Source organism: Lethenteron reissneri, chromosome 36 (assembly GCF_015708825.2).
Source record: "Lethenteron reissneri isolate LAM-NWPU_2019-01 chromosome 36, ASM1570882v1, whole genome shotgun sequence".
NCBI lineage: Eukaryota > Metazoa > Chordata > Hyperoartia > Petromyzontiformes > Petromyzontidae > Lethenteron > Lethenteron reissneri.
Window position 1 is genome coordinate 9155779 of NC_083814.1, and position 144179 is coordinate 9299957.

General features: G+C 47.7%; 1 protein-coding gene and 1 long non-coding RNA gene across 5 annotated transcripts; one reads left to right on the forward strand and one right to left on the reverse strand.

The window, feature by feature from the left end:
* Positions 1–19536: 19536 nt before the first annotated feature.
* On the reverse strand, positions 19537–79469 carry HES1 (hes family bHLH transcription factor 1). 2 transcript variants are annotated; one of them, XM_061566131.1, is made up of 4 exons: positions 79466–79469; positions 23295–23387; positions 22642–22729; positions 19537–21192 (listed from the first exon to the last, which is right to left on the reverse strand). In XM_061566131.1, exons 2-4 carry the CDS (start codon positions 23373–23375, stop codon positions 20483–20485), a joined length of 879 nt encoding a protein of 292 aa, XP_061422115.1. In that variant the 5' UTR covers positions 23376–23387; positions 79466–79469; the 3' UTR covers positions 19537–20482. The 2 variants fall into 2 exon arrangements, with proteins under 2 accessions (XP_061422115.1, XP_061422114.1); XM_061566130.1 differs by lacking the exon at positions 79466–79469 and adding an exon at positions 23785–24374 and having other exon boundaries at positions 19541–21192; positions 23295–23390.
* LOC133351106 (uncharacterized) lies at positions 41572–53965 on the forward strand. Of its 3 annotated transcripts, XR_009756149.1 has the most exons (4): positions 41614–41706; positions 42466–42570; positions 45030–45251; positions 53355–53965. It is a non-coding gene; the product is annotated as an uncharacterized LOC133351106 (long non-coding RNA). The 3 variants fall into 3 exon arrangements; XR_009756147.1 differs by lacking the exon at positions 42466–42570 and having other exon boundaries at positions 41572–41706; XR_009756148.1 differs by lacking the exon at positions 41614–41706 and having other exon boundaries at positions 42219–42570.
* Positions 79470–144179: the final 64710 nt, after the last annotated feature.

A 144179-nucleotide genomic window follows, 5' to 3' on the forward strand; every position in this document is an offset into this window, starting at 1 on the left:
AGGGAAATGCGTTATTTTCCATTGATTTTGATGTTTGTGCAATATATTCGTATTCTCGTACGACAGTTGTTTGTTTTGCGCCGATTTCTGTTTGCTTTCATTGATGTGCCTCCGTCGTATTTGTTTTTTGCCTTTACCGATGTACTGACCCAGGATGCTTTAGCAAAAAGAAGCGATTGCCTCTTCTTGATCGTATTCATTCATGACCCTCTTGATCTCATTTATTCAAAAAAAGTTCCAATAGGAAATGCAATGTGAACGTATCAATTCCGGTTCGAATGGCTTGTGCGGTTGTGGAACCGGTCACGTCTTTTTTTTTGTTCACGAACCTTCTGGCTACTGAAACCAGCTGTCTCGTTTCCAAAGCTTTTTGTTTCCTCTCTTCTCCAAAGTAAAAAAAAGAAACTCACTACAGCAGCTCCATTGTTCACGTGAAAAAAAAACATTCTTTAAAGATGCGGTCACCTTTTTATTTGTTGTTGCACTGAATATTTCATTGTATGAGCTCGGGCTGAGAGATTTTCTTTTTTTACACTCGGTAAGAAAAATAAAACAAACCTAAGGATGAGCAAGGATGAAAGTTACCCTGTCAGCGGTGATGGTGGGGGGGGGGGGGGGGGCGTTATTATTTTAAACTTTTTTTTTAGCACGGGAACGTGGCTGAGGTCGGAAAGACAACTCTGTGCACATGACGTCCTCACGGGGCTCATCCTTTTATTAGTTTCACCTGCATTACTCACGCACCTGGCACGTCGTCGCGACACCCAGGGGGCTTATCGACCGTCCGCTCCTAAGTCGTGCGCAACGTTGTTGCAACGTCTGCGCGTCCGCGGGACGATGCGTGCGGTCGTCTGTCCGATTTTCTTGTTGCTGCCGTGGTGAAAATGTGCCGAGGGATTTTCCGGACTAATTTATCGCCATGGCCGTTGGTGTAATTGACTGCTGATCAATGCTGGCGCGTGTGTCTGTGTGTGTGTGTGGTGCTGGACGTTAACGCTGTGGTGAGCAGTGCCACGGGGGGAAGGCCAATTTCGATTGGCCATTCCCCTCATAGCGTGTGTAGCCACCACAGCGGCCAAAGGAGGCTCTGGACGGGTACGAGGGGCTGGTAACCCCTCCACATTTAATTAATTACTACTAAACCACGAATAAAATATTCCACTAAGCTTGTGCCGGAGGTCTCGGGGGGACAGGCGTCTATGACGTCTCCTGGCCAAACCCCATTTGGCGGAGCCAGGAGATTGAATCCTTAGCCTCGGAGTTCCTCCAGAAACAGCAAAAGCCACTGCTCGTGGCCACGTCGAATGTTCAAACACTCACTGCGGAGGAGAGGCTGCCACTCCTCGGTCCGGAGCTGGACCGGTACTGCCTGGATCTCTGTGGTATTCAGGGGTCCGGTGGACCGGCTCAACCTCCTGCCACCATGAGGGGTGGACAGTCCTCTACTCGGGGCAGGAGACTGCCAAACAACAGGGAGTGGCTCTTCTTCTGAACAAAATAATGAAGCGGGCATGGGAGCGTGGCAGTGAGGTGTGGGAAGCTGCAAGCCCCAATCTACTTTGGGCTTGCCTTCCCATCAACCAGAGGCGTGGAGTGGTGGTCGTGGTTACTTATGCCCCACCGAAGATGAACATCAGTGGAGGGATGCAGGCAAGGCCGATGAGTCAGATGCCTTCTATGACCTCCTGTCACAGGTGCTAGCTAAAGTAGCCCCTCGGGACAGAGTCTAAACGCAGCCTTCACTCGGAGATTTGGAGAGCCGTGAGGCGCTGCAAGAATGGGTGGTGGCTGAAGAGATGGAATCTGCCTCAGTGGCCCGAGATCACGAATCACTCTTTAATTCCATCAAAAAATAAACTTGCAGCACAAAACCAATCACCACCACTAGAGGAAAAAACGGTTATCCAATCCCCGACCCCCAGGAACAGGTTTGCAGATTTGCTGAGCTTTTCTGTGAGGTATCCCTCAGCCTGGAAAACATGGGGCAAAGTGGGGATGACCCTGCTGAGGCTGCAGTGCCTCAAATATTGGAAGAAGTAGTCACTCCCTGTGAGTGGCTGGCTGAGGTGCCATCTGTTGAGGAAGTACTGAAAGTGATCCAGAGTCTGAGACCAGGACAGGTACCGGGCAGAGATGATCTCCCAAGCTAAATGCGGAGGGAGGGTAGCGTTTGTGCACAGACTGCCCTACATGACATCATAATAACAGTCTGGACCACTGGACAGGTTCTGCAGGATCGGAAGGATGCCCTGGTGATCTCCCTCTTTTTAAAAGGGGACTGCCCAAATTTGTAACAACTACAGGGGCATCTCACTCCTCAGAGTACCGGGAATGGTCCAGTATTGCATGAGGAGCTCACACATCCTTAAAAGATCTGAACAAAGTCCCATCCTTGAGCTCTTCCGGCAGGCAAGGCTACATTGGCTGGGTCAAGTAGCCCACATGCCAAGCCACCACATGCCTAAACGGCTTTGGTTTGGCCTGGATAGAGGGGGCTAAACTGACGCGGCACAAGGCTAAAAAAGAGATGGAGTGATGTGGTACAAGATGATGTGGAGCTGAGTAAACTTGCGAATGACTGGTACAGCGTTGTCAAGTTCGGCCTCTGTGGAGGACGATCATGAAGGACGCTACTGGGCAGTTTGAGGCAGTCGCCCTCCAGCAACAACGGAGGGCAGATGAGCGACGCTCACAACAACGAGCGGAGCGCCGGGTAGCTAAAGCACAGCAACTTGGCACCGTAGGGGGCACAGGTGGTGCATCGGCCAGTCATCTCAGTCAGTCGACCCATGGAACCTGGGTCTGCCCCGTGACCTCCTGCCAGCGGGCGTTCGACACTTCACGTGGCCTTAATATGCACATAACCTGGCACAAGCGCCGTGGTGACATCACCGCCACTTAGTGGCAAACGGCGGTCGTTGTTGCATGTGTGGGAAGCGGTGGTGTCACGGTTCACATGGCTGCTCGATTCCCACTCACGGCCAATATCGGTGACGATTATCTGAACAGGTCCTGGGCCTCCCCTAGGACGACTCGGCCTCAAATGACTACGTATTGCGGTGTATAAACTTCGCCACTAGACAGACAAAGGCGGCCGGGCGTGGTGCTGGCGACCCACCCCCTCGTGTGCCGTGCCGCCTTCATATGTGCTCGCCAAGAGCACTTGCCCCAGCGGTCTGTTGAAGGCTACACGGGGGATCTTTGGCTTTGTCTCCTCAGGTGAAGACAATTGGGCATTGAGACGGCCACATCACCCAAATACGTGGCGTGCTTAAAATAACAGGCGGGTCACTCAGAGCAAGTTGACTTGGTATTAAAAAGATGATGAGCTGCAGAAGTAAATGTGTCTTCAAAAAAAGATAAAAGATCCCCCGTGTAGCCTTAATAGTCTGCACGAGGAAAGTGCTGTTAGCGAGCACCTAATGAAGGGTGGAACCGCACACGAGGGGGTGGGGGAGGCCAGCACCACGCCCGGCCGCCTTTGTCTCCCTAGTTGCGATGTTTACAACACCGCATTTTCTAGGTTGACCTAGGGGAGGCCGAGGACTGGTTCAGATAATCACAACTGGTGTCGCTGGCGCGACAGAACACGTTTCAATTACATTATTTGCAAAAAGTAAATGTTGTTGTGGTTCCCCCACGATTTGACCAGTCTGAAATTGGGCGAGTCACACAATACGAACACGACATTATCCTGGGGTTGCGTTCCTTGGATCACCACGACTCGAGTTATCGTGCCCCTGTCACGGATGGACAGACAATACTGACGCTCAAACACCTTCAACCTCGGTTGCAAAGCGTTAAATATCACCTTTAATTACTCCAATATAGTGACGCATTGTAAGTTGTGTATGTGTGTGTTTATGCCGCGGTTAGCGCTGCGCTACGAAACCGGCGACCCGAGTTCGATTCCCGCTCACGACCAACGCCAGTGACGAGAATCTGAACCGGTCCTGGGCCTCCCCTACGTCGACTCAGCCTCAAATGAGTACCCAGTGCGATGTGTAAACATCGGCAATTGGGAGACAAAGGCGGCCGGGCGTAGTTGTTGGCCATCCAATCGCCTCGTGTGCCGTGCCGGCCTTCATGGGTGCTCGCTAACAGCACTTGCCCCAACAATCTGTTGAATGCTACACGGGGGATCTTTGTCTTTGTGTTGTTTTTGTCTATGCTCCCTTAGAAGCTGAGGTAGTGGTTGGTTTGGGCGTGAATGGGATTGGGAGGTGCGGGGAAGGTGATGGCTGATAGTCATGGAGGTGGTGGGGGGGGGGGGGCTTGATGGGTGATGTTGATGGGGGGCATTGATGGTGATGGGGGTAAATTTCGATTTAAAGCTTTCGTGACTGCAGGGATTCATCTTCTTGGTTCTTTCGGTAAAGTCACGTAGAAGGGAAGTAATAAAATAATAAAAATAAAACATAATAAAACAATTCTCACGACGTTTCGGCCACAACGCAAGCAGCCGTCCTCAGGTGAAAACCATACCTGATTTTCACCTGAGGACGGCTGCTTGCGTTGTGGCCGAAACGTCGTGAGCATTGTTTTATTATATTTTATTTTTATTATTTTATTACTTCCCTTTTACGTGACTTTACCGAACGAACCAAGAAGGTGATGGGGGTAGTTAATGGCAGGTGGGGCGAGGAGGGCTTGACTTGATGGGAGGGGGTGGGGTGTCATGTACACAGATATGAACGTTGACAAGGAGAGGTCATGGGCAAAGTTGACGTGCGGCGATTTTTGACCACGATGAAGACGATGATGGCGATGATGATGAGGTATTCATATTCTTAGGTTTTTTCGGTAAAAGTCACGTAGGTAAAAAATTAAAATTAATAAAATAAAAATAAAATAAAAATCACGACGTTTCGGAGGCAACACAAGCTTCCGTCTTCAGGTGGAACCCTCACAGCACGCTTGCCGTGTCGAGTAAATGTCGTGATTCTTATTTTATTTTTAGTTTACTTTTATTAATTTTAATTTTAACTTATTTTTTACCTACGTGACTTTACCGAAAAAACCTAAGAATATGAATAATTGCAGTCACGAAAGCTTCTTCAAATCTAGAATGACGGTGAGGGTTTCAGAGAGAATGCCGGCTGCGGCGGCGGCGGAGATTGAGTCCGGGCGGCTGAGACGCCTTGGACCGGGGGAGTGCGGCTCGGACCCCCCCCCTGCCCCCCCCGCCCGCAACCCCCGGGGGCTGGCGGCGCGCCGGGGATCAGTTCGTTCTCACGCCCTTGTGGGGCGTGCGCGATCCGTCACGGGGATTTGCTGACCGCAGGCACTGGCAGGAAGGACGGCCAAAACCCCAGGGGCAGTTGGTGGGGGGGGGGGTCGCCCTGTCCATACCCCCCCCCCACTACCCCCCCCCCACGACTCTCCCCTCCTCCCTCTGCTAGCCCCCCTCCCACCACTAAACTCCTCTTCCTACCCCCCCCCCACCACTGTCCAACTTTACTCTCCCAATGCAGACAACCTTCAACCTCCCCCTTCCTTTCCCTTTCCTCCCTCCCAGCGTCGGTGGGCGAGAGCTAAGTTGGGATTCGGGCGAGGCTTCCAAAGCCTACCCGGCCCTCGCTCCAAATAACAAAACAAACAACAATCACATTTGCCCTGCAACCTCCGTGACGAGTTCCTTTCGCTAAATCTCAAAGCGTGGCTTTGCGCGTGTGTCCCACCACCTCGTGCAGTGGGACCTGCGAGTCAGGTTTGGGTAAACTTGCAGATGATATTGGTCGCTAAAGTCTACCTACGTGTTTTAAACTGAACTTGCGTGTTCACCGAATTTTAGGAATGCCACAATCGAACAATTTTGTTGATGGATGTTTGCCATTCCGCGCATAACCTTGAGAACTAAACGTAGTACAAGGATGAGTAATGTGGCGTACAAAATAAATCTGAATATTTATTTATACTGGAGGAATCCGATGACCTGTAAAGTTATTATTCACAGATGTTCAGTAGGGGCGGATAAGAAAGTTACAACAACAAGCAGTATAAAATAATATTAGTAGTGCAAAATACAATAAAGTTAAACAAATCACCCAAACACGTACAAATACAATTCAACCATCTCCATCCTACCAGGCAAATGCCCACTGAGGTATTACCTTGATTTCAGAAGAGATCTGGCCACACATGACAGCTTGACAAAGTTTCGTGCGTTTTTAAAGCGTGGCCAAATTTGCAGAGTGGGCACAAATGTTACATCGGATAGCTGGTTGGCTTCAATTGCTCGCTGAAATCACCAATTGTCAGAAACCTGAGGTTAAAAAAACACGGTGATATTCATATAAGAACGTGTTACCCTTTCTGGCAAATAAAACAGTTGTGCTAAGATGTAAAAAAATAAAACTGAAACCTTTTGCAAGGAATCGTGTCTGCGTTAACCACATAGAGTTGTGGTGAACGTGCAAACGAAAAAAACATCCTCTGGTAGTATGTGATGCATTGTCTTTGAAACTGATTGGTCCACACCAGAGACAGCTTTCTTTAGAGCTTAGTCTCAAACAGTGTTAGACCAGAGGACGCCAAAAGGCGAACAGCACAAAGACAATACCACTATCAGGACATTGAGAGCTTAGGGTGAGCAGCTACATCATGGGACCTCCGTTGCCAGTATCAAAATATAAGAATAGGTTTTCCCCTTTCTGATATTCACCGCTCAGGAGAGTGGTGACCATTGGGTGGTGGGCCCACATGGCCCACAGGACAATTGGTGGTGGCATGGCCCTCACCCTACCCGAGCGTGGCACTGGCCTCAAAAGAGCAACTTTTTTTAAATGAATTATTTCATTTGCCTTAAAAAAAATATTTTAAAATCTAAGCCCTGATTTACACCCAATTCTCTAAATCAATGGAGCGAGACATCGGCATCACTTTTTTTTTTAAAGAACGGTGGTGGGAGTGTGGTAAGACAGGAAGGCAAAGGCCATAATAAGATGTTTAAGCACCCCCAGTGTAATTGAATGCTGTGGTTTTAAATGGCCAAAAACTCCTGAAGTAGAATCACCGCCCCCCCTGCCCCCCCCTGTCCCCCCCTGCCCCCCCAGCGTGCGCGAAGTGGCTCCCCCCACCTTGTCGAGACGCCGAAGTCGGCAGCCTGGCGGGGATTTTCCCACCCGTTGCCAACTCGCGCTCGGAAAAGTTGGCAAGCCCTACCTACCCCCCCCCCCCCGGCTTCCCTGTTGCTGACACCACCAAGTGGGGAAATTTTAATTGCTTGGTGATGATTTTCACCGCTGGGCCCTCACCACCCCCCCCCCCCCTCTCTCAGGGGGAGTTGTGGAGAGCGGGTATTATAGTTGCTCGTGACTTAGTTCACTGTGCTACGCGCTTATATTGTTATTATTATTGCCACTGTTATATATGTGTATTACGTGCAAGCGGATGATCTCTAAATGCATGTAATGTGTCATTTTTGTCGGAAGAACTCCTCCTACTCCGAGACCACTTCACCGATTCCAGTGAATGATGAGTCATTTTTAAGCAATGTGCTTTACGTGAAATGAGGTTTGCAATTGCGAAGCAAAATGTGACCTTGGACCCTCAAAAACGTGGCTAATTCGGCTTATTGGCCTTGGTCCTGCTAATCCAATGTACCACTTCCAATAGCCCAGCACGTGACCTGCAGTCCTGTTTCAAAACCATATAATCGATAAGTATGTGTGCTATGGGGGAGGGAGGTGGGGGCTGGTCTCGGGATAAGAAAGGGGGGGGGGGCGGTGGTCGGCGTAAATTGATGTAAAATTATAAAAAACCCATTATTATATTTTGGTACTGGCAAAGGAGGTCCCATGATGATGTTTCGTTGTAAACAGAAAATTGTTGGCGGAAAAGTCCCTCGAAGTGATTTTTATTACCGTTAAATCTCAACGGGCTTTCCACTTGTACATTTATTTATATTGTTCCATGATACCAAATAATTTTTTTACTATTTGCTGGCAACGGGGGACGGGGGGGGGCGCTTTGAATGTGCTGCTGGATATTCCCCGGCGTGCTCAATATTTGCGAAGTAGTTTGCACCGATGTTCGCCCGTAGTGTCGTTTGCAAACGGGATCCCAACAATAACAGAGTCGCCGCGAACAGCGTGGTGCAGTACAGCAAGTAGGCATGGCAGGCCTGTCTCTTTGGCAGCGGGATGAGAGCTGCGCACAGCGAATTCAAGGCTTTCATTTTTGTGCCCCCCCACCTGTTTGCTTGGGAAAAAAACCAAGACAAAGATCCGCCGCCCCCCCCCCTCTCCTCGTAGAATTAACAAACTGTTCGGGGGGGTCAAGTTCTGTTGCCGAGCGCCGAACGAAGGTCGGCACGGCACACGAGGCTGTGGGTGGCCAACACCCCAGTGACCATTGTAACAACGTCGCGACCAGGTACTCATTCGAGGCTGAGTCGATCTAAAGGGGAGGTTTAGACAATCGTCACTGGTGCTGATGCAGGCCGTGAGCGGGAATCGAACTCGGGTCGCCGGGTTCGTTAACCGTTGATATCGTTACTTGCAGGAATCGGCCGAATGTCCAAAGGTAGGCCTGGCCCAAAATCCTTCATGAAAACGGCGACGAAAATGCCTTTCGTAACACACTCGTGACCAAAAGTTGAGCCACGAAATGACAGCATTTTCGTTTTCTTGTTTAACAAGTCACATGTTTGGATAACGTCAAGGAGACTGCAGCCATCATCAGAGACGATGATCTCCTTCCTGTGGGGCTGGACAGTTGTGCACGCGCACGCGCGCGTGTGTGTTGCTCGATGCACAATGGGCTGCTACCCTGCATTCCGTAACACCTGGCTACAGAATTCCAAAGTGAAATTGGCAAGCTTTAAGCCTCAGGTGGTGGGAGTTGATATTGAACGTTGCTTGTTTTTAGGCCTAATTTTGTTGTTGTAAATGTTTGGAGCGGTGGTTCAGCGGTTAGCGCAAGGTTCTATTAACCTAGCTACCCAAGTTAAATTCGCAGCCACGGCTAGAATCGTGAGTGAATGATTTCAGAACCGGTCCTGGCCCGCCTCGGACTTATTTGCCGACCCAGCACCGACAAGAAATAGTGGAAGTATGGTAAAAAAAATTCACCATGACGGGGATGCCTTCATGCCAGCAGTGTGGAAAGTTATGACTTTACGTGATGCATTTTCTCATCAAAATCTATCGATCCCGATTGCAAAAGATGTGCAGTAATTTCGTGGCACTTTTATCGCATTTCATACATGTTTGTCACGATTAATGTCTACAAAAATTTAGACACGCATTTTATCACCACCCTCACAGTGCAAGTCACCAGCCTGTGTTGTAAAATCTCAGCATTAATGTGTTTGTTACAGTTTACCAGGAGCTGTCTGTGTGTGTGTGTGTTTCATAAACATATAGGGAGCGGTGGAGTGGCGGGTCCGCTTACTGCCCTACGAACCGGGCTGCGGGAGTTAAAGATTGGCCTCCCCTAGGTCGACTCGGCCTCAAATGAGAATATCGTGCAGTGTGTAAGCATCGCCACTGGGGAAAACGAACACGGCCGGGCGGGTGTGAAACTAGCCTCCGAAACCCCTCTCGTGTATCGTTCTGGCCTACATATGTGCTACTCGCAAACAGCACTTGTCCCAACAGTCTGTCAAAAGGCTATACGGGGTATCTTTGTCTTGCTTTGCTAAATATGTATTACTACTATTGCCGGAACGCCCATCAATTACTTGAAGCTAGAGTAATAATAGCTCCGCGTGCCTGCATTAACGCTCCGCTCATTTTTGGAAACATAACTCCATGCCCCCTTTGCCTGCCCTCCACCATCATCACTTCAACTTTCCCATCGCCATTCTCCCAGCCTCTCTCTCTAAGCTCTCAATTCCCTTCCCCCCACCCAGCCAGCTCTATCTCTCCTAGCGCTCCCCCCCCCGTTCCCAATCTCCTATGTCTCGTGGCATCTCCTCCAGCTAACGCAGGCTGGTGGCAGCCCATAATTATACGGGCAAGAAGCATGTGATCATAGCAGCAGCGACGCGCGGTCACACGCGCACGTGCGCGTCTGTCTCTTGACCGCTTTGGCTCGAAATATGTGAAGCCGCTGTTTGTGTGACTTACCCCGGGGAACAGACGAAATATCTCTCCCCCCACCACCACCCACCCCATTCACCCCACCCACCCCACCGCGTGTCTATCCACCAGCCCCCACCAGACCCGCTCGCCTCTTACTCGGTTATGGAAAATATTTGCGGGCGAAAGAGACGGTGCCACCCCGAGACGGGACGCGAGCGGGCGGTGCCGATCACGGATCGCGCGCGATATTAAACAAGCAGCGTTGCTAACCGGCTCAGCTCGTGCTGGTTGGGCAGTGCTCACGTTCGTGGCTCCACGGGGTGAAGGGCCTAAGTTCGATTCTCGACCTTGGGTGCCGTTTATTTGCGTGCAGTTTGTCGGATCTCCTGTTCGTGCACGGCTCTCCTACGGTTTTCTCCAATAGCTAAGACTTGTTTTTGTTATGCACGAATGTTGAACTTATTCTGCAGCGTACGTAGCCGACCGTGCTCATCGAATGACAACAAACTAAACGCAAAAAGCAGTTCTAAAGAAATGAGTTGTCAATCTAGAGTTAAAGGTGAATATCTCCAGCGGCTTCCTAATATCGGAGGGAAGAGCGTTCCATACTGCCGCACGAGTACATCTGAAAGCACGCGATGCAGTGGCCGTCTTTGTTTGATAGCTAGTTAGTCAAAAACGTCTGCGAGGGTGACCGGAGATCGCGTGATGATGGTTTATGCTTCTTGACGAGATCAGCGAGGTGTTGTCGTTCATATGTGGCAGGCACTGTGTGTGTAATGAGTGCGACCTTACAATGTGTGTTTGTTCGGCAACTGGATGTCGATGGACAAACGTGGTCGGAGTTTGCGGTACCCGTCACGATACTTGCCAGAGAACTAGAATTGACCAAACACCGCAATGTTGAACAATGACTTGTAAATTGCTCAATTGGAATTGTATTTAGGCCTTACTAAAAACCTTACAGAACCATTCTGGAAAATAGCATTGAGGATCAATGAGGCTTTCCTGGGTAAAGAAACGTTATTTAATTATATATAGATACATATATTTCAGGTCGGTATTATTGACGATTCAGTCTTGATTTGAAGCTTTCGTGACTGCAGGAATCCTTACTCTTTGGTTCTTTCGGTAAAGTCACGTAGGTAGAAAATAAATCACGACGTTTCGGGCGCAACACAAGCGTCCGTCATCAGGTGGGAAAGCATTGTCTGCTGCTGAGGCAGACTCAGCGCCCGAAACGTCGTGATTTATTGTATTTTATACCTACGTGACTTTACCGAAAGAACCAAAGAGTATTATTGACGATTGTGTTTTAATTAGTATGCCGTTACAAAAAAAACATTGATATTAAATACGTCCTAAGAATGTATTCGAATGCATGCATTTGGAACTCTGCTAAAATGAGAGAAATGTGATATAAAAAAGTTGCACGTGACAAATTCCACTAAAATAATGGACGGCACACACACTAATCCAATTCAGAAATACCACTGAAAATAACAAATAAATCACAGAGCGCACGCACACACACGCACGTGACCAGGGGCTGTTTGGCACGAACTCTCCCGGTTTGAAAACGGAGGATTGCCAGCTTCCCTTTAACTCGCTGCATACCACCTCAAACGGCACAACCAATCAAATGGCACAACCAACGGAGAGACATGCCCGAGTTGATGGGAAATTCGCAAAGTGACACAGATGAACGTGTTTTTTGTTGTTGTTGCTCCTATACATGTCCACACGATAAGCCACTTCTTTTAAGCTTTCATTTGTGGCCATGTCGCTTCTGAAAAGATCTAACGTAACTCGTTGGGCATTGGCTGGTTAAACACAATTTTAAAAAAGCTTAGTTTTAATTCATTGGTGACCAGGCTGAGATCATCGAAACTAGCCGCCCCTTGAAAACTTGCAAGACTCGCAGTTGTGCGGCTAAAGGCCGGTTTATAGAACCCAGCATCTCAGTGGCGCAAGTTCAGAGCTGTGATTTCGCTGCTGCTGACTCACTCACACATCATACACTGGGAGGGTCGTGCTGCCAGCTATGGCTGCAGGTTTTGTCTTGCGTGTTGTGTATATCGTTTATTGTTACATTTTAAATCACATTTCCTATGATTACTGTTGTTACATTGTTTTATAGCTTTAATTTGGTGATTCGAAAACATATGGTTAATCTAAATTGTCTTATTGTTGTTGTTGTTGGCTTGCACCACATTGTGATTTTTGCACACGACGTTTTAATACGTTTTTTTAAATTATTTGATGGTTTATTCCAGGATGTTTCTGTTGTGCGTCGTCGCTTTGGGATGTTCTGTGTTCATATTTTGTTTGTTGCGTTTGCACCCGACTTAAGAGCCACATGGCTCACAGGGCTATACCTAATAAATGAAACTTGAAACTTGAAATCCTCTTGAGCCACCCCAGCCACCTCGCGTCTCCATCTCATTGCGCTGTTCGACAACAAACAGAAAGAACAAAAAACCCGGTCGGGAGCGGCTCGTGCTGTTGCACAAACAGCAAAAAGGAACCCGGTCCCCTTTCAGCCGCACCGCGGTTTGCACGGCCAATTCTCCGACAAAACAAACCCGAGATTTTGCGAAGAGGCGCGCGAAGTGGCGGGTAAAAACATATCACGTGGAGTGGAGGGGGGGGGGGGGTAGATCGGTGGTGGTGGTGGTGATGATGTTGGGAGGGAGTGGATAAGCGGGGGTAGGAGCGGGGAGGGGTGTGTGTGCGACGTGCAAACATCAGCCGTGGTGAGACGAAGACGGCCGGGCGTGGTTCTTGTAACGTCACCACCACTTGCTCCCAACATACTGTGTGTGCTTGTGCGGGGGGTCTTTGTGTGAGATGGGCGAAGTGCGGTGGGGCCCCGTGTGCTGTGAACCCGGCGAATATCTCTCTTCTGGTCCTTACTGACGTAAGACTCGGCTTTTACACGCCGTAGCTGGTATGCAGCGTCTAAAGAAGAAGTAGAAAAAACCAAATCATCACCACCGCGGAGACAAAGGTGACCAACCGGACGTGGTGGTTGCGCACACTACTCCCATTCACTCGTCTCGCGCCGTTCCGGGTGCTCGCTAACAAACAGCACTTGCCCCCCACCCCCACCGCCCACCAACAGCCCCCCCTGTAGGCTATACAGGGGGTCTTTATCTTTGTATGGACCGTGTGGGTGGATGGGTGAAACGCACGCGCCCGGCGCGCGCGCGTCCACGCGCACCCACGCGCCCGCGCGCGTGCTTCCACGGGAGCGAGGAGAGGGCGAGAGAGAGGGAGGGAGGGAGGAGGGGGCTAGGTTAGGGTTGGATGGCTGCCTAAAGAGAGAGAGGGAGGGAGGGAGGACAGGGGTGCGGCTGGTTATAGCGCACCCCTGCCATCCCAACACGGTGGCGAGTTGTTAACTACCTCGCCCGGTGTGCAGGAGGTCGTGGGTTCAATCCCGACCCTCACGCCTGCTGTGTATTTGGAGTTTGCGTGTTCGCTCTCCCTCGTGATCGCGTGGATTTTTCTCCTCCACGTTTATAAACCTGCGTTTAGAGTATTTGGCTGCTTCAAATGTCCACATTGTAAGCCACTTTGGTGAGCTACCATTTTTTGGCCAGGTCATTTATGAAAAAAAATACGATACATAGCTCAGTCGGACCAACCTCGTTCAAGAAAAATTGTTTCATCTTCTAGGTTCTTTCGGTAAAGTCACGTAGAAGGGAAATAATAAAATAATAAAAATATAACATAATAAAATACAATTCTCACGACGTTTCGGCCACAACGCAAGCAGCCGTCCTCAGGTGAAGAACATGTCTGTTGGAAAGACAGCGTCTGAAAAAAAAATTGTTTCGTTTCATATCTACGTTTTATATAGGCACAAATGACCCCCCCCCTAACTGCACCGTATAGCCTACATGAGCCTTTGCGGCAAGTGCTGTCAGCGAGCACCTATTGAAGGCATGTACGGCACACGAGAGGGTGGGTGGCCAACACCAAGTCCGGTTTGCCCTATTTTTCCCGAGTGCTGATGATGATAATCGTCACTGTTGTTGTCTGTGATCGGGAATCGAATTGGTGTGGCCGGTTAAGTCGCTTAGTGCGCTAACAACTGCGCTATATTTACTACGTAATTGTACACATATAGTCATTGCGTCAATCCACTGCTGGATGAGCCCCCCACCCGGTCCCAGCCTAACGCTCTGCTGATTTTGGGGGTTGCTTCTGTTACTTCACCACGCTGATGAACACTTATCTGCATTCTAATAATTTATTGGTGGCAAAGAATTACATAACGTGCGGTTGTTATACAGTTATGTTTTATAATCAACACACACTGTGTGTATTGGATACACTTACAACTTACGTTAACAAAATTACGTAATATGTACACTTCATTACACCATCCCTATCATAATCGGTCACGATCAATTCACTGCTGAAATGGGGGCCTTTTCGAATTACCGATCCTCTGCGACGATCTTGCACACACACCGCCGATGGCATCGCTCCATCTGCCTGGCGATCGTCCTGTCCGACGCGTTCCATCCCCTGGCTGCCCAGGCACACTTTTCTTAACAGGGCCAATGCCCGAAACGTCGCCTATCATATATGCATGTGTGTTTTTTTCTTTCTTTCTTTCAGGCATCGTTGTCGACGAGTGCGATTTTTGCGATGTTAATTGTTGCTTGTGCCACCCACGTGCCAACTCAGCGTCGCCAAACGGTGAGAACGATGCCTTCGAAATACGTATGCTCTCTTGATCCGTGTGCAATTTCCCATCGTTATCTCACTCAGTGTAACGCCGAGCATGCTTGGCACGCTTTTGAGCACGCGTTCCCTTTTTAAATCCTTTATATTAAGTTCACTTGCTTGCTTGCTTGCGCGCTTACGACCGTGCAAATCTTTCGGTCGTTTTTTAACCCACTTCCCGTGATCCAATCGAGCTGGCATTTTGCACACAGACTCGTTGTGCGTGACAATTAAATTTCGTGAAATTTTTTTTCAACATTTTTACACTTTATATAAAAAAATTCTTATATATTTAATTACCAATTACTTAATGGTGGCAGGCAATCATCTGACCCATAGGTGGCAGCCATCTCAAGCCAGAGGACGAGAGGACTCTAGCCACCACGCATATAAAGGATTTATAGTGAAAAACTTTGTTTTTACGGGTTAATTTTTCTCCGTCGATGACCACGTTTCCCGCTACGTCTGTCACAGCAGGGAGTACGTGCGGAGCGATCCCAACGCTATCCTTGTTTGGCACCTCGGCATGTACAGGTTTTTTTCCCCTCTCTTTATGCGGTGGATGCGTTAAAAATAAATCAAATGAGCGCACAAAGGGAAAACCACATGAGTAGCGCATGCAGCACACACACACGTGCAATGTTGACGTCTGCCCGCATATCCGCATATGAAATAAGTTGACACACACCGAACCCGCATAAAGCGAGGGGAAACCTGTAATGGATATTTATCATCAAGTTCAGACTTCAACGGCCCTCGAACCTGCTCCCCATGCATCATCTAGTGTATTTCCTAAGCTATTTAAACTTTAAAACTATGTTACCAGGTAAGGTCCACTGAGCTTTTTGCCTCTTTTTTTTAACAGCGACCTGACTATCACAAATGATAGCTCAACGAAGTGGGCTTATCACGTGGACATTTGTAGCAGCCAAATACTCTAAACGCGTGATGTTGATTTTCAATGTGGAGGGAAAAACCCCGTAATGACCCGGAGAAAAATCCACGCGGCCACGGTGAGAGAGACACGCAGACTCCAATTAGACAGGCGTCAGGGTCAGGATTGAACCCACGACCTCACGCATACCAGGCGAGGTTATTAACATTACACCACCACGGCCTCCCCCCCATCATCGTGCTCCCGGTCCGCGTTCAATGGCTGTTCGCGATCAGGGTACACCTATGCAGTACATGGTTGTGCAATGTTATACGGGGCATGTATACACACACCCGCATTATATACATGTCGTGGGGTTTAAAAGTCTCTGGGCTGTAAAGGGGGTTGACATGGTTAGACGATAATGGTAACAGCCTTGTTGACGCTTCTGTGGTCTATTTTTTGAACCACTTTACCAACTCCTGCCAGACTTTCGGTCGCGCGCGTGTGAGCCGACGTTTGCGCTCAGCCGCCCACCAGAGTTCGATTCCAGCTCAGGGCCGACACGGGTGACCGATAATATCTGAACCAGTCCTGGGTCCACCCCTACCTAGGTCGACTCGGTTCTCCAAATGAGCGGCTGGTTGCTGCGTGTGCACATGGGCACTGGGGAGACAAAGGCGGCCGGGAGAGCGTGGTGTTGGCCACAACCTTAATCGGTGCTACTCGATCAACAGCACTTGCTGTTACAGGCTATGCGCGGAAACTGTTGTCTGTTTATCTTGTGTGCTCGCCGTAGCTGCAACGTTTATATATTTTTTTGCACGTGCGATTTCCACCGGTTATAATTATTAATGATAGCACGGGATAGACGACGACGCCAGATGTGTTTCATAGAAAGTATCGCGCGCACGCCACCCGCACGACGCAGCTGTCGACGTTTGCGCGTGATGCGTGCTATTCGACCTGCGGCTATTATAATATCCACGCGGGTTCGTATGCAAAGTGGCGGCGAGGCATTCGTGCTCTCCTCGGGCTACTACGCCGCGGCGTGACGAGCTCACCTGTATTTTGTGTGTGTGTGTGCTGTTTTATTGAGTAATTAGAATTTAGTTGAAAGACCAATGGTATTGTTCTGAAATGCACGAAGCTAATTATGCACCAGCTAACAAGACCGCTGTCTAGGTTCAAGGCCCATTGCCCGAAACGTTATTATATATTTTTAAGGGTCATAACGTCATTGACAGATACTGAGGTGGGTTTTTTTGTTGTTGTTGAAGTCGTCAAATGCGTTTGTGCACCACGGCCCACACGCAGAGCCACCTTTATCGTGCCGCTCATAGACCTCGCCGATGCTAACTCGGGCCCTGCACATCGCCTGTTGTCCCGCACGTTGTCCGACGTTTCGCTGCAAGTGCTGGCGAGCTTCTTTCCGAGGAAGCGGGGAGGAATAAAATACAACAAAAGAACACTTTGATCGCGCTCTGTCGATCCCACCGCTGCGTGAAAACCTCAAAGCCGCCTCCAATCAACCACGAGGGTGGGCGCGGGCTGGTTTTTTTTATCATACTTCACCACGATAATCACTGCGTTGAGTCACCCATCCAAGCCGCCTCTGTCTGCTGCTCTATCTCTTAGGCACGCACTTTAATCACCGTGTGATTCACCAATCCCGCTCCCCCCTCCCACAGCCAGCGGCGTGAAGCAATGACGTCGACGGTTATAGCCCGAGTCAAGTGCTTTTATGGGCCCGTGGGTTCTGTGTTTGAGGGCGCGTCCCACGTTGGCGCTCTCAGACAGCCAAAAGCCCGCCAGGCAGCTGGCTAGATTTACATACGCGCGTGTGCGTGCGCGTGCGTGCGCGTGCGTGTGAGTGGGTGTGGGGAGCGGTGGCGCAGTGGTTAGCGCGCTGCGCGACAGAACCCGTCCGGACCCCGAGTTCGAATCCTCTTCGCGGCCATCAACAACCCAGTGACGATTATCTGAACCGGTCCTGGGACACCCCCCCCCCCTCTCTCGCTCCCCTAGGTCGACTCGGCCTCAAATTCGTCACGGTACTTGGTGTGTTAGCCACGCAGCCGCTCGTGCGCCCGTGCCGGCCTTTATGGGTGCAACTCACTAACAAAAACCTCGTCCCGACAATATGTCAAAGGATATATGGGGTATCTTTGTTTTCTTCTGTTTGTGTGTGTGTGTTGGGTCCGCGTGCTAGGCACCGCGCTCGAACACACGCGTTGCGACCTTAATAGGTGCTCGCTAACACCAGTTGCCCCAAGCAGCGAGGCGCGCGCGGTAGGGGGCTGACGGTGGTATCTTTGTTTTCTCGGTGTGGGGGGCGGGGGGAGAAGTGGCGGGGGGAGTTAGAGACAATAAAAGAAAAATAATCCTACCGTTCGCTAAAGAAAGCGTTTAGTCCTAAACAAAAGAGAGGTGGGGTTTTTTTATACGTATTTATTTGAGCGAACTATTCGCGTGTGCCTGAGTGTGTGGCTTGCCGTACGATTCGCGCACAGGTGTGCCCGTGTTCTTCCTGGACTGATTTTCACGCATCGAGCAAAACCTCTTGCGGCAGACACAGCAGCAGCAGCAGGAGGGGGATACAGGCGCAGCCCTGCAATTTCTCGCTCACCCCACTGCTGGCGGAAAGGCCTCCCCTCGCGGGGGCTCTAGACTGTAGAGAAACACCTCCCTAGGGGTGGAGGGTACTTGGCCTACTCTTCCACGCTGGCCAGGCGTCCTTGGATAGAGGGTCGGGGTTGGTAACCCACACTATACCTCAACGCACGCGACACCCCGAACATGTGGTGTTGGTTATGCTCGGTTATACCCGCTGGGTAAAAATAAAAAGGAAGAGGTGGTGGTGGTGGCGGTGGGATTTCTCAATAAACTTTGACAAGTAGTTTTCACTGCCACGTACCGGGGAATCGAACCGGCGACTTCTGGATTACCTTGGTCCCACTTGTTCTAACCATCACGAAACGCAGCATCTCTCCCAAGCAAGTGCACCGCGGCATTCATAGTGAAGCCCGCCCCGATGGTCGAGGTCGACAAGAACGAGAGACTCGTCCAGGGCTTGCTTTGCTTCCTTTTGTTTGAGCAAATGTTGCTGGGTTAACGCAAGTCGGCAGGGGAGAGAAGCCTTGGATGGACTATGGACTAAAAGCATAATGTGGAGATTTGAAGTTAGAGATCATCGGCCATGATCAATCCACTACTGGATGAATTCCTCTCAAAGAAATGGGAGGGTGATAGTTGATTTTATTACCAGGAATGTCTCGGCAGCGCTGATTGAAGAACTGTATTACGCAAACGTTCACAGGTGATGCACCGATGATGCATACCGTGTAACTTATCCTGCTGTGAGTGACATTAGAAGAAGATGCGAGGCGCAACAAGTCTAGTCGTGTTAGATTGGTGGCGCAGTGGTTAGCATGGTGCACTGAGCCCTAAAGTGGGAGGAAGTAAGATTTCCCAACATCTGAATCGATCCCGGGGAGCCCTCTGTCAATTCCACTGCTTGTTAACGAGCTCTCCAATCCGCGCCGGCCGTGGTGGTGTTGGTTCGATTCACCATACTTCACTAAATTGACGAAGCGAATGACTATTTTCGTGATTTTAGAATGTGTGGTCTTGCCGCGTGTCTCGATGTTACGTTCAAAAGTCGCCTGCAGGTGGCGCATTTGAATACTAAGACGAGCGAAAAAGGTGTACCGCAGTTTTTTTTTGAGAAGAATTGAAACTGTCATCAACGGCACCATGCATAATCAGCCATGATCAGTCAACTGCTGGATTAAGCGTCCGTCCAATCCACCCACCACCGGCACTTCTTGCGATCCAGCGATGAAAGAATAATAGTGCACACTGCTATCGTGGTGGTTACTGATATATATTTTTCTTCTTTTGGTGTGACTCAACACATTATGATGGTAAACTCAACACATTATAATGGTAAATTGCACCACATCCCGGGATTATCCCGGTACGGGTGTTCAGTAGGAAAAACTCGACCCGAGCACGCGTTTTTGTTGTTGTATAAACGGTAAAGTGCATGACATGTTTATTATTTTGTACATTTAAAAAAACGTCTCTTTTTTTTGGAAGATCCATTTTTTGTCTTTGGTATGCACTGCACAACATACTCTTTTTTTCTCTCAATACAATCATGTACGTTTTTTCGCACTAGTTTAAGGCGTACAGCATTGTGCGTTTTATGTATATATACATATATACAGGGCACACGTTTTTTTAATCTCTCTCTACATTACAGTACAAAATATCTCTCGCAGCTTCGCGTTGCATTCGTTTGTACACACGTGTATAGGCAATGTGGTTTTTTTGCTCTTCAGACGGCACACAAAACGTACGACCTCTAAAAGCGGCGGAGGCACTTATTTGACCACTAACGTTTGGACGACGAACAGTGAGGGCACAAGTGCTCCAGGGTGAGCTCTGTGCGTCTCATTTTTAAATCGCCTCTCGTGAAGATGACCCAATATCGACTCCAAATTCAACATGAAGTCTCATTGCTACTCGGGATTTTTTTTTAGCCTAAAGAAAGCAAAAAATAACCGGTCAAAATTTATCCAAAGGTTTCAAGCTGAATCTTGCTAATTTAAAAACCAGCGCTAAAAGTTTTTGGAGCGTAACGTCAACGCCGCTAATTAAATGCGTCGGGCACCCGCGACCGTTGGAGAGCGTTCGGCAATTCATGCGTACGCACGAATTTTCTTTCCGTGTTTCATATTTTTCCTTTTAAAATGTATCTTTATATATATATAAAAACAAAGCTTTACAAAAGTCCACGGTAGAATGCTGACATCGCGTCGCGGGGGGCTAATTGTCACCAAGGCCTCCATACAGAGTCTGCGCCCATCAGAGCATTGATGGGGATGGCCGACGCCGTCATGGGGCAGCCGGAGGGGTAGGGGTGGTGCCGGAGCCCCTTTCCGGGGCTGCCCGGGTGGCCAGGAGACCCCGCGCTGGAGCCGGGCGCGTACATGGGGATGAGGTGAGGGTTCGGGATGAGGAAGGCGATCTGTCCGTCGGGTCCCGGCACCAAGTGGAACCCTCCGTACACCTTGCCCGCCCCCACGTTCGAGGCCGGTCCCGCGGCGGTCTGAGACAGCAACACGTCGGCTAACGCCGGCGGGCTGCCCTTGCAAGCGGGACCTCCTCCTCCGGGTAGAGCCACACCACCAGTGCCGCCGCCGCCGCCACCAGCAGCAGCAGCAGCACCGGCACCACCACTGCTCGCGTTGGAAGCCACAGGGACCTGTCCACCCGGTGCGCCGGTTGGAATCGCCTGGGCGTAGTGCGACGGTGGCGGCGGTGGCGGCATCATGCCGGCGGGTCCGTGGTGGTGTCCTTGCGGGTAGCCGCCACTCATGGTGGAGATCTGGGCCATGCAGTTGGCCAGGTGGCTTAGCAGACGGGTGCGCACCTCCGCGTTGACGCCCTCGCACGTGGACAGGAACCGCGTCACCTCGGTCATGCATTCGTTGAAGCCGGCCCTGTACTTGCCCAGGACGCTGGGGTCCGTGTTGAGGGCGGCTGTATAGAGACGGACAAGACAAAAGCACAAATCGATTAGACATCGACGTCAACTCCGTGTACAGGCACGGGGCGCATTGATTGGTTGCAATCGGGGGATCGTGAAAGAGCAGCGGCTAGAGGAGGCATTCATCCAGCGGTGGATTGACCAGGGCTGGAGATGATTACAATGATGGGACATTTTTTTTTTATGAGCAGGAATCCGCGTTGTGGCACACTGTAAAACGAACCACGGGTGATCTGTGTTATATAATCCCAACAACGGCTAACATCAGTGGTGAGCGATGTCTCAACCGCTCCCAGAACTCCACTCCAAGAACCAGCATGTCAAGTATGGTCAATCAACCCCCACTTCCAGAGTAGGGCGTGGGGCGTGGGGCGTCATCCAGCAGGGGATTGACACAAGGGGCTATAATTTATACACAGGATTCGCTAGGGAAATTTTTGCTCACGGCCTGATTCATTTATCAAGCTCGTCTGGCAAGCCTCCTTCAGGGAGGGGTTTCCCTTTTTTTTGTGCAAAGAAAAAAAGAAAGAAAAAAAGCGCTAAACCCAAAATAACGCATCCTGTCACATTTAATAGACTTCGGGACATGTTGCCCCATAAACAAAGTCCCTCTGGACAAAACTTGGCATCTATACAACTGCAATAGGGAACTTTGCCGCCTGCGTCCCTAACCACCCACCCACCCACTCAGACCAAGGTGCACGTATTACTTGGCAAATGAATTAATACTCTTGCTGCAATATAACAACTGGTTGCTCATGGTCGATGCACCTGCTGTCGGTAATGGGTGATGTGGCGGGGGGGGGGGGTTTGACCATACTTCACCACGGGTTTGTCAATGGGCGTTGGTGCTGATGTTTCAACACCGCTACAGGGACTCGTATTTTAAGGCTGAATCAACCTAGGGGAGGCCCAGGGATCGGCTCAGATATTGGCCACTGATTTTGGTCGTCGGGTTCCTAACCCAGTGTGCTAACCACTGCGCCACCACTCCAATCAACACACACACACTGAACGTTCTACCAAACAATACAACGTTATAGATAACTTCGCTTTAAAATCGTAGGATTTTCCCAAAAATGTATCATATTTTCCAATGTTAAGTTATTGACTCGGATCAAAACTGGACATTAGTCACACAGCAACGACCGCGTTTTTTTCAGTTTGGCCACTGGTCCGTATCTTCCTATATAACAAATACATGGCGCGTTTTGTCAAGAAAATCGCCCACTGGGGAGACAAAGGCGGCCAGGCGTGGTGCTGGGCCATCTCCAATCCTTGCCCCCCCCCCTCCCGTCCTGTGCTGTGTTGGCCTTCACAGGTGCTCGCTATAACAGCACCTCGGCCCAGCAGCAGCAGCATCAGTCTGTTAAGGCTGTGAGCGTTGCGCTTCTCTGCCCAGGCCCGTGTGATGTGGTCGTGGCGAGGTGGTCGCAGCTCACCTGTCATTTGAACGCGCTGCAGATTTCTTAGGTGTTTGACCGTCATCTCCAGGATGTCCGCCTTCTCCAACTTGGAGTGGCGAGAACTCTGTAACAATCCAAACCACGGACGAAATAAAAGTTAGCAAAAAAACAACAACCTATAGCGCTTGGGCATGTGCATACTTAACACAATAATGAATAATAACCAATGGATCATAATAATGATTTACGGCTCGGCTGTATGAAGAAAGCCTCTAATGCCACTTTTTTGGAGGGGCGTCGTGGGAGTTTGTTTTGACCAGGACGTGTCCAGACATCATTCGCCACTGATGTTAGCCGGAGGCCGGGAATCGAACTCGTGTCGTTTTCGCCAGATTTGTAACCACTGCTATGCCCAGGCCGCACGTAATCGCCGTACAGTGGCAGACCCACGGTCGCAAGTTTAATATTCAACAGCGGTTGTCGCTGGAGTCGAACCCTAAATTGAACGACTCCGTCTCTGCTTCATAATATCACGTTGAGTGCGGTTTAAAAAAAAAAACAGTTTTTACTTAAATCTAACCATACCGAGCCGTTACTTGTGCGCAATGTAAAGCAACGTAACGCTTGCGTGACCACGATTTATAAATATAATGTCGTATGAGCAGGGGAATACGATAGGTATCACTTACGTCTTTTTTTAAGGCGTCCAGTATGAGCGTCTTCAGGTGACCCAGGCTCTCGTTGATTCGAGCTCTCCTCCTCTTCTCCATGATCGGCTTGGACGACTGGAAAACGGGAGGAGCAAACAGACCGCAGTTTGGTTAACTCCATGAAGTGTACCGCATGTTGAACTTCTTCTGTTCGCACCGTACATCGGAGGTTGCGGAGGTAGGAGAACAAACTGAAGGGAAAAAGCAGTTCTAAAGAATTGCATTTTTCATTCGAGATTTTGAAAGTACATAGCTACGGAGGGGCGTCCTAATATCGGAAGGAAGAGTGTTCCAGACGGCATGATGACGATAATAGTTATTTGTTTACACAAAAGTTTCAATGGGTGCATTGTTTTCCCACTCGTTTTAAAACGAACTTTTTAATAATACACCGCGTGCCCCATTTGCACGGTTTTGTGGTTGTGGACAATCGACAGCGGTGGACATTCCAAGGTGGTGGACCACTCACTTTTCGGTGCTCACTCGCCGTCTTCGACTTCTCTGGGATGGAGTTGCAGGCGGTCACGGCGGCCACAGGCGACACGGACACCTTCTCCATCATCGTGTCAGCCGGCATCTCTGCTTGCTGCTGCTGCTGCTCTTGTATGTTTTAATAAACAAAATGTATGAACCTTCCTGGACGTTTGCGTTGAGTGCAGTTTGGCTGTATGTGTCGCTGAATGAATTTTATCCACGACTACAAGTATGGTAAAGATGATGATGGTGGTGGAGGCGATGATGATGATGACGATCAAATGCACCAAAAACACAATTTGACGCCAAAATCTCGACGACCAAGAAGAGAGAGTGCGCCGTTGACGTCTGACGGTGCCTCTTCCCCGTGGCCGGACCGTCCGTCACCCCGAGTCGGGTCTCTGTAGACTCTCGTGCCCAGGTCGTGCGCCGCGGACGCACGCACGCGCGCGCGTGTGGCGGTGGAGGAGGCGGTGCGGGCGGGCAGGCAGACGCGCACGCGCGCGCGTGTTCGTGTGTTTGGAGAAGCAAAAAAATGGGTGGAAAGAGGGGTGGGCGGTGGAGGGGGGGGGGTTGTGTCTCTGGCTCGTGTCGGCGCAAAGGGGTGCACGGGGAACTCCGCGCTTTTATAGGGAGGTCGGGGGTGGGGGGGGCGGGGCGGGCTTGGGTGTGTGGGGGGGGTGGCGGCGTAGCGTGCCCCTGCTCGGCGCGTGTGAAACCCTTCACGGATTCTTTCCCACACTCGCGGGCCAATCACGGGCCAGTGTGCACAACACAGGCGCGTGGGGGGGGGGGAGTGTGGGTGTGGGGGAGGGTAATGTGCGGCTTGCCCCGAGTGTTGGGGAGACGCGCGCGCGTGCGCGTGTGTCGAGAGACCGAGGGAGAGAGTGCGGCAAGCGGGGGGGGGGGGGTAGAAGCTAGGCTGGTTGGCGTGTGGGGGGGGGCGGCTCGGGTGACTGGCTGGTCGAAGCATGTATGCGTGGGGCTGTGCGGTCAGAGGAAGGTGGTGGTGGTGGAGGATGGAGAGGTGGGGCGGAGGGGTTAGAGGAATACGGTGGTGGGGGATTTTGGAGAGTGGCGGCGAGAGGAGGAGGGAGAGGGGGGTGTCTCGACGGAGCGTTTTTTTCCTCTCTCTCTTTCTCTCGCTCCCCATTGGCTGAGCGCCTGCTCTCCGCCTCGCTGCTATTGGCCACTGCTCACTGAGCTGTCAATCACGGCGCACGAGGGGGATGCCGGCTCCGGGAAATAAATCGCGCGCGTCTCCACCCCCCCCCCCTCGCGCGCGCGCACATCCCCCCCTCCCCCCACCCCCCACCTCCACCACCCCCCCGTGACTCTTGACATCTGTCGGCGCGGCTAGATGGGTCGTGTCGGGCAGAATTTTTTTTTATCGAAGTGGAGGATGGTGGTGGTGGGTGGGGTGGGGTGGGGGTGAGGTGGGGCGAGGTAGCCGGGGGACTGGGTGGGAAGGAGCCGGAGCGTGGGGGGGTGAATGAGGGTTCGGGGGAAGGTGACTGCTGATGCTTGTAGAGGAGGAGGAGGTGGTGGAGGTGGTGGTAGTGGTGGTGGGGGTAGGGAGGTGTTTGCGGGTTGGAAGGGAGGGTGTTGACTGCCTGCCCATTGGGACTTACTGTGGTGGTGGTGGTGGAGGGGGGTTGTGTGGGGTTCGTAGAGGCGGGCGGGGGGGGGGGCTGCACAAGCACGTGCCAATTCTTTCTGTAGCCCGCGGGGGGTGTTTGGCTTAAACGGGCGTGGGTGGGAGCAGTGGGTGTGTGTGGGGGTCGATGTTTAGGCATGGGAACTAAAACCTTCCTAAATGCGCGCCCGACACAGCCCCGGACGGAGTAGGAGCCGAGTCCCCTCGAGTCAGCCGACCGACTCGAATGGCAATCACGAGACGCGCATTGCTCTAACCTTGTAACGCCATCGAGGACCCATTATTAACAATGGGAGAGGAGAGAGAGAGAAGCCCTTGGCTTTTGATAAACATCGGGTGAATTCGGCAGCATTGTGTTTTTGTGTGTGTGTGTTTTAAGTGAGACTCACTCTTCTGGTGAGATGGTGAATGTGTGAGCGGGGGTGTTTTGCTTGGATATTTGACGGCCCAACGCTGCGGACTGGGAAAATAAATCTCTCCCGGCACGCGGTGTTGCGGATGGGATGTGTAAAACGTGTGATCGTGGCGATAGAGATTATGGATGGAGGCGGTTATGTCTGCTTCGTGTGGTACACAGCGGAGTACGGTTTGGGGCATTCAGTTGTTTTTTACTTTAAACAAGTGAAGCGACTTTTTTTGACTGTGCGCATCGAATATCAACATCGTTATCGGTTTCCACGAAGGTTTAACGAGGTTTGGTCAAAGCACCCCCCCCCCCCCACCACGGTTTAATGGTGCGATCTTTTTCTTCCTATATTAGGAAGCCACTGGAGCTGATGCACTTTTAAATCTCGAGATTGTAAACTAATTTTTTTCAAACTTATTTTCGTGTTTCGTTTCGTTTATTCCTTCCCACGCACCTCCGATTGGCACCGTTGGCTACATACGGTGCGAAATTCACGTGATTTTGTTTGATTATCTATCTCTCTGTATCTGAAGAAATTCAATTTCCAGAAACTTTCGCCTCTGATTGGATGTATATGTGGTGATAGAATACAATTTCGTCATTGCCCAGTCATTACATTTTAGGCTGCAAGCAAAGTCCAATCGCTTGCTTATGACATCGTCAGTGGGCTCATGATGAATGTATATTTGTTCTTTGAGTTTTACTCCATCGGGGATCGAACTCGGGGCATTTGGTTCGTAGCACTGCGCACTATCGCCACACGTGTGTTCATGTGTGTTCACGTGTGTTCACGCGTGTTCACGCGTGTCCACGCGTGTTCACAATGCACGTCCACAGGTAACGGCGGGGGTGTGACTTGGGGGGAAACAGAACCAAATGATATCAATAAAATGAGACTTGCTTTTTGTTGTTGTTGTTGATGCTACATATGTATATAATCTCATTCTCACAGTGCCCGCTGTTGTTTAATTTTTGTAAGGATGATCGATTCACGGTTTACTGACCTACGGCCGGCCATCGCGTGTTCTATTTATAAGAAAATCAACACATACGTTAATAAACACTGTGTGACCTTTAAACGAAACTATATATGTAACAGGCGACGGTTCGGGGCAAACGGCCCGTCTTCGCAGCACGTAAAGTAGCACGCACATGTAGAATTTGCTAACAGCTTCCATCCGTGCGTGTAAATGTTGAACGTTTAACGCCGTTGATGGGCTATTGGGGCCGCCTACGAACAAATCCCTGTAAATTTGCGCCCGAAGTCACATCTCATGAGCTGAGCCGGTTTCAAAAGCCTGCTCATGCACTCGGAGGGGTGACGACATCTCACCACGGCAGTGAGATGTTCACTACCTCGCCTGGTCTACAGCAGGTCGTGGGTTCGATCCCGACCCTGACGATGCCTGTATTTTTGGAGTTTGCGTGTCTCTCTCCCACACAGCTGAGTGCAGTTTGGGCATTCACGTTTTTTACACCCCCACCCCTCCCCCACCCCCAACTTTTCGACGCACCACAGCACACCCGAATATCGGCACGCACCACGAACCCGGCCGTCATCGCACAAACCGAGCCACGCGATTCCGTGCCCGACCCAACACGAACTCGCTTGGCCTCTCCTCCCCTCCCTCCTTCATCCTCTCTCTCTCCCGCCCTAACACCAGTCCACCTCCCCTTGTCACCCCCCCCCCCCCATCACACACACACACAGACATTACGCTCTCCCTTCCCTCTCTCCCGTTTATACAAGTCCAACTCTCCTCCTCTCTGCCATCATCCCCAACACACCTCCCGATCAGCCTACGTATTGCGCGTAAGAAGTTGAACCGACATACGCACACACGCGCGCACAGATCCGACTCCCCCCCCCACCCATCCACTCCCTTCTCACGAACAACACCAGTCCACCTCTCCCCTCCCCTCCATCCCTTCCTCCCCACGATACACACACACACAGACCTCGCTCCCTCCCCACACCCCTCCCCGCTCTGCGCTGGCGTGGGTCGCGTGGCGCGCGCGCTCGGAGCGCGCTCGGGGCACGCCCTCGTTGCTCACAGCTGTGGAGACGCAAAGGCAGCCAAGTCTAGGCGTGCGCCTGTGTTCGCGCTGTGTGTGTGCGTGTGTGTGAGTGTGTGTGAGTGTGTGTGCATGTGTGGGAGTTAGGGGAGCGGTAGTGTAGTGGTTAGCGCGCTGCACTACGAACCTGGCGACCTGGGTTCGATTCCCGCTCACGGCAAACACAAGTGACGATTATCTGAACAGGTCCTGGGCCTCCCCTAGGTCGACTCGGCCTCAAATGAGTACCTGGTGCGGTATGTAAACATCGCCGATAGGGAGACAAAGGTGGTCGGGCGTGGCGCTGGCCCACCCACCCCCTCGTGTACCGTTCCGGCCTTCATAGGTGCTCGCTAACAGCACTTGCCCCTACAGTCTGTTAATGCTATACGGGGGATCTTTATCTTTGTGTGTGGGAGTGATTATGTTTGTGTGTAAGGCGATGTGGCTGTGGGGAGCTTTTGGAGCAGTTGTGTGAGCGTTCCGCTGCGCTCCGAGCCCTGCGGAGCCGAGTTCGATTCCCGCTCACGGCCAACACCAGCGACGATTATTTGAACCGGTCGTGGGCCTCCTCTAAGTCGACTCGGACTCAAATGTGTACCTGGTGCGGTGTTTAAACATCGCCACTTGGGAGACAAAGGCGATCGGGCGTGGTGCTGGCCACCCACCCCCTCGTGCGCCGTGCCGGCTTTCGTAGGTGCTTGCGAACAGCACTTGCCCCAACAGTCTGTTCAGGCTATAAGGGGGATCTTTGTCTGTGTGTAAGGATGTGGTTGTGAAGAGGTTTTGAGCAATAGATTAGCGCGCTACGCTACGAGCCCGACTCCCGCTCACGGCTAACACCAGTGACGATTATTTTAACGGGTCCTGGGCTTCTCCTAGGTCGACTCGGCCTCAAGTGAGTACCTAGTGCGGTGTGTAAACATCCCCATTGGAGAGACAAAGGCGGTCGAGTGTGCTTTGGCTACATCGCCTCCCTCGTGTTCCGTTCCGGCCGTCTTATTTGCTCGTGAAACACGAGGCGCGTGTATCGTTTAGGGTTGCTTTAATAATAACTTTAACAATAACTTTCACGACATTTGCAGGATCCACGAAAGGGGGCGGGCCTATTGGAGAGGCCTTAATCCAGCAGCGGATTGACCATGGTCGATAATGAAATTGGTCAACTGGAATAGAGAACGACTGAGATGCGTCGAATACCACACCCACCCATAAGCTCTGCGGTCCTCTATATATAGCAAGGTGTTGTCTGTCAATTGATAAGTGTTTACACGTGGGAAGGAACCGTGGCACGCGGAGAAAACACCACGCGCGCATTGAGGGCGACACTCTATCACAGACAGATGGAAAGGGTGGATCTAAACAAAACAAAACAACAACCCGTATTATGGATGCTATTGGTCGCGAAAGCCTACGCGTTAGACGGAAAGGGTGGAGTCTACATTAATTCTAGATTTGAAGCTTTTGTGACTGCAAGAATTCATATTCTTAGGTTTTTTTCGGTAAAGTCACGTAGGTAAAACATAAAAATTAATAAAAGTAAAATAAAATAAAAATCACGACGTTTCGGAGGCAACACAAGCTTGATACAGCTGTCGGGCTGTGACGGTTCCACCTGAAGACGGAAGCTTGTGTTGCCTCCGAAACGTCGTGATTTTTAATTTATTTAACTTTTATTAATTTTTATGTTTTACCTACGTGACTTTACCGAAAAAACCTAAGAATATGGAGTCTACATTTTGCTGTACCGCCTTCTCCTGGCGAGCCAGGCTAATGGCAACCACATCGAGGCCCACGGGGAAGAGAATTTTACAGCAATTGTGCGGTGATCCACTAACCCCTCGCTGCTGCCCCCCCCCCCCCATGCTGGATGACAGGTCACGTGCGTAGTACGTGACTTGTGTTCACGTTTACGGTGACTTTCAGACCGCGTTCCACTCACTGGCATGGTGCAGTGTGCAGAGTAATGTATGGTGTCGTAATTGTATAGTAAACATATAGCAGTGTGATACACATTAGGGTAGGTAGAATAATACATAGTGTTATATTAAAATGGATAAGGCAGCAACTGCAGCAGCAGCAGCAAGTGCAGCAGCAGCAGTAACAGCAGCAGTAGCAACTGCAGCAGCAGCAGAAACTGCAGCAGCAGCAACTGCAGCAGCAGCAGTAACTGCAGCTCCCTTTGATGCTGTTAATCCTGCATAATGTACATGCATATGCAGTACTAATCACATTCCTGCATTTCCCATAAATATGCTAAATTCCTTTTGATATGCAAATTCCTTTGTCAATGCGCCCAGCTTATATATATGCTCCAAGCTCGTGTGCTGTTTCATTCAGACTCTGTCGCCTCGACGGACCTGGTTTTCACCTGAGGACGGCTGCTTGCGTTGTGGCCGAAACGTCGTGAGAATTGTTTTATTATGTTTTATTTTTATTATTTTATTACTTCCCGTCTACGTGACTTTACCGAAAGAACCAAGAAGAAGAAAGCAGTCGTGTGAGAGGTGAAATAACGACGCAAGTTTGAAAACAACAACAACTAAATACGAGTCTTACGCATTTGCGTCATCGGCAAAGAATGTGGCGAGATCTTAACTCGGTCCGTTCATAGCTCGCACGTAAATCACCCGCGTGTCTTGGCGTGCGTGTGTTTGATGTGACGTGCGCACGGCAACCTTGTAGACGTGTGTCTCGAATTAAGAATCACCTTCCGTCCTGTGCCACCCGTCTTGTGCAACCTGTCCTGTACCACCCGTCCTGTACCACCCGTCTTGTGCAACCTGTATTGTGCCACCCGTCTTGTGCCACCCGTCCTGTACCACCCGTCCTGTACCACCCGTCTTGTGCAACCTGTATTGTGCCACCCGTCTTGTGCCACCCGTCCTGTACCACCCGTCTTGTGCAACCTGTATTGTGCCACCCGTCTTGTGCCACCCGTCCTGTACCACCCGTACTGTACCACCCGTCTTGTGCAACCTGTATTGTGCCACCCGTCTTGTGCCACCCGTCCTGTGCCACCCGTCCTGTGCCACCCGTCTTGTGCCACCCGTCTTGTGCCACCCGTCCTGTGCCACCCGTCCTGTACCACCCGTCCTGTACCACCCGTCTTGTGCCACCCGTCATGTGCCACCCGTCTTGTGCCACCCGTCCTGTGCCACCCGTCTTGTGCCACCCGTCTTGTGCCACCCGTCCTGTGCCACCCGTCCTGTACCACCCGTCCTGTACCACCCGTCTTGTGCCACCCGTCATGTGCCACCCGTCTTGTGCCACCCGTCCTGTACCACCCGTCCTGTACCACCCGTCCTGTACCACCCGTCCTGTACCACCCGTCCTGTACCACCCGTCTTGTGCCACTCGTCCTGTACCACCCGTCTTATGCCACCAGTCCTGTACCACCCGTCTTGTGCCACCCGTCCTGTACCACCCGTCTTGTGCCACCCGTCTTGTGCCACCCATCTTATGCCACCAGTCCTGTGCCATGACGTTCAGTGACTGCGTAACCTGGTTCCGTGCTGGTGCGTTCGACTCTTCCACCACTTTTGCAAACTATGTCATGGTTGGCTCTTCCCCATCAGTCCCGCAGTGTGGGCTGATGGCCTGTCTGCTATTGAGCCCGAGGTCCAGCCGACAGTCGGGTGGTACTCACCTCCTCACATTGTCGTGTATCCTGCCACGTGTTCATTTGTAACGGGGGTAGAGGTGGGGGGCACATTAGCTCGCGTATAAGATAATCCGATACGAAGTAAGCTTTTGGTCTGAAATTGTGTTGTTGTTTTTTTGCGATTGAGTAAAGTACACAGTTGAAAACCGGCCGCGTTGATCAAGGAGTTATCCAAAATCTTGGGAGAGACGAATACGAACCCACGAGCGCTCAATGGTGGTGCAAATACGTGAATGCTCTTTGCTGTGCCAGCCGTCCGCTTTCACGCTGCCTTCGAACGCGTGTCCATGGACAGGGTCACAAACTCCATACGTACGCATCGTTTATTCCTACCGCACCCACCACGTGCACGTTGTTTTGTCGGTGTGTGCCGAGTTTTTGTTGTATGTCAGTAGTCCCCTGACTGTAATTAAATTGATTAAAGTCATAAAAGCGGTGTTTTTTTTAACAGGTAGTGGCAGTAGTGCCGCCTCGTTTCTTAACCCTGGCCACTCGCCACCACCAAACTCCCCGCAGCCACAAATCGCATGCGGGTAACGAGGCGACGACAGAGCCCGTGGTGGTGATGGTGGTGATGGTGGTATAAGTATGGCAGTAAGCGATGATGAAGCGGGGATGATGTAAAGGCAGCGTGCTATTGATGGCGATATTGCTGTTGCTGCCGATGATATTGGTGGAGACACGAATCATAGCGATGACGTTGACACGACGAATAAATATCTTGCTGCTGTTGATCATTTCAGTTTTCATTTCAGTTTCATCCATTAGGTATAGCCCTGTGAGACATGAGGCTCTTAACTCGGGTGCAACCGCAACAAACAAATCATGAACAAAGAACATCTTAAAGTGACGTTCAGGAAAAACCAGTAAAATCTTGCAGAAAAAAAAGCACCGTACATCAACGCTGTGTGCAAAAATCCCAATGGGATGCAGTCGAACAATAACAACCATAAGACAATTTAGATAAAACTCCGTACTTCAACAACAAAACAAACGTGGCATAACCATACGTTTTCGAATATCACCAAAATAAAGCTAGACAAAACAATGTAACAGTGATCTTAAGAACTGTGATTCAAATTTAACAATAAACGATATACATAACAAGTATGATGATAAACACGCGCGCGTGTGTGTGTGCGCTGTGAGTTGGGAGGACGTATGAGAAGTAATGGGGGAGAGGATAAGAGTGGGCTAGCGAGTGGGGTGAGCAGGCAGGGAGAGGGAGTAAGGGAGGGGGCAGAATGAGCAAGAAGGGGTGGTGAGCAAAAGGGGGATTACGGGAGAGGCAAAGATGGAAGGAGTGCGAAAAGGAGAGCGTAAGGGGTAGGAGGGAGCGAGTGTCGGAGGCATAGATAGATGGATGGAGTGAGTGAGGGAGGGAGGCAGAGAGAGAGGGCGAGTGAGTGAGCGAGGAGAGATGGAGCGAGTAAGGGAGGGGAAGGGGAGAGAGGGAGGGAGGGAAGTGGAGGGAGTGAGTGAGGTGGTGCTGGTGGTGGGGTGGGCTGCGTGGCTGATTTCACATTGGTTTGGCGGCGCGTTCGCTTCCCCCGGGGCTTCGAGCGCTTTCCCACGCGCGCGCGCGCGCACACAGACAGACGGACACGCGCGCAGTCACGCGCGCACACGCCTGACCGCCCGCAGACGTTGGGTGGAAGATTGCGGCTGCCAATTGCATACGGCCCCGAAATGAGAAAAAAACTCGTCTCGCGCGCGTGTGTGTGTATATATAGAGAGAGAGCTCAGTGGATACACTGTCTGTGTGTGTGTGTGGTGGTGGTAGTAGGCGTAGTGGGGAGCGGTAGTTGTAGCTGTTAGCGCGCTGCGCTACGGACCTGGCGACCCGAGTTCGATTCACGCTCACGGTCAACACCAGTGGCGATTATCTGAACCGGTCCTGGGCCTCCCCTAGGTCGACTCGGCCTCAAATGAGTATCTGGTGCGATGTGTAAACATCGCCGCTAGGTAGACAAAGGCGGCCGGGCGTGGTGTTGGCCACCCACTCTCTTGTGTGCCGTGCCGGCCTTCATAGGTGCTCGCTAACAGCACTTGCCCCTACAGTCTCTTACAGGCTATATGGGGGTTCTTTATCTTTGTAGTAGTCGTATAGCAGTCGGCATATATGTATAATGAACAAAAAATAAGATTTTTATATTGGACGTGCCGAAGATGATCAAGTCGTGGTTATATCCACTGCTGGATGAGTGGCATCCATCTACCCTTCCATCTGCACGACGTTTGAAATAGATTGACATCGTGCTCATTTTGACCACGTCATCGTCGGTCACTGTATATATATATATCCACTGCTGGATTAAAGTCTTCCCGAATTCGTTTTGCATGTCCTGTATTCTACATATATATACACACACACATACTCCCGTCGTAAAGCACGTGTGCATTAGTATGCCAATCGTGGTCTGTCCGCTGCTGGATGAAAAGTATCCATCAGCATGTAGTTTTTGTTTAAATGCATTACGTGTTTTGTACGACGTTTACATGTCCATTGTCAGTCACGATCGATCAACTTTTGGATGAAAGCCTTTCAAAGTCGTTTTGCACAAACAGCGCAGTTATACTCTTTGGTTATTTGTATACCTGCAGTAACATAAGTGCAGCTTTACCATACCGTATATGGAAAAGCAACACATTAGTCAATAAACATTGCCTTCAAAGGAAACTAAATATTACGGGCGACGCGTTTTTGGCAATGGCCTTTGTCTATAACACATGTGCTGTGGTGGAGGGTCGTTTCCCGAAACGTCGTCTATTATACATTTCCTTTGTAATGCGGTGCTATTGACGTGTGTCAGTTTTTTTGACGATTATGTTTGCTTGTGCATCACTACCGACGCAGCATCACCGATATAATATGTGTCTAGATGAATATCATTTATGTCTATATAGATATAATTTGTGTCTATATAGAGAAGAGTTCAAGAACACAACTTTTAACGTGTAATTCGTCCCTTTTTTTAATACGAACATAAATGTACCGTAGTTAACGTACAATGTGAATTAACTAACAATGCTTTCCTAAGTATTATTACGATTATTTTTAGATTTGCTGTCGTTATTTTAAACTCATTGCCTCCTAAACATTTTGTGTACGTATCTACGGTATGTTGAACTTCCTTTGCACCGTACGTAGCTACTGTAACTGTGGGTAATCGTAGGTGCGGGGAAGGACAAGAAACTCAACACAAATGACAACTTTGTAATAACATTGGGAGTGACGATGTGATTGGTGGTAATGTCAGTGGTTGACTTAATGACGATGATGATGATTGGTAGTGAAAATGGTGTTAATAATAACAATGGTACTGTTATGGTAATGGTGAGGATGATGGCAGTGATGGTAGTAACGCTGATTGTACTACAGAGATAATGATCATAATAGTACTACATAGTGGTGATGGTGATAGTACTGTAGTGGTGGTGATAGTACCGTAATGTTGATGATAATTCCGGTGGCGATGATGATGGTAGTGATGCTGATAATACTATAGAGGTGTTTATATTGATGATGCTACAATAGTAGTAATGATGGTAGTACGATAGTGGTAATATTTCCGCTAGTAATGATGATGGTAGCTGTACTATAATGGTGATGGTGATAATAAAATAACTAAAGCGATATTGAGATTTAGCTTGGTAAATAATCAGACGGGATCAACATATTTATTTAAAACTGGAGGAATCCGATGCGCTATAAAGCTCTTTGTTCACAGCTGTCCATTCGGGGCGGGTAAGAACGTCCCAGCAACAAACAATACAAACAGACCGTATAGTCGTAGTAGCCAATGCTTGGTTATGGTACTCCACGTGGTAAATGACGATCGCGACGATGACGATGATGATGATCGTCGTGTTGCTGGTGGTGGTGGTGGTAACGCGAGGCGGGTGAGGCATAGTTCACGAGTGCGCGTGCCCGCGGTCGGAATGCGTCACGTGCCCGGGGCCCACTTCTCCGAGGAGTCGTGGGAACCGCGCGGGTTGTTATCCCGAAAAATCAATCGACCACTGTCGGCCAGTCCCCCCCCCCGTTCACAACGGACGCGTGTTTTTTAACAGCCGCCACCCACGTGTGCAATTGACGCGTGTGTGTGTGCGCGTGTAAGTTGTTCGGGTAGTATTGGGTGCTCGCTAACGGCACTTGCCCCAACAGTCTGTCAAGGCTATTTGGGGGACCTTTGTCTTTTGTTCGGTGGTGTGGCGGTTAGCGCGCTTCGCTCGGAATCCCGGAGGACCCGAGTTCGATTACCCGCTCGTTGGCAACACCAGTGACGATTATCTGGACCGGTGCTGGGCCACCCCTAGGTCAACTCGGCCTCAAATTACTAAAAAGGTGGCCGGACGTGGTTGTTGGCTACCCAACCCTTCGTGTGCCGTGCCGGCCTTCATAGGTGCTCGCAAACAGCACTTGCCCAAAAAGTATGTTGAGGCTTTATGGGGTGATCTTTGTCAGTGTGTGTGTGTAATGTATGTGCTATGTGTAGTGCACGTTAGGTCGGCTCAGCCTCAAATGAGTACCTTGTGCGGTGTGGTAAAACATCGCCACTAGGGAGACAAAGGCGGCCGGGCGTGGTGCTGGCCACCCGACCCCCTCGTGTGCCGTGCCGGCCTTCATAGGTGCTCGCAAACAGCACTTGCCCTGATAGTCTGTTAGAGGCTATACAGGGGGATCGTTTCGATTTAAAGCTTTCGTGACTGCAGGGATTCATCTTCTTGGTTCTTTCGGTAAAGTCACGTAGAAGGGAAGTAATAAAATAATAAAAATAAAACATAATAAAATAATTCTCACGACGTTTCGGCCACAACGCAAGCAGCCGTCCTCAGGTGAAGAATGAAACACCACCAAGCTAGGTCGTGAGAATTATTTTATTATGTTTTATTTTTATTATTTTATTACTTCCCTTCTACGTGACTTTACCGAAAGAACCAAGAAGAGGGGGATCGTTGTTTGTCGCACATTCATCCATACGTGCGTGGGGCAGTGTGCGTGCGCGTGTTACTGGGGCGCAGGGCGTCTTGGAGGTTAACTGCACACAGCGCTACGAACTCGCCTGTCCGAGTTCGATTCTGGCTCTCCGCCAGTAACATGCGTAAAGAGAAAAACAAATGTATATATATAAACCGTTCATGGACCTCTCCTTTCCTCGGTCAACTCGGCGTTTAAAATGTAAGTACAGTATGTATGTATGTATGCTGAAATTATTTCGTGTGCTGGAGGGAAAATAAACTTAACGCAATTAAAAGCGGTCGGAAAGAAAAATGAGTGCATCCGAAAGCGCGCGATGCGTTGGCCGTGCTTGACGGTGAGCCGCTTGCAAGGATGACCGGGACGTTCGCGTGGGAGTGCGGTGTGTAAAGATGAGAACTGGGAGGGAGACAAAGGCGGCCGGAGCGTGGTTTCTGGCCACCCACCAACCCATCCTAAGCACGTGGTGGCCTTCATATTCAGCTTGTGTCGATGTGCATGGAGTCTTTCGTTACCCAACGTAGCCGAGCGTGCTAATAGGAGGAGGTAATTTTGTCGTGTGTTGTGGTAAGCAATGCGAGATGCGCTACGAATCCGGCTATAACATCGGATACTATTCTTCACGATACGATGTTGAATATATCGAACGCGACGATATCGGTTATCGATATATTTGAATGTATTTTAATTGGCATCGCCTTGGTATATGATCGACTTCCCTAGGCCGGATACAAATTACACAAGTCCCCTACATTGCAGTCTGCTTGACTACGAAGCCTTCTTACCATAAGCAATCTTGCAATCTATAACGCATAAAACCCACACGCTGCCACTGTATACACTGAGAGTGATCACAGTCAAACTATACGTCATATAATCGCTATGACGTCTAATGAATACTAATTGCAGTACTGTATCCCATTAAAACTAAATTGTATTTTTAAAAATATAAAATAGATTAGAGTAATATCTCGATATACTAAGTAGATGCGTTTCTGGAGCTTCGTATATTGAATAACTTATAACATTAGTACTGTGCAGATACGTTCCCAAACTTCGTAAATTACCATTTCATACTATAAAAAACACTTAATAAGTTACCATTTAATATTCTAAATATATACAATTAATATTGAAAGTAATATTAGATTTAGGCTGTACGGTGTTAAACTGTAAAACTGATTTCCATAGTTATATGCTAATTTCCCACATTAACATCACTAGCCCCGGCTATTTCTTTATGACCCTTGAGCTACACCCATTTCAAACCTTTTAAAACAGTCTGCCTCAGCAGCAGACCATGCTTTCCCACCTGATGATGGTGTTGCGCCCGAAACGTCGTGATTCATTTAATTTTATGCCTACGTGAATTTACCGAAAGAACCAAAGAGTATGGATTCCTGCAGTCACGAAAGCTTCAAATCAAGATTGATAGACATAAGAGAAACGGCGTATTGTAAACTATCTTCACATGCAATCAGTGTCGTCGTGGGTGCAGTCGTGAGGGTTGCAATGCACTCCAAACGCGACATACATAGCTCCTACATAGTGCGCTGATTGGCCGAGACGAATGCAAAACACACGTTCTGACCATCGCGATGCGCAACGCTTAAGAATCCCTGTCTTAGGGGCCGTACATAAATGACGTCACGCACCTAGGGGGGTGGGGGGGGGGTCAGACATTTGTGACGATGTGTGACGAGGGACGGGGGGGGGGGGTGAGAAATGTGACGTCACATCAAAATGCGCAACTTTAAATAAATATAGACAACACGTTCTACTTAATTAAATAGACTTTTTAATAAATGTTTTCTCCGACAACATCAGAGTGCAGCGCCACATAAAATACGCACTACAATGACAATAGTTCAAAGCGATTTGAAGCATGTTTTATTTTTTTTTGGACGGGGGGGGGGCAGAGCTTTGTGACGTCATACTTGAGGGGGGGTCTGACTTTTTGCGACGCCGTGTGACGAGGGGGGGGGGGGTCAAAAATCGTCCAAAATCGCGTGACGTCATTTATGGACGGCCCTTTATTATAATGTTATTATTATTTATATAGCACTGTTGATGGATGAATAACCTTATTAAATATTAAAGTGTAAATATAAGTGCATTTAACAAATACAAAGTTGGTAATACTCAAACCCCGTATATCGAATGTTCGTATTTCGAGGTATTAACTATTTTGTAACGCTCTGGAGGGTCCCATTTGATATGGACCGATTCAGGTACTACTAGCCACTGAAGTTAGCCATGGCCTGGAATCGAACTCGGCTTTGCTGGGTTCGCAGCACAGTCTGCTGCGCTAACCACTGTACCACCAACTCCACCAAACGTCTTGACTCTTCATCACCATCACCACAAGTGCGTAGGACCACGAAGGCCCATTACACCAACCAGTGATCCCACGTTCCATCGCGTCGTAGAAGGCGAGGTTAGGCCAGTGTCACGACAGATCTGAACCTGTGAAATCCCCGGACGGTGCCTTGGTGGAGAGGGTCAAGATGCACCTCCCCGATTTCACAATTCGACGATTTTGTTGCTGTTTGCTTTAATTTTGTCTTGCCGATTGCAGAGTAGGAGTGAGGCTGCCCGAATAAAACACGTCCCTCGCCACAGCGCTGATATGAAATGCCCAACCGCTGGTCTAAAATGCCTGTCTTGTGGTCGAGAGTGTCACAAGCCAATTGCGTTTTTGGGGTCAAACAGGGCCGATCTATTGCCGAGCAGAATTGGCTCCATGCCACCCTCAGAAGGACTCTTCTGTACGAACAGGAAGTGCTTTCATTCGCTGAGCGATTTCTGTAGATTTGAACACGTGAGTGAGCGAGCGAGCGAGAGGGAGACTCTGGGTGGCTTGGTTGTGAAGGAGGAAATTCGAGTTTCGCGCCTGGGGAATGCTCCTCGGTTGATGTTAATTCTTCCAGACAAATTGCAAATGATTATTAAACACAAAAACGGAAAGCTGCTGTGGCTGAACGACTTTTGAACACTTGCAGGAGCTTTAGCCATCACTTACTTTGCACGTGCAAAGCGTTCATGAAGATTTACACTTTAGTTCGAGTCGTCTGGCATGCCCTCTTGCGGTGTCCACTGTGATCCATTGTTGCAGCTTGTCGTTTTTCACCTGTTTGGGGGAGTTTCAAGTTAAAATCAAACTGCCGCCCGTTCACAATCGTTTGCAACGCGTTTAAGTGTTTTGTTGTTGTTGTTGTCCACGTGTCTCCAATCCCCCATCCCAACCAACCCACCGTCCTCTCACTTCCTCCCATGTATAGATGCATTAAAAATTAAATAATTGCCATCATTTCAACACCTGCGCAGTAAGGGCGGCACTGGCGTTTAGGTGTCAGGTAAGCAGTGCTATCGAAAGGTTGATAGGTGTAAAGATAGCAGTAATGTATATTTGTTCATACATTTCAGCAATATAAGTCGTGTGCATGTCACCCCTTCCCCCCCTCTCTCCCACTTCGTGACAAAGGCCTCTTCCACAGTTATTCTTGTTCATTAATGGCTTCCAAACTCTACGACTCTGTGTCCCCGTCTCGTGTCTCCCAATCGCTTCTCTTCCCCTTCTCTGAGTCTCCACCCCCTCACTTGATTTGGTCTGTTCACACGACGCGCCCTGCCCAGTTCTATTTGATTTGTCCTGCTCCACTAACAACAATAACAACTTCGATTTAAAGCTTTCGTGACTGCAGGGATCCATCTTATTGGTTCTTTCGGTAAAGTCACGTAGAAGGGAAATAATAAAATAATAAAAATAAAACATTATAAAATAATTCTCACGACGTTTCGGCCACAACGCAAGCAGCCGTCCTCAGGTGAAGAACAGGTCTGTCGGGAAGACAGCGTCTGAGGACGGCTGCTTGCGTTGTGGCCGAAACGTCGTGAGAATAATTTTATTATGTTTTATTTTTATTATTTTATTATTTCCCTTCTACGTGACTTTACCGAAAGAACCAAGAAGAACAACAATAACAACAACGACAACAACATCATAAAAGTCGATTGCCGATCTTATCCTTAGTTGACCTTCTCTCTTGTGACTCGCCGCTAAAGTGACTTCAGCGCAAGTTATACATTGTACATGTTTAACATTAAACAAATACAGCCCTCCTGCACGCGTTACCTGCAAGGGCTCAGTGATTTCGTGTGCATTATTGTGCCCGTGGGGGGGGGGGGGGGGGGGGGTCACATTCTTCGGTCACTTCTGACCGTGTTTGAATGCCCCAACTGCTCATGCAATGCAACCAGCACGTGCAGCGTGTCCTGAGATAATATTGCATCAATACCGCTGTTTATCCAGGTGGGTTTGAAGTCCAGATATTGTGATACACAAACAGGTCAGGTGTGTTTCCCCCCCCCCCCCCCGTCCCGTCCCCCTTTATTTAACCAGGTGAGAGCTCAATGAGATTCGCACCCACCCCAAAAGGCAGAGCCAGGTAATTGTAGTGAAGTCTGTTACATTTTATTTGTTATGTACAAGGTGGTCCAGATGTCTTGTTACCCCCCCCCCCCTATTTTAATTATCTAAAACTTAATATATTTTTTTAAAGTAAGGTTTATTGAAAAACAGAAATTAATATGCAAAGGGTAAAAAATGTCAGGTGTAAATTAATGGGGGGGGGGGGGGGGTGGTCACAAGACATCTGGACCACGATCTACGACTTCGAATATCCGACCGTCACGTGCCCATCCACCCTGCTCAATGAGCCGCTCGCACACCCGGTGCAGTCTCGTCGTTCGCTTACATCATGTACCTCTGCTCTGCGTTGAACTTCTTTCGCGCCGTACATTGTCCCTCGCCCGCCACCCGTTCGCGTCTATCGAGCGCAGTTTGACGTCTATCGCCAACCGCCGGCGTCCAAAGGAGTTTGCGCGCTCTCCACGTGACCCGGTAACCCGTTCGTGCACGGTTTGGTTGCGTGCGTCAACCGTCGGTTTTTTTTCTTCCTTACAGGTGTTCGCATGTCCCTCCCGTTCACGTGCCGGTCACGTTCACACACACGCACACACACATCCGCCTATACCTCCAATCCGACACCCCCCACCCACCCACCCAACCTCTGCAAGCAGGCGCTGCTGTGTGCCGTCTTGTCTCGTCTCCCGACATTGCGATCCGCGTTCCAAGTTGCGACTTAGATGCCGGTACGCAGTGGCGTCACACCACCACCACCCTCCCCCCACCTCTTGCAGATAGCGTCACGGCCCCACGTTCATGCACGCGCCTCCGATTAGCGCGCTTGGCTACGTAGGTTTGCAATAGAAGTTCAAGGCGCACACAACGCGCACACAACGCGCACACAACGCGCACACAACGCGCACACAACGCGACAATATACCGCCGCCGTTGCGGTCGCAATGGAGGAACGTGCGCGCCTTGAACGACGAGTTGATGCATTTGTCGTGGATTGTTTGCGGTGGTGGTGGAGGCGGTGGAGGTGGTGATGGAGATGGTGGTGGTGGAGGTGGTGGTGGAGGAGAAGGAGGTGATGGTGGAAGTGGTGGAGGAGGCGGTGGAGGTGTGGATTAGGAGCAGTAGGTGTGGAGGTGGTGATGGAGATCGTGGTGGTGGAGGTGGTGGAGGCGGTGCAGTTGGTGATGGAGATGGTGGTGGTGGAGGTGGTGGTGGAGGAGAAGGTGATGGTGGAAGTGGTGGTGGAGGTGGTGGAGGTGTGGATGAGGAGGAGTAGGTGTGGAGGTGATGATGGAGATGGTGGTGGAGGTTGTGGAGGAAGAGGAGGAGGAGGTTATGATGTAGGAGGTGATGGAGGAGGGAGTAAGACACACACCTGAGAACCAGGTGGTCTGGTCGGCTGCAAACAACGAGAGGAATGCAACATCTGCCGCGCGATCAGTCACTGAGTTCGGTGCGCTTCGTGCACACCTCCCTTCATTCCTCCGCAGCTGTGGCCGAGGCCATGGGTTGTGCTAAAGGGATTCCTGCGGAGCGCCGGGCTTGACTGCAGGTGGCTGGGAGATTTTGCAAGGAGCAGCGCACGCTCGGTTGACGTGCGTACGGCGATGGATAAAAAAAAAATTTTATTTATCTCCCTTTTGGGTACATTTTTGCACCTGATTAGGTTGTCACAACACGACCACGCTGATTATGACGGATAGTTGTATGGCTCCTGTGCTTTAGATGTTACGTTTTTTTTTTATTTCGTGTCATTTAGAATGTGTTTCTGGAGTATCATCATGTATACACGATACTCGTAACCGGTAGTCACTGCTTTCTATTGCTTACAATCGGATCTACTGGTGCACTCACAAGATAAAAGGTTCATTGTTTGGTTTGTTGAAGATGGGTATCGACCAATCCTTTATTCTTGCGACAAGTAAAACCTGCTTGTATCGATATTTATCTGACTATGATTGTAACTAAGATCTCCGCGGTATGAACATCTGTACCGTCACAGGATGCCCGTGAAATTTTACCTAACAGCTTATTTGTTCCTTCCTATTGAAATAACTACATTATAATCTAAATCGTACACATTTATTAAGTGTTTAGCGCAACACTTAAAGCTATTTAGAACGTTTGGCTGGTCTTACACGATGACTTAAACTAATGAGCCTCCACCCAGACCTTAATTTTGGTGCCCCAAACATAGAAACAACGATTTCCTGAATGTTATCGTCACAAGCGAACAATCGACAACAGTATTTGTGTCAAATTTAATCCTTCGAGCCCCCGTGGAACATCCATCGGTGACAATGATCTGCACTTACTAGATGTGCTAACAATACAGATATACATCATATTTGGCAGCAGGTTTCAAAGGAACTAGTTGGCTTTTAGATTGGCAATTTTTTTCTCGTTACGATTTTAATAACACTTACTGATTATTGTCAGCATGTAGAAAACACTTTTTTTTTTAAATAATGTCTGTGACCTTCCTTTGTATATATATATATAAAATAAGGCAGAGTGAGCATCTGGTACGAAAAGACACGCCTAATATTTGCGGGGCACGCGCGGTTGCCACTTTATCAGCACTCCTTTTTTCACTCTCACGAGCTGGTGATTGTTTTACTGTTAGGTTTTTTCGGTAAAGTCACGTAGGTAAAAAAAATAAAATAAAAGTTAATAAAAGTAATAATGGAAATAAAATAAAATAATAAATCACGACGTTTCGGAGGCAACACAAGTCTCCGTCATCAGGTGATGCAGTAATTTTAGCATCAAGTGATGCAGTAATTTTAGCTGTGACGGTCCCACCTGATGACGGAGACTTGTGTTGCCTCCGAAACGTCGTGATTTATTATTTTATTTTATTTCCATTATTTCTTTTATTAACTTTTAATTTTATTTTTTTACCTACGTGACTTTACCGAAAAAACCTAACAGTATGAATCCTTGCAGTCACGAAAGCTTCAAATCTAGAATTAATGGTGATTGTCTTGTTTTTTATATAACTAATACACAATTAGCTTTGCTTTGTCATTAGCAATCAACCGTTTTAGCAAATCATCCCGATAAATGAGAAAAGGACACGGGCTACCCTTCAGTCGAATTCTGTCTTCAACAAAATTGTTTTTTTTATTATTAATGTCCTTCCTTAAGCGCCTGCCCGAACGGGCGGGAGGCAGTGGGCGGGGGGGGGGTCGTGTGTGGTGGTGCGTGAGTAAAACGTTCTCTCCGTTACCTCCCTGGTCTCGTTCAGAGAGCTAGAGGTCAGCAACGTGTCTTCTCTCCAGCTGCACCACCACCACCACCACCACCCCCATTCTCTCACTGCGCCCCCTTTCTCCCCCACCCACTGCCCACTCCAGCCCCCACTGTGCTAACATTCCACGGAGGCTTGACCCACGCTGCCACCACTGCTGCCCTCACCGGGACCAGCAGGCCAGTCGCTTTAACAAATGGGTGGCGTTTTAGCGATGGCTTAAACAGCCAGCCTGGTCCACGAGGGCTGTCCCTTATTAGCGGAGCGCAGGCGAGTGTCGGGGATGTGCGGAGTGGAGGGGGGTGGCCTAAGATGTTGGAGGACTCGTCGAAGGAGGAAGCAGTGCAGTGGGGATGGGGCAGGGGGGGGGGAGTCTCTTCTAAAACATATACAAGCTGGCAAGCAAGTGCAATAAGGGAGCCTCTGGATTTTTACTGCATCGTTTTTGTTCGTTTCTTTTCGCTACCCCCCCCCCGACCGCCCTCCACCGGAATCAAATGTGTAATAAAAAAAACCGTAAGATAAAATAACAGTAAGGGCTGGGAAAAACCGTGAGTTGTTTCAAACGACACGCGGACATGGGTGGAAAGCACCCAGCTTCTGTGCATGTGTAGCTAAAAACACATCAGAATTGTGGCCCTGTAATTTGACGGTGACCTAAGCAATCAGAACTACAAAGCAATTTGAGATCCCCGTGCTCTTGACACACATTTTTCTTCGTGTCCGCACGAAACTTTCCGTTGTTTTTCGCAGTCACGGTGTACTGCTCTCTCCGATGTGTGTGTTCGAGCGCTTCTTCAGGGTGGCTGGCGAAACGTCGGACAGCACGCGATGGAGGAGAGCCGCCATCCGGCACAACCGTAGAAATCAAACCCACGAATTCCGTGCGTGCGTGCGGTGTCGCTGTGTCATCAACCGGCGTGTGTGCGCTGCCGCACTTGAAGATATCCAAGCCGCGTGTCTGTTTCCAGCCGGCCATCTCGCACAGGACGCCTTCTCGGGTTTCCCTCCTTCGCCGTGCTGGTGGGAACGGCGGAGATTGCTTTAATAAATGTTTCCAGAAAATATCGCTTTGCGCACGTGGGCGCCGCATCGATGGTTCAGCTGCGAGCAGAGTAGTAAATCTCTCTTTCTCTCTCTCAGTTGGGTTTTCAGGAAAACTATGAATTTTGAATTTGAAGAAAGAGGCGGGTGGGCGGGTGAATATATATAGTGTTACATTTTAAAGACAGACCATTGGAAATTGTTTCCCCCCCCCTCCCCCCACACACACAATGGTTATTCATCTTCAGACACATTGCTGATGTTGTTTTTTTCCATTATCAAGTTCAGTTTTCCAAAAGCACTTCCAAAACCCACTGTAGTTTGCCTCTGTTTAGTTAGCCACCAGCAGCTGGGTACCCCGCGGGTACGCACCACGGGATGGGGGGGTGTAGAGCCAGGGATGGGGAATATAAAAAGTTATTCGAAAGGAAAAATAGAGGAGAGGAAGACAGAGAAATGAGAAATCGGAGAAGAAGAATGGGAAAAAATAAACCCGTAAAAACAACGTTTTTCACTATAAATCCTTTATATGCGTGTTCAATGGGACACAACCCAGCCCACATTGGTCTTTGAAACGGGCGGCTAGAGTCCTCTTGTCCTCTGGCTTGAGATGGCTGCCACCTATGGGTCAGATGATTGCCTGCCACCTTTAAGGAATTGGTAATTAAATATAATTTATTTTTCCTATAAAGTGCAAAATTTTGGACATTTTTTTTCACGAAAATACATTGTCACGCACAACGAGTCTGTGTGCAAAATGTCAGCTCGATTGGATCACGGGAAGTGGGTTAAAAAACGACCGAAAAATTTTCACGGTCGTAAGCAAGCAAGCAAGCACGCAAGTGAACTTAATATAAAGGATTTAAAAAGAACAGCAAAATGGGAGGAAAGGGTCAGGCGAGATGATGATGCGAAGATAGATGCTGAGTAAGGGCCTTGATGCTGCTGCATGGAGCAGCGTCTGTTTTCACAGGGGGCGGGGCGGGGAGAGGGGAAGGGTTCGGAGTGGGCGTGGTCATTCATGTCACGTGGTTTACGGGAGGATTGATCTGATTTAAGATGTATAGATTCTGATCCCGGTCTGCCTTCACGTATAACCTGAGATCCTTTTATTTTGAAAATCACGCTTGCTAAGCACCCGAAGGCCCAGAAATGAAATGCAGCTAACGACGAACAGCACGATTGAAAGTTATAAAAGAAAATGAGTTTGTACGTTACCTGGGCGGGCTTGAGCTACGTTGTGTTAAACACTCGGGGAATAGAGACGACGATGGCGAGGGGGGGGGGGTGTGAACGAGACCAGTAGTTTCAGTGGTTCATATTTGTGATCCGTGAAAAATTGATTAACAAAAAAATACTTTTATTCTCATCGCTCATAAAACCACGTGTTCTGTATTTAAACAGACATGACGAATGAAGCGTACTTCCTTCTCGTGGATTGTTTTTATTACTTTACAAAATGTTTCTAACCGTATGGATTTTTTGGAATAAGAGAAAAACATTAACTTGTTGCGTTTGGCAATATTTTCTGGAGCTAAATGCAAATGTCGCGGTCCGATAGCCACCAGATGGATTCGGGAGAGAGTTTTTTTTGTTGCGTAGTTTTGCTCCTCGTCTATAGAATGAGCACAAGAACATCGGTTTCAAGTTTCATTCATTAGGTGTAGCCCTGTGAGCCGTGCGGCTCTTAAGTCGGGTGCAACCGCAACAAACAAAATATGAACGGAGAACATCTCAAAGCGACGACGCGCAACAGAAACATCCTGGATAAACCAGCAAATCTTCCACACACAAAAAAACCGCTGTGTGCAAAAATCCCAGTGTTATGCAAGTCAAACAATAACAACCATAATACAATTTAGATTACCCATATGTTTTCGAAATCACCAAAATAACGCTATAAAAACAAGGTAACAACAGTAATCATAGGAACTGTGATTAAAATGTAACAATAAACGATATATATAACATGTGCGACCAAACTTTGCAGCCATCGGTGATTTGTTCTGGTCGATAGTTTGGGTTGCATGGCCAAAGTCGCACTGCTCGTGGACTTTCTTCATGCAGGAGATGTGCTCAATCGGCCTGTTGATGTTCTGTCGGCGGTTGATGGGTCCACTGGTGTCTTAGAGGGGAAGAATTGTCAAAGCCAGGGTCTCGAGTGAGGCGCTAGAAATGGGCATCGTAGATTTGAATAACAAAAGTATTTAATTAAAACCCGTCACCACTTTTTTGTTCAAGTGACTCCATCCGAAACGCATAACTATCTCTCTCTCTATCTCTCTCTCCACGACGTCCATTGCAAACTAACTACTTTGTAAATTTCCAGTTTTAATAAACGAAACAAATTTTTAGGACCGCCACGCATCCGGCGAGCGAAATAAATACGAACGTGCGATGACGATCGTTTTTTTTAAATATATAGTTTTAAAAAATGCATTATATATTTTTTTTCTTCTTCCAATTTTTCCAGGGAATACAGTTTTCTTTGTAAAACGTCTGCAATTCCTCTCCCGTCCGTTTTGGCAACTGAAAGGGCAGGAGGGAGAGCCTCGCGGAAGGAAGTCGATGCAGATGCCACTCCCCTGAGCGTCCTTCGCTGTTCCACATGAATTGTCGTCCTCTTCATAATAATAATGCTGATGAATATGAATGCAGCGCTTTGGCGGGGAGGGGTTGGGGGGGGCGGTCTGGGAGGAATGAAGCATTAACACATTGCACATGGGACGATAAGGGAAGGGGCGTGTTGTCTATGCATTGTAAATGGCCTTGTGTAAGTGCATTGGAAAAGCCTCGTCTTTTCTGACTCCCCGATTCAGATGTGCTATTCACACACTCCCTGATGAAGTCTTTTGTACGAAAGTAAATCTTTTTTTTCTAAATCCATTTGTCGAAGATCAGAAATACGAATCGCTCAAACTGCCCGTCTCGTTTACACCCCCCACCATGGCCTCTATTCCCCGAGTGTTTTAACACAACGTAGCTCTAAATACCAGGTAACTTACGAACTCCTTTTCTTTTATAGCTTGCAATAGTGCCGTTCGTTACTGGCTGCGTGTCATCTTTGGGCCTTTGGATGGTCTTGTGCTTAGCAATGCTATGCATGTGCATGTACAATAGGAGATGTACGACCATTTAGTTTGTCTGCTTATACACCGTACGCGTGCTATCATGTCCCTGTGATTGCATATGTATGTGATTTATGATGTGTGTGTGTGGGGGGGAGCGGTGGCGTAGCGGTTAGCGCTATATACTGAACTGATCATGGGCCTCCCCTAGGTCGACTCAGCCTCAAATTAGTATCTGGTGTTATGTGTAAACATCACCGCTGCGGAGACAAAGGCAGCCTGGCGTGGTGTTGGCAACCCACCCCCTCGTGTGCCGTGCCGGTCTTCATATGTGCTCGCGAAATAGCACTTGCCCCAACAGTCTGCTACAGACTATACGGGGTATCTTTATCTTCGTTATGCGTGTGTGGAGTAAGTGTAAGCGATGAGCGCTACGAACTCTGTGGCCCGAGTTTGCCAAGATCAGTGCCGAGTGACATCTGATTCGGTCCTGTATGGACCTCTACCCCTAGGTCGAATCAACCTTAAATGTGTACTTGGTACCAGCAGTGCGGGACAAGGCGACCTGATGCGGTGCACGGCCACCCACCCCCTCGTGTGCCGTGGCGGCCCTTAATAGCTGCTCGCAAACAGCACTTGCCCCAATCAGTCTTGTTAAAGGCGATACGGGGGAGGGGAGGGTTGAAGGATGGGGAACTTTCAAATCAGAATATGTATTTGCACCGGAGGAATCCGATGAGCAATGAAGCTCTTCGCCTCTGCTATTACGTAAATATTCGCTCGTGCGTCACGTGGAGAATGCCGTCAGACGCCGCAGTACCTCGTGAGATGTCGTCGGACGCCACCTGCCCCTCACTCGGCGCTTCCCCCTGTGGCTCTGCTGACTTTCTGGGGATGTGGTGGGGGGTGGGGGGCTGCATCGTTTGGGATGCGGGGCGAGGCATGGGAATGCACGAGAGAGATGGGAGAGGGGGACACGTGTCATTGCATCGCGTCGTCTGCACACCAGCGCGGTGCTAACGCTCCCTCACTCGCTCGCTCTCACCCCGTCGCTCACTCCCGCCCGTGAACTTTCCCAGCGTTTCCCTGCCTCGCGATTCCGATGTCTGTGACTCCTCCGGCACCACCCAATCGTCTCCCCCCTCCCCCCTCCCCCAGCAGCTCTTCTGCAGTCGTATCGTGGGAGGCAGGTGTCCGTGTCCTCCCTCGCTCCATCCAGTCACTTCCTCACTGCATCCCTCATCCGCGCGTCACTCTCTCCTCTCGGTCGGTGTCGTGAGAATCATTGTCATGGGGTGGGTGGGAGGGTCCTCTGAGAATGGGGAGCCGCGGTGGCAAGATGTTAACTCCCTCGCCTGGTATACAGGAGGTCATGGGTTCGATTCCAACACTGATGCCTGCTGTGTATTTGGAGTTTACGGTCTCTCTCTCTCATGATCATCGCGGTTGCGAGATGTTAACTCCCTCGCCTGGTATGCAGGAGGTCGTGAGTTCGATTCCAACACTGACGCCTGCTGTGTATTTGGAGTTTACGGTCTCTCTCTCTCTCATGATCATCGCGGTTGCGAGATGTTAACTCCCTCGCCTGGTATACAGGAGGTCGTGGGTTCGATCCCAACACTGACGCCTGCTGTGTATTTGGAGTTTACAGTCTCTCTCTCTCTCTCATGATCATCGCGGTTGCGAGATGTTAACTCCCTCGCCTGGTATACAGGAGGTCGTGGGTTCGATCCCAACACTGACGCCTGCTGTGTATTTGGAGTTTACAGTCTCTCTCTCTCTCTCATGATCATCGCGGTTGCGAGATGTTAACTCCCTCGCCTGGTATACAGGAGGTCGTGGGTTCGATCCCAACACTGACGCCTGCTGTGTATTTGGAGTTTACAGTCTCTCTCTCTCTCTCATGATCATCGCGGTTGCAAGATGTTAACTCCCTCGCCTGGTATGCAGGAGGTCGTGAGTTCGATTCCAACACTGACGCCTGCTGTGTATTTGGAGTTTACGGTCTCTCTCTCTCTCTCATGATCATCGCGGTTGCGAGATGTTAACTCCCTCGCCTGGTATACAGGAGGTCGTGGGTTCGATCCCAACACTGACGCCTGCTGTGCATTTGGAGTTTGCATGCCTCTATCCTCTCGCCGTGCTCGCGTAGATTTTTCTCCGGGTCTTGCGGGTTTTACCCTCCACATGTAGAATCAAAGTGCGTTTAGAGTATTTGGCTGTGATACATTTCCACGTGATAAGCCACTTCATTGAGTTATTATTCGTGACCAGGTCGCTTCCGAAAAGAAAGATATATATCTAGCCCAGTGGTGCCTAACCTGGTAATTGAAAATAGTAAGTAAAATAACCAAATAGCTTTAGTCTCGTTTACAATGTGGTGTTTAAGGCTGCTTACGTATTTGCCGAGCGCTCCACCTGCTTTGCCAGACAGATCGGAGATCGCTTGCGCGTTTCCCTTGCGGATTCTCAAGCTGTTGGGAATGCCCTGCTGGGAAGGGGCGGGGGGGAAGGACGGAAGAGGCTTTGGCGTGGATACCGTGCAGGACAATGTTTGACATTGTGTTGACGCAACACACCGGATACACAACGGATGTACGTTGAACTTCTGTCCCACCGTACGTAGCCATCCGTGCTAATCGGAGTTGCCTTACTAATACAGAGCACGGCAACTCTCTAAATACACAACACGAGACATGCCTCACTGACGCCGCATTTTAACTGGACGCACGGACAAGTGGTCTCTGTACTTAGCCTTTCGTAACCTTGATAGTTTTTTCTGAGGCTCGGAGGGCGGGGGGTGGCACGGGACAATTGTTCTTGATGGGGAGGGGGGGGCACTATACCAAAGAGCTGTAGAGTCACTGCCCTTGCCATTGAGTATAAGTGGGGTGCAGACTTGTGGCAAGCTGGCTTTGTGCATTGTAGCACGTGTGTGTGTGTAGTTGCTCGCTAACAGCACTTGCTCCAATAATCTGTTCAGGATGTACAAATGGGGTGGGTTCTTTGTGTTTGTCTTCGTGTGCAATGATTGATCATCGACTGATCATCATTGTCGAGCCTCCATTATCATCATCATCATCACTGCCGTCATAATCATCAAAATGATCAATTGATTGTCAGTATTAATGCATTCATTGAAATACTGTAGTCTATTAATACCCTGCCATGAACATCGTCATTGTCATTATCGTCTCGTTGTTTTTGTGAACATCATCCTCGTTGTCACCACTCATGAACCCATCATCGTCATTGTTATCACGCTCATCAACAATTGCTCGTCCATTCATGAATGTTCATCTCATCGCTACCCTCGTAGTCATCATCGTTTTCATCACAGCCGGTTAAAATAGTCGCAACCCCAAGCCCCGCACTTGCATAATATTGCTGACGCTCGGTAACAAGAAACATATTCTCGTAGTTTAAGCTTTTCTGTTGTACAAACTCCCAATTAATGTACAAAATAATAATAATGTAATGAAGCCACATTGAGCGGTGGGACGGGACCCGGGCGGTGAGCGGGCCGGGTATGGTCGCATTAATCGGAGAATGTTAATCTTGCCCACACTGCTTGGCCGTGCGTGTGTGGTTCTTCTTCTTCCACACGCTGAGAGGTGGCGTGGGAAAACTTCGTGGAAATCTCGTGACCACCATCCCCACCCCCCCCCACACACACACAGGAGCAGCCGATCCGTGCGAGTTGCCGACGACGCAAACAAAATCCTTTCCCCATGCGTCATATCCGCCGGCATCCTCCTTACAAATGCAGCGGCCAGACACCTGGGCCACTTGGGTCGTGGCTGGCTCCCCTGGGGATGAGCTGAGCTGGGCGGGGGCGGGAGGTGGAAGGTCGGCTCGAATTCTCCCGTGACTCGTGAATTGTTGTGTGAGAGAAGGACTCGGGGACAGGGCTTCCGAGGCGGAGGGGAGGTCGGGGGGGGGGGGTGCAGTGAAGGTGTAGAAAAAGAGAATCAGAATTTTGATTCATGCCAGAGGAATCCGATGAGCTATAAAGCTGCTTTTTGTTTTATGCCCCCCGCCCCCGCCCCCCCCACAGATGCCCAGTAGGGGCGGGTCAGAAAGTGACAGAAACAAACGATAGAAAAGACACGGGAGCGCAAAGTATAGGGAATGGTAAGCAAATCGATTACAAAAAAAATTTGATCGTCAGTTAAACGCATGTTCCAGGTCGGTGGGTGGATGTCAGTTGTAACCGTTCGGGGTACGCGATGATGGCTAGAAGTGGGATTTGGTATTGAAGGCTGAGAGGTTGATGGAATAAAACTAATAATATTCATATATGAGAATAGGTTTTCCCCTTTTTTTCTGGCAACAAAACAGGTGTTAAGATGTTAAAACACCAAACTGAAACCTTTTACTAGGAATCATGTCTGCATTAACCACAGTACTTGTGGTCAGAATGCAAAAAAAAAAACATACTCTGACAACACTGGTCAACACACTTTTTCTGGCATAAGGTATTCCAACGGTTGTAATGTAATTTTGGGGTGCTGATTCCAAATCTGGCATCAGGTTTTTGAGATATCGAATATTGCATTTTCAATAAAAACTGCAGAAGAAAAATATTAAATAAATGTGGATATCTACATAAAATGGTATTATAAACACACTATCCTAAAAATACAGCACCATATTTTAACACTAAAGCAGTTACTGACTCGCAAAACTTGCAATCATAAGTGACAGAGCTAATTTCGGGTAAAATCAATGAAAATGGGGTATGCCGATAGCATAAAAATTATGTGATTGAGCAAATCTGAGATCAGATTTGGAATCAGCACCCTGAAATTAGTCTAAAACAGCTGCAAAATTCCAGGCCAGATTTTTTTTGTTGACCAGTGTAATATATGCATTGTCTTTGAAACTGATTGGTCCACATCAAAGACAGCTTTCTTTTGAGTCTAGTCTCAAAACGGTGTTAGACCAGAGGACGCCAAAAGGCGTATATATGTATAAATAACACCATGTATATTGTTTTTTTTGTGCGGGCCAGAAAAAAGGGTGAGTCTGTTACGCGTGAACCTTCACAACAACGGGGCAGGACAGATGATGGCTGATGGTCAAGGCTGGTGGCGGAGCGCTCGACAGAGAATGGAGCGTGTGGGATAGTGGGCAGATGGAGTGAAGATGACATCGGCTCGTGTGCAGGTGCCATGTGGATTATCATCACATCACAGCCTCGCGAGAGATGCCTTCATTCAGCAATGGATTGACCATCACTGTTGCTGATGATGATGATGAATGCTCTATAGCAGCCCATAATGAGTATTATAGATGTATGATTTTGTGAGTGTATGTGTGCTAAGGCCCTAACTGACGACACCCAGCCTGACTCTGCTGATGCGACCACGGAGGTCAAATCCAGTCCAGAGTTTTGTCTGTTTAGACAAATGCTGGCGGATAAACACGGTTCAGACAGCCAACAGGATGAAGTGCGAAAGGAAACGCGTTAAGTGATAATTAGCCTCCACAGGAGGCCGATCGCTTGGTTTACTGATAATGGGGTTTGTGTATTTGGAAGTGTTTTGGCACGAGATTTTGAAGCGTTGTTAAAGGGACGACCTTCTTAACCCGCCCGGTGAGTGAAACCAATAAAACTCTCAAAAGTAACTTTTGGGGAGCCTTATTTGAATTTTTTTTAAATGAACAAACACTCATCTATATTATATTTGTGTTAAGTTTTCAGTGTGCTAGCCCTTCTAGAACTACTTCTCCTTTGCTAAAAATCCAAATAATTTGCCTGGATAACTAAAAACTCTGCACATGCGTCAATAACACTTTGGCCTTTATCAGGAAAAGTATGTAATAGGTGATGTTGTGGATTGGGGGGGGGGGGGGGCTTCTTCATAGCACATAAATCAGTAGGAGCATTGCACACAACGTTGCCTATTTTATTCGTTTACTTTGTAAAACCACAGTGTTATTGACGAATGTGAGATCTTTAATTATGGCTATGCACCAGGGCCAATGTAGCATCAGCAGCATCGCCATATAATGTATTTTTTTCTATTCTTGCATGGGGTTGGCTGCTTGGATTTTCTCCCTTTCAAGCACTTCTATTCCAGCTCTTCCGTGACACGGTTAGGTTTTACACCGAACACTCCGTCGCGATTGTCTGCATGTAGACACAAATATGTTTTCGCTCGTGTGTGCGCGCGCGCGCGTGTGTGTGTGTTAGCGGTGGCGCAACGGTTAGCACACTGCGCTCACAACCCGGCCACCCAAAGTTCGATTCCCGGCTCATGGTCACCAGTCCTTCCCCTAGTTCGACTCATCCTCCAAATGAGTACCTGGTGCGGTGTGTAAATATCGGCGCTGGGGAAAGCGAGAGACAGAGAGAGAGAGAGGTGGTCTGGAGTGGTGCTTCTCGCTAACAGCACTTGCACCCCCCCCCCCAAAAAAAATAATCTGGTTAAGGCTATACGGGGGAATCTTTGTCTTGTGTGTGCGTGTGTGCGACCGCTTACGAACGCAAAACCCGGCGTGTAGCGGCTTCGTCGTTGGGCGAAAACTTTCGAGCACGTGGGCACGGGAGTGTCCCACGTGCCTCGAGTTATTTGCTCATTAAATTGCAAAGCGCGGCAGGGGCCTGAGAAGCTCATGTATACCTTTCCCAGGTGCTCTCATGGCCACCCCCTCCACCCTCCCACCCCACAAGAGAGAGATTTATAAAAAAAACTCAACAACAGAGAGGCGAAGAAATAATAACGCGTCGCGGGGTGTTTGCCTGCCGGGGGTTTGTGATGTACGGTGCGGTGAGTGTGTGTGTGTGCTGCTGCTGCTTACGGGGATACATCTGTGCAGCGCCTCCCACCCGCAAGGTGCAGCCCGCGTGTCGTCACCTCTGTTCTCACGCTGGGAGCCAAGTGAAATAACCTTTTGTTAGCGCGTTCGGGACACACATATTGCCATTATTTATTTAGTTTTTTTTTTTGGTCTAACTCTTCTTCCTCCTCTGCTGTTTTTTCCCCTGGATTTTCTGTTTGCACATAGTCACATAGTCACTTTAAGATGTTTTGCTTGTTCATGTTTTTGTTTTTTTGTTTGTTGCGGTTGCACCCGATCCAAGAGCCAAATGGCTCACAGGGCTATATCTAATAAATGAACTTGAACTTGCTAGTTGTCACTGGTTGTACAAGTGAACGAGCAATTAGTTGTTGTTGTTGCCTCTTTTGCAAGTTGTAAGTATGTATTGTTGAGAACTTCATTCGCGCACCGTCCGGAGCCAACCTTGCTAATCGGAGGTGTTGTGGAAGGACAACAAACTAAACACACAAAGCAGTACTCAAGAAATGATTTTATATATCGGATGTAAAAGTGCACAGCTCAGTGGCTTCCCGATATCGGAAGGAAGAAGCGTTCCAGACGGCCGCGAGAGAGCACGATGCAGTGGCCGTCTTTGTTCGATGGTTTCGCCTTAAAAGTTGCGTCTGGGTTTCAAACGCCTCCCTTTGGCAACACTTGTAATTTGTTTAAATTTTTTTGGTGAAGGATATTTAATGCACATACTGAACACTCGGCGATAAGCGTTCCCATCTGTTGATGAATTTACCGTAATCATTATTTATTTGATAATTTGTTTAAAAGAAAAATGTTTTGTCCTGCTATTTGATGAGTTGACGTATGTGGATCATACCCTTGCTGTTGTCATTCCCAATCCACTGCTGGTTTAAGATCTTGCAGAGCTATAGACCACCGATTCTGCAATGCATCTCTCTCACTCTCTTTTATAATGCACCATGAATCCGTGATACACTTAAACCGTCAGTTGAAGACAACAGCAATAAACTATAAACATTTGTACTGCGGTGGACATTTTAATGGCTTGTGCAATTGAGATAAAAAATGTCTTGCACATCAGTTATACAACGTGCATTTAAAACACCTACACTGTATACTTTACAATTAAAGTGTTTTTTGGCAGTTCAATTATGGTGTAAGCGTGAGAAGGCGAAGAAGATGGCTGGGAATCAAACTCAGGTCCACGGGGTTCATGACACGTTACGCTAACCATTGTGCCACCGCTCCTCAACTTCGCCATAGCCCCCCGCAGCTGGCAAGCTTAGAGAGGTACGGCCAAACAACCTCCACCATGGCCAACTCGGCTTGGGTAACATTTTTGCAAAAAATGTATGTCATTGAAAATAATGTGTGAAAAATGGAGTGGAACATGCAGATCACGATAACGAATTTAAGTAACAAACAAGTCAACATAACGGCAGCATTTGCACTAACCGGCGTGGTGAAGTATGGTCAAAAATCCCCCCCCCAATCCTATCTCTGACACGACGTGGGTGAGGCATTCATCCAGCAGTGGATTAACAGGACATTATCGTGTCGCCATTCACAGCAGAAACTGTGCACACACCCGCACACCCCCTAGGCTGGTGCAAGGTGACGGCATTTTCTACCCAATGCCAAGAGAGGAAGTCATGTTATTCACAAATTTGAAGTCACCAAATGTCAATCGCTATCATCTTTGATTTATTGATCTCAACAACAGCAGAGTAGTGCTCTTTTAAAGGTTGGATAATACTGCTGCTCTTGCAGTACAGCATATAGATATGAAGCCCATAAAACAAAGGGCTTTATTAAAACCTCGCCATAGTGTCCGCGTTTGTTAAATGTAGGCCTCTGCAGTCCTGGTTCTTGATCGAGTTTTGGACTACTGTCCGCAGCTCTCACTCACGCTGATGTGTCGACACTCGGGGTTAAACCAAAGCATTACAAGTGATAAAGTTGTATTTTAATAAGGACGGATAAGTTACATACTTGACAATTGTATACAATTATATATTGGTGCTACTCGTCCCATAAGATGAACCTTTCACTCAGGGCATGTAGAAAGATCTCTTGAATGGATTCCCAGACGTAGTTCTGGTGGTGGTATCTCCTTCCACTGACCATTCTCTCACAGGAGGTGATGCATTACTCTGCAATACTCCATCTCCTGACATTATGTTATTGGCACAAATGGAATAAAATGTATTAAAAGGCACGAATAATATTAGTAATTATTATCTGTCTAAATAAATGTCTAATACAGATTCGGGATCAAAACAAATGAGAGACTTGGTGACCATATTGGGGAAAGTAAATGCGCTTTAGCAGGACACATCGCTCGGTGGGCTTGGGGGCCGATGGAGGAGTACTGGTGATGGAATGGCAGCCAAAGGATGGAATTCATCCAACAGGAGTTCATGTGCAGCGCTCGACCGCTAGGGATCGCGACAGCTTGGGAGACCTTCACCCGGCAGTGTTACAGACAGCGGCTGCCGATGGCCTATAACCATAGCAGACTTTTTAAACGTTTGGCTAAATTCGAGCAAGCTGGCTCCGTGGACTTCCCACGAGGCCACCAATCGATTTACACGCTATCGAATTGTGTGTCTCCCCGGACGCATCCCTTAGCATAATCACTATTCTGGCAATTCGCCCGAAGATGCTGGATGTAATTACCAGCGAAACGTCGTGCTCTAATTGTAAATGTTGTGGATTCACTCTTCAAACACACCGGTGGGCTAAAGCAGTGAACTATTTGTCTTTTGTGAACGTGACACAGTTTTTACTGATTGGCCGTGTCGGGTGGTGGAGGGTTGCGGAACATTTATAAATAACGCGATCTAACCCAACAACCTTTTTTATGAATAACACTGGTCGCGAAAGCCTACTTGTTAAACTCAAGAAAACCGAGCCAGGGTCTGTTACAACAATCGCAAATAACATAGACATAATGTGTCGCTCTCGCACCAAAATAATGGCTTCCTGTACCAATGTGTTCCAGCAGCGGCATTTGTTCTAAGCGAGCAAATTTCTGGACTAGTGTCAACTTTCTATTGTCGACACACTCGCCAGCAAACCGTGGCCCTATTCTACAAATGCTGCTGTTGTGGTGAACAGACTGTGTCCGGTATTTGGCAAAGGCCTCTTGTCTAGAATACCGGGGGGATGCAGCACCTGTGAAACAGGCCACACACCGCTCAGATCCAGAAAGTGAAAACCTGGTCCAAAGTTTACCCACTTGAAGAAACTGTCGTATAAAAACGTTACACCAGAAGGCACATTGTTGGCGTATGGACTTGAATGCTAATTTATAGGTGTGCGTGATGAAACAGACACGTGTTCGTCTCACGATTCGCAATTCATAACAACAGTGCTGTGACACAGTTTTCACAACGTTTGTGATGAGTTTGAGGCCGCACGGTGTTTAGCGCACATGCCACACCGCGCACGCCGGCAGACGGAGTTCGATTCCAGGGCATGGCTAGCATCAGTGGCGAGCGATATCTTAGACATCAGTGGCGTAGTTATATCTTACACATCAGTGATGTAGGCGTGGGGGAGGCCTTCATCCAGCAGTGGATTGACATAGGGATATAAAATCAATACTGTTTTATCCACATTATAAGACTCCCCTCCCCCTCCAGTTATTTTAAACCAAAAGTCATGGGTGCGTGCAAGTATAGTCTGCTCTATGTGAGCAGATACCTGGCCCACTTGGACATGTACTTTACAATTGCATTGAGTGTTCAACCTGCGTGCCTCTCGCTGCACGTGCCACTCGCTGCACGTGCCACTCGCTCCACGTGCCACTCGCCCTAAGTGCCACTCATTCCGACGAATGGCAGTTTAGCAAGTGTAATGTTACACTAAACCTAGCCGTGTCCTATTTAATTACCAATCTTCTTGGTTCTTTCGTTAAAGTCACGTAGAAGGGAAATAATAAAAATAAAACATAATAAAATAATTCTCACGACGTTTCGGCCACAACGCAAGCAGCCGTCCTCATGTGAAGACGGCTGCTTGCGTTGTGGCCGAAACGTCGTGAGAATTATTTTATTATGTTTTATTTTTATTATTTTATTACTTCCTTTCTACGTGACTTTACCGAAAGAACCAAGAAGATGAATCCCTGCAGTCACGAAAGCTTTAAATCGAAATTTAATTACCCATGTTAATGCTTTTGTATCCAAATGACCCAAACTGTTGGTTTTATGTGCTATTAAGAAGGGCCATTGTCCGAAACGTCACCTATTATATTTGTTTATTTTAGGGGCCACCGGTGTTGTTGACAAATCTGAACTTGTTGTTGTTGTTGTTGGTGCTTGTGCACCGCTGCCAATGCAGCAGCAGTGGCAGTGCAACGTTGGTGTGGATGGCGGGGCGGTGTCACGGGGCCACGTCTTACTTCCCTGTTGCCTCTGTTAATCTGGAGATGATTTATCTTTGAATTTTGGGAAAATGGTATCTACCTATTTTCTTGGTTCTTTCGATAAAGTCACGTAGAAGGGAAACAATAAAATAATACAAATATAAAACAATACAATTCTCACTACGTTTATATTTGTATTATTTTATTGTTTCCCTTCTACGTGACTTTACTGAAAGAACCAATAATATGAATCCCTGCAGTCACGAAAGCTTTAAAAAAATTGGTATCTAACTATTTATTTATGATGAGACCCAGACATTGGGCACCCCAAGTCTCTCTCTCTCTTTGTGTCTTTGAGGCCGCAGGTGAAGAGATACAGGCCGTCTCTATGTGGCTATGTTTGTCCATTGCGTCCCTTCAGAACGTATTCACACAGATGTCCACCCCTCCCTCACCTCACCCCAGCCCCCTCCTTTTGTGCCGTTCTCTTTGCCCCGGTATGTCAACTGATTCCTCAGGAATTCCTCAAAGAAGCGAGGACCCTACCGTTAGGGCAGGCATTGAAAGAGCAGCACCGTCCGTTGGGGCGACTTGAATGCGCCGTGCTCGCTGGGTGTGCACACACACACATATACACACACATACACACGCACACACACGCACACACACACGCACACACATGCACACGCACACACGCACGCACACACACACATAGCAGCGGGGCACTTTTCGATGATTGACAGATTCTGTTGAAAAAGAAAAAGCAGCCCAACTTTTTGACCCATGCTGCGTGCGTCTGCGCGTGTGCACGTTTATGTGTGCACGTGTATGTGTGTGTGCACGTGTGTGTGTGTGTGCACGTGTGTGTGTACACGTGTGTGTGTGTGTGCACGTGTATGTGTGTGCACGTGTGTGTGTGTGCACGTGTACGTGTGTGTGTGTGCACGTGTATGTGTGTGTGTGCACGTGCGCGGGGAGCGGTGGTGCAGTGGTTAGCACGCTGTGTCACGAACCCCCCCCCCCCCTCGTGACCCGAGTTAGATTTCTGCTCACGACTGATACCAGTCACGGTATCCATTGCATTCTCTTCCTCTAATATCCTTTTTGCAGGGCCTCCCCTAGGTTGACTCGGCCATAAATTAGTACCTTGCGCGGTGTGATATTATCTGCACTGGGAATACAAAGGTGGCCGGTTGTGGTGCTGGCCATCCACCCCATCGTGTGCCGTATCGGCCTTCATAGGTGCTCGCTAACAGCACTTGCCCCAACAGCATGTTAATGCTATACGGGGGATCTTTGTCTTTGGTGTTGAGCAACCACGCCTTCTTGTCTGCCGTGCCGGCCTACATAGGTGCAACTCGCAAACAGCACTTGCCCCAAGAAGCCCGTTCGAGGCTATACGGGTGATCTTTGGCTTTGTGCGCGCGCGCGTGTCTCAATTTGGAAGGCCACCGCGCTGAATGGGGCATCATTACGAGGGATATGTTTGTCACAAAAAGGGTGAAGCGTGGAAGAGAAAGGGAAAAGTGAAGAACACACAAAAAGGAGGAAATGACTATAGAAATTGTGGAAGAAAGGAAAAAATGTATGACAAAGGGGCCTTAAACTGTAATGCACGGGAACAATTTTCAGAGAAGGTCCGTGACCTTATTTGAAAGAAAAAAAAAACTAAGTTTGTCGAACGAAGTAAGATGCCGCACATTGTCCATCACACTTCAGTGGTGCCGGCCACAAATCTCAGGTTTAAACATTTGTTTGACTGGTGTGTCTGTTGTTTGTCTCCGTGCGATGTGTATAAATACTGCGATGCTTTGATTTACACACGAAAGCCTCAAGTCTGCCCCCCCCAAGAGCATCTTCATTCGTGGATGTTTTGCCAACGTCTCTTTGACCTGAACATTAAAATTCACCTCCCGGCATCTGAAAACAATCAAGTGTTGTGCAAATAGGAATCAACGAAGATAAATTATTTTTTTTGTCGAAAAACGTAATTTCCTCCCATGACAGAGACGGACGTTGAGGTCATTCCTTCACGGTTTCAGCTCCCGGTGTCTGAAATTCTCGTCCTCTTGAACTCTGCGTGGTTGAGAATCTGCTGCTGAGGCTGCTGCTGCTGCTGCGGTTGTCCAAGTCGAGGCTTCAAGACCCCAATTTTTTGTTTATCTCACGTGCACAGAGCTACTTAAAATGTTTACCGTTGTGAAGCATCTGGAGACGGCGGTTGCAATGAGACTCTGAATAAATGCTAATTGCATTTCATGCGGAGTGGTAATCGCGCGCGGATTTTTTTGTGGTTGCGCTGCACAACCCACCGATGCGTTTTCGGGGTCGCATTGTTCGATCGTAATGATAAATCAAATCCAAAATATATGCAACACCTGCAATTCCCATAAAGGCCCTCTGGCATTGTGAAAGGATTTTTTTTGCGTGTTTGTTGCTAAGCGGGGTGTGTGCGTAAGGGACTCTCATACACCTGCTGCTGGGTGTAGTCCAAACGGAGACGCGTCGGGCTTCCAATCAGCGTGTTGAAGCACAGGGCAAAGCAGATTGAGACGTGGGGTAGGAAATTCCCGTTGAGTTCAATTGTAGCTTCTTGCCAATTGGCTAGTTTGGCGACAATTTGCATAGGGTGTTGGTTTGCACGTATGTACGTTGAACTTATTTCGCATCGTACGTATAGCCAACCGTGATGAACGGAGGCGCGGGGGAAGGACATGAAACTAAAATATTAAAAAAAATAAGTTCTAAACAAATGAGTTTTCATTTTTCGATTTAAAGCTTTCGTGACTGCATGGATTCATTTTTATAATAAAACAATAGAAATAAAACACAAGAAAAAATTAATTATTTTTTATTTTTATTATTTTATTATTTCCCTTCTACGTGACTTTACCGAAAGAACCAAGAGGAGAAAAATGAGTTTTCAAATTCGATTTAAGAGTGCACAGCTGCAGTGGCTTCCCAATATCGGAAGCAGGAGCGTTCCAGACGGCCGCAGAAGCGCACCTGAAAGCGTGGCCCATGCGGTGACCGCCGTCTTTTGCCCCGTAGCTAACTGCGAGGATGAGTTCGCGTGCTGCTGCACAGGCGTTTTGTGGTGGGGGCAGTCGGTGACGGACGCTGCGTGACGTGAGGGCGTGGGCGTTGTTTAGAGAATGCGATGGCACATCGTGGCAGGAACGTCACTCAAACAAAATGCGCCGGGTTTGACTCAAACTGAACTCGACATTTTTGGTTTTACTTTTGCCGGGTGAGGCCCACTGAACTCCATAGCTCGCTTGCCAAAGTGACCTGGCCGCAAAACGATGGCTCCAACGCGGTGGCTTAGCTCGAGGACATTTACAGCAGCCCAATACTCTGAACGCACGTTGTTGTTTCTGAATGTGGCAGGGGGGAAAAGCAGAGGACCCGGAGAAAAATCCACGCGACCACAGGGGGAACATGCAAATTTCAAAATATACAGCGGGCATCAGGGTCAGGATCGAACCCACGACCTCCTGTACACCAGGGGAAGTAGTTGACATCTCGCAGAGATGTTATAATAAAGCTGGGGTGTAATCTGATTACTTCGATAATTTTTGACTCCATATATTGCCAGTTCGATTTCTCGACTAATTGGATAATACGGAAATCGTATTATCTCTTCGTGCATGTGACGCTGGATGGGAGGTGATGGGCGGAGCTTGATGATGTCATCGGGATCATTATCATCATCATCACCAGCCGGGCGTGGCTTGCAGGAGTGCCCTGCCATTTGTAAAGGGGACCTGGGTAGTTGACTGCTAAACACGTAGTGGTTTCTACATTTTTAGTCATTAGTTTACGAATAGTTCGACATTATTGTGTGCATTGTTGATCGCTTGTATGTGGCTGCTGTGCGCATATGAATATTGGGCAACACTCATCTCCATTGTTCGCCTTGAGCCTGTGGTGGAAATTCCACATTCCCTTGATGGAGCACCACCGGTTGGCCACTTCCAAAGTGGTGCCAGAAATTGGCTTGGCGGTGGACTGACTTTACCCAACCGAGGGTGATGATGATGATGATGGGCTGAGCTGACTCGCAAGAAATAGAGTAGACAAACGATGGGAGGCTCTCAAACGTAAATATTTTGAGCACATCGGTGAACGTGATATTTTGAATAGTTTCACATGCTTTTGTTTACGCATCTGTCAAATGTCAAATAATACGAACGCCCACATTTCAGCAGAGAAGATTTACAAAATATTAAGCTGGCCGATGTCAAAAAATTGTAAATAGTCGTGCAAATGTGTTCTTTCATTTTTATCTACAAATTTATTCAATGGTGCTCACAGTTTACAGTAAACTGGATACATGTTTACTGTAAATAGATTATTTACAGTTGTTTTCAGCGGGTTGGGGAGTTAAACCATTCTTTATTAGCATCTGCCTTGGGGTTTTTGAAAATTAAATCCATTTAAATTGACCACACACAGACACACACACGGGACTCACTGGCAATTTTTTTTTTCACGCGCTCGCATTTGCGTCCCTCCACTGATTTCAAAATAAAAAAAAAATCCGGCCGTCGTTGAACAAAGACGCATTTTTATTTTGGCAATCTACAGCGCCGAGCGCGCGGCGCTTAGATGCGAAAACACGGGGGGAGAGGGGGGGTAGAAGTAAGGTTATTGGCTGAAGTAACAGCGACGATTTCTTTGTAATAATCCATAGATATATTTACATCTCTCTGTGGGCCACGTCCTTTCTCAAAAATATTGGCGTTCATAGCCTTCCTTTACATTCAGCTCCGTCCATGTTTACTCAAGAACCTTGCATTAGATCATTCTCTTAGTCGCATCCAATCATTCACATGGGCTGGCGAACCTTAAACTCACCTATTCCCCCCACCTTGATGTTTTAACCATCATTTCCCCCTACTCAAAACATGATATTTAAGTCACTTGTTTTCTTGTAACATGTCCAAAAATGTAACCCTGCCTTTCTCGTCATTATTTCTTGTCTGGCCATGAAATGTTGAACATTCTTCTTAAAAAAAACACAATTCTGGTGCTTCCAGTTTGTATTTGCAGTTTTGCTTTGTAAAAAAATAAATCTCATCAAATAGTAAAGTCTCCTGTTAAAGGTAAGTCTGCACGTCTAACGTCCCTTTGACAGGAATCATTATTCTCGTGATAATGGGTACATTGTGTGTGGTGTATATTTATATTCTTAGGTTTTTTCGGTAAAGTCACGTAGGTAAAAATTAAAATTAATAAAAGTAAAATAAAAATAAAAATCACGACGTTTCGGAGGCAACACAAGCTTCCGTCTTCAGGTGGAACCGTCACAGCCCGACAGCTGTATCAAGTAAATGAGAGATTACAAAAGCTACCACTCCTTATATATAATGGTTGAGGGGGGAAGGGCCAGGAACGGCACACTTTTTATTAATAAGGTAAAGTGAGGCTTAAGACAAATAATAATTTTAATTTTAATTTTTTACCTACGTGACTTTACCGAAAAAAACTAAGAATATGAATCCTTGCAGTCACGAAAGCTTCAAATCTAGAAGTGTATATTTATATCACGTATTCTGTAAAGGAACGTCATTGCATTGTGTTTCTGCACAAATTATCATTGTCTAATTTATCAACTGCTGTTGGTGGAAGGACCTCTACTGGGGAGAGCCAATCGAGGGGCAGTTGATTCTTTTTAAATCCTTTATATTAAGTCCACTTGCTTGCTTGCTTGCGCGCTAACGACCGTGCAAATCTTTCGGTCGTTTTTTAACCCACTTCCCGTGATCCAATCGAACTGACATTTTGCACACAGACTCGTTGTGCGTGACAATTTATTTTCGTGAAAAAAAATTCCCAAAATGTTACACTTTTTAGGAAAAAATAAATTATATTTAATTACCAATTGCTTAATGGTGGCAGGCAATCATCTGACCCATAGGTGGCAGCCATCTCAAGCCAGAGGACGAGAGAACTCTAGCCACCACGCATGTAAAGGATTTATAGTGAAAAACATTGTTTTTACGGGTTAATTTTTTAGCCTTCCACCATAGCCGGACGTTTTGGTGGAAGTGGGAGTAACCACACTTTACCCCATCGCACGCAACTAGGCGATTGACTCACTGTGCTGTGCGCACATTCGTACTGCTGGCTGGACAGAAGCACCAAAAAAACCATTGTTGCAACTGCCACCCCGGAAGATCGAACTAAACGTGGAAACCGCTGCGGTGTGAGTCCAGTTTAGTGACCATTACAGCCACCGCAACGTTATATAAAGCAACCCAATGTCTGTGATGGGTTTAAGTTTTGGTCAATTAAAGATCAAGATTAAATCCAATCTAATTCGGAATTCAAAACAATCATCGGCGTCGCGGCGGAGAATGAGAATAACAAAAATAAACAAGCAGGCAAATGTCCCTTTCACATATTCATTTCTCCGCATACGTGCTTTTTCAGTGTTTTCTTACAAAACCCATTAGCTAGCCGCAAGGCCTTCTGGGAGTCCATACTTTCAGCAGCATTTCTTCAAGACAAGCAAACGCCGGGCGGGTTTCGACGCACGGGTGTCCGATCGGTGGTCGGGCTGTCAAGGAATTGATTCGCAGCCCCGAATCATGGCATTTCATCACGTCCCTGGGACGATTCCATCATTACGTGGCTGATTCATGGGTTTCTGGCAGACCGGTGTGTGTTTTTGCGTGTGCTTTTGAGTCGTCACCCACCCACGTAATGTGTGCGGCATTATCGCCTGTAAACTCTTGTTTTCGTATACACGGGCAACAAGTGAAACAACAACAAAAAGTTACTCGAAGCAAAAACATCGCAAAGGAGAACAAATCTCGTGAAAAAATTCGGGGCCTTGGTACTCGGTGGCATTTTCCTTCAGAGAAAAAAAAGTCGAACAAAGTTAATTAATCACATCGTTACCTTTGTCGTGAGTTTTAACAAAACAACCAACCAGTTTAAGCAAAGAAGAGATTTGCACGCAAAAAAATAAATGATTTAGTAGTTCTGCTCGAGTGAATGATGACCACGACGATCAGACATGCCGAGCCAACCTCCCAAAGTCCTTTCACACGTGGACAACAACAACACAAAAAACAACCCCAATATTGACACAGAGGGGGGGCTCACAACTCCACCACCCCCCTCCCCTCACACACTTTGAGAGGCACTGTAATCCCAATTAGGGAGGGTTAATAGACAATAAGACGACAGGCAACGATTCATTTGGACTCGTCTGCCAGAGAGACAGGGAGACTGCCCCAGTCGGAGATGACCTGTGTTCCTCCCAAACCCCCGCTGAGTTTAATACCCCCCCACCCCTCTCTCCCATCCGTGCTTGTTTTGCATCGCCGCATGGGTTTCACTTGCTGCGAAGAAAGGGAGCGCAAGGTCTACGGAGCCCTCGGTCCCATTGTCGAAGGCTCATCCGCGCAAAACTCAGAACTCGTATTTGCGTGCTTGCGCGCGCGTGTGTGTGTGCGCGCGTGTTTGTGGGTGTGTGTGCGTGCGCGCGTGTTTGTGTGTTTGTGTGTGTGTGTTTGTGTGTGTTTGTGTGTGTGTTTGTGGGTGTGCGCGTGTGTGTGTTTGTGGGTGTGTGTGTGTGGGTGTGTGTGTTTGTGTGTGTGTTTGTGGGTGTGCGCGTGTGTGTGTTTGTGGGTGTGTGTGTGTTTGTGTGTGTGTGTGTGTGTTTGTGTGTGTGTGTGTTTGTGTGTGTGTGTTGTGTGTGTGTGTGTTTGTGGGTGTGTGTGCGCGCGTGTTTGTGTGTGCGCGCGTGTTTGTGTGTGTGTTTGTGTGTTTGTGGGTGTGTGTGCGCGGGTGTTTGTGTGTGCGCGCGTGTTTGTGTGTGTGTGCGTGTTTGTGGGTGTGTGTGTGTGTTTGTGGGTGTGTGTGTGCGCGCGTGTTTGTGTGTGTGTGTGGTGTAGCGGTTCGCGCGTGCGCTATGATGAACCTGGCAACCCGGGTTCGATTCTTGCTCACGGCCAACACCGGTGACGATTATCTGAACCGGTCCCGGGCCTCCCCTAGGTCGACTCAACCTCAAATGTGTGCCTGGTGCGTTGTGTCAACATCGCCACTGGGGAGACAAAGGCGGTCGGGCGTGGTGCTGGCTACCCACTTCTTTGTGTACCGTTCCGGCCTTCATAGGTGCCCGATAACAGCGCTTGCCCCAACAGTCTGTTCAGGCTACACGGGGGATCTTTGTTTTGTGTGTGTGTGCGCGCATGCACGTGGTGGTGTTTGTGGTGCCTTGTACGAGCAGCAGAAGTGAGAGGGGTCTCGTTTCCGTCATGACGATCACATCCAGCAGACAAGTGGGAGTGGGTGACGATGACGTTCTTTGTCTGCGGCGATAAAAGATAAGCGTGGCGAGTGCCCTCGGGTCGCGCTTTCCGTGTTAAGACTTTAAAGCTCTCCAGTAGAATAAGTCCCCACCCCTGCCCCGCTATTAACATTTAGCTTTTAGACGAATTTACCAAATAGGTTACGTATATAGTAAATGCGTTTGTTGAAAATGTAGTAATCTGCTCGTTTTATTTGGCTGGTGCTTTGGATGGCACTGGGCCAAAAATGTGTCCATTTACAGGTTGAACAGAGCAATGCATTATCAGCATTTTAGAACGGTCCGTGGAAAAAATATCAGAGAACTACATCTGAGACACCTGCCATAGAGCTCAAAGCATTCGTCTGTGCGCCACTGCCATCGCCGCAGCACAAAAGAATCTGCAAAAAAATTAACCCGTAAAAACAAAGTTTTTCACTATAAATCGTTTATATGCGTGGCGGCTAGAGTCCTCTCGTCCTCTGGCTTGAGATGGCTGCCACCTATGGGTCAGATGATTGCCTGCCACCATTAAGCAATTGGTAATTAAATATAATTTATTTTTTTCTAAAAAGTGTAAAATTTTGGGAAAAAATGTTCACGAAAATTAATTGTCACGCACAACGAGTCTGTGTGCAAAATGTCAGCTCGATTGGATCACAGGAAGTGGGTTAAAAACAACCGAAAGATTTGCACGGTCGTAAGCGCGCAAGCAAGCAAGCAAGTGAACTTAATATAAATGATTTAAAAATATCGCTGTTCGTCCCGACTGGACATCTGTGATGAAGAGCTTCACAGCTCATCGGATTTTTCCAGGATAAGTAAAGTTTTCAGATTTTTTAATTCATTATTTAAAGTCGCTGTGTGGTATCTGAGAGGAGTACCCCCACCAGAAAGCGCGTATTAGTATTGGGCAGTCATCGGTGATATAAGCCTTGACCCTTTGCACTTTCACAGCCTACGCCGTTTGGAGTTCTTGATTCAACCACTCCATTGAGGAAATATTTTCACCTTTCATAGGTGAAGACGGCTCAATTGGCTGAGACCATGAATTCACTCCACCTTTAAAAGCCCAAATTCGAACCCAGTGTATGGGTAGTGTCAGTGCATTACTCTGTCACCACTGGGCCACACACATCCACTTCAACATTGTCCACATTTAAATTAAGTGGAAAAACCCCCCCCTAAATAAATAGTGTTTTGAAAATATTGACGTCTGATTTATATCTGTGTTTAATAGTATACATGAAGTTTTATAGATGTTTGTTGAATATTTATACCATTATAACTAAATATCTCTGTAAGTGTCTGTTTATACATACACACGCGCACGAATTTCACGTACCATTGGGGAGTGTGGTAATGTCGTGGGTATGGAGCATTGCAACTACGATCCCAGCAACCTTGGTAAACACACATCTGTGGTGAGATGTTAACTACCTCGCCTGATATACAGGAGGGCGTGGGTTCGACCCCGACCCTTGGAGTCTGCATGTCTCTCTCCCCGTGGTCGAGTGGATTTTTCTCCGGGTCCTCCGGTTTTCCCCTCCACACTTAGAAACATGCGTTTTGGAGTTTTGGCTGCTGTACATGTCCACATGATAAGCCACTTCGTTAAGCTATCGTTTGTGACTAGGTCGCTTCTGAAAAACAGCTCAGTGGGCCTTACCTCGTAAAATAAAAAATAGTAAATAGTTTGGAAATGCTGTCCGCGAGCGATATTAATGCCGAGCAATATCCGGACTCTGGCTGTCTTCTAGTTCTGCTCGGCTTTACAACTAATGAGTCGTGTGATGAAATTGTTGCACTGTAGGGACAGAGATCGCCAGGGATGCATTGGTGACCGCGTGCTTGTTTTGGCCATACTTCACCACGCTGGTCAATGTTGGTTGGTGAAAGGAGGGGAAAGGGCAGAACTGATTCAGATATCGCTGTGCGCTTTAATATAAAAATACAAATAAAATACACCACTTGAAAAAGGGCCTCCCCACGTCGTGCCGGCCATGAAGGTTTTTAACCATACTTCATCACGCTGGTCAGTGTCAATTGTCTTCAATTTGGATGGGCTAGGAACTGATTTGGATATCACTCGTCACTCACGTTAGCCTTGGCCAGGAATACAACTCGGGGGTTGCCCGGTTCGTAGCGCAACGCGGTGACCACAGCAACCCAGCACCACTTCTACACGTCCAATTGCATGGTAAAAATAAAATATATCTGAATCAATCAGAATATTTATTTATAGTGGAGAAATCCGACGAGCCGTGAAGCTCTTTATTACGGATATGCAGTTGGGGCGGGGCAGAACGTTACAACAACAAACATTGCAAAATAACAACACGATGGGAGTGAAAAATATCAGACGCGTGAGATCGTAGAAGCTTCGAGCTGACATGTAAACACGCTTGTAAACAACAATCGGCTTGTTGACAGCAGAAAAAGAGGCGGGGGGGGGGGGGGGGAAGCCCCCTAGTGCGTCATTATCATCGTCGTCGTCGCCTGTCCCGCCGCTGGTGTCTTCAATGGGTGTGAGTGAGTGAGTGTGTGAGTGAGTGTGTGAGTGTGTGAGTGAGTGTGTGAGTGAGTGAGTGTGTGAGTGTGTGAGTGAGTGAGTGTGTGAGTGAGTGAGTGTGTGAGTGAGTGAGTGCGTGAGTGAGTGAGAGTGAGTGAGTGTGTGAGTGTGTGAGTGAGTGTGTGAGTGAGTGTGTGAGTGTGTGAGTGAGTGAATTAGTGTGTGAGTGTGTGAGTGAGTGTGTGAGTGAGTATGTGAGTGTGTGAGTGAGTGTGTGTGAGTGAGTGAGTGAGTGTGTGAGTGAGTGAGTGTGTGAGTGAGTGAGTGAGCGAGTGAGTGTGTGAGTGAGTGTGTGAGTGAGTGTGTGAGTAAGTGTGTGAGTGTATGAGTGAGTGTATGAGTGAGTGTATGAGTGAGTGTGTGAGTGACTGACTGAGTGTATGCCTGAGTGAGTGAGTGTGTGACTGAGTGAGTGTATGAGTGAGTGTATGTATGAGTGTGTGACTGAGTGAGTGCGTGAGTGTCTGAGTGACTGAGTGTCTGAGTGAGTGAGTGGAGTGGAGCTGGAGACAAAGAACTGACCGGCGGACGCAGACCACAGTTCGGGGTGAGGGGTGGGGGTGAGGGTTGCGTACGTACGCGGCCATCGCGGCGCCGCGGTGGCCACACAGAGAAAGAGAGACGCGAGGAGGCCACAGCGGGTGGTGGTGGTGGTGGGGGGACAGTCTCACCGGAGGAGACGACGGGATGAGTCACGGTGCTGAACCCATGCGGGGCTCGTGTCGCCCCGGGCGGGGAACATCGTTGACCCTTTGATCTCCTTTCACTCGGCAAAATCGATTGCAGCACTCTTAACCCCCCCCCCCCCCCCACTAAGAAACTAAAATCAATGCCCCCCTCCCTCTCTCATTGGCCCCCTCCCGCTTTACGCATTCCAATAGCGGCACAGCGGATATTCTCATTGGGGCACACCCTCCCAACTTTTATTAACTTAAAAAAAAATCTGTATTTGTATTAGGTACAATAATAGAGAGAGAGGAGATTTGTGCCCCCCCCTCCCCGACCAACATTTTCTAAAAGCTGTTATTTTTTAACCGGTGGTCTTTTTGTTGCCCTTTCATTTGATTTGAAGTGGGGTTGGCACTGGATTTCCACGGCTGACTTTCTATTTGAAAAGCGAGCGAAGTTAAGTTGCAGTTCAGTGGATGTTTATTTCCCCACTCCACCCCCCCCCTACCTCGCCGCATGATAAAAGTGTTTGTGTGTTTGTTTTTCCACGCCCGCTATAAACAGAGCGTGTGTCCATTATCCCAGAGCTGCGAGGGCCACTTGCCAGGCTTATAATGATAATAAAAACAAACGGCCATCAATTGGATTGCCCATAACCTGTCCGTGATTGTTTTAGGATGCTGTCTGCAACTTCAGAGAAGGGGCCACATGTTGAACTGATGTGGCTGCTACTTAACGAAGACAAAAACGACCATTCATTAATTCGTTAACCTTTTTACATACAGCCATGTGAAACCATTTGAGATGAAAGCGAAATATGTTTCATGTATACGCGCGTGTGTATGTGTGTGTGCATATTTGTGAGATTAGTTAAATGTGCAGGGGCCGGGTAGATCGCTGCACAGATTCGCCACAATGTTGATGAAAGTTGCGACTGGGCAGGATGTGTCACGAGAAGTGATGATGAACGATTGTAAAAGATAATAATGAAGTAGCAGTCAAGGGATGGAACGCTTCCTCGAGAGGACATCCACCGGTCGTTGCACACACAATGTCATGTGCAGGTGGATGATTGAAATATCGCAGTTTGGCGAGGTCGCAGTGGATTGGGTAGGCCTTCAAAGAGCAACAGATTGGCTGCTGATGATGGCGATGTGTGTGTACAAGGAGGCAGAAAAATATTCCTTAAAGATGCTAGCAGTTGCAAAATTGTTTCCCTATTGTATGAGTTACTCAAACTGACACGAAAAAACAATCCTGCTCAAATTCGTTTAAGTAAATGACACAATACGTTATTTAGCTATGACAGTAAGCGAATAACCCTTACCGAGCACTACAGCGTTGCATTCTGGGCAATGATTAAACCAAATATTTATATATATTAAAAAAACGTTACCCCAGGATTCTCCACAACAGTATTAAGTGAGGGTTTTCAAAAGTCAAAGAGCAGCCCTGCCAATCCACTGCTGGCAGTAGGGCCTCCGAGAAAACTTTCTTTGGAGAGTAGTTGGCCTACTCTTCCACGCTGGGCCGGGCGTCTTGGAAGAGGTCGGAGTACCCGACGACCTGCGGGACAAAATAGGGCCCCGCGACATCATTCCACACGGCACGTGGTCACGCAGTGGCCTACCGCGACTAAAGGGTCCGCAAACGCCTTTGTGGCATTTGCGATGAGTCATAGTGGCGAGATGTTAACTACCTCGCCTGGTATGCAGGAGGTCCTGGGTTCCATCCCGACCCTGACGCCTGCTGCTGTATATTTGGAGTTTGCGTGTTCTCGCTCTTTTACCGTGGTGAGATGTTAACTATCTCGCCTGGTATGAAGGAGGTCGTGGGTTCCATCCCGACCCTGCCGCCTGCTGTATATTTGGAGTTTGCGTGTTCTCGTTCTTTTACCGTGGTGAGATGTTAACTACCTCGCCTGGTATGCAGGAGGTCGTGGGTTCCATCCCGACCCTGACGCCTGCTGCTGTATATTTGGAGTTTGCGTGTCTCTCTCTACGTGGTCGCGTGTATTTTTTTCCAGGTCCTCCGGTTTTCCCTCCCACATTTAGAAACATGCGTTTAGAATATTTGGCTGTTCTAAATTTCAACATGATAAGCCACTTCGTTGAGCATTCATTTTTGGGTAAGGTCGCTTCTGAAAAATTGCTTTTTAGCTCGGTGGGCCTTACCTGGTAAAATAAAAGTAGTTTTTGCTTAAACGAGATATACATCGCCAAAAAATCAAGTAATTTTTGTTGCACTAATCGGGTACTAGAGGGGTAAGGTTCATGACCTGGCAACACCGTGTTTATAATTTGAGCACGCTCTGTCACCGGTAAAGGAAAACCCTAATTATTGCCCGTGTTATTGCATGTTTAATGTGTGACCCACCAAATGCATTTGAAATCCCTATCGGACGAGAAAGAGTCTTCATTTATTTTCATTCCCTGATTTTGAGCGTTGACAATAAAACAAAGAAAAACGGCAAAGTCTGTTTGTTATTTATTTGTTGAAATTGATGCACCGTCTTGCCCACACATCGAGAGAGAGAGGACCATCGCACAAGATGTACAGCTGTGCATTGACACCAGGAAGACGCAGAGGCTTTCAAATCTAAAGCGACAAATGACCCACCGGTTGGTCGTATGGACCCATGGGAGAAGCGTTGAGCACGTCCGGTGTGTTTAACAAATGCTCCAAGTTTACCGACAACTTGAAGTTCAATAGATGATGTATGTATATTGAACTTCTCTCGCAACGTAGTAGCAAGCCGTGCTGATCGAAGTTACACAGCGCACGAGTAAACATTATTATTACTTATCGTCAGTTGAATGTAAGCAACACGTGTTTCAACACATTTATCAATATGAAGCTCAAGACGGAATTTACATTTTAGAAGGATTGGAAGCTCAAAACAACCTCAAGTGTTTACACAATTGGAACCTCATTTGCCAGTAAAAAATATGATAATTGGTTTTTTACCCTTCTATCTGGCAACAAAACTGACACTATGCTCTAAGGAAAGCTGTCTCGGGTGTGGACCAATCAACTTCAAGGACAGTGCATATATTATCAGAGTTATGTTTTTTGTTTGCATTATGACTGCAGGTATTGTGGTCTATGTAAACATGACTCCTGGTAAAAAAGGTGTTAGTTTTGTTGCCAGATAGAAGGGTAAAAATCCAATTATCAACCTAAAGTGTTTTTAACGAGGTTCTTCGAACTATACACTTGGAGGAAATTAGAATGCGAGAGTAAACAATTACATGAGCAAATAATAAATTATATGAACGTATTGGCACTACACCGGTGCAGCATAACACACCGGTCCTCGTAAAACAGCCTGGAATGAAATGTGGAACTGACATTCATCTTCCGACTGCTTCGACATCGCGAGAACTAAATTTCGATTTAAAGCTTTTGTGACTGCAGGGATTCATTTTCTTAGTTTTTTTTCGGTAAAGTCACGTAGGTAAAACATTAAAATTAATGAAAGTAAAATAAAATAAAAATAAAAATCACGACGTTTCGGAGGCAACACAAGCTTCCGTCTTCAGGTGGAACCGTCACAGCCACGACAGCTGTATCAAGTACTGTATCAAGTAATTGATACAGCTGTCGTGGCTGTGACTTGATACAGCTGTCGTGGCTGTGACGGTTCCACCTGATACAGTACTTGATACAGCTGTCGTGGCTGTGATGGTTCCCCCTGAAGACGGAAGCTTGTGTTGCCTCCGAAACGTCGTGATTTTTATTTTTATTTTATTTAACTTTTATTAATTTTAATGTTTTACCTACGTGACTTTACCGAAAAAACCTAAGAATATGAATCCTTGCAGTCACGAAAGCTTCAAGTCTAGAATTCATTTTCTTGGTTCTTTCGGTAAAGTCACGTAGAAGGGAAATAATAAAATAATAATAGAAAATCACGAGAACTGTTTTTGACGCACCACCCTGCAGTAATTTCTGACCGAGGGTTGCGAATCGCGTGAAAATAATTAATAATTGCCCCAAATTTTTTAGCTTTTTTTCGTTATAACAGGCACCGGTGTACCGCCAATACGCTCATATACATTAACAACAACAAAAAATCACCGCCATGCTTCGTCAACCAATTTGCAACGAAACGCATGTGATGTCGTCGTGACTGTTGTTACGGGGGTGGTAACAAACACAGATCTTAACTCAGCAGCGGCGTTCGGTTTTTTTGTGTTTGTTAAGCAGCTGCGTAGAGGGGCAGTGAGGAATGAGGACGCAATAAAGATTTGGTGCGTGGCACAGTCCTCGGACTGGGAGGGAGGGAAAGAGGAATGCGTCTGCGTAGTCACTGGGGACTGCAGAGTGCCGCTGTAAATCACGATTTTCCCCAAACCCCAACCCCCCCCACCTGAAAAAATGTTCTTGGCTTTGTGGCGGCAACGGATGAAGAACACACACACACACAAAAAACCGAGAGTGTGAGTGAGAGAGAGGAAGAAAGATGCAGACGCCGGCTGGAAATGTTGTTGATTTTGTTGATTTATTTTTTTAAACTCCCGGAGTAAGTGAAAACTCACGCGATGATCTTGGCACCTGGTTTCCGCCAATTTGGCACTGCGCGTGTTTTTAAGTGAAAATGTATGGGGAATTTGAAAGAGCTGCGTCTCAAACTACGCCGATATATTTACCGTTCCGTAAGCGATGCGCTCTTTTTCTTTTGTATGGGCATGAAAATGGTTTTGGGCAGTGTTTCATTAACTTGCAGTCTCACGGATTGGGGAGGCTTTCCATCCAGCAGTGGATTAACCATGGCTGCTGCTGCTACGTAAATGAGGGTTAACAAATTACAGACGGTAATTTCTGTAAATAGTTAAACAAATATGATTTTCAATGGTTTGTGATTGTGTGTGTGCTGCGCTACGAACCTGGATACCCGAGTTCGACTCCTGCTCACGGTCAACACCAGTGACGATTATTTGAACCGGTCCTGGGCCTCCCCTAGGTCGACTCCGCCTTAAATGAGTACATGGTGCGGTGTGTAAACATCGCCACTGGAGAGACAAATACGGTCGAGCTTGGTGCTGGCCACCCACCTCCTCGTGTGCCGTGCCGGCCTGCATAGGTGTTCGCTAACAGCACTTGCCCCCAGAGTCTGTTCAGGTTATACGGGGATCTTTGTCTTTGTACGTAATGTATACAAACGTCGTGAGTGACTCAGCGAGTGATGGAATACGAGGGATGTCCTGGAAGCTCAAATATGGCACAAATTTTAAGAAAAATTAATGTGAATGTGTCTTGGACTGATGTCTGCGTTACACCGATAACCACGTGTTCCGTAGAGATTATTTAAATATCGCATTAAAACGGTAAAATGCAATTATATATGACTCAAAGCAGAAAGAACAATTTGTACATTATCTGCATTTATTTGCGTTCATAGTAAACAAAATATAATTCCAACGGCTGATGTACCGGTGGACATACTTAAGTGATGTACATATATTGCACGAGTGTCCGAGTGATATTAATTTAAATTTTGTTCCGGAAGTTCTAAAACACCGACGTCTTGTACAAACATCGGCAACGAGAAGTAACAAAAACAAACGGGTAAAACATGGGCCTAAATAATCTGGGTCCTATACCTCTTCTAAACATTTAGTTTTTACACTTTGGCCTATACCAGTTTGTATCTGGAGGTTTTAGAATGGTTGTTTATTTTTTGATGTCATAGATTATAAAACATTTTCCTGGACATGTTTGGTAAGAGCGTGACCCTGAAGCCACAGGAACGGAGCTGAGGTCCCACTATCAGTGACACAAATAAAGCACCACTTGACTGGATCATCATAATACAACCTGATCAACTTATTGGTGCCCATAATCGACGTTTTTGGGTTTAGATCGCGTTATTTATAAATGTGTCGTAACCCTCCAATAAGTAAAAAAAGTGTCACGTTGACAAAAGACAAGTAGTTCACTGCTTTAGCCCACCGGTGTGTTGAAGCGTGAAACCACAACATTTACAAATATTTTTTTTTATTGGTACCCCACTAATAATGCGTTTCAGGAGAAATTATATAGACAAGCGACATTTTATTTTAAAGCCTCTCCGACCAAAAACTAGTTTCGCTTGTTCCATCTCTACACGTACACTCTCCTCTGTAAGACATGGGGCCATAGCCCTCGCTATTGAGAAGAAAGTAAGACGGGAATCAAAACTCGGTCTGATATCTGTTAATGGATCACCTTATAGATTTCAAGTGGCTTTTAATTCGAGTAAAAACTTCAATAGTTTTGCCTTTGTATAACAAGCATCGAAATGAGTATATATATAATCTTAGCAGGTTATCAGACTATACGTTTGACAATAATCATATATTAAATACATACCCATTTACAAAAAAAAACACGTGCAAAAAGTGTTAAGTCACATCACGCGACTTTGGGTTTTGCACAATACACTCTCTCGCTTCACTGCTCATTCCGATTAAAGTGCCGATATTATTTTTTTACTTCACCGGTCACCTAGAAAGAAAGAAATAAGACCCACCAGCCACCACCACCACCCCCTCCCCCCTAAATCTTGCATTTACATTCATGGGCTGGCTGCACGCTGTACCGCGTGTAAATCCCTGGCTCCCTTTCAACCTCGCGGAGTGACCACGTGGAAAAAGAGAGAGAGAGAGTGGAGAGAAAGGGCCCCGCGGATTCCAATAATCCTTTATTGCTTTCAGTTTTCTTTCCCAGCGACGGGAATGCTGCGAGCCTACTGAGATTTTAATAACATGAGAGGATTTTTTTTGTGTTCACCCTCCTCCTCCACTTTTTATTTTCTTTTAACATTTTTTTTTTCGCTCTTTCTCTGCAGGGCAGACGCACACAGCAAGGAGCTCCCCGTAATCTGAGCAGGGTTGAGGAAGCGGGGGATGGTGGGGGGGCCACTGGTGGTCAGCCCTCTTCTCCAAAAAGAGATTTTGCTGATAAGTCACAGTTGCTTAAGGTGGGGGGGGGGGGGTTAGGAGAGCTGTGGCAGGAGATATGGTGGCGTGTTCACACAGTTGCTATGGCCACAGACTCACTCGGCAGACAGATTCTCGGTGTGATAAGCCAATTATCCAAATACGGGAGTGACAAGCCGGCTCCCTTGAAATGAATTAGGTTTCGGCTTTAATTACGTTGGCTTTTGGCAAATACCAAGGTGTGGGTTGTGTGGGGGTTGGGGACACGCACGGGCGGCGAGGGGACTACGGGGGGTTAGCTGAATGCATTGGCAGATTGCGGGCTGCTGATGATGACGGTAGCGGTGATTATTGCCGGCAAGCGCCGCTGATGAGACGCGTTAGTGGCGCTGATCTTCAAAAAACCAGCCAAGCCTCGATTATCTGGGATAATGGATGTGTGTGGGAACCACGGGTTCTATGAAGGCAAAACTCGTAGATACGAGGCAATGAAAGCGCAATTTTTGTTACCTACGAAGACAGAATGCAGGTGGAGACGTAAAATGTGTCCTCTTCTAGAATGCTTAATGCAGCAGTCGTGCTTGTGACGGTGCCACCTGAAGACGGAAGCTTGTGTTGCCTCCGAAACGTCGTGATTTTTATTTTATTTTTATTTTACTTTATTCATTTTAATTTTTTTACTACGTGACTTTACCGAAAAAAACTTAAGAATAGAATGCTAATTTCGCTCAATTGCCTAAATAAATGAAGATTGTTGTTTGAAGGGAAGTTGTCACTGTGTGGCGAGTTAGGATCAGCTAATAATACAACCAGCGGGCGCATACAAGGCACTAATGAGCGTGGAATGCCATCATTTATCTCGGATTGTATTATTACACGATTTTTATTAACTCACTCTGTTGTTGTATCCTCAAATCTTCTAAATCAATTTTGACCCACTTCCCAATGTTGTATCGGCTGCAAACTTGGTATACTTATGTCATACTGATGACAATACTATATTCTATCATAAAAAATAAAAGAAACATATTTTAAAACATTCTTTTTTATATGTTATGTTTCGGTTTGGCTCTAATTGTCCACGCTCAACTCACGTTGGCTGTAAATGACCACGGTCCCGTACGTTATGGCAAGCCTCGGGGCCACATCCTGGAGTCGTGGAGTTCTTCCATTGCTAATATGGTACATTTCATTAAAGCGTGTGTTAAAAAAGCTGTTCTGTAAATATTACTTATTTTGATCTTGATTTGAAGCTTTCGTGACTGCAGGAATCCATACTCTTTGGTTCTTTCGGTAAAGTCACGTAGGTATAAAATAAATAAATCACGACGTTTCGGGCCCAACATAAGCTTCCATCATCAGGTGGGAAAGCATGCATTGTATTGCACCCGAAACGTCGTGATTTATTTTATTTTACACCTATGTGACTTTACCGAAAGAACCAAAGAGTATTACTTATTTTATTTTTTGTGCGGAGTTTGGATTTTCGGCGACCCAGCTTTCAGGTGGAGGCACCATCATGGGAAATATGCCACCAGTGCCTCTCAAACATCGCCAAAGTGCAATTATATGACATGCACTGCACAAAGGCTAGACGGGCGGCCCTCTGTGATCTTACGTGCCTCAGTTTGAATAATAATAATCGTGATTTAAAGCCCTTTGTCAGACCGCTGCTGGATGATTATAATCAGTCACTTGGTGGTATGTGATGGTTAGTGCATATATGCAAACATTTAACCGTGGAATTTTTCTGCAAAAGCAGTTACTGGTTTTTGTTCGTGATAACTTAAACTACAGAGTCTTGAGACTCGGTTGAAGCTTACCTGAGTAAAGAACCACAAACTAAATAATAATAAAACATTTCGATTTAAAGCTTTCGTGACTGCAGGGATTCATCTTCTTGGTTCTTTCGGTAAAGTCACGTAGAAGGGAAATAATAAAGTAATACAATAAAACATAATAATAAAATAATATAATAAAATAATCAAATTATATAGTAATATAATATTCTTTTATTATGTTTTATTTTTATTATTGTATTATGTCCCTTCTACGTGACTTTACCGAAAGAACCAAGAAGAAGAAGAATAAAACAGTTTCGTGATTGGTAACATTTTGTAATTCGTGGTAATTTAAAAACGTGCCACTACAAAACCACGAATTCGCTTGTTAAAACAATTGTTACTTAAAGTGAGAACATTTATAGACACACAACTCTTGTGACCGACGTTGTCACAAGTACGTAGGCAAGTGAACATTGCCTTGTAAAATAAGACGAAACATGTCAAGTGATATTCGATTTAAACTTTCGTGACTGCATGGATTCATCTTCTTGGTTCTTTCGGTAAAGTCACGTAGAAGGGAAATAATAAAATAATAAAAATAAAAGACAGCGTCTAAATGACGCTGTCTTTCCGACAGCCCTGTTCTTCACCTGATGACGGCTGCTTGCGTTGTGGCCGAAACGTCGTGAGAATTGTATTTTATTATGTTTTATTTTTTGTTTTTTATTATTTCCCTTCTACGTGACTTTACCGAAAGAACCAAGAAGATGTCAAATGAAATAATAAGTAGCCAAAACATTCCCATGCAGAACCCTCCTGGAAAAAGTCCAAGGACTCAGGGAGACTTTCCCCAATGAATGGAATTGTAACAAATGAATTATTTTTTCAACATGTTCTACTTTCATACGCTATAATTACATTTCTTACAACAACAAAAAATGCACATTTTGCTTCTGCCATTACCTACACACCGCCACGAACTACCCAGCATTTCACCAAGGACATCGTTATTTATTGATATGATCAATTCATCCGAGGCACTGGCGGCCGCGTAGGAGACATTATTCATACTGTGAGCAAGAGTGAATTTCAGGAATGTCATTAAGTTGACCGGTGTATATTTTCCCTTCCTTGCGACGACGCCACTTATTCGTGGGGTGGGTGTGGGGATATACCGAGCGGCTTTTATTTTTCGGGGTGGTTGGAATTTCAATAAAGCTGAAAAAGGCCACGTTTTTCTCACCAGTGGGGGCAATATGCGCCACAATTGATGTCCTTTGGTCAGGCAGCAGCAACAGCAGCTGTTGGAAATGCAGTCGACGTAAACAAGCAAGCGCATCTTGACTGCGGCTACATGGCACGGGAGACTAGGGCGATAAAGAAGTCAACAGGCAGTGGATTCGTTTAGCTACTTCGCAGGATCACCAGCGTTCATGTTATGTAGTTCATAATTCACTATGTAACACGAGTTTTGTTCCTGGGTGGTAAGTGTTATTTTGTAATTACAGAAAATTCTAAGTACAGAAAATTCCCCACAAGCTTTGCTTTTGTGACCAGGACTTTACATGAAGGAATGACACAAATGCACACCGCGTTTTCTCATTGACGATAGGTACATTTCTAAATATCAATGTCCTGGTCAAAAAAGTAAAGTTTGGGTGAAATAATAGGCATTTTCCGTACATTTGCGACATAAGCAATTAGGAAATAATACTTACTATCCAGGAACCAAAAATAAATAAATGTGTTACACAGTGTTATTAATGGAGTGGATTATTAACTTTGCTTTTGTGTCCTAGTCACAAAAGCAAAGTTTGTGGGGAATAATAATAGCCATCTTCTCTACTTTTGAGGCATAAGCAATTGGAAAATAACACTGACTACCCAAGAACAAAAAAATATTTTTTTTGTTACAAAGTGATATAAATTTCATGTCTGTAATGATCACGATTGTTATTGTGTGTTAGGTGGCCAAGCGGCACGTTTGGCTACCGTAGCACGGTTAGTTGCGTATGGTGCAAAAGAAGTTCCACGTACATACAGCACTTAGTAGCGAAAGTTGTTTTCGTTCGCTTGGTACGGATGAGGTCGTGAGTGTTCGACCCCGACCCTGACGCCTGCTGCTCTATATTTGGAGTGTGCAAGTTCTCCCCGTGCTCGTGTCGATTTTTCTCCGGGTCCTCTGGTGAGTTTTTCCCTCCACATTTAGAAACACGCGTTTGGCCTATTTGGCTGCTATGAATTTCCACGTGATAAGGCAACTCCGTTGGGCTACGATTCGTCACCAGGTCGCTTCTGAAAAAAAGCGAAATAGTTCAGTGGAACTTAACTTGTAACATAGTTCGGCCTATTGTAGCATTGAGATTGAATACTTTCCGTCAACTGGACATGTGATGAATACTCTTTGCAGGACATTGGAAAATTGTGTGTCCCTTGCGTGAATAAATAGGGCGAGTGAACTGAAACAACAAAAGGGATTCTCGAATCGAATTGCTATACCCGAATTTGTGACAATTCGTTGAATCACTGTTGTGTTGGATATTTACACCACTGCGTTTTCGATGTATATGTGACTGTTTCATTCTTTCTGTAAAGTCTCTTAGAAAATAAAATAAAATTATAAAATAATACGACGTTTCGATTGCAACACAAGCAACCATCATCAGGTAAGAATGAATGAGAAAAAACAAACCTAGTAAACTTAGAAATATAATGCAATACAACACAGAGAGTCGGCCAAAATAACAGTCAACACCCCACGTGGTTGATTACGTTCTTCCAAAGATTGCTAAATTTGAGAGACAGACAAAACAGACACGGAGACACATAGACAGACACATGCAGAGAGAGACACACACAAAGACACACAGAGCGAGACACACACCAAGACGAACAGATGAGTTTCACCCTCTTATGTGCACAGGTTTTCTTCACTTACTCACGTTGTCGTAAATGGAATTGGCCAAACTATCCCATATGCAGAATATTTCTGGGAAAAAATATTCTTGGAGATGCAGTGAGATTTGCATGGGGAAAGAATTATTACTTCAACTTTTCGGCTTCCTTACCAATGGTGCATGCAAACTGCACATTTTTTTTCCAAATGTTTGGTACTTAACTAACAGTTGTATATACTATAAAATAGCAGAGCTACAACAGACGAATACAAAAAAAAATCCCACGTGTAAGTGTGTACGTTGAACTTCTTTCGCACCGTACGTAGCCAACCGCGCTAATCGGAGGTGCGGGGGAAGGACAACAAACTAAACACAAAAAACAGTTAGAAAGAAATGATTTTGCAATCTACATGATTTAAAAGTGCATAGCTCCAGTGGATTCCTAATATCGGAAGGAAGAACGTTCCAGACGGCCACAGAAGCATCTTTGTTCAATAGCTGGCCAAAAGCCGCTGCGATCATATCCATTAACAGACTGTTGGGGCAAGTGCTGTTAGCGAGCACAATTTAAGGTGGGAAGGGCACACGAGCGGGGATGAATGACCGCGCCATGCCACCTTTGTCTCCCCAATACACACCTCTCCAGGTACTCATTCAAGGCCGAGTCCACCTCGCAGAAGCCCAGAAATCGTTCATACAATCGTCACCGATATTGGCCATGAGCGGGAATCGAACCCGGCGGCCCTAGTTCGCGTGAAAAGATCCCCCGTAAAGCCTGAACATATTGTCGGGTCAAGTGCTGTTAGCGAGCACCTATGAAGGCCGGCACACGAGGGAGTTGGTGGCCAAAAACCACGCCCGGCCGCCTTTGTCTCCCCAGTGGTGATGTTAACACACCCCACCAGGTACTCGGGACCATTTCAGATAATGAATCGTCACCGGTGTTAGCCGTGGGTGGGGCTCAAACTCGGGTCGCCGGTTTCGCAGCGCAAGCGCTCTAACCGCTACACTACCGCTCCCCACGTTGCAGAACAAAGACAAAGATCCCCCGTATAGCCTTAAGAGACTGTCGGGGCAAGTGCTGTTAGCGAGCACCTATGAAGGCCGGAACGGTACACGAGGGGGTGGGTGGACCGCCTTTGTCTCCCCAGTGCCGATGTGTTTACACACCGCACCAGGTACCCATTTGAGGCTGAGTCGACCTAACTAGAACGCACACACACGCGCGCAAAGACGCTACAGATCATTGCGCACTGCTTGAAGAAACAATAAACACACGTGTGTGTGTGTGCACACGTGTGACGCTCTCAACAACGAGCGGAGCGCCGGGTGGCTAAAGCACAGCAAGTTGGTACAGTAGGGGGCACAGGTGGTGCATCAGCCAGTCATCTCGGTCATCTCGGTCAGTCGACCCGTGCCACCTGCTGGGTCTGCCCCGTGACCTCCTGCCAGCGGGCTTTCGACACTTCACGTGGCCTCAAGGTGCACTTGGCCTGGCACAAGCATCGTGGTGACGTCACCGCCACTTAGTGGCGAATGGCGGTTGTTGTTGTTGTTGTGTCTATGTCATCTCGGTCATCTCGGTCAGTCGACCCGTGCCACCTGCTGGGTCTGCCCCGTGACCTCCTGCCAGCGGGCTTTCGACACTTCACGTGGCCTCAAGGTGCACATGGCCTGGCACGAGCGTCGTGGTGACGTCACCGCCACTTAGTGGCGAATGGCGGTTGTTGTTGTGTGCGCACGGCGACACGTTGAGAGAGGGGGGGGGGTGGTGGGTACGGTGCTAGGTTCGCCGTCGGTTTGAAATACCCCAGAGAAGTTGACACCTCTGCGCGCGTCGGGCGATAATGAAGGGGAGTGTAAAACCTTCCCTCCCGGTGTGTCGGGGCGTGTTGGGACCCGTCGTGTAAAGGCTTTCCCACAAGGTCCCCCACCTCCCCCCCCCTGTTGTGCGGTTTGCCACGATGGTGATGACGATGACGACGATGGCGATGGTGGTGGCGGTGATTGGTGAGCCGTCTTACCCAGCAGGGTTCTCTGCGGGACATTTTGCCTGACACCTCTGGGCGGGGACGTCGTCAACGTTGAACGGAGTTTACACGAATGTTGTTTACTCAGTAAAGCCTCGCTGAGTTGTGTTGTTTGTTTGTTGTAACCTTTTTAACCCCGTGCTCCGACTGGACGACTGTAATTTAAAAAAGAGCTTCATAGCTCATCGGATTTATCCAGGATAAATAGAAATTCTGAATCTGAGTCTCAAGACTTTTTTTTATTCAGTAGGATCCTTATAGATTTGAAGTTTTCGTGACTGCAAGGGTCCATACTCTTTGGTTTTTTCGGTAAAGTCACTTTTCGGTAAAGTCACTTTTACCGAAAAAACCAAAGAGTACAGTAGGAGTCTTTTTTGCAGTATCAAGGGGCGATGTTGCTGCTGCTGCTGTTTCATGCCATCTGACATTTAGTGATTTGTGAGTAATTTTTGCAGCATGGAGATGTTTGGCCAATACCCAGTTTCATTCATTTTGTTGACAGTTCGATGTTGAATCGCTGCGTCTCTTGATTTGGAATCCCAATTGTGCACGAGCACATGTCACAGCCCTTTTGTCGATCCACTGCTGGATGAGGCTCTCTCTCTCTCCACGGCCGTGCGGGTCGTAGGGGGAGGGGTTGTTTGACCATACTTTACGTTGGTCAGCACGGGTTGGTCAAGGCAGGGAGCATGGATGTGAGAGCCCAATACAGTACAACAATAGATTCTGTTTTTGCTTAACTGCCTTCTGATATCGACCACGTTGCCTTGCAGTAGCCGACAAGAATCATTTATTCAACTATTCAACCACTACGCAGGGCGCATTCTGGGTGATTTACTATTGGGAGGATTTTATGGATATATATTTAGCGGCCAATATACAATCAGGGCAAGAGGCATGGGTGTGTGTGTGTGGGGTGTCTATCGTATACGCAGACAATCACGAGCGAGTATGAAAAACAAGAATAGATTTTACCCTTTTTGGCAATAAAACAGGACGTGCTAGGATGTTCAAACACCAAATAGATAACTTTTGCAAGGAATCAAGCGTGCATTAACCACACATTGTGCTTGTGGTGAACATGCAAGCAAACTGATAATATATGGCTTTGCTTTTAAAACTCATTGGCCTCTACCAGACACGCAGACGTCTTTAAGGCCTCGTCTCACCAGTGTCAGACCAGAATCATGACCCAATGGGCAAGTGAACGATGCAAATTCCATTAAAGCTCTAGAAAGGCGACGAAGATTTGTAATTTTTTGCCTAATAAACGTGGTTGAATGTACGCTCGTAATAATAATGATGATAAAAAAAGTTAAGTCCTAGAATAAACATTTGCAACTTTTAGGTTTCCAAAACTTGTGCCCCTGTGGTTTTCAGCGGCTCCGCTGAATATCACCGGCTGTGCCGAAGTCACGTGGCCTTTCACTCACGGATGCAAAATGACCCCGACTCAATACCCACGCAAGAAAGTGGAATCGTACGAAAAGAAGACAGCAGTGACTCGCACTCGATGCACTCCGGCACTGCTCACGTACGCGTAAGCACGTTGACATTCTCTTGGCGCTGCACGTGTCAATCGGAGGTGCACTAATCTCGCTCCGCCGCCTCGCTGTGACCACGCGAGTTGCCTCCGTGCATCAACATCAACCATTACGAAGACGACGACGGTGAGGGAGAACACGGAGCTGAGTAAACTATCAAACGACGCCAACATTTACGTGACCACCCGCCCTCCTCTCCTCCTCCTCCTCCACACCACGAAAAGAGTTCACGAATACGATACCTTAATACCCCGATGTACCTCTCCCCGCCCCCGCCCAGACCCCCAGTTTTAACGTCGTTTCACCAATGCGTCGTCGCTTTATGAACACAGTTCGTGGCCTCTACCCCACCGGCTCACGGCAGCGTCGTGGTCTACCCGCCTTCGCTCGTTATCCGTCGCCATCTCTCAGCCTTCGCCTTCCACTGACGGCTACCCCTGTACGTCGCTCCGATTTCTACCGTCGCCTCGATATCCGTCGTCGCACCTTTCCCAGGAACGCATCGACCGACGTAAACCGGGGCATTGCGCTGCACCAACAAAACGAGAGTGGCAGGATAGAGGAAATGCCCCCCACATCACCCAACCCCCTCCCACCTCCCACCAAAGTAATAACCATCGCATTGGCGACAGCATTCAGGACAAAGCAGGTGCGGTTCCTTATTGTGGGAGTCACAGGGGGGGGGGTGCCCAACCTGGTTTGTCTGCCCGTGACCCACGGGGGAGCGGCATTCCCCAGCGCCCGTTGGGCGAGGAGCCCATAGCCCCGGGTAACATCGCCCCACGACATCCCCCGTGGCACTATTTCGCACTCTCTCTCTCGTTCTCTCTCTCTCTGTGTGTGTGTCGGTCGCGTTTCCAAACTCGAATTAAATCCGTTTAAAAAGTCCCCCCCTCTCTCTCTCTCTCTTTCGCCGGCTTCGTAACTCGTCTGCCCCGCTGTGCACTTGTTTTTCCACTGCGCTATTAATATTACAATCACCTCTACAATTTTGTGAGCCGAGTTCGATTCCCTGCCACGGCTCATGTCCAGTGGCGAGTGATATTTGAACTGGAACTGGGCCTCCCCGATGCTGCGTCGCGTTATTTAATCGTTTAGTCTGCGGTGTTTTTTGTTAAACAAAAGTTGTACAAATAATAATAATTAGTCACGGTAACTATATATGCAGTGTTCTAAACACCAAATCATCTCTTTGCACGCGATTGTTGGTCATTAAAGAGCTGTGGCCAGAGTGATTTTTATAAAGGTAATTTAAAGGATGCGATGGGTTTAATGCATTCTATGTATTCGTACCTGCTGAAGCAATGCCTCTATATATATTGTTAGATACTGAATTTTGCAGCGATATACTCATTGCGACTTTACAGCTGAACATTTTGCACGCAAAAATACGGAGCATCTATTTATATACGAATCATTATTTTTAATACGAAAAAAATCAAAATTAAAAACCATAATCACCATCCTACTCCTGCTACCTTCACCCGTCCCCCAGCTAAGACCAACCCCTATCACTACCCCAACCCCTATCACTACCCCAACCCCTATCACTACCCCAATCCCTATCACTACCCCTATCACTACCCCAACCCCTATCACTACCCCAACCCCTATCACTACCCCAACCCCTATCACTACCCCAACCCCTATCACTACTCCAACCCCTATCACTACCCCAACCCCTATCACTACCCCAACCCCTATCACTACCCCAACCCCTATCACTACCCCTACCACAACCCCTATCACTACCCCTATCACTACCCCAACCCCTATCACTACCCCAACCCCTATCACTACCCCGACCCCTATCACTACTCCAACCCCTATCACTACCCCAACCCCTATCACTACCCCGACCCCTATCACTACCCCGACCCCTATCACTACCCCGACCCCTATCACTACCCCAACCCCTATCACTACCCCTATCACTACCCCAACCCCTATCACTACCCCGACCCCTATCACTACCCCAACCCCTATCACTACCCCAACCCCTATCACTACCCCAACCCCTATCACTACCCCGACCCCTATCACTACCCCGACCCCTATCACTACCCCAACCCCTATCACTACCCCAACCCCTATCACTACCCCAACCCCTGTCACTGTCACCACCCCTGCCACTCCCTTAACTGTCGCCATGACGACACCACCACTCTCATTAGCCCCACTCTTTATCTCAACCACTATCAACTCATATACAATTGTATCATTGCTGTAAAGCGCCTTGGAATACGGTGCTATGTAAATATAAGATGAGACAAAACTATCATCAGCCAATCCACAACTGTATGGAGAGCTCCAACCTTCTATCACGGTCCAGCGATGTTAAACAGACAAAGATCCCCCGGGTAGCCTGTAACAGGCTGTGGGGGCAAGTGCTGTTAGCGAGCAGCACCTATGAAGGCCGGCACGGTACACGAGGGGGTGGGTTTCCAGCACCACTCCCGGCCTCCTTCGACTCCCCGGGGGCGATGTTTACACTTCGCAACGGGTACTCATTTGAGGCTGAGTCGACCTAGGGGAGGCCCAGGGCCGGTTCAGATAATCATCACTGGCGTTGGCCGTGAGCGGGAATCGAACTTGGGTCGCCGGGTTCGTAGCGCAGCGAAGCGCTCATCGCTACACTCCACCGAGGTACACCTGCACACGATCCGATGTCATCGTGTTAAAAGTTTTTATAGCAGATAGGATTGTTGCCTGAAAAAAACTTTCTATTAAATTGCAGTTCATATAGGTAGGCTAAGAATTTACCTTGTTTTTACTTTACATTTTACTGTGCAATACAGTATTTAAATTAATAAATACATACAGTATATAGTTTATACAGTACGGTAATGTACATTGCTCTGTTTTGCTAAATTATCACCATTCTTTAAGACTCCTGGGTAGGCTAGGCCATCTTCGACTTACGACATTTTCGACTTACGATGAGGTCGTCGTAACGCATCTCCATCGTAAGTAGAGGACTACCTGTATTATTACATTTTTTATACGTTTAATATGCACGTGTTACATTCATCGTCTAAGCATTGCAGAACAATTGTGCAGAGAGATTGCATTGCCACGAGCCGAATGCAAGCAGATTGCGAGAGAGATGCTCAGAGAGAAATGTCCAAAGCTTTTTCTAAACAAACATCCACGATGCGGTTGTTTGTTTTCCCCTCTTCGTTAACTCGAATCGTGTTTGTTCTTCCAGCCTAAATAGAAGGCGACTTGACGTCTCACTCCATGGGAAAGATTTGCAAGAGTTCCCCACGGAGCGCGCGACAACATCGATTCTCTTGACTCTTTCGCAGCTTGTCGTTCTGGGCGCGGTGTGTCTGCTGGGCATCCGTGAACATAAACAAAGAATAGTGGTAGGTTTTTACCCTTTAAACTGGTACAAAACTGACACCTTTATACAAGGCATCATGTTTGCAATAACCACAACACAACCAGCGTACACCTTTTGGCGTCATCTGGTCCAACACCAATGGGGACTAGGCTCTAAGAAAAGCTGTCTCGGGGGTGGACCAATCAACTTCAAGGTACAGTGCATATCATTATCATTATCAGAGTTGTTTCTTTTTGTTTGCATTTTGACTGCTTGTGTTGTGGTTATTGCAAACATGATGCCTTGTATAAAGGTGTCAGTTTTGTACCAGTTTAAAGGGTAAAAACCTACTACTATATTTTGCCACTGGTAAAGGAGATGTCTCATAATATAAACAAAGAAGCTTCATAGCTCATCGGATCCCACCGGTGTGAAGAAAGGTTCTAATTGTGGTGTTTGGCCGAGCGGCGATCGGTCAACGGAGGTTCGGTCGCCGAGCGAACAAATATTCGTCGTCGTTGTTTTTTGTTTTGTTTTTGTTATTAGGGGCCGTCCATTAATGACGTCATACACCTAGGGGGATTGGGGGGGGTCAGACATTTGTGACGCCGTGTGACGAAGGGGGGGGGGGTCAGAAATCGTCCAAAATCACGTGACGTCATTTATGGACAGCCCCTTATCACGAAATCTTCACCGCTTCTTCTAGTCCAGGGGGCAGCTTCTTCTAGCCGCACGCTCTTGGATTATTTAAAAAAAATGTTGTCCTCTAATTGTTATATTGGTTGCCGACCCCTGTTCTAATTTCTTGGCCTTTCGGCCCGATGTGGCATAACCATTTTCATCGCCGATATTTCCTTGCAGCGCTCTTTTTACTTCTCTCTCTCGCGTCGCGTCCTTGCGTCTTTCAACTCAGACGGCCGCCAGTCACGTCCGGTGTTCGATGTTTGACGTCCGGTCAGACCGTGGTCTTTGCTTTTTCTCTCTTCTGGCATTTTCCAGTGTCTACCTCCATCACACTCCTTCAAACACAGCAGGTTCCTATACTTGGCAGGACTTAGGAGGCCTCAAACTTTGTCCGCGACAATTAACACATTCCTGCGGAGGGAGCTGGTAGGAACGTCGGGTTACTCGGTCAATGGCCAGGATCATCGGCGGCGTAGTGTATTGTGAGGGCGGGCACAAGCCGGCGTGAGTAGGTTAAACGTTGAGTTTTATAAGGGCACCACGGGGTGATCAGCCCCACCCCACCCAACCCCACCCAGCCCCACCCCTCCCACCCAGCCCCTCCCCACCCAGCCCCTCCCCACCCTCCCCTCTCCACCCAGCCCCACCCCTCCCATTTTTGAATTCACGAAGGAACGGACGGACACAATAATCCCCTGTGGGCTGGTGGAACCAGGAGGTTCCTACCAGTATAAAATTGCCCTGACGGGTACTGCAAGAGCACACCATGTCTGTCCACTGCTTGCCGAGCTGCATTGGCTTCCGGTTGCCGAATGAATACAGGATAAGGTCGCACTGGCTACGCACACAAAGTGCTTGCCACGAGTGAACCACCAATAACCTCGCTGATCTCGTCAAGGAGCATGAACCATCGCGCGACACTCTGGTCATTCTAGCAGCAGCGGAGGCTTTTGGCTCAACCATCGAACAAAGATGGCGGTCACAGCAACGTGGCGCTTTCAGATGCGCTTCTACGGCCGTCTGGAACCATCTTCTTTACGATGTTAGGAATCCGCTTTGAGAAAATGCACTTTTGAATGTCGATTGAAAACTTGTTTCTTTAGAACTGCTTTCTGTATTTTATTTTGTTTCTAATACCAGTTGCCTACGTTACGGTTGTGGCAGTTAAGATGTTTGGTTACAATTGAAATGCTCTTCTGGGGATAAAAGAGGATGCTTGAGAGACATCTCAAACATCGTTCTGTGATCTCCACACGCACGGGCGGATCACTGACATTTGTTGATGGATACTACTTCTGATCACGTGATGCTCATAGCAACGTTGATATGAAGTTGGGCAAAGGACCAGAACACAAAGATGATGCTTAAAGATCTGTTAGACCGGAATTTAATTAAAACACAAGATTTATGTTGAAAATATTCACTCGAATTATATAAACACGGATGCACCTTTATTTTCCAGCGTGTACATTTGTCAGTCTATACGGAGGAAGAAAACAAAAAAGGTCCCGTAAATATTGGGGCTGTGAGAAAAGGAATGGCATTAACATCTAAACAACAACAAAATTAGCACTACAATTATGAGAAACGTTTTAACGCGCCGTCAAACCCATCGCCGATGTTACAACCGCCGCGCGCGTCACGGGACAGAGAGGCAGCGGCTCCTCAAGAGAAGAAGAATAAAAAAAAACACTCAAAGTGGCTCATTTTGAAATCATTACTTTTAATCTGGACGACCATTTGGCCACGAATTGCTCGGCGTCCATTAATGAGCCGCATTCCCTGCCATTTAATAAGCCACGGGGACTTGTAAGCTGATTGGGCGGGGATGTTTCGAGCGTGACCCTGCACCTTGGCACACAAAGGCGAACAGCGCTCGGGGAATGGGGGGTGCTGAGACGGGCGCACAAAGGGGGAGCGTGTTAGGCACGGATTGTGGTAATCTTCAGGCCCTTCTCCCCCCCCCCCCAAATCCCGCTCCTTCCCCTCCCTTCCTCCCACCTCTCGCCCCCTCCCTCCCTCTATCGCTGCCCCGCCCGCACGCTCCCTCCTCCTCCTCCTCCCTCCTCCACCACCACCGCCGCCGATCGCTCTCACTCGCTCCTTTTCAGAGCACCCCCCCCCCACCCCCCAAGGGCAATTGGGGGGAGGTTGCTTCTGAATGCTACGTTGCACATAAGCGCTCGCTGAAAGGCGGCGTGCACACCCGGCTGAATGAATCAACCGCACTTGTACAAACACATCGTGCGCGCGTGCGCGTGTCCGTGGAGGGGAGCGGTGGAGTGGCGGTTAGCGCTGCGCTGCGAACCCGGGCGAGCCGAGTTCGATTCCCGCTCACGGCCCAACATCGGTGGCGATTATCTGAACCGGTCCTGCGCCCCCCTCATTGGTCGACTCAGTCTCAAATGAGTGCGTGGTGTGTGGTGTGTAGAACCTCGCTGCTTGGGAGATAAAGGGTGGACGGGTGTGTTGGTGGACACCCCCCACCCCGTCGTGTGCCGTTCCGGCCTTCATAGGGGCTCGCTAACAGCACTTGCCCCAACAGTCTTTTCAAGGCATATGCGGGGGATCTTTGTCTTTGGTGAGAAGTGTAGGATATCTGAATCGATCCTGGGCCTCCCAGGTTGACTCAGGCTTTCGTGAGTATCTGGTGCAGTGTGTGAACATCACCGCTGGCGATACAAAGGCGGTCAAGCGTGGTGCTGGCTACCCACCCCCTCGTGTGCTGCTTCGGCCTTCATAGGTGCTCTCTAACAACAGCACTTGCCCCAACATCCTGTTCAAAGATACACAGGGGGCTTTGATCTTTGTCTTGTATGCGGTGGAGCGGAGTGTGGGCAGCTGTGGCATAGTGGCTGAGCTCACTGCGCTATCAACATTTGTATGCCGAGTTCGATTCCCTGCCACGGCTAATGCCCAGTGGCGAGTGATATTTGAACTCGAATCGGGCCTCCCCGATGTCGACTCAGCCTGAAATGAGTTGCTGCTGCTGTTACTGCGGTGTGTGAATCACATCAGCGCTGTCCACAAAATCATCCGCCCCATGTGCGCCGCGCCACCTTAATAGGCGCTTGCTAACAGCACTCGTCTCAACCATGGGATACCCCGTTGTCTGTGGGGCCGTCCATAAATGACGTCACGCGATTTTGGACGATTTTTGACCCCCCCCCCCCCCATCGTCACAGGGCGTCACAAAAGTCAGACCCCCCCCTCAAATATGACGTCACAAAGCTTTGCCCCCCCCCCCCCAAAAAAAAAAAACATGCTTCAAATCGCTTGAAACTATTGTCCTTGTAGTGCGTACTTAATGTGGCGCTGCACTCTGATATTGTAGGAGAAAACATTTATTAAAAAGTCTATTTAATTAAGTAGAACGTGTTGTCATTATTAATTTAAAGTTGCGCATTTTGATGTGACGTCACATTTCTCACCCCCCCCCCCCTCGTCACACATCAGTCACAAATGTCTGACACCCCCCCCCCCTCTAGGTGCGTGACGTAATTTATGGACGGCCTCTTTGGGAGTCGTGGTATGGTGGTTGACTTACACAATACCTCGCTGACTTCGTCAAGGAGCGTAAACCATCACGCGAACTGGGGGTCACCCTGGCAGCAACTGCTTTTTTGGCTGCTGGACATCGAACAAAGATGCGGTGGTCACTGCATCACCGGGGCTTTCAGATGCGCTTCTGCGGCCGTCTGGAACGTTCTTCCCTTCCGATATGAGGACACCACTGGAGCTATCCACTTTAAAATGATCTGGATTGAAAACGAATTTCTTTAGAACTGCTTCATGTGTTCAGTTTGTTGTCCTTCTCCCGCACCTCCGATTAGCGCGGTTGGCTACGTACGGTGTGAAAGAAGTTCAACATACACACGTGCGTACACGCTGAGCTACAATCCGGGCAGCCTGGCTTTGATTCTTGGCTATGATGTACAACTCAAGCAGGAATTGATATCAATAGTAATATCGATCATTGATGCCTTTTTATTTTTTTATTGTTGTTTGTTCAAGAGCCGAGGAAATAACGATGCCTTTTATTGATCCAGGATAGCCGCACCGAGTCTCGCTGCTCTCTTGCAAGAGGACCCTGCGCTGAGATGTTATATCCAACTCCAGTAGAGAGCGTTCGGCTTGTAGGGTGAAACTCAGCTACCTCGGAAAAAAAAAACCTGCACATACAAAGGGAGAATACTCCAAACTTCCAAAGATATCAACTCCATCGCTTCGGCCTTCCTAGCAACGCCACAGCCCCAAGCCTACTACGCCCGGGATGTCGATCTCGTCTTCACATCCAGTTATTGAACCAGGGCTCAATGGCACTTTGCTCTTGAGATCTGACAATATTGGGCACATTCAGGGTGATTGGGTGACAGGTATCTGAAAATTGCTCGGATGTCCGCTAGGGTGGCCAAGTCTACGTTGAATATCTGGTGCAGTGTGGCACAAATCAGCAAAAGTGGTAAGGGGGTGGCGTGATATTGGCCACGCCACCGCACAATGAGCAGTGGACATCCCCGCAATATGCGCTGGCGAGCAGCACTTTACAAACCCCCACAGCGCTCGGTCACTTACGCCACGATTAACGTTGATTGGAACCAAACCGCAGAGCGCAAGTGGAGTTTGGTCAGAAGCGCCCCGAATCACCAAAGTGTCGCGTAGCACGTGCGTGCGCGTGCGTGCGTGCGCGTGCGCGTGCGTGCGTGAGCCTTTACGCCTCGGGGCCTGCGCTAGAGTGAGGGCTGGAAGTAATTACGGTCGTGCCTCGTTAAGTTCAAAACTGGCCGCACGGAACGCTCCTCGCGATTTAAACCGACTTCGTCGCATGCTCGAGGTCACACCCAAAGGTGTCCTAATTGGACGGAACAAATGCGTGCGTGTTTGACCCGCTTGTTGTACTCTGCTCCGACGGGCAGTGACCTCTGCGGACAACCGCGACGATCGTCTTGTCAATAGGGCCTCGCGTGTGCCCGTGCACGGGACCGTAGACGATTGTTAGAGGTTTGCAAGGGGGGGAGGGGGGGCTGTGTGATTGGGTTGGACTGGCTTAAGGAGGGCATATCTGTTGAGTACAGAGGTCAGAGGTTCAGAGACAGATGGTTCTTGTTATGACCACCGTTGCTTTGTGTTAATCGACGTTCGGTGTTTTGACTGCAGACGTCTAAAGGCCGTTCGTTATTCGAGCGAACTGAAGTTCTCACAAGTTGGGAGTCTATGGACAAGGGTTGTTTTTCTTTTGTTTTGCATTGGTGATGGGTGCAACGGGTCCGCACTTGTTTCATGTGGTGTGATTTATGACATTTATGACTTTGAGAAAAACGTGTCCTTGAGATACGTCCAGCTTCATGAATTCCATATGGAGTCCTTTATCTTCGCCTTATGATCCTGCGTTGGCATTTAAAAAGTCACCCACTCAGTGAAACGCGGTTCAAGTCGAAATTATGCACCGTCATCATAATAAAGGTAAAGGTGCAGGCCACTGCTGACGGAGAGACTCCACTAGAGAGTGAGCTCGAGGCAGAGTCCCTCCAGAGGGTAGTTGGCCTACTCTTCCACGATGGCCAGACGTCTTGGAACAGCAGGTGAGTGTTACGCACAGTTTACCCCACAGGTCTGCCCATCGACTAACTGTGATGTTACCCTTTTACACTGTTGTGTGGACAGAGATTCAAGAAATGTGCAGTATTGTTTTCAACTGCCAATGCTGGGAGGTGTTATTTAATCTGTGATTTGAAAGCCCAGCTTGCTAACCGTTTCACCGTGTCAGCATATCCCTAAAATGTTCATTATCACCATCATCATAATAAGTTAAATCTTTGCCCATGGCAAGGAAGAACAAGATGCCACTTGCATTGAAATGGACAAGAAATGTGGTCCGATGTTAATTAACAAACCCTTTACACTCTACCACTGGGTTGCCGGGCTTAGGAGGAGGGGGAATAATAATAATGATTGAAGGGCGTTGGTTTCTGAGCGTTTGTTGTTGAAGCTGTTGCTGTGGCGTTCGGTGCGGCAATAATCGTGGCCTCCTGCAGACCCTTCCAACGTCATCCCTCAATTCCGGTTTCCGAACGAATACATTATTATAAGGTCGAACTCGTTAGACACACAAAGTGCTTGCCACAAATGGACCACAAAACCTCGCTGATCTCGTCAAGGGCCATAAACCATCACCACGCGACACTCCGGTCATTCTCGCAGCGGAGGCTTTTGGCTGGCCATCGAACACAGACGGTCGCTCCGCATTGCGCGCTTTCAGATGTACTTCTGCGGCCGTCTGAAAGGTTCTTCCTTCCAATAGGAAGCCATTGGAGCAATGCTCTTTTCAGCTTTTTTTTCAGTTTTTCACAAATGTCTTGCTGGACACAGTATAAATACATATACATGTATTATGGATCCATATTTTTATCCGGATTAAATCTAGATTTAAAACTAATTTCTTTAGAACTACTTTTTGTGTTTAGTTTGTTGTCCTCGGCCCGAACCTCCGCTTAGCACGATTAGCGACTACGAACGGTGCGAAAGAAGTTGAACATACACACGCGCACAGTTCCTCCCTTGCCTCCGCGCTGCCCCCTTAGCATCGTTAACTCCACACACGCACCCCCTGCCGGCTCTCTAAAGTAAACTTCAGCGCAAGTTGGAGAGAGCGAGCAAGAGCCAGAGAGAGAAGGGGGGTGGAGGCTGAAAGAAAAGAGTAAACAGATTAGGCTCCTTTGCCAAGCCAAACAGTCTTGTCATCTCTTATTTCAAACAGGATATTTTGTTTGGCCTTTTGTTGTTGTTGTAGTAGGAGCCACAAAGTACGAATTAAAGAGGGGGGGGGGTAGAAAATCCACAAATAGGAAACCTCGACTTGAACATTTTCGTGCGGAGTGTTGTGGTGAGTTGAGAGTTGCTACAGACGAGAATTTGTTTTTGTGGAGTCCGAAAGGAATACCACGTGCTCAATTTTGGGCTGAATTGACTTAGGAGGGGGCCCTCACCACGTTAAGAGGCTGCACTCTGAGTCTCACCGCTTAGTCGTGTGATTAAGCGGCCTTTCTTCACGTGTGTACGTATGTTGAGTTTCTTTCACACCGTACGTATCCAACCGTACTAATCAGAAGTGCTGGGTAAGGACCACAAACTGAACGCAAAACTCAGTTCCAAGGAAATTAGTTTTTAATCGAGATGATGTACACGTCCATAGCTCCAGCGGCTTCCTAATATCAGCAGGGAAGAACGTTGCAGACGGTCACAGAAGCGCATCTGAAAGCGCCGCGATTTGTAGCAAGCTCTTTGTGTGGTGTGTAACGAGTGCGACCTTATAATAATGTATTCGGTTTAACCTGTAGGCTTTCGCGACCAATATCATCCATTATGCAGGTATTTTTTGGGGGGGCGAGGTTCGACCGCGTAAATATAAACGGCATCTTCGCACGTGAAGGGCTTACGAGTGATTCCATCACATCTAGCTCTCTATTTAAGGAACGAAACGGGAGGACTTCTCCACAAATCTGGCTGTCCGCCTGACGAAGCTAGCTGTAATTACTGGCGAAACTTCGTACTCAGATTGTAAATGTTGTGGATTTGCTCTCCAACACACCGGTTAGTGCTGTGCTAGTGACGAATTGTCATGTTCTGTTTACGTGACAACCCTTACGAATCGGTTGTGTCGGGTGGTGGCGGGTTTTAACGACGCATTTATATTCACGCAATCTATCCCAAAAAAAACCTGTATTTCATGCATTGGGGGAGGGGGGCAGTGTGTAATAAATAAAGCAAAAGAAAGCCCTACATTGATGTGCTAAGAAGACAGGCAGTTTCCATTATACGCTTTTCTATTTAAGGCGACAGTGTTGTTGGTGAATGTGTTGAGTTTTACACCAATTATTACACCAATTATCATATTTTTTACTGGCCAAATGAGGTTCCAATGGTGTAAATGCTTACCCCGAGTTCTCATACTCTGATGGTGCATTGTATTAGAGTTGTGCGCCTTTTGGCGTCATCTGGTCCAACCCATGTGAGACGAGGCTCTAAGGAAAGCTGTCTCGGGTGTGGACCAATCAACTTCAAGGACGGTGCATATATTATCAGAGTTGTGATTTTTGTTTGCATTATGGCTGCAGGTATTGTGGTCTATGCAAACATGACTCATTGTAAAAAAGGTGTCAGTTTTGTTGCCAGATAGAAGGGTAAAAAAACAATTATCATGTTGAGTTTTAGTTTGGTTAATTTGTGCGTGTTGCAACCGCTGCCATCGCTGCAACAGCAGCAGCAGTAACAGCAACAGCAGTGTCGCGAAATATTTAGTGAAAGCAAAACAAAAATGCGCGTTTAGATTTAAAGCTTTCGTGACTGCAGGGATTCATATTCTTGGTTCTTTCGGTAAAGTCACGTAGAAGGGAAATAATAAAATAATAAAGATAAAACATATTAAAATAATTCTCACGACGTTTCGGCCACAACGCAAGCAGCCGTCCTCAGGTGAAGAACAGGTCTGTCGGAAAGACAGGGTCTGAATGACCCTGTCTTTCCCTCTGTGTAGCCGAAACGTCGTGAGAATTATTTTATTATGTTTTATTTGTATTATTTTATTATTTCCCTTCTATGTGACTTTACCGAAAGAACCAAGAAGAGAAAAACGCGCGTGTTTCCTGGCCATACTTCACCACACTGGTCACAGCAAAATGGATAAGATGCTATTGCTGCTGCTGCAGCTGCTACTGCTACAGCCCGCGCACCAGGTCACGACGACGTCTGCAAGGCACGTGTCCTCACTTTTGGTGGCGGCGCTGCCTTATTGGGAATGAAGAACACGTGGGACGTCTTATTGCCGCCAGGCCGGTGAGGTCTCACCGGGCAAACACGCACAGACGCACGCACGCAACTCCACGCGCCGGCACGGGGAATTCTGCGGCATCTGTTCTCTGTCTTCTGACTTGGCCACGAATTTATTTATTTTTTTAACCCACGGCAAACTTGTGCGTTAAGTTCGTGCATTTGATGAAGGTCTATTACACACTCGTTTGGAGTCGTGTTTGTTTGTTTGTTTGGTTTACGCATATGAATCGCGGCGACGTGAATTTTATTTCCGGTCGTGTGTGTGTGGTTTTTTTTACGTTGGTGGAGCGTGATATCTAGCCCGCCACCCCCCCCCCCCCCGTTCACCAGCCCTTGACTGATGACCAGCTTGGTGAAGTATGGTCAAACAGCCCCGATTAGAGTCACACGGCGTGGGGAGCCCTTTATCCAACAGTCAATTTCAAGTGCTTGTAATACGATTCTACTTGTGCTAACAGAGTCATATAATTGATAAAGAAATGCATTGTTGGAGGTCTCCCGGATATTGCAGGGCATTTGGCCAGTGTCAGAGAACGGCCCGTGGCCTATGAAGTCTCGTTAACTCCCCATGACGTCCATTCAAATATGCCTCATTATGCACACACGGGACACAACGTGCCGCTAATATCGTTAATCAATTTTCGGTTGGCTAAAAATTTCAATATAGCGCCACAAAATTTGGCCAAATGAACCTTATGGCGGCACCCCGGGGTATCAGAGTACCCCGGCTCTCGCATAATGTCCCTGATGCAGTCACTTTTAGTCTGTTGATGGTCGGCGATGCGGCAATCGACTCATCTCGACGAGCTGTACACGATGCACCACCACTACGGTGCGTTCAGGGTTTCGGCGCAATCGTCCTCGCTGCGTTTCGACATCGTGGAGTGGCACCGACTTCGGATTGATTGGTACCCCAGTCGCGGAGTTAAGTACATCCCTGGAAAAAATAGTGTCCCAGAAATAAAGTATTTAATTGCCTCGGCCATCTTTGTATTATTTGGTACCCTGTGGTACCGCCATGAAGATCACATGTTGGCGACGGTTCTGGCCGTTTCGACCACCTCGTCTGTGGTCCCCCCCCCACCACGGCTCCGTGTGGGAATCTGTGAGCGTTGCATGTGCCGGAGTGGTTTCGAGATGCAGTTTGCATGAATAACGCAAGTAAATATAAAAAAAAATTACAATAAAAATAACGCTGGTACAGTAGTTGTGTTATTATCAATTGCAAATCTGATTCAATGCATTAATTCTCAGACGAAATTAAGTTGCAGAACAACATTGACTTCGGTGGAGTTGTTTTGTTTGTTGGCGCGGTCATTGGTGACTGGGCCGAGACTATCGGCTCACCGCACCTCGAGAGAACCGGGCTGTTGAAACTCAGATTTGAATTCACACGGGCTTGGCAGTTGCAGGGCTCGGTTATGAATTACAAATGTATCGTTATAATGGCCAGACGTCTTACTGCCGCTTAATGGATGAAAAAAACACAAAGCCCCACGTGGCTCGGCCAAGACTCGAAAAACTGGGGGCCCTAATTCACGCCGCACGCACACACACAGAGACAGCGTTGGGTCGCGGTTGCAGCCTCTTCCCTGTCACCTCGTTGAATCATCACGGGCATGCGCCTGGGATTCGAACCCAGGGTATCGGCAGTGACTGGCTCGTTGACACTGGAAACTCAAATAATTCTGTGTTGCGTGGATTATTTTGGGCAAGTGTTAATTAACCTCCGGGTGTAACGATGGTTTATTTTTTTTATATGTTTTGGGTGATCCAGATGTCTTGTGACTCCCATTTAATAGTTTTTTTTGGGAAAGTAAGGTTTATTTTAAAACAGTAATGAATATGCACAAGAAAATAGTGTTCCGCACGGTGAGCTGTGAGCTCGGCAAACCGGAGTTTGATTCCGGAGTCACGGCTGACATCAGTGGCGAGTAATGACTGAGCAGTTCCAGGCCACCTGCTTCCCCAACCCACACTGACCAACGCGATGAAATTTGGTGAATCAACCCGACCACGGACACGGCATAAGGAGACTCTCCTAAAGCAGTAAATTGACAGCAGGCTGTAAATGTTTTTTTGTTCAATGCTACAGTGCATTATAGACCGGTAAATTATATTCACACCACGCTTACCGTGTTCCTGTGCACCAAAAACAATCTACACGTGGAAACATTCATACGATGCAGTTCCAGTCAACACATTTTGAATTGAATCCATGGCCCAAATCAGCCACGTGCGTGACAGGTTGCCCATTAGTTTGATTGGTGGTCATGCAAAGTGGCTCATGGGAGAATGATATGCAACCCAGGAGGACATGCCTAGGCACATGTTTCCGCTTGCTCTTGTCCTCACGACAATTCCATAGCAGTGGTGACCTGAGGGCTCCCGCCGTAGTAATTGTCGGCACACCGGCGTTGCAGTCCAGAGGTCGCTCGTTTCTGTATTCGCCTGCCTCTGGTCCACCCAGCATGATAGACGTGTTCACCACACAGGTCACGTGTGGTCAGGTAATGACTTGGGTATCCCAACCATCAGATCAGAGAATCAGGATATGTATTTATATTCATATTGGCGAAATCCGATGAACTATTAAGCTCTTTTTCACAGATGTCCAGTAGACTTGCGGCCAGCGTAGAAGAGTAGGCCAAACTCTACGGAGGGGAGCTCTACATAGAGCTTCCCCAATCTGTCAGCAGCGGTATCGAGACGAGCGATTGCAGGGGCTGCTCCTTCACCAAGCACCGGCGACTTGCCAATCGTTGCACACATTTTGGACGCGCGCAAGCCACGCTCGAGTACTAAACGCGCGCACGTGCGTGGCTGTGTGCGCACGTGCGTGCGCGCGCGTGGCTGTGTGCGCGTGTGTGCGCGCGCGTGCGTGGGCTGTGTGCGCGTGCGTGCGCGCGCGTGGCTGTGTGCGCACGTGCGTGCGCGCGCGTGGCCGTGTGCGCGTGCGTGCGCGCGCTGTTTGCGCGTGCGTGCGTGCGCGTGGCTGTGTGCGCGTGCGCGGATGCCCGGGAGGGTGGCGCAGGAGCGCGTTTGGCGCTCGTCCACATCGCACGCCTGGGGAGGGGAGGGGAGGGAGTGAGAGAGACCACCGGACTGCTGGGGAGGCCGGTGGGTCGGTGAGGGGTGGGCGAGCTCGGGACAGCGCGTGGTGGGGTTGACGCGGTGCGGGGTGGCGGGGTGCGTGGGGGTGGAAGTGGCGGCTCATGCCGAGCGAAGCTTCTAGGGGGCGGGAGACTTCGACTGCTCTGGCCGGGGCTCGGATGCCGTAGGGGAAGCGAGCGGTGGGAAGAGTCTGGCGGCTTGCGGGAGAGGGAGGGAGGATTAGTGTGGGGGGGGGAGGACGGGGAGGGCTGCGGGGTGCGCGCGCCTGGCCGTGTGGTCTTCGGGGTTGGGTTTCGAGTGGCTGCGAGTTCCCTTGGAATTCCGTGCGCACCGCCATGCGAATGGCCACGGGTTCCGTTCTCACGCCTCCCCTACGACCACCACCGCCGCCGACGCGGCTCCACCCAACCCCATCGCCGCCGCTGTGTTACTCCGAGACGGCATGCTGCATCCCTCCCCCCCACACACGCGCGCGCACACCACTCCACTTGCACCACTACCCCACCCGCTCCTGGGGCGGCGTGGTACGGACCGCGGCGTGGCACCGAACTGACAGCCATCCATCCTGCATGCTGGCTTGCCCCGCCGTGGCAGGCACACTCTCACACACACTCTCACATACTCACACTATCACACTCTCATACACTCACACTATCACACACACTCACACTCTCACACTCTCACACACTCTCACACTCTCACATACTCACACTCTCACACTCACTCACCCACACACTCACACACTCATACACTCACTCACCCACCCACTCACTCACCCACACACTCACACACTCTCACACACCCACACACTCTCACACTCACCCACACACTCACCCACACACTCACTCACCCACACACTCACTCACCCACACACTCTCACATTCACCCACACACTCACCCACACACTCACCCACTCACCCACACACTCACCCACCCACCCACTCACCAACACACTCACCCACACACCCAGACACACACCCTCACACACTCACCCACTCACCCACACACTCTCACCCACTCACCCACACACCCACACACTCACACACACCCACACACCCACACACTCACCCACTAACTCTCACACACTCACCCACACACTCACTCACTCACCCACACACTCACTCACTCTCACACCCACACACTCACCCACACTCTCACACTCACCCACGCGCCCACACACTCTCACACTCACCCACTCACCCACACACTCACTCACCCACACACTCACACACTCACCCACACACCCACCCACACACCCACTCACTCACTCCACACTCACCCACTCACCCACACTCTCACACTCTCACACCCACACACCCACACACTCTCACACTCACCCACCTACTTACCCACTCACTTACCCACACACCCACACACTCACTCTCACACTCACCCACTGACTCTCACACTCACCCACACTCACCCACACACACACACACTCAAACACTCACCCACACACTCACCCACACACTCACTCTCACACTCACCCACTGACTCTCACACTCACCCACACTCTCACACACTCACACTCTCACACTCACCCACCTACTTACCCACTCACTTACCCACACACACACCCACACACACACCCACACACCCACCCACACACTCACTCACCCACACACTCACCCACTCCCACACACCCACTCACTCTCTCTCTCTCGCACGCGCGTGTGTGCTGCTCGTCTCCATTTCACTTTCTTCTTTGGAACGAGCGCCAGATTTGTTTTTTGTTGTTGTTCGGTTTCTGAAATTGGTTTTGCGATATCGTCGACGGGACGGATGCAAATTCGCGCGTCCTATCGAACTAAAATACATTTCTTAGCATACTTGCAAACAGAACGCGAATGTTTACTGAACGTCTCCGTATCATTGTGGGGGAGCCGTTAACGAGCTGAGAGCTTTGGACCTGGCAAAACCGAGTTTGACGTGCGGCCAAACCTTAACTAACCTCAGTGGCGAGTGACGTTTGGACCGGTTACCAATTAACCAGCGTGGTGAAGTATAGTAAAAAAACACAGCCCTTTAGACTGATTCGCGTGTGGAGGAGGCTCATTCAGCAGTGGGTTGACAACGGGTTGACAGTTAAGGGCCGGTTTAAGATGAATATAAAGACGTTGAACGTTTACGTTTTGTGTTTAAATAGGCTACGAGTTATGAATTTTATCCAATCGCAGAGAGGCATCAGTGGGACTCGATGAGTGAGTGATAACCGCACTGGCTTTTAGCACTTTCCGCTTCACCAAACATCATTGAAGGGCGCGGTGATGTAGGGTCAAATAAGATCCGAGAGCGAGATGGCATCGGGTTGACCTTAATTCGGAAGTTATTGACCGAAGGGCAGTGAATGACTTTAATGTGTAATTATTGTTATTGACGCTTGCATATTAGACGTACGCCGTGTATACAACTGAGAGTCAACGCTTTGCGAGAATAAGCGTCGTGTCAAGATATTTGCCGAGATGTGTTGTTGTTGTTGTTTGCTGCCAAACAATAATGATGACGTGAAAGAGGAAAATATACAAATTGTATAATTACGGAGTCTTTTTATTTTTGTCATTTCGTTGCGTGCGCCAATTTGGCAGCTTCCAAGCGGAGCGCTGTTGAGACACGCGCTGTGAACGTCACGCGAATATACACCGACAAAGACAAAGATCCCCCGTATAGCCTCAACGAACTGTTGGGGCAAGTGCTGTCCGCGAGTTAGCCCCTGTGAACGCGCCCTCCCGCCCCACATAGCCTTAACAGACGAACAATTGGACAGGCTACAATACAGAGACAGAGTCTCAAACACATAGACAACGCCACTGACTGACACACGAAAGACGCACTAAAGGCCGAGCTGAAGCACATATGAAAACGCAGGCACACACACACATGCAGGACCACATGTAGGCATCCGTGATGATACGAACACACAGACACGTACACATGCATGCATACATAGAGACATACATGTTGGCGCGCACACAAAAAAAGACAAAGACCCCCCGTATAGCCTTAACAGACTGTTGGGGCAAGGGCTGACACGCGCGCACACACACAGGCACATATGGGCTAACTCGAGTTGAGATAAACAGACACACACACTGACAAAGATCCCCCGTATAGCCTGTAGCAGACTGTGGGGACAAGTGCTGTTAGCAAAGGGGGTGGGTGGCCAGCATCACGCCCAACCGCCTTTGTCTCCCCAGTGGTGTTGTTTACACACCGCACCAGGTACTCATTTGAGACTGAGTCGACCTAGGGGAGAGTCAGGACCGATTCAAATAATCGTCACCGGTGTTGGCCGCGAGCGGGAATCGAACTCGGGTCGGCGGGTTCTAAACGCAGCGTGCTAACCGCTCCACCACCGCTCACCGCACACACACACGCGTGGTCAGACTCGAGTTGAGATACTCACACAAGACACACAAACCGACACCCGCACACAGGGAGCTCTACATACACACACACACAGAGCTTTACATACACACACACACGGAGCTCTACATACACACACACAGAGCTTTACATACACACACGGAGCTCTACATACACACACACAGAGCTTTACATACACACACACACGGAGCTCTACATACACACACATAGCTCTACATACACACACACACAGAGCTCTACATACACACGCACACATAACTCTACACAGACAGAGTTCTACATACACACACAGAGCTCTACATACACACACACACAGAGGTCCACATACACACACAGAGCTCTACATACACACACACAGAGCTCCACATACACACACACAGAGCTCCACATACACACACACAGAGCTCCACACACACACACAGAGCTCCACATACACACACACAGAGCTCCAGATACACACACACACAGAGCTCTACATACACACACACAGAGCTCTACACACACACAGAGCTCTACACACACACACAGAGCTCGACACACACACACAGAGCTCTACACACACACAGAGCTCTACATACACACACACAGAGCTCCAGATACACACACACAGAGCTCTACATACACACACACAGAGCTCCACATACACACACACACAGAGCTCCACATACACACACACACAGAGCTCCACATACACACACACAGAGCTCCACATACACACACACAGAGCTCTACATACACACACACGCGTGGTCAGACTCGAGTTGAGATACACACACAAGACACACAAACCGACACTCGCACACACAGAGCTCTACACACACACAGAGCTCTACATACACACACACACAGAACTCTACACACACACAGAGCTCAACATACACACACACACCACTAGCCCAGCCCCATGCAGTATCCCCGATCGGGAAAGAGGCTGTGTGGGAGAGACCCCGTGTGAGCGGGCGTGCCGCCGTCTCGGGTGTCACCCGCGCACGTGCGGCCCCCAGCACGCGCCGGCACACGCCCGCTCGGCTTGGCCACGTGTGGGCAACTCGCGGTGGGGCAGGAGCAGGGAGCCACCCCCACCCACCCACACCCCACGCTGTGCACGCAAGAGAGAGAGAGAGGCAATTGCCGTGCTGTTGCCGTGACGTGTTGTGTGCGTACGGTTGAGCTGTCTGTCTGGTGAGCTGTCTGTGTGGTGAGCTGTCTGTGTGGTGAGCTGTGTGTCTGGTGAGCTGTCTGTGTGGTGAGCTGTCTGTCTGGTGAGCTGTCTGTGTGCTGAGTTGTGTGTATGGTGAGCTGTTTGTCTGGTGAGCTGTCTGTGTGGTGGGTTGTCTGTGTGGTGAGCTGTCTGTCTGGTGAGCTGTCTGTGTGGTGAGCTGTGTGTCTGGTGAGCTGTCTGTGTAGTGAGCTGTCTGTCTGGTGAGCTGTCTGTGTGGTGAGCTGTGTGTCTGGTGAGCTGTCTGCCTGGTGAGCTCTCTGTCTGGTGAGCTGTGTGTGTGGTGAGCTGTCTGTGTGGTGAGCTGTCTGTCTGGTGAGCTGTCTGTGTGGTGAGCTGTGTGTCTGGTGAGCTGTCTGCCTGGTGAGCTGTCTGTGTGGTGAGCTGTCTGTCTGGTGAGCTGTCTGTGTGGTGAGCTGTCTGCGTAGTGAGCTGTGTGTGTGGTGAGCTGTGTGTGTGGTGAGCTGTGTGTGTGGTGAGCTGTTTGTCTGGTGAGCTGTCTGTCTGGTGAGCTGTCTGTGTGGTGAGCTGTCTGTCTGGTGAGCTGTCTGTGTGGTGAGCTGTCTGTGTGGTGAGTTGTCTGTGTGGTGAACTGTCTGTGTGTTGAGCTGTGTGTGTGGTGAGCTGTGTGTGTGGTGAGCTGTGTGTGTGGTGAGCTGTGTGTGTGGTGAGCTGTCTGTGTGGTGAGTTGTCTGTGTGGTGAGCTGTCTGTGTGGTGAGCTGTCTGTGTGGTGAGCTGTGTGTGTGGTGAGCTGTCTGTGTGGTGAGTTGTCTGTGTGGTGAGTTGTCTGTGTGGTGAGCTGTGTGTGTGGTGAGTTGTCTGTGTGGAGAGTTGTCTGTGTGGTGAGTTGTCTGTGTGGTGAGCTGTGTGTGTGGTGAGTTGTCTGTGTGGTGAGCTGTCTGTGTGGTGAGCTGTGTGTGTGGTGAGCTGTGTGTCTGGTGAGCTGTCTGTCTGGTGAGCTGTCTGTGTGGTGAGCTGTCTGTGTGGTGAGCTGTGTGTGTGGTGAGCTGTCTGTGTGGTGAGCTGTCTGTGTGGTGAGTTGTCTGTGTGGTGAGCTGTGTGTGTGGTGAGCTGTCTGTGTGGTGAGTTGTCTGTCTGGTGAGCTGTCTGTGTGGTGAGCTGTGTGTGTTGTGAGCTGTCTGTGTGGTGAGTTGTTTGTGTGGTGAGCTGTCTGTGTGGTGAGCTGTCTGTGTGGTGAGTTGTCTGTGTGGTGAGCTGTCTGTCTGGTGAGCTGTCTGTGTGGTGAGCTGTCTGTGTGGTGAGCTGTCTGTCTGGTGAGCTGTCTGTGTGGTGAGTTGTCTGTGTGGTGAGCTGTCTGTCTGGTGAGCTGTGTGTGTGGTGAGCTTTCTGTGTGGTGAGCTGTCTGTGTGGTGAGCTGTCTGTCTGGTGAGCTGTCTGTCTGGTGAGCTGTCTGTGTGGTGAGCTGTGTGTCTGGTGAGCTGTTTGTCTGGTGAGCTGTCTGTGTAGTGAGCTGTCTGTGTGGTGAGCTGTCTGTCTGGTGAGCTGTCTGTGTGGTGAGCTGTCTGTCTGGTGAGCTGTCTGTGTGGTGAGCTGTGTGTGTGGTGAGCTGTGTGTGTGGTGAGTTGTCTGTGTGGTGAGCTGTGTGTGTGGTGAGCTGTGTGTGTGGTGAGCTGTGTGTGTGGTGAGCTGTCTGTCTGGTGAGCTGTACGTCTGGTGAGCTGTCTGTGTGGTGAGCTGTGTGTGTGGTGAGCTGTGTGTGTGGTGAGCTGTCTGTGTGTGGTGAGCTGTGTGTGTGGTGAGTTTTCTGTGTGGTGAGCTGTCTGTGTGGTGAGCTGTGTGTGTGGTGAGCTGTGTGTCTGGTGAGCTGTCTGTCTGGTGAGCTGTCTGTGTGGTGAGCTGTCTGTGTGGTGAGCTGTGTGTGTGGTGAGCTGTCTGTGTGGTGAGCTGTCTGTGTGGTGAGTTGTCTGTGTGGTGAGCTGTGTGTGTGGCGAGCTGTCTGTGTGGTGAGCTGTCTGTCTGGTGAGCTGTCTGTGTGGTGAGCTGTGTGTGTTGTGAGCTGTCTGTGTGGTGAGTTGTTTGTGTGGTGAGCTGTCTGTGTGGTGAGCTGTCTGTGTGGTGAGCTGTCTGTGTGGTGAGCTGTCTGTCTGGTGAGCTGTCTGTGTGGTGAGTTGTCTGTGTGGTGAGCTGTCTGTCTGGTGAGCTGTGTGTGTGGTGAGCTGTCTGTGTGGTGAGCTGTCAGTGTGGTGAGCTGTCTGTGTGGTGAGCTGTCTGTGTGGTGAGCTGTGTGTGTGGTTAGTTGTCTGTGTGGTGAGCTGTGTGTGTGGTGAGCTGTCTGTGTGGTGAGCTGTCTGTGTGGTGAGCTGTCTGTATGGTGAGCTGTCTGTGTGGTGAGCTGTCTGTGTGGTGAGTTGTCTGTGTAGTGAGCTGTCTGTGTGGTGAGCTGTCTGTGTGGTGAGCTGTCTGTGTGGTGAGCTGTCTGTGTAGTGAGCTGTCTGTGTGGTGAGCTGTCTGTGTGGTGAGCTGTCTGTGTGGTGAGCTGTCTGTCTGGTGAGCTGTCTGTGTGGTGAGGTGTCTGTGTGGTGAGTTGTCTGTCTGGTGAGCTGTCTGTGTGGTGAGCTGTCTGTGTGGTGAGCTGTCTGTGTGGTGAGTTGTCTGTGTGGTGAGCTGTCTGTGTGGTGAGCTGTCTGTGTGGTGAGCTGTCTGTGTGGTGAGCTGTCTGTCTAGTGAGTTGTCTGTCTGTGAGCTCTCTGTGTGGTGAGCTGTCTGTGTGGTGAGCTGTCTGTCTGGTGAGCTGTCTGTGTGGTGAGCTGTGTGTGTGGTGAGCTGTCTGTGTGGTGAGCTGTCTGTGTGGTGAGCTGTCTGTGTGGTGAACTGTCTGTGTGGTGAGCTGTCTGTGTGGTGAGCTGTCTGTGTGGTGAGCTGTCTGTGTGGTGAACTGTCTGTGTGGTGAGTTGTCTGTGTGGTGAGCTGTCTGTGTGGTGAGCTGTCTGTATGGTGAGCTGACTGTGTGGTAAGCTGTCTGTGTGGTGAGTTGTCTGTCTGTGAGCTCTCTGTGTGGTGAGCTGTCTGTGTGGTGAGCTGTGTGTGTGGTGAGCTGTCTGTGTGGTGAGCTGTCTGTCTGTGAGCTCTCTGTGTGGTGAGCTGTCTGTCTGGTGAGCTGTCTGTCTGGTGAGCTGTCTGTGTGGTGAGCTGTCTGTGTGGTGAGCTGTCTGTCTGGTGAGCTGTCTGTGTGGTGAGCTGTCTGTGTATTGAGCTGTCTGTCTGGTGAGCTGGCTGTCTAGTGGACTGGCTGTCTTTCTACATTATATGGCCATCTATACATTTACCTATGTGGCCCTCTATGGGTCTTCCTGTAGTTTGCGTATACAGTATATGTCTAGTGAGCGATATATGTCTGTATAACAAGTTGCTTGACTGTTTGCATTATATATGGCCATTCGTGACTGTCTGTGTATGGGTCTACATGTCAATGTGTCTCTGTATCTGGTGAGCTGTCTGCTTGTCTGTCTCTCTGTCTAGAGTATCTGTATGCACGTCTGTATATCGATAGATCAGTATGCTCAGCTGTGTCCATGCTTATTGGTCTGCCTGTCATTTTTTCTCGAAATATCTGCCCAGATATATACAGTATATGCATATTCTTGGTTCTTTCGGTAAAGTCACGTAGAAGGGAAACGATAAAATAATAAAAATATAAACAATAACATTATCACGACGTTTCGACAGCAACACAAGCAATCATCATCAGGTGTGAAATCCACACGTTTCGTGATTATTTTTTGTTTTATATTTGTATTATTTTATTGTTTCCCTTCTACGTGACTTTACCGAAATAGCCAAGAATATGAATCCCTGCAGTCACGAAAGCTTTAAATCATAAGTATATGCATAGCTAATTTATATTCTGTATATGTCTGTCTGCCTAGGGGTTTCCCTGTCTGTCTTTGTATTTGTCATGTAACCATCTGATTGCTTGTCTGCCTATGGTTCGTGTCTTGCTGCGTGTCTGGCTGTCTGTCATGTAGACATCTGTCTGTCTCCCAGTAATTGTACATCCCTCGGGCTAATGCTCATTCGTCGAAGGCGTTGTTCATTTATTTATTCAATCAATTAATTCTCGCAACTCAATATCAATCAAATGCGACGTGTATAAAATGCTGCATCTCCTAAATAATCAGTGTTATATACCAACATCCGACATCTCAATCTAATCAGGAATCAAGCTTCAACTCTGCTGCCGCATTGGCGGTGGGTGCACAAGAAAAGATAACAAACAAAAAACCCCCAACACTCAATGCGTTCGTCAATAACACCATGGCCTTAAAAAAACTATATAAGGCGACGTTTCAGGGAATGGCTCTTCTTAACAGCACACAGAGATGAATCTACCTCTCTGGATTCGAATACAGCACTACGAAGGTTTACATAGGGGCTGGGCGGGGGGTGGGAGATGCGTTCCTGAAAAGTGTGACGACGAAAATTGCAAAGCGACGTGAATGGACGAAGTTTGTAGGGGAGTCGTAGTAGTCGTAGTAGTCGTAGTAGTCGTAGATGGTGTTGGTTGAGAGGCGACGGATATCAATACCCGTCAGCCCCTTATACTATACACTACACTATACACTACTATACACTACACTATACACTACACTACTATACACTACACTATACACTACTATACACTACACTATACACTACACTACTATACACTACACTATACACTACTATACACTACACTATACACTACACTACTATACACTACACTATACACTACTATACACTACACTATACACTACACTATACACTACTATACACTACACTATACACTACACTACTATACACTACACTATACACTACTATACACTACACTATACACTACTATACACTACACTATACACTACACTACTATACACTACACAACTATACACTACACTACTGTACACTACACTGTACACTACTATTCACTACACTATACACTACACTACTATACACTATACACTACACTACTATACACTACACAACTATACACTACACTACTATACACTACACTGTACACTACTATACACTACACTATACACTACTATACACTACACTATACACTACACTACTATACACTACACTATATACTACACTACTATACACTACACTACTATACACTACACTATACACTACACTACTATACACTACACTACTATACACTACACAACTATACACTACACTACTGTACACTACTAAATACCTGTCAACCCCTTATCAGTGTCCTACGTTATTACAGACCAAGTCAGACCTTATTGGTCACCCCGTGCCTCTTATAAACCTCAAGGTTCATCCTACAAAGTCCCATCACAAGGACAGAAACTCAAACAAATAGACACAACACGTATATATGTTTTGCCCGCGTATTGAAACGGCAGTTCGCCGTATGGACCTGATAACTCAATATTCCCTGTACAAGAACACGGGCTAAGCCGTGTGGGTTGACACGGTATGGCATAACGAGAAAGGAACGGACGACGATGCTGTTAGCGACGTGAGTGTGTGTGTGTGTGGGGAGGGTCGAGGTGAAGCAAATCGGGTCGTAGTGTTAATTGTCAAGTGACGAGGCGTTTGAAAAACGACGCAAACGGTGGAGGGTGAGGTTATCGCTGGAATACAGTCCTCGACTTACGAACCGCTGGACTCACGCACGGGTCTCAATAACGATTTAGGTTCTTAACCCGGTGATTGCCCAGTTCTTGTTGATTTCTATTTAAGGCCGCGGTGTTATTGACGACTGTGTTGATGTTGTTCCCCTCCCCCCCTTCTCATTAATATGGAATCTGAGCCAGCCTACGTTCTGTGTATCTGTGTTCTGCCTTTCACCTTATCCACCAAAGACATCTACAGCTTCGTAAACACCATGGAATAATCATTGAGGGTTCAGTATGACTGCCTCTGTCTCTCTCTCTACGTGTCTTGGACCAGCTAACATAATCTCACGAGTGTGAGGTGAAATTCAGGTTATTTACAAACTCTCTGCGGTTTTTGAGAAAAGTGGCGTGCAGTGTTCGGCACACCGTGCCATGATTCTGGCGACCAGAGTTCGATTCTACCGTGGCGAGATGTTAACCATTTCGCCTGGAATGCAGGAGGGCGTGGGTTCCATCCCGACCCTGACGCCTGCTGTATATTTCGGAGTTTGCGTGTCTCTCTTTCCCGTGGTCGTGTGGATTCGCCTCCGGGAATTTCCCTCCACATTTAAAATGAACGTGCGTTTAGAGTGTTTGGCTGCTTTACACTTCCACATGATCAGCCACTTCATTAGGCTATACGTTGTGGCCAGATCGCTTGTGAAAAAGAGCTACATAGCACAGTGGGCAATACTGTACCTGGTAAAATAAAAAAAAAAACAGTTTATAGCTTTATATATTACTGGCGATGACTGCATGCTCACACTAGCAGGACACTTATGTGCTGTGCATTCTCTAATTTTTTTTACACAGTGATATCAAGATTAGAAGGGAGATCGCACTTGCAATACCGGTGTGCATTACACATGGATTGCTATTCGCCCCCGAAAGCCAGACGCTAGCAGTTTTCAACGACAGACCAATGCGTTCTCTGTATCATGCGTTTGGTCGTAACGCACTCTGCTGTGTTTGGATCCGTTTGACGCTTTCTTACCGCCACTCAATTTGTGCCAACTGCGTTGCTACCGAAAAGCAACGAATTAAAAAAAATAACAACAGGAAATAAAATAACAATCATGAGAGCTTACTTTCTATATATATAGATATAAAAAGTCAAGATACGTATGTGTGCAATGTTTCTTTTTGCAGACCCTTCGCGGCTCTGTCTCAGGATGACGGGGGTTGTGCTGCCAGAGTGCTTGGGATTCAATCAACTTGAGCTCAATTGCGGCGAGTGGTGTGATGATGGCCTTAGGCCGAGGTTTAACTTTCCCTAACCTCTCTGCTTTCTCTCTCTTTCTCTGCTCTAGACTTGAAAGCACAGATCCATCTTCCCCCTGCACCACCCACCCTCCACCCCCCATCTTTACTCCAATTTACTTTTACCTTCTTTCGCCCCCGAGTGCTAATAAATTAAAGGGGTTTAGAGCGGTGGTGCAACGGTCGGCGTGTCCTGTTCCGAACTCGCCCACAAATGTTCAAATCGCGGTTCGGGCTTGCATCAGTTGGCGAGGGATGTCTCTGAACTGGTTCCTGGGCCACTCGTTCCCCAAGCTCGTGTTGACGATCGTCGGCCGTCAGAGACGTGCAGGTGACGTGGGCAACCGCAGTGCCCACGTTACACCGCATCGTATGTCCAACTCTCTTTCGCACCATATCACTGTAATATTCGGAGGGGGAAGGACAACAAACCAAAGACAAAAAGCAGTTGTAAAAAATGAGTTTTCAATCTAGATGATTTAAAAGTGCATAGCTCCAGTGGCTTCCTAAAATCGGAAGGAAGAGCGTTCCAGACGGCCACAAAAGCACATTTAAAAGCGCGCGACCGTCTTTGTTCGATGGCCAGCCAAAAACCGCTGCTGCGAGAATGACCGGACTTGAAGATGGAGTTGTAGAGGGCAGTATAGCAACTAGGTTTGAGTGTCTCTCTATTTTTTCCGGGTAACCCAGTTTCCTCCTGCTTGCGTTAGAAGATTATACAAATAACTGGCCGGACATTTCAAGCAGCACCCTCCTGCGAGGCGGTGCTGAGACTCGCTGCGACGTTTCCAGGTTAAGGAAAACAACAACAACAGCATCGCCATGCCTATGAGATATTCCCACAGTACCCTTCTCCACGGGGGAAACGGTGGAGCACTGCGCTTAGAACCTGGCCACCTAAGTTCAATTCCCAGCCATGGTTTACATCAGTGGCGAGTGTAATAGTTCTCACCAGTTTTAGGCACCCACATCCCCACACCCTTTCACCAACCGACACTGAACTCTGTGGTGAGTTGTCGTCAAGCAGCCGCCGTGGATGGCATGGGGCGAAGGAGGCTGTCATTCAGTGGTGGATTGATGAAGAACTGTTGATTATTTTTATTATCGTTATTATTTTTATTAGAAATTGTGTGAAAAAGGTATTGGAACATACAAATGTTATTTTTATGATTAGAATTATTATGAAATGTGTTATTATAATTGTTGGAATTTATTATTAGTGTTAGAAAATACATTTTAAAAATGTAATATCATTCAAGAAATTGCATGAAAATGTATTGGAACATACAGATGTAATTTTTATTATTATAATAATTATTATTACATTTATTATTATAATTATTGAAATGTATGATTAGTATTAGAAAATAGATTTTTTTAATTGAAAATCATTGAAAAAATTTCCTGAAAAATATATTGGAACATGCAGATCACGACAGCAAATGTAAATAACAAACAGTTCAACATAACGGCAGCATTTGCACTGACCGGCGTGGTGAAGTATGGTCAAAAAGTCCCCCCTTCCCCATCTCTGACACGACGTTGGGGAGGCAGTCATCTAGCAGTGGATTGACAAAGGCCTCTAAATCGTCCAGTCAACCAATCTCAAAGCAGACCCTCATTTGACAAATACAAGCTTGGGTACAGCCAGTGGCGTAGCTAGGATATTTTGCGCCCGGGGACGAACTATAAAATTGGCGCCCCCCCCACCCCGTTTAATCACATACCAAAATGTAATTACATGACATGTAGGCTGTGTGTGGCGGGATATATAAACTTTTAGGTTGAGGTGTAGATTTGTGCAGTAGTTTCAGGCTGCCGCGCCCGCCGCAATAAGTTATAATGTCACGTTGTAAGCCTCATTTTGGCGCCCCTTTACCTTGGCGCTCGTGGACATATGTACCCCCCTGCCCCCCCCTAGCTACGCCTCTGGGTACAGCCTTCATCCCAGCTCATGCACAAACCCTTCGACCCGGGGGTCGACAACTCTGCGTCTTTGGAGCCGCATGCAGCTCTTTGCGGACTGTGCATGTCGAACTTATTTCGTCGCCAAACGTGCTAATCAGAGGTGCGATATTTTATTAAGTACCACCGACTCGCATTCACAAGCATTGCAGATCTTGAGATTTTTTTTTTTATACCGAATTCTAATTTTTTTTGCTCTCTTTTTGTTATTTTGGTTGCCGACTGCTGCTTTAGACAAATATGCGTGCGCTTTCCATGTCATTGTTGTTAACCACAGCAGGCTACTTTTAATGCCTTGGAATAGTGGCACGTTTGCCTACACAGCAGAAACGATCCTAATGGCCCCAATAAAGTTTATACAACCAAAACAATACTGGAGAACATTTTCCTTTTTTTAAATGTATACTTGTCCCGTTAAATACAGTGGCCTAGAAATCCGTAACAGATTTAGTTGCATGCCTTCATATCGCAATGCAATTCGTTCCTAATTGTGTTCTGGTTATATTTGGCAAACACATTAGATGATTTTTTTTACATTGTACAGTCGATATGATAATTTAAATACATTGGAGAAATGTCCACAACTTGCCGTTTTCTTTCCACTGTTGAATGGAGGGAGTTGCACTGTCAGTGTGGCATTAAACAATAGTGCATGTGTTTTCGATTCAGTGGAACTTATGAAACCATTTAAATTGTATCAAAACTCGATGTTATAATCACGATACAGACAAGCCTTTACACAAGGGCCCTGCCAATGTGTATACACCACCCTGTATCAGAATCAGAATATTTATTTACACTGGAAGAAATCGACTAGCTTTCAAACTCTTCTTCACATATGTCCTGTAGGGGCAGATCAGAACATTACAATAATAAACAATATAACATCACAATAGAAGTGCAAAGTATCGGAATGGTAAACAAATCACTTAAACAATGCATACAAATTAAACTCAAATACTCTTTGGTTCTTTCGGTAAAGTCACGTAGGTGAACATAATAATAAAATAATAATCAAATTAGAAATAAAATTAAAAAGTAAAAACAACTAAATTAAAACAATTAGTTGTTAATTTGGTTGTTTTCACTTTTTTAATTTTTTATTTAGTTTTATTATTATTATTTTCACCTACGTAACTTTACCGAAAGAACCAAAGAGTATGAATCCTTGCAGTCACGAAAACTTCAAATCTAGAATTGTTGGCAATGGCTTGGGAAAGCCTTTATCCAGCAATAAATAGATCATGGCTGCTCTTTATGACTTTTATCAGAAGCTTTGGTATCACTCATTGGTTTGGAAATGTTCGCAGTCATCCTTGCGGCGTTGCCATCTTTCCAATACAACTATTATAAAATCGTATTTCTGCCCAGCAGCTCATGGGTCTTCTGAACCAATAGTTTAAGTAAATGCCATGTGCAAATGGTTTGCAATGGAAGTCGGCTGATTGGAATGAGATGTTGTTTTGTTTTATGTATTTATGGACGAACAAAGGGACTTTTAAAATGACACGTCAATCAATTGCCCTCAATAAAGTAGTGCGTCAGTGCACGCTACAACACAACGGTACAGGGGGTACCGAGAAACAGGAGTGAAAACAGGAGACCGTTACGACCTCAGCAGCGAACACCGACTGAGCAACAAAAATTGCAACCGCACACAAAATCAAGTGCAGCCGTGCGCAAAGAATATCACAAGAAATGGTAAGTGGTCCATACAATAAATAATAAGTAAAGAAACAGCTTCTTACACTATGAGACATCTCCTTTACCAGTGGCAAAATATAGTGATAAGTTTTTACCCTTTCAACTGGTACAAAAACTGACACCTTTATACAAGGCATCATGTTTGCAATAACCACAACACAGGCAGTCAAAATGCAAACAAAAAGAAACAACTCTGATAATGATATGCACTGTCTTTGAAGTTGATTGGTCCACACCCGAGACAGCTTTTCTTAGAGCCTAGTCTCACATGGTGTTGGACCAGATGACGCCAAAAGGCGTACAACTCAAAAACAGCGCACTATCAGAGTATTGGAGACGAGGCTCTAAGAAAAAAGCTGTCTCGGGTGTGGACCAATCAACTTCAAGGACAGTGCATATCATTATCATTATCAGAGTTGTATCTTTTTGTTAGCATTTTGAATGCTTGTGTTGTGGTTATTGCAAACATGATGCCTTGTATAAAGGTGTCAGTTTTGTACCAGTTGAAAGGGTTAAAACCTATCACTAAACAGCTTCTTCTTCATCATCAACATCATCATCTTAGTCAATTTAATTGAGAGTCACTCGGTACGTTTCGGACGTCCGGTGGCAAGCAGACGGGGCAGAGAGTTCCATATTTTCTGGGCAGCGCTGGAGAAAGGCGTCGTCACCCTAACGTCGTGTGAACGATACGGACGAATATATGAATGCGGATTTTTGCGAGCCATAACCCCGTGCGCAAGCTCCGAAATAAGTGTTTGTTCATTTCACTTGGTTAGCTGGTAAGAGATTGCATGTGTTACTGGAAATGAAGGTGATATTTTCAGGCAGAAGTTAATTTTTTTTTTAAGATTCATCCTGCCAAACTTAGATTCCCAGGGTCTATTGGGGTGACAGCCTAGGTCAAGACAATTCTCTCTAAAACAAAAACCAATGCATTCACCCCTATGCAGCGCAATTGAATAATTGACAGCAGTCATTATACACCCAAGTTGTCACTCAAAAAAGACGAGAGAGAGAGAGAGAGAGAGGGAGCGAGGGCCAATGAAGAGTTAAGAAAGAACCCCAACAACGAGACCGATCCCATGGGTTTATTACCAAACAACAATATAGAAAATGTGGAACGGATTTTTTTCTCACCCTTTATTTCTGAACAAGCGGCAAAAAAAGCAGCAACCGCAAAACGCGCCGACTCCTGCACGTGTTCCCCATTAGGGCTCTCACACCGCCGTGTTTCTCCGCAGCACACAAAAAATAAACCTCTTGGCAGTGCAATCGTGGGGACTTGCCTCGGTGTAGTCCACTCCCGAGGCGCGTGCAGATACGGGGGCATCTTTATGGACACTGGCAAAACGGTCCCGTGATATTGCTGCTCACCACGAGCTATAAACGCTCTGATACCTGCATTGTATTCGTAATGTTCGACATTTGGCGTTCTGTGGTCTAACACTGGTGAGACAAGGCCAGGGAGAAGGCTGTCTCTGGTGTAGGCCAATCAGTTTCAAAGACAATGCCCATGTTTTATTAGAGCAACGTTGTGTTTGCATGTTCACCACAAGTCCTGTGTGTGGTTAATGCAGAATTGATTCCTTCCAATATGTATCTATTCGGTGGTTGATTATCATAACACTTGCTTTATTGGCAGAAAGGGTTCAACCTCATTCTTACTTGTATTTTTTTAAAATTGGCAATACGTCTACCATTGGCATTGTTTTTAAACAGTTATCGACCCCGCCGTATGCGTGTATGTTGAACTGCTTTCGCAGCGTACGTAGCCAACCATGTTAATCGGAGGTGCGGGGGGGAGGACAACACGCTAAACACAAAACGCAGTTCTAAAGAAAGTAGTTCTCAGTCAAGATTTAAAAGGGCATAGCTCCAGTGGCTTCCTAATATCAGAAGGAAGAGCGCTCCAGATAGCCGCAGAAGCGCATCTGAAAGAGCACGATGCGGTGACCACCTTTGTTCAGTGGCCAGCCAAAGGCCGCTGCGAGGATGACCGGAGTGTCACGTGATGATTTACGCACCTTGACGAGATCGGCGAGGTATTGCGATTCAATTGTGGCAAGAACTTTTTGTGTGGTGAGTGCGATCTCGTAAGGAAAGCCGTCACCAACCCTCAACCGATCAGCACGGTGAAATTTCGTGGGTGTCTTCATTTCGTAAAAGCGCAGAACGTGAACGTACAACACGGTGTACGGATTTTTCAAAATTGTGTTTTTGTCATGCGGTTTGTACAGCGTGTGCTTGTGTGTTTTTTTTTTTTGCTATCGCTGCACATTTCTGTAAATGTAGTCATTCCCTGTTGCGCGATTGGCATAGACGCATTGTGCAGATGTCTCGCCACAAACCCACACCAGTAATTCCAGGAATCGTATTGAGTGATAGTTCCCGCGGTTTGCCCTGTGGTACGCATGTACGTGTGTATGTCTACTGAACTTCTTACGTACTCTACACGTAGCCAACCGTGGTATTTGTAGTTGAAAGATAAAACAACTAAATACGAAAAGCAGTTCTAAAGAAAATAGTTTTCAATCTCGATTTAATAGTGCACAATTCACCAGGTTATAGCACGGTGCACTCACCATTCACTGCGCCACTGTTCACCCTTAAATTGTATATGCCATTAAAAAAATACATTCTCGTTTGTTTTTGGGTTTCAGTATTAATGTACAATGAAGCACAACACACAGAGACGCAGTGGCTTTTAAAGCCCTTCGCCGGCAAAGGTAAAAAGTTTTAATGAGTCATTTAAGAACGCAGAAATGCCAGTAAAACTGAAATCTGCAAGGGATGAGAAAAAAAACCCCATTTCTGCCGATAACCAACATAATTTGCCGTTAATAGTCGCGTGGAAAATGTATACGCGCTCGCGACGCGTGATTAATTGTAATGTAATTGTCCGCATCTCGTCGCTGGGTCCCACGCTCCAACGAGGGGAGTGAGTCACGGGTGGGGGAGTGAGTGGGTGGCCGTGTGCTACTCGCGAGATACAGACGTTACGTTGTCGGCCCTGGTAAGGCCCCGAGGACATGGCAAATCTACGATGCACCGGACGATGTAAAATCCGCGATAATCGTTTCGCAAAATATCGTCGTCTTCGTAAAGGCCGTTGATGGTGCAAAACATTTTTTTTTGTCCGAAGTTTCATTTCCAGACGAACTAAAAAAATTCGCGAAGTAACGATCACGTTCACAGCTGTGATTATAAATGATAAGTGTACATATACTGTTGTCATGTAAATTGCTGCTTGGTAAAAAATGTTTAAGGAGTTTATTGACGGCACGTCGATTACCTGACGCCTTCACTTTCTGCCAGCGTGTGCGTTATTACCGCTGCAGATTGTGAAATTGCAATTATTGCAATAAGTTTGGCAGAATTATGAGCGAGTGAACTGCACCTGAACAACTATTCGGCCATATTTATGACTACAACATTTGCTGTGGCTCAGAGCACACAAACGAGACGACGCGATGTCTTTTTTCGGTTCAAATTTACGCTTGCGAAGTCAAGTGTAAGCTGATATCGCTGTGGCTGTCACATCGTGAGATGTAAAATATCGTGTTCGTGACAAATCGACTTCTGGTCTTTTTGCGGGTTGGGTTTACCACATCGCCCTCCCGCGTTGCCTGCCGTCCGTGGGAAGTGGAAGGTGAAAAAGTTGGGGGGCCCTGTACCGCGGTTTCCGTTCTCACGCTCCCCCACCGCCTTGCCCACTGGCCGGTGATAACATCATCATCTCTCTCTCTCTCCAGGCAGCTGCCAACCGCCCCGAAGGGCGCAAGGCACGCGCCGCGTATTGACTGCCTCTGCTCCTGCTCGCACGCGCACACACGCACGCGCACACACGCGCACGCGCGCACGCACGCACACACGCACGCATACGCACGCGCACACGCACACACGCACGCATACGCACGCGCACACGCACACACGCACGCACGCGCGCGCACGCACGCGCACGTGAGTGGCCCTCTCGCTATGAGCCAACGAGAGTTGCTCGATGCAAAGGTCGGTTATCGCCTGTGCTGGCAAAAAAATGCTCCCAGTGTCCGCCGCTACGAGTAGAAATCTTCTGGGGGGAATAATAGCGTCTGTTGTTGTGGACGCACCTGCCCATTTATTTGCGTGTTCCGTAGACGTTGCATATATCACGTCAGCTACTATTTTCCGTTCGCCATAATTATATTTTATATCGAATATGCGATATTTTCTCTGAAATTGCTATCATGTGTATTTGTGATCGAGAGATTACATTCGTACAAGAAAGTAATTGTTAGCAATCGTCACCTTTCAAGGTACCAACAAATACCTTCTGGGGGCAATGGCTCAACGACCACAAGTGGAGTTTACTTTTTGTGCAGTGGTCGTGCTCGTCTGTTGGTACCCTGAGCAGTGCCCATTTCAAACACAGAGACACATTGGCACGAGAACACGGCCACAATGCGATGCGGGGACACGGATACATGAAAGCGCAGAGACACGTCAACTGAAGATACACAAGAGATGTCGCGAGATAAGACACGTAGACACAAACAGAGACGTGGCGAGATGAAACGAGAGAGATGCACACAAGGTAGATATGAGAGAGATAGTTTGGCTTTTTTGTTTATTCGCTGTTAGGTGTATAGGGATTTGAATGGGAGTTGACCTAATGATCCACCGCTTTTAATTCACGCATTTGTGGCCCATTGATCTCCTCGGTGTCCCAATATTTTGCTTAGTTTGCTTGTGCAATGTGAAATTTATATATATATATATATTTTAAGAATGTGGAATATTTTTTTTTAAATATGGCTGCTCATTGAAAAAAGAGAGTGTTTCTACCAAATTAAAAGTGAACTTCACTGTGTGGACGAAGGGCCGTTGTCCGAATCGGCAACTTACTCTGCAGAACAGCATTTGTTTTCCATGATTACGTGACGACAATGAGAAATGATTATTGTAGCTTGCTTTTTTTTGCCTGTGCACCACCACAATGCTTTCCATTGGATAATTATTTGCCCTATTCATGAATGTGAACTTTTCGGTCAATATTAATAATTTCGTCCATCAGCCTATTGACCTTCCAAACTCAAGCCATCCAACAGCATTGGTTTACGTAAGACAACTCTGGACCACGTTTTACTTTCAGGAAAGGCCTGTAGTCCCATAGACTAATACATAACTGCCACGGTGGTGAGATGTTAACTATGCAATAGGTCGTGGGATCGATTCCGACCCCTGACACGTGTATATTTTGAGTTTGCGTGTCTCTTTCCCCAAAATCCCGTGGATTTTTCTCAGGGTCCTCCGGTTTTTCCCTTCAAATTTAGAAACATGCGCTTTGAAGTATTTGGCTGCTATACATTGTCACGTGATGAGCCGCTTCGTTGGGCTATCATTTGTGGCCAGGTCGCTCCTGAAAAAAAACTTAATAGCTCAGTGGGCTTTACCTGCTGAAATAAAACAGTTTAATGTTTAGTTCTATACCATACATTTTAAATAAAGACATGGATGTGAGTAAATCATCATTTATTTGTGACTCGCAATACCCCACGAGAGTACATGATGCGTTTTTGTTCAATTTACAAGACGTTTCAGTTGATCGTCGGGTTTACGTGCAATGGGGTAAAGTGTGAGTAATCTCATCTCTTCCAAGAATCCCTGGCGAGCTTGGAAGAGTAGGCCAAAGACCCTCTATAGAGAGGCTGTCCTAGAGCTATATCTAGTGGAGGTAGATCTACCAGCAATGGCTCGAGCAAAAAATTGCAGGGCTGCGCTTTGAACATTTTTTTACGGTCCCATCCCATTTATTTACGTAACAAAAGTATAATTTGGTGCATCCCCGAGTATCAAGCATCACTGTTTAATGTAAGCACGTGCTGTGTTTGTACACAGTGTGTGCTCATAACTCTGCGTCTATGGACCACAGAGTCTATAGCGTAAGCAACTTTAGTCTGCGCTCCTTTAATAGAGGAATAGCAAAACTACCAACATGTTTTTTTTCCTGATGCCCTCTCTTCGTGGCCATAGCAGACCTAGGCATCGGCCTTCAGCTCCTGAACGTATTTCCGCCATCACGCGCGATAATTTACTACCCCTGCTTCAACTACAAACATCTTGATATTATTGATATATAAACTACATATACATATACAAACACGGGTGAAGTGTCCACAGTCTTGCGAGAGAGACGAAACAAACAAAAAAAGATGCCCTTTAGTATTTACGGCCAACGCGGCAGATAAGCAGATCGCCGTGGGTTCACAGAGGTCAGAAAAGCAGAAGGAAAAGTGAAACTGGCAGCCCAAAAAAAAAAAACCCCAACGGAGCAAGCGGGGGTGGCGTCGCGTTGTTCGCTGCCTTCCGCCACCACCGCCGAAAGGGATTTGAGAAAGTGAATCGACTGTTGGCGTGACAGAGAATAACCTCTCAAACAGAGACAATCTCTGGAAGTGGAAGTTGATGCACGCGTGTCCCCGAATGACGCGTCCGATCTCACAAGGCTCAACTAAAACTATGAATTTTGATTTGAAGCTTTCGTGACTGCAGGGAGCCATACTCTTTGGTTCTTTTGGTAAAGTCACGTGGGTAGAAAATAAAATTAAATAGATCACGAGGTTTCGGGCGCAACACAAGCGTGCTGATGATGGACGCTTGTGTTGCGCCCGAAACGTCGTGATCTATTTTGTGATATATGTTATTTTATTTTATACCTATGTGACTTTACCGAAAGAACCAAAGAGTATAAAACAATACACTTTAAAAAAAATTATTTCACCAGGTAAGGCGTTCCACTGAGCTGTAAGAGCTATTTTTCAAGAAGCGGACCTGGCGATCACAAATGATCTCTCAGCGAAATGGCTTGTCAATGTGGACATTGTTGTTGCAGCCAAATCCTCTTAAACGTACGTCGACTCAACATGTGGAGGGAAAATACCGGATGACCCGGAGAAAAATCCACGCGACCACGGGGAGCAAACTCCAAATATACAGCAGCCGTCAGGGTCGGGGTCGAACCCACGACCTCCTGTAATACCGAGCGAGGCAGTTAACAGCTCGCCGTCACAATGATGCAACTCATGTTGAGCCTGAAGATGGTGCGCTGCAGGTGATCTGAAACTATGTATGTTGAACTCATTTCGCACCGTGCTAATCGGAGCTCAACACGTTTGCCAGTTGAACACGTCGGCTTTTGCCACCAATATGATCCATAATAGAGGTTTTTGGGTTAGATCGCGTGGATATAAATGTGTCGTTAAACCCCCTGCCACCCGACACAGCTAATTAATAATGTTTGTCACGTTAAAACGGAACGTGCCAATTCGTTACTAGTACAGCACACCGGTGTGTCGGAGAGTAAATCCACAACATTTACAAATTTGGCTGTCAACTGATGATGCGAGTTGTAATTACTAGCGAAACGTCGTACTCAGAATGTAAATGTTGTGTGTTTGCTCTCCAACACAGCGGTGTGCTGTGCTAGTGACGAATTGGCACGTTCCGTTTCCGTGACAAACCTTACGAATTGACCGTGTCGGGTGGTGGTGGGTTTAACGACACACTTATATGGACTCGATCTAACAACAAAAAAAACCTCTATTGTGGACGTTTTCCATGAATGCTGTGGTTTACGGGGACAGCCCTGTGAGCGATTCGGCTCTTGAATCGGGTGCAACCGCAACAAGCAAAAAACAAAAACATGAACAAAAAAACATCTTAAAGTGAATATGTGACTGAGTGCAAACAGAAAATTTAACAAAAGACAGCAAAATATTGCAGAAAAAACACCATACACCAACGCTGTGTGCAAAAATCCCAGTGGGATGCAAGTCAAGCAACAACAACAACAACCACAAGATAACTTTGATTAAGGCCATCAGTCTAACTCTGTACTACAACAAACAAACACGGCTAAACCAATACACTTTTCGAAATCACCAAAATAAAGCCATGAAAGCAATGAAACAGTGATCATAGGAACTGTGACGGAATTTTCACAATAAATGACATTTCACAAAAAATCACATTAATGACACGTTTCACAATAAACGACATGAACAACATGTACTACCAAAACCCTGCAGCCATAGCTGGCTGCATGAGTCACTCCACAACAGCAGGAGCATCATTCGGAGTATTAGCAAGAACCCTGCGAAGCTCTCCCCGCTCCGCGTCGTGTCGCGGATATGCCGTCGCCCGTCCTCCTGTCGTGCCCGTCGACCTCTCAATCATCCCCCTACACCAGGGGTCGGGAACCTTTTTGACTAGGAGAGCCATAAAAGCCAAATATTTCTAAATATATTTCATTGAGAGCCATATAGTATTTTTAACGTATAATAAATTAAATATGTCTTACTTTTAATGCGACTTCTGGTGCTGCATGGTTTTGCTGATGGCCTTGTAGTCTGGTTCATACGTGGTGAGGTTGAGCTTCGTGCATGCGTGACCCGTGAAATTTATCTTCAAAACTAATTTCTGCTTACTTTAAAATGACACAGTATTATTAAGCAATATCACAAGTATTTTAAAATCAGTTCCAAACTGATTTATTTTTTCAACTCAAAATTGTCTGGGAGCCATATGCCGTCACTGGAAGAGCCATATATGGCTCGCGAGCCATAGGTTCCCGACCGCTGGCCTACACCTACACACACACATACCCCGTACATCACTTTCACCTAAGTCGGCTCGACATTAGTCGTCGCGCCTTTCGGGAACGCAATCCCCCGACGTAATTTCCCACGAAGGCCACGTTTTTTTTTTTTTTAAATCGATGGATGTGTAAAGTTTTTGGTTGTTTATGCTTGTGCGCAACTTTGTTCAGTCACGTGCCGGTCATCTGTGCGTGTCAACAACCCACAAACACCTGGGCCCGTCACGTGACTTCGTGTCAGCGAGCCTTTGACACTTCACGAGGTCTCAAAGTGTACCTAGCCTGGCACAAATGCTGTGCGGCGATGTCGCCTCCACTTAGCTGCTGTTGTTAAGCACTGCCACCAAGGAATGCGTTATTGTATATGGAGTGACATTGTGTGTATGTATGTTGAACTTCTTTCGTACTGCACGTAGCCAACCGTGATAATTAGAGGTGTGGGGGGCGGGAGAACAATAAACTCAACACAGAAGGGAGTTTTAAAGAAATTAGTTTTCTATCTACATTTAAAAGTGCATAGCACTTGCAGCTTCCTACTATCGGAGAAAAGAGTGTTCCAGACGGACGCAGAAGCGCATTCCAAAACATCCATGGCTGCTTAACCCTCATTTATATTTTAACTTGTTATTTTGACCATCATGCTTGGTCACTTGATTTCAAGAGATTTCCCGGTACGATAAAGGTCCCTGCGTCATCGTCAACAGCCAAATACATTTCCATTTCACTGTGGATACATAAGGGTCACGTTCGCCAAAGGGCCTGTAAAGTGGAGTGCTATCGTGCACGTTAAAATAAGGCAAACACGTGTATGGGCAAGTTGTCGTATTGCTACGGTGGCTGATGACATTGAACAATTTACGATGCCATTTGTGGTGGAGAAATAATAGCAATTATTATGCGTTGTTGCTCGGGGGTCGAAATTGTTAAAACTACTCCTGCAAACGCCCAGCTTAAAACAGCCGACTTGCACGTTCAGCCATCTACGCAACATCTAGCTTAGAGCAATGCGGCAAAACGGTTGCTTTGAAATCCCTGAGTGCATATCACGTCTGTGCACTCATGTGGGGCCGATGCTCGTGCTCATTCAGTGGTGGCTGTGGTATGTTTCTAAGAGTTACATCAAAGCCCCGCTCGGAGAAGAGGATTTTACTACACCTGGGTATAGAGTCGAAGGGTTTCCTGATTATCAGCAAGATAACCTCTCCGCACCGAAGGCTCTTTACTCTTGGCAGCTTCAAAAGCCGGCATTTTAACCGCAGTCGTTGCAGCTGAGGGGCGTATAGGGCATGTTTGTTATGATTTAAGCGCAACTTGCATTTTTGTTACGATTAAAAAAAGTTGTTCTCGTGATACAGTTGTTTGCGATTTTTGTAGTAATTTTGTTTTATTCTAGATTTGAAGTTTTCGTGACTGCAAGGATCCATACTCTTTGGTTCTTTCGGTAAAGTCACGTAGGTAATAAATACAATAAAAAATAAGATGTAAAAATTGAAATAAAAAATAATCGAAACGTCGTGATTATATATATATTTTTTGTATTCCTATTTGTATCTCTTGTTTTTATTTTATTTATTACCTACGTAATTTTTTTTAGTCATTATTTTAACAAACATCCACTCGTAAATGAATCAGAATCAGAATATTAAGTTAGACTGGCGGAATCCGATGAGCTCTCAAGCTCCTTTGTCGCTGACGTTCACTAGGGGCACGTGGGTCAGAACGTGACAACAACAAACAGTACGAAAACACGATCGGGGCGCCAAGTATAGGAGAGGTGCGCGAAGCAATGCTTGTTTTTATACCAGGTAATGAATGAAGGCCTCCCTAGATGGTGTCGTTCATGGGGGATTGCTTGATCTCACTTCATCGTGCTGATCAGTGCGGGTTGGTGAAGTAAGTGGAGGCACCGGCACAACTGATTTTTTACCCGCATTGGGAATCAAACTCGTGTTGTTGGGTTCTGCAGTGCAGTGCGATAACTGCTGCTTCACCCGCTGTACACTTTCTTACAACCTCACTTTTGATTGGTGCGAAAGAAGCTCACTCACTCACCCACGCACTCACCCCACTCACGGCTGGCTACGTACGGTGCGAAGGAAGTTCTACATGCGTAAGTACACTCACCCACGCACCCACTCATTCACCCACTCACTCACCCACTCACCCACTCACTCACGGTTGGCTACGTATGGTGCTAAGGAAGCTCACTCACCCACTCACGGCTGGCCACGTACGGTGCGAATGAAGTTCTACATGCGTACGTACACTCACCCACGCACCCACTCACTCACCCACTCACTCACCCACTCACCCACTCACGGTTGGCTACGTACGGTGCGAAATAAATTCTACATATACATTCACTCACCCAGCCACTCACTCTCCCACTCACTCACAGTTGGCTACGTACGATGCGAAATAAGTTATACCTATACATTCACTCACCACTCACTTCACCCACTCACTCATCCACTCACGGTTGGATACGTACGGTGCGAAAGAAGTTATACATATACATACACTCACCCACTCACTCACCCACTCACCCACTCACTCACAATTGGCTACGTACGGTGCGAAAGAAATTCTACATATACTGTACATACACTCACCCACTCACCGACTCACTCACCCACTCACAGTTGGCTACGTACGGTGCGAAAGAAATTCTACATATACATTCACTCACCCACTCACCCACTCACTCACCCACTCACCCACTCACAGTTGGCTACGTACGGTGCGAAAGAAGTTCTACATGCATACGTACATTCACCCACTCACCGACCCACTCACTCACCCACTCACCGACCCACCCACTCACGAAAGAATTTCTACATGCATACGTACACTCACCCACTCACCGACCCACTCACTCACCCACTCACCGACCCACCCACTCACCGACCCACCCACTCACGAAAGAAGTTCTACATGCATACGTACATTCACCCACTCACCGACCCACTCACTCACCCACTCACCGACCCACCCACTCACGAAAGAAGTTCTACATGCATACGTACACTCACCCACTCACCCACCCACTCACCCACTCACTCACTCACCCACTCACCCACTCACAGTTGGCTACGTACGGTACGAAAGAAGTTCTACATGCATACGTACACTCACCCACTCACCGACCCACTCACTCACCCACTCACGGTATGGCCACGTACGGCGAGAATAAAGTTCAGCATACGTACGTGCAACATTAATCCATAGGCGCCACTCCTGCCTCACCCAGTGGCCGTGTGAGGTTCATCATGCGTCAGGCTACGCCTCAAGTGATTTCGTTTGCGGAAGAGCTCTGAGTTATCGAGGTCTTGAGCCGAATGGCAAAATATACGCCAGTTGAGCAGCATCGAGACACCCTTCATACCTCTGAAGAGTGGGCGATCATTCCTCTCCTAGGGGGAGAGATGATTGTATTCAGGGAAGAGTGGCATGTCTTTGTCTCTCCGGGAGGAAACGTACCAAGTTTTTTGGGGTTCAAGAGTTCATCCGATAGAGTTGCCCAGCTCGCACGAAGCGACGCGGCGATCTAAATAGCATTCCAGATGATATTAAACGTAAACTATTATTATTATTGAAAATGCAATGAGGGGCTAAGTTTGACCATACTTCACCACATTTGTCAGTGGAGGTTGGTGAAGGGGAGGACCAATACGGGATAGACATCACTTGCCGCTCGTCTTAGCCAGGGCAGAGATTTTACCGCGAGGGGACTGGGTCCATCGCGTCATCAGGCAGTGGATTGACACACAGACTTTTTGACCTTTTAAACAACTTTTATTGCCGCCAGCAGCAAAAGCACTGGAGGCGATTTCGATATGAAATACACAAAGTCACCAGCAAACAAATGAAAATAAACGCTATAAATCTACGCGCTGTGGAGCTAAAAGCACCGCGCACAACACGAAAGAAAAGTCACGTGGTGGTGGTGGTGGTGGTCATCGCGCACGCCACGGTGACGAGCGAGCGCTTCAGAAGGTGAACACGAGGGTTCCGTCCACGCTGGTACAGAGGGGCTTTTCCGGCTCCCGAAGAAGACGTGCACATCACCGACATGTGTGTGATATGCGTGCTACCGCGGTTGACACACACACAGAGAGAGAGAGGGCTGCACTTTTTTTAAATTTAAAAACAGAGATCCAATAAACAACACGGAGCTCAGTGCGCACGCGACTTCAGTCCACACCGACCCGTTGTCCCAAGAGATAATCCAAACTCGCGAACGCCGCGATGCGCAATGCATCGCTACGTTACGCACGACATTTTTTTTTTCGTCTGCGCGTGCGCGCGTAGCGAATTGAATAAATAGTGACCGCGTTGTGAAGTACGCCTCAAGTACTCTCAGATAAGGGGATAAGCCGTGTGGGTCACGTTTAGCCTTTCGGTTTCCTGCTTCGCGGGACCGCACGTGCGTGCGCGCGTGCTTGCGAGCGTGCGAGCGAGCGAGCGAACGGGCCGCGCACACTGCAGATGGGTGCCCCCTTCGCTGTTTGCGCGACCCTATTACCGCTGTCACGCCGCAACAATGCCGACACGCTTACCCTGTCCCGCGCGCGCATCCCATATGCCTCGCGGTGCCCCACCCCGGGACAGTTTATCGCCGCCGAAGGTCGCGGGCGCCTCGATCGCAATGTTTTGTTGTTGTCGTGTTTGCATGACCCAGGTTTGCGCTCCAAGCCGGTGCCCTCCTCCCCCCCTCCCGCCCGCCTGACCCTTGCCCTCCAATCCCCCGAGTTGACCCAGGCAGGGCATGACCTCCTTTTGCGAAAGGACCGAATGGCGAACTCCTTCTCCCTCTCTCCCTCTCCCCCACCCACCACCATCTCACTCAATCCCTCCCTCCCTGTCGCCCCATCCCCGCGCAGTAAATTTGCGGCTTCTTTCAGGGTTTGGCGAACTCTCTGGCGAGGGGAGGTCACGCGTCCACTGCTGGCAGAGTTACGGCACGATGCCAGGTGTTATCTGGAAGCAAAAGGTTTTTTTTTCATTATTGCCACTTGCATAGCTCGGCTTAATAAGGGTCGAACACGTTCGAGTATAGGGCATTGACTTAGCGATTTAAATACCACTATTTCTGTCTCTCTGACTTAGAATACTGCATTGTTACATATGGTCCGTTCTTCTCTATGGATATGAAAGCCGGACAATTACAAAAGACGCTGCAAAACAAGCGAGAAGCAACAGACGTGTGCTTTTTTAAGGATGTCAAAAAGTTAATGGACAGGCAAAGACGAGCAACATGAATGTATCATCGAGAGCAGTTGGGCACACAACCAAAACATTAATGAGAATAATTAGGGAAAGGCGGAGAGTTATATGTCTTGGGCATGCAATGAGAAAACCAGAGACTGACTATAATATTTCGACGGGAAAAGTTATAATTGCACTAAGAATCTGGGGAAGACGGCTAATTAAATTACGCGAGAAATTTTAACAATTGGATGCAACAGGCAGGAGTATCGGATGTAAAGTATTTGAGTAAATATCATGCGCAAATCTCAATGGAATCAATGCCATGATACTAGATTTGAAGCTTTCGTGACTGCAAGGATTCATATTCTTAGGTTTTTTCCATGATATAGCCAACGTCTTTGAGAACGGCCACAGAGAGAGAGAGAGAACGCCTTTTTGACAAATAGAGATATTACTTATTTTGAGGTACAACTGGGAAACACATGAAAGTATATGCACCTAGTAGTTATAATTGTTAGAACACAAATCCATGAGATATAATAACACAGTCGTCCTGATATTTTGAGTAAATATTCCTTGCGTATGCGTAGGATCACACGATCTAATATCTTGAGAACTGCTTTTGATGTTTAGCTTGTTGCCATTCCTTCGCACCTTCAAACAGAACTGTCTGTTACTTACGGTGCAAAAAGAAGTCCGACACACATACATTTAAGTGACCACTGCACTTTCCTCCCACACGAAGCCAAACGCGCATTAAAGGAATTGGCCAAACATCCCTGCTTAAATATAAAAAAAAATATTTCAGCTTTCCCTGGATACACACAGGGCATTGCTGTGTTATGAATGCATCGTATTAATTCTAGATTTGAAGTTTTCGTGACTGCAAGGATTCATACTCTTAGGTTTTTTTCGGTAAAGTCACGTAGGTCAAAAATAAATAATAAAAATAATAGAAATAATAATAGAAATAAAATAACAAATCACCACGTTTCGGAGGCAACATTATTTCTATTATTTATATGTTTTACCTAGGTGACTTTACCCAAAAAAAACCTAAGAGTATGCATCGTATTATTACATTGCAGTAATGTGGAGTGGGGACGCAATGTTCATCACGCGACAGGACACTACAAACCCTGCTGCCACCGACTTTAGTTCGATCACAGCTAACGGTCCATTCTATTTTGGATTTACAAAGCGCTCTTTGCAGGGCGTTTTAAAATGCAAGCCGGCCAGTGGCAAGTAGCGTCCGAAACCAATTCTGAAGGCCCTCCCCCACCCCCCCCCCCCCCTTGCCTCCGCTCTTCATCGTGTCGACCACTGCGGTGAAGTATGGTCAAACAACCCTCATGGTTGAAGTAGCAGGGGGAGGTCTTCATCCAGCGTGGTTCGCCCGGTGCTCGCCAGACAGCATTGGCTTCCTGTCGCCGAACGAATGCGTTCTAAGGTGGCACTTATTGCACACACGAAGTGCTTGCCACACGTGAACCACGATACCTCGCCGACGTCTTCAAGGAGCATAAAGCATCATCCTGGCAGCAGGGGATATAGAGTGGGTTCACGAGGAGGGAATACAGAGTGGGTTCACGAGGAGGGAATACAGAGCGGGTTGACAAGGAGAGACGTTGAATTGGGCTTATTCGGAGAATTCTAGATTTGAAGCTTTCGTGACTGCAAGGATTCATGCTCTTAGTTCTTTCGGTAAAGTCAAGTAGGTAGAAAATTAAATTAAAATTAATAAAAATAAAACAATAATAAAATCAAGTGATGCGGCAAATCCGGCTGTGACGGGCCCACCTGATGACGGAGACTTGTGTTGCCTCCGAAATGTCGTGATTTTATTATTGTTTTATTTTTATTAATTTTAATTTCATTTTTTACCTACGTGACTTTACCGAAATTCGGAGAAGGCAAGAGGAGATCTGTCGTGGGCATATTGTCAGAGGGATGAGGGCTTGCTACACAAGGATGGATGCTGGGGGAAATGGCCACGAAGTAGAACTATACAGGAAGCCGCGTGGTGACTTCAAGAAAGCAGCAGGTCCCGCCGTACGATGCAATTAACACGAGGCTCAAGATTGGAGACGGTGGTGGGCAACGTTAATCAAGAGTCAACTCCGAGGCAAATCAAGAAGAGCAGGGTGTGAGCTGGCGATTACCTTGCTGACTTCGTCAAGGAACGTAAATCATCGCACGATCTCTGATAGTGGTCTCAGCAGCAGCAGCGGCGGCGTTTGGCTGCTCGCCACCGAGCAAAGACGGCGGTCACCGCATCGCGCGCCGCTTTCAGACGCGCTTCTGCTGCCGTCTGGAACGCTCTTCCCTTCCGATGTTAGGAAGCCACTGGAGCTATAGATTGAACATGTATTTCTTTAGAACTGCTTTTTGTGTGTAGTTTGTTGACCTTCATCCGCACCTCCGATTAGCACGGTTGACGACGTACGGTGCGAAAAAAGTTCAACATACGTGCAATGTCTGCAACTAATTATAATTTATGATTAAAATCACGCTGTATAATTGCTTTGCACATAACACGACACTTATAATCACACCAAATAGTTGAGATCTCTGCACTTGTTTGTATATACGCACACGTATATATTTTGTTTATATTTAAATGTTTGGCTCTGGCTCAGACAGATCGCGAGCTCGCTGGGCGCCCTGCCAGTAACGAAGAGGAGGGAGGTGGTGGTGGTGGTGCTTTTTGCGGTGGCGGTGGTGGTGTTTTCAGACTTTGTTTACATCATGGGGGCCGTCACGGCTTGACCAAAGCACACGTGCTTTTACCACCTCCCAGTTCCCCCGAGCAATCAGCACGCAGCGTTTTTTGTTCGTTAGGGGGCTGCGAAGAACTCGAGCACTGCGGTGGGGTAGGGGTTAGTAGAGTGGTGGTGGGGAAGGTTGGCCAAGCAAGGCGGCGGTGTCGTGGGGAGGAATGATGCATAACCGAGCATTAGCTCTGCCCGACCACGGCCTGTAACTCTGCACGTTTACGTGCCTCTAAAGGGGTGTTTTTTTTCAAGTGCCTTTCTAAATATGTGTATTTATATATATATGTGTAGTGTATACGTTCATCCGAACTCACAAGCGCGCACGCGGTGTAAATACGCAGGGTTTTTGGGTTGTTGCGTCGACAATGAGTGGAAGTCGTGAAGCCACGTTGTGTGTTATTTTTGCGTGGGTTGTCTGGTGCCCTGTCTCCAATAACTCGGCAATGGAATGTGCCACGCGTCTTCAAGAAGGACCCCCTCATTAAAAATATTGTCTTGAGACTCGGTGAGGCTTTCTCGGGATCGAGAATGGCCAAGTTATCATCAGTTTGAGCGTCAACGCCCTCCTTGTTATGCCTCGGCTTGAAATGTAATTCTGGTCGTAAAAGTGTATCCGTTGCATTATACCGACCCACTGCTACGTTGACAATTGATAGAATCAGTTACTTTAATTAAGTGAACAGTTAATTTGCTTTAAAGCTTTCGTGACTGCAGGGATTCATCATCTTGGTTATTTCGGTAAAGTCACGTAGAAGGAAAATAATATTTTATGCATTTATGTATATATTTTTCAGGCTAACTTGAACGGAGCGATCCAGTGAACTCCGAAATTCTGCTTATGGAGAAATAAAGTCAACTCTGACTGAGAATTAAAAAATTTTAGCAAATGAGTCATTGTGGGTAATTGTAAACTTAGGCACAATTTGGGCCACTGCTTCCAAACAATTGCCGATCCTTACAAACGATGGATGATGCATCCGTGTTTTATAGCATCCACCTCTTATTAACTCTTGTAGGAATAATCGTTTATGAACCAAATTGCACTCCAGCAAACGCTTAATATTCGCGGGTGGTACGTTCCTGGGGAAGGGCGTGTATATTACATCTGCGAATACGAATACTCGAAGCTCACGAGGAAAATAAGGTGAGGGGCATGAACATGTTTTTAAACACACAACCATGTGAAGAGACATGCAAACTCCAAATATGCAGGCATCAGGGTCTGGATCGAATCCACGACCTCCTGTATACCGGCAAGGTAGTTAACATCTCACCGCTATGATGCATATTAATTACAAGTTTTGAGGCCACGAACGGTGCTGGTTTTGTGGTGAGCACCCTGGCCATGAGTATGAAGAACCTTCAGAAAAAGAGCGAGAGAAAATTCCCGAAAAAATATTCTGTGGGCGAAAATGAGAATCATGATAATTCTCATAAAATTATCATAATTTGTTTCCAGCTACAATATTAAAATTAATTTCAGTATAACTTTGCCAGAAGAAAATGCTTGCTCTGTGCGTGCCTGTTTTTTTATTCTATTATCTTTTCACCTCTTGTGATGTGCATGAATTTCGCTTGCCATTTTGTAACTTGCTTTTACATTGTCGGTGGTTCTTTTTCCAATTTTTTTCATATTATGTTGTTATCATAACGTCATCAAACACAGTCTCCTTTTCAAATAGCACAGTGCTTCACTTTACGGTGTACGAGAACGGCCTGTGAGCTGCTTCTGAAGTTCGTTGTTGGAGTAACATCGTATTTGTTTGATTTACATACCGGGTGGAGCGCTTTTCTCAATGCCCAGTCACAGGCAATTGTTCATCACTTGGCAGTAAAACCAACAAACATAAATTCTCCAGAACTGGAATTTCACCAAAGACTCGATACTCTTCAGAACGTATTTATTCAAAGGCGGCTGAAATCATGAACCCACGACCTCCTGTATACCAGGCGATGTAGTTAACAATCTCGCCACCGCAACCCCCCCCCCGTCCCCTCCCCCCCCCAGCCAAAGCAGAAATGGAAGGAACGTGCTGATTCAATCGTCGTTTAGATGGCCAAACTGACCGCGACGGAGCTTCGTGGATGAAAAACAAAACGCACGGCGGGAGTGGCGGCGAAGTTTCTGGGAAAACTCGCTTGTCACGCTTCACGCTCTGAGCAAGCAAATACAACAACAAAAACAACAACAAAAAAGTCGCCTATGTTGTGTGTTGCAGCCTGGCTCTCACGTCGAGCTCCGAGCTCGTGAAATGTTTTAGGCCATCACCAGCTGCGACATTGTCCCTCGTTATTATAATGATTCAAAATGTGCGCCGCGTACGTACAAGCCCCAACACGTTGTAACTGCTGGGAGGTCTGGCGCGTTATTATTTTATTTATTATTTCCGTGAGGTTGTTTGCAGCGTGTGGGGTAATTGTTGAGTGTTCGGCCGAACAAAAGATAGCCGGAGCCTTGGGACAGCAGTATGGGTTTCTGTGTTTCGTGCCCACCCATTCAACAAAAAACGACGTTGTACAATGCATTAGAATTAAATATGGCACAATACCGCCGTGTTGGTGAATCAAGGCCCTGTCTTGCCCTTTCTTGGAAATCGCTCGAGCAGCATGAACGTGCCTTGTAGCTGAAATTATAAAATATTTTTTTCTTATAATTATTGTTAGAATTGAACAATGTCTTGTTTAGCTAAGAAAGGATATCCGCTGGTGCTGTGAACACTTTCTAATAACATCCTGCCAGGCGAGTGAATTGTTCGTCTCCAAATATTCTCTACAATACGAGAAATGATGTTACAAGGCAATTATGGACACAATTCTCAGAGTGAAAAAAAAAAGAAATGTACCAATACAATTGTAACATTACCAAATCTTCATTAACAAATGTTACAAATGTTATTGTTGCCGTTAGAATAATGAATACGGTCTGCTGCAAATAACTGAAAGAAGATAAACAATTTGGTGCGCATATGTCCACAGTTGCAATACGAATGCCCTTAACTTATCCATGAAAACCCTCACTGACTTTTACGAATCCTATGTAGGAGGGTCCTGCATTGGGATATTTGGCCTATTCCATGAGTGGATGGTTTTTTACTTTGTATGGAAGGAAACCGGAGCACCCAGAATAAACCCACGCATGCGTGCGAGATAAAGACTCAACCTGCTTGCTGTACTGCCATCTCTCGGTCACGTTGCGGCCCTAGTGGAGTTTGGGGCGTTTAACAACGATGTGTGTGAGATCCACCGTGAATTGTCTCCAAATCGCTGGATGACAGACAGTCGTGCTTAACAGTGCCTTGCCCTTATTTGTATAGCCAAGAAATCCCGACTAAGTCTCGGGCACGTATTTATTTTTCATTGAGGATCCGGGTTCGTGTGTTTGGCCCAATACCTTGCGGATTTTTTTTTCGTTCTAAATACTTTTTTTACGTGAGTTGAAACTGAAAGCAACCCCAAAGCAAACCCACCACATCATTCACGGCAACGACACTTGTGTGTTTGGCCCTATTCCTTGTGGATTTTTTTTTCGTTCTAGATACTTTTTTTACGTGAGTTGAAACGGAAAGCCACCCCAAAGCAAACCCACCACATCATTCACGGCAACGACACTTGTGTGTTTGGCCCAATACCTTGCGGATTTTTTTTTCGTTCTAAATACTTTTTTTACGTGAGTTTAAAACTGAAAGCAACCCCAAAGCAAACCCACCACATCATTCACGGCAACGACACTTGTGTGCTTGGCCCAATACCTTGCGGATTTTTTTTTCGTTCTAAATACTTTTTTTACGTGAGTTGAAACTGAAAGCAACCCCAAAGCAAACCCACCACATCATTCACGGCAACGACACTTGTGTGCTTGGCCCTATTCCTTGTGGATTTTTTTTTCGTTCTAGATACTTTTTTTACGTGAGTTGAAACTGAAAGCAACCCCAAAGCAAACCCACCACATCATTCAACGCAACGACACTTGTGTGTTTTTGGCCCCATACCTTGTGGATTTTTTTTCGTTCTAGATACTTTTGAACGTGAGTTAAAACTGAAAGCAACCCCAAAGAAAACCCACCACATCATTCACGGCAACGACACTCCGTGTGTTTAAGAGCTTTTTGGTCCTAAGTCGGGGCTGTGGTAACCAAGCAAACACAGTGCATGGCCCGAGGATAGTTTTGATTCAGACGCTGGAGAACCCCCCCCGCCCGCCCTCGGCGTGACGTCTCTCTCCTCTTTGTCTCTCTGGCTCTCGCTCCTCTCCTTTGTCGACGTTTCTTCTCTCTACCCTCTCTCGGGAGACGTGAATTTTTTTTTTACGGAGCAATGTGCAATTTTTTACAGGCACTGTGTGCTTTTCTTGCAGTCGTCTGGGAATGGGTTTGTTTTTGTTGCTGCTGCTGCTGCCATGCCAAAACTTGCATTTGATGTTATAAAAATCGACAGGAATTGATATACTTCTGCAATTTATACTCATATCTTTTATTTGTATTTTAGTGGCTTGCTTGTGCATCCTGTGCGTCGCAGCACCTATCGGCTTTTTATGTTCTCTGTTGTTTGTAACTTTATGACCCGCCCCTACGAGACATCCGTGAAAAACGAGCTGCATAGCTCATCGGATTGCTCCAGGAATAAATACAGATTCTGATTCTGCGATGCTGATGTGGTGGTCAGTGCATTGAACCCTGCAGTCCAGAGGGTCAACGGTTCGGCTCCATCTCCCGGCGTGACGGTTAAAATGATCGGGCAGGTTCCTTAAATCCCCACCCCCCACGCCTCTGTCCACCCAGCGGTCTGAATGTGTTCAGCACAGGCAGTCGATCGGCAGGTCGCGCGCGGTCGGGTAAAGTGTGGGCATTCTCACCTTTCCAAGACGCCAGCATGGAGGAGTAGGCCAACATATGCTTGAGGGGGTCAAATCTCTAGAACTCCCTCTGCTAAGAGAGGCCATTCCACCAACAGTGGCGTGAACGCGTTATTGCAGGGCTGCACCCTGGACCACGTTTCATCCCCTCTCTCACAACCGTAGCCTCCCTCTCACTAAGAAGGCTTCCAAGCCGCCCGTCTTCTTGCACCGGTGAAATCAAATATGACTCACGCTTAAGGAGGGTTTGCCGCGCGCTGTGGCAACGCTAATGGGACTGTAACGGGATGCCAGGAAGCAATCCTAAACATCGCCCTCCCAGACGGCTTGGCAGTGACTCACAAAAAAACGGCTCGCGGTCGCACGATCTGACCCATGAAACGTGAACGCGTCGAGAATGCTGCTGAGAGGCATGAGAGGCGACCCGCAACACAAATCAAACAACCGCGAGCATCGTTCCCTCCCTTTGTTGTCTCTTCGATGATCTCAGCCTTTGCTCATTCCGCGTCTCTTTCTCTCGCCCTCTTGCACCAGCGTGACAGCACCCTCGTGTTCACCTTCTGAAGCGCTCGCTCGTCACCGTGGCGTGCGCGATGACCACCACCACCACCACGTGACTTTTTTTTCGTGTTGTGCGCGGTGCTTTTAGCGCCACAGCGCGTCGATTTGTAGCGTTAATTTTCATTTGTTTGCTGGTGACTTTGTATTTCATATCGAAATCGCCACCAGTGCTGTTGCTGCTGGCGGCAATAATAGTTGTTTAAAAGTCAAAAGTCTCTGTTCCCTCGTGAGTCTCGATCAGCGATGAAGGCTATGTGGCTCACAGTTCGATTTTGGTGTTTGCGGATTATGGTGAAAATAATTTATAATAGTAAAAAAAAAGGAAGACTTCCATGCAGGTATAATGGGAGGCATTTCTTAAATCATGCAGTTCAAAACGGTAAGATGTAAGCATATATTAAGGGTGCATCGATTAATTGATTGATATTGATTTTCAACTGCATTATTCACGCATTCAACGTCGTATGTAAGAATATTATTTTGTATTTATATGTTTCGTGCCATAGTTTCATATCATCCCTGCAGGCGCTAGAGGCACTACCATTCCCTCTAACGTCAAGACATGAATTGGTCATTGAATCGGGTTGTGGTCCTAAATCACGGACATTCGTCGAATCTCTGGAGATGTAAATTGTTCCAATCGTAATCTATGTATTGTACAATTAATGTGTGTTGAATAAAGCTAATTCCACCTGGTCCTTTCGAAGTGTGTTTGGTTTTCGGGCCTGTGCTCAGCAACTGTGTTAAAGAAAACATGGCCCCCTGTTCTTTGTTTTGGTCCAACGAAAGATGCGTGACGAAAATTGCTCAAGTGAAGTTCCGTGACCATCACGCTTCACTCACAGGTGGACAACTGAACTGAGTCCAACACGCAACGCGCATATGAGCACTCCTGCAATTACTGTTTGTAATTCTATTCTTGTGTATGGCAATGTGCTCCGCAGATAAATGCCGGTGTCAAGGTCTGCGAGCCATGCGAGAGAGAGAGGGGGCTTCAGGAGGATCGAGTTAGTGGTACTTTTTTTTTGCAATTCCCCCTCCGTTTAAGGAGCACAGACTACAATGGTTTACCGTATTGCCAATCATTTGGAGGGTGCGTGGTCACAATGGCACTGTGGCTTTTTCTTAAAGACCTCATTCGAGTACGCGCTAGCTTAACACAATGGGTGTCACGGTTCCGCTTGCCAGCGATTTGATACATTCCCGTACGTATCTATTGAGTAATTGATTATGCATTTTTGGGGTCTTTGTACACACAACATTTTTCTTACTCTGATGCTGGCGATCACTGAACAGACGAACTGTCCACGTGGAGTGTTCCCTCCACCCACCCCCAGTACGATGTGCACGTGCGTATGCGGAGTTTATGAAACGCGGTGTAGTTACTGCTTGGTAACCATGCTGCTGTTGTGGTGGTGGTGGTGGCCACGGTTTTATCGCTAAGCACCGAGCGAGCAAACGGGGACTGCAGCGCGCAGGGCCGAGACGGCTCGCTTCTTCTCTGCGAGCTTCTATTGTGCTAAGGTCCACAGTGGGGGGGCAGGGGGGGGTGGTGGCAGGGGTCGGGTGGGGAGGGTGATGGGCTCGGCGGGGGTCGCGTCTCCGCCAAGCCCGAGCTTGCCCCGGCGTGCGCCCGTGTTTGCGCAACGCCGTGAGGAGCGTGTCGCCCCCTCGCCCTTTGTGATCCCAGCGGAACACCGAGCCGTGCCGCGCCGCGTGCGCGCGCGTGAGTGTGCAGCGACCAGCTGCGCTGCGCTACGAGCCCGGCGTACCCGAGTTCGATTCCCGCTCATGGTCAACACCCAGTGACGATTATTCTAACCGGTCCTGGGGCCTCCCTTGGGTCGACTCTGCTTCAAATGAGTATCTGGTGCGGTGCGTAAACATTGGGGAGACAAAGGCGGCCGGGCGTAGTTCTGACCACTCACTTCCTCGTGTGCCGTGCCGGTCTTCATAGGTGCTCGCTAACAGCACTTGCCCCAACAGTCTGTTAAGGCTATAATGGGGGGTGGAATCTGTATCTTTGTGTGTGTGTGTTGGCGCGGTTACCGAGTACGGGAACGAATTATTTGGCGATGCTGGCTGCTGCTGCTGGGTTAGCAGTGGCGCGCACAAACGCAAAATAACAAAACGACTCGCTACGTTCGCAATGAAGCTGCCCCCCCCCAAAAAAAAACAGGAACTCACGTGTGATAGTTGATATTTTGGGCAATGGCCCTTCCAGAAGAGCGGAGGGAACGGCACGTATTGTCTCTTCACTTTTTGTTGTTTCATCGGGCAAGTGTTTTTGACTTGTGGCGTCGTAGGGTTTTTGTTATTTGTGCCAAGAAATCTGTGGTCTGTGGTTCCTCGCGCATCTGAGCGGTTCATGCTCTCTGGGAGAGTGAATTATACGAGTTTAAGTTGTTGTTGTTATTATTATTATTACGATGTCACCTCGGGGTTGGTTCTGTAACTTGCTTGCTACCAGCGAACCGTTGACGACACATCACTTGCCCTCGCAGTGGACCTAGCCTGGTACAAGCGTTCTGGTGACGTCTTCGTCACTTAGTAGCGAATGATATTTGTTGTTGTGTGTGTGTGTGCTCTCCACATGTATTATATATGTCAGAGGACGGGGAAGAAATCACAGATTGTGTGTTTGCGTGCAGCGGTGGGCGCTGGAGTCAGTTCGATCATTATCTGAACCGGTCCCGGGCCTCCCCTAGGTCGACTCAGCCTCAAACGAGTACCTGTTGCGATGTGTAAACATCGCCACTCGGGAGACAAAGGCGGCCGGGCGTGGTGTTGGCCATCCACCCCCTCGTGTGCCGTGCCAGCGTTCATAGGGGGCTGCTCGCTAACAGCACTTGCTCCAAAAGTGTGTCAAGTCTATACGGGGGATCTTTGTCTTTGCCTCTTGACACGATGGTCCGCGCACTGCACTGCGAACCTGGCGACCTGGGTGCTGATTCCCGTATGTGGTTAACGTCGAGTGAACCGGACCAGCGACTTCCCCATGGTCAACTCGGCCTTAAAGTGCTTCTGGCGCAATGTGTAGAAATACAATTAACCTCATCGCAACTGACGAAACAAACCTTTCCAGCCACGGTCCTTCTCACTCCACCGCTTCGTGCGCGCCCTGTAGGCTTTAACAAGTACTCACGGCACTTGCCTCAGCAGTCTGTGTAGGCTATACGGTGGAGGCGGGGAACTTTTGTCTTTGTCCTCACCACCACCACCACCCAACCAAACACCGCTGCCAACCACGTGCGTCTGACCTCAGCAATCTCCAGGCAAACCCGACGCACACCCACGGCCTCTCGCCAAACACAAACACGCGCTGTTGAAGGAGGGGGGGGTGCTTTTAGTGCGTTACAAACATCGAATCCTCGGTGTGGGGGTGGGAGGGTGGAGATTACGCTCGGTTGAGCAACAGCACGAGCCAGTGTGTGTATGTGTGCGTGGCAGCAGTCCGTAGAGATGGGACTAAGCAAACAAATAAGCATCACGAGCGCGTGCGTGCTTAGGTGATGTAGCGGCTAGCGCGCTGCGCTACAAACCCCGGTGACCCGGGTTCGATTGCCGCTCACAGCCAACGCCAGTGACGATTATCTGAACCGGTTCCTGGGCCTCCTCCCCTAGGTCGACTCGGCCTCAAATGAGTACCTCGTGCGATGTGTAAAAAAAAAACATTGCCGCTAGGGAGACAAAGGCGGCCGTTCGTGGAGCTAACAGCACTTGCCCAAACAGTCTGTGAAGGCTACATGGGAGACGTTTTTTTTATCTTTACTCATGGATAGAAGTAGCCATGTGAAGGACTTTCAGCTGTCCCAGCAATGTTTCCCCTCTATTCCTTTTTAGGAGTGATTGCTCTTGCCATTGCTGTGTGCGTCCACGTACAATTGTTTGTTCAGCGCACAGCATCGCGTTACATTGCGAGCTTTTCCCCGCGTCCCCAAAACTTTGACACGTGGCCTAGCGCAGGGGGGGGTGGGGGGGTGGTCGACAACCTTTCAAAGAAGAAGAGACACACTTATGTATTTGTTTTCTTCTCTCTCTGACCAAAATTATTCGAGAGCCGTATCGCACGCAGAGCTACTCGTACGCCAAACACAGCAGTAGGTATGGAAACAAATTAGGAATAAGTTTGACAAGCAGATGACAAACATTTCTGACTTAAATCAACAACATAGGTGATGGGATATTTAGTTTTGTGTACCCCTTAGTTATTTTTCAACAATTTAGTTTGACTGCTGTACATGTTGCTGTCACTAAAACATGCCGTGGCGACCCCTTCCCCGTCGTTTTAAAACATTTGCTAATTATCTTTGCGTTTAATAATGTTTTCAAGATTTAAGTTTGCTTCATTAAGAAACAGCTGCCCGCAAGGGGGCAGCCAACGAACAGCATGAAGCTCCGATCCATGGGGCCGAGCGCTTTGTTGCAGAGGTTCGACTCAACGCGGCCGCCCCGGTTATTACTACGGCTGTAATCATAATAAATAATGATACATAACTATGAGATGTTTTCACGCAGCAGCAGCAATCCCTGCACCAGAGGTCGCAAACGGGTTTTGATTCCTTACCCGTACCCTTACCCGGCCGCACCAGGGTCGCAAACGGGTACCCGTACCCTACCCGATACCCGGCTACCCGTACCCTACCCGTACCCGGCCGGGTATCTGGTAGGGTACGGGTATCGGGTACCCGATTGCGACCTCTGGGATGAAGCCATGTTGCAGGCGCGGGTGGGTTGATTCTAGGAACTTGAATTGTGAGAAGAGACAAGACGTTGGGAAATGAGTGACAA

Bases quoted from the DNA above. Each gene is read 5' to 3' on its own strand.
- HES1 (XM_061566130.1), bottom strand. From the start codon at position 23,892: ATGCCGGCTGACACGATGATGGAGAAGGTGTCCGTGTCGCCTGTGGCC. The intron at 23,391-23,784 runs GTGAGTGGTCCA...CCCGTTTTCCAG, and splicing joins CGGCGAGTGAGCACCGAAAA to TCGTCCAAGCCGATCATGGA. The intron at 22,730-23,294 runs GTAAGTGATACC...GGATTGTTACAG, and splicing joins TGGACGCCTTAAAAAAAGAC to AGTTCTCGCCACTCCAAGTT.